This window comes from Scleropages formosus, chromosome 13 (genome assembly GCF_900964775.1).
Source record: "Scleropages formosus chromosome 13, fSclFor1.1, whole genome shotgun sequence".
In the NCBI taxonomy this organism is placed as follows: domain Eukaryota; kingdom Metazoa; phylum Chordata; class Actinopteri; order Osteoglossiformes; family Osteoglossidae; genus Scleropages; species Scleropages formosus.
In genome coordinates, this window is record NC_041818.1 from 18,176,579 (window position 1) to 18,306,672 (window position 130,094).

General features: G+C 41.3%; 1 protein-coding gene across 4 annotated transcripts; it reads left to right on the top strand.

Moving 5' to 3' along the window:
• Positions 1-58,981: 58,981 nt before the first annotated feature.
• gria1a (glutamate receptor, ionotropic, AMPA 1a) lies at positions 58,982-118,087 on the top strand. 4 transcript variants are annotated; one of them, XM_018756473.2, is made up of 16 exons: positions 58,982-59,229; positions 59,613-59,747; positions 76,134-76,373; positions 82,323-82,507; positions 83,882-83,935; positions 89,171-89,329; positions 90,122-90,289; positions 91,322-91,426; positions 92,563-92,673; positions 94,647-94,853; positions 97,606-98,060; positions 109,174-109,372; positions 109,757-110,004; positions 112,403-112,517; positions 114,984-115,118; positions 117,161-118,087. In XM_018756473.2, exons 1-16 carry the CDS (start codon positions 59,148-59,150, stop codon positions 117,326-117,328), a joined length of 2,766 nt encoding a protein of 921 aa, XP_018611989.2. In that variant the 5' UTR covers positions 58,982-59,147; the 3' UTR covers positions 117,329-118,087. The 4 variants fall into 4 exon arrangements, with proteins under 4 accessions (XP_018611989.2, XP_018611992.2, XP_018611990.2 ...); XM_018756476.2 differs by lacking the exon at positions 112,403-112,517 and adding an exon at positions 113,094-113,208; XM_018756474.2 differs by having other exon boundaries at positions 114,984-115,248; positions 117,161-117,219.
• Positions 118,088-130,094: the final 12,007 nt, after the last annotated feature.

The following is a 130,094-nucleotide window of genomic DNA, read 5'->3' on the forward strand; positions in this document are numbered from 1 at the left end:
AAGCAGGTTTTATGCATCCCCAGCCGAGACTGCCACTGTCAAGTAAGACTGGAAGGAGAATGAAACGAAAATGGACTTTTATAGACACAGGGGGGGTGCATCATTCTTTTCAAGTGCATGAAAATGCAATTATGCTTATTTCTTAAGCTCAGGAAGGAGCAGCACAAGTGTACCACTCACTGAGTAAAAGAGGCAGTTTCTTCCAAATGTAGCTTTATACTTTGGCAAAAGGACTTTTCTGTAAATGGATGACTGCCGAAAGCTTTCCTCCGCACTAAACCCCAAGCTTGATGCTGTTAGCACACCAGGGGAACCTGCATTTTACTGCTTGTTGCCATGCTGGGAAAAGTCACTCTGCATTTCATCAGCAGGTCTGTTATGAGATCAATGGATGTGATATGAGCTGTAGGAGATTACAGTTGTCCATAAGCAAAAAAATGAAGCAAACGAAAGAAGAAAAGAAGAAAAATATTGCATCAGTTGTACAACTGATTGATTGGAAGGACAGTAGCTGGTAGAGGTAACACTTTGAGGGGGACTGCTAGGAATTTGTGGAAGTGTTGGTTATTTCTGGTCATAAGCACCCCTGAAAGACAGGGTGAATTTGTATAGCCAGTTTTATGCTGTTTCCATCAGCTACATTACATGGCACCATAGTTTACCTCTTGGAAATACAACTGAAACTTTATATTTAACTTTTTATTTCTTAAAAGCCATGAATGGACTATAACCACAAATGTAATGGAATTATGCAGCAGTAATATCAAGTATTAATATCCATATTTATGGGAATTTTTGGATGTACTTTATATTTGAGTTTGTAAAAAAAGAGCACCTTTTGTTTGCACCCTTCCAATTCCTACTGAAAACTAAATTAATCCTTGCCAATCAAGTGATGCATCCTAATGAACAGTAAGGAGGGTAAAGGGGTTGGGTCTTCTTTATAGGACTGAGGGAAACAATGGAATGTCCTCCTGGGGCACCATCTCCAGTGATGCTTAGGAAACTGAGGACACTACCCTCTCAGCGGAGTCAAAGGACAGCAGGATCCCATTTCCAACAACCCCAGGGACCAGAGTAGCCATGAGCTTCTATTTATTGTAAGCCCCACTGGGTGGAGTGGAGGTTGAGTGCCGAACTGTCCTCTGGGAGAAACCACACTTTTTATTCAAAAGGGCCAAGAGAATGAAGTTTAAAGTGATATTTTGAGAGTCCATAATTTTTGTCTGTGTGAAATGTGTTTTGTTTTTCTCATCAAAGTTCTTGTTTATTTTGTTTTGGTATAGACCATATCAGGTAATTGGAAAAGTGGAGTTAGCAAATCAGTTTGATTAGGTGCACTGCTAATGTCTTTGACTGTTTATTAAGCGAGAATATTAATCGAGTCAAAGGCACCTGATTATGTTAGTTTCCAATTAAAAAGAAGCGACAGTTTTTTTTTTCTTTAAAGTTGTGCTCTGTAAATGAAAAAAAAAAATCTGGTGAGCTTCACCAGATAGAGATGAGTGCAGGTGATGACTGAAAACTTTATCCTAGAAATTATTGCAGAGGCTCATGTGCCATAATAATGATAAATGTAGTAGTTTAAATGAATGTAAACTAGACACATAGTACATTCTTTTGATGTTTTAAACACATGTATAGAATTAATCATTGTCTGTGTGTTCTTCAACACCAACGTAGAAAATAGTCATAAACAGAATGTCAGTGTGACCCCACACTAAATTCAGTGCAATGACAGTTTCCCTAACAAACAAATAAACCATAATATATTCTTATTTACACATAGTTCAATTTGACCATCCACAATCTATTAAAATATTCCTGTAATTCTTCATTATGATTAATATAAATATTATTTCCTTATCTCAAGATGAGAGCTGAGTACATTTGGATTACATTACAGTGGATTCATCTGTGCCACTGGATTTGCCATATTGAAGAAAAGTATTTTATAATCTTTCATAATTGCCTAATTTTTTCTGCACTCTCTAGACTGTCTCTGGAGGTATTTCTCACTATTGTGAAAGGACAATTAATTTTGGGTCATAGCTGCAGGGCAAGATGAAATTAAAACCGGCTGTCTTGGATTATTTCAACTAAAATTAAAGCATTGATTATTCCCTTTGGAATGACTAATTCATACCTCATTACTTTAACCTTTTGTGACATTGGTAAAGGGTGGCCTATTCCTGAGCCTACTTCCATAGTTGCAGGATTGTTCAATAATGACACCTTGGTTTATCTCTCCAAACCCATGTCTACAAGTTATTCATAACACTGGAGTTAATTATTTGATGGACTTCTTCTGGCTGGGATGTTGGGAGAGAGGAAGACTGGGGTCATTGAGAAATGAAAGATGTGTTGTTAGAATGAGCCCACACAAGGCATTGAGCGTTTTGTTGTTTGAAAACAATTACATAACGTATAAAGCATTTTGGAGTTTGATTATAAACTGACTGAAGGCATATAATGTTGATGATATATGAAGCTTGAGAAGAAACTAACATGAGCCACAAAGCATGTCTTTAGTTGCTTGAGAACAGATGCAAAGTGTTTAGATGCAAGTGGGTATTTGACAACATTATATATATAAGAATGATCTAAGAAGGGGTGGAAAGATTTTGACTGGTTGACAAGTCACTAGACAAGAGGCATGCTGCATTTGTTTGAAAACAAGCTAATTCAACATGCAAAGAGTTTGGCTATTTGAGAATGAGTGAACATGAGGTGCAGCGTGCTTTACTGATTGAGAGTAATCACAAAGCAGACATAGTCCTACTTTGTGAAGGCACTTTAATATGTAAGAGGAGCTGTCATATCCTTTTTCTCTAACAGCTCTGGTGTGATGTTCTCATTTTTTCTTCTTAAGACTATAATCAATTACAGAGTTTCTTATGACTTTCTATTAACCATACATAGGGCATTAGTGGATGCTCTATGACTGTCAATTAAATACTTACCAGTGAAATATACTTTCACCAGAAGGCCTTTGGGTACCTAGAGTAGGATGAAAACTTGTTTTTCTACACTGTCATTTTAGTAATATTTCTTCTTTGAATGAATGAAACAAAATCAGCATTTAAGTAGATTTTGAGCTGTCCAGGTATTGTATTTCATTATAAGCTGAGGAAAGGAGAATGTGTGCTATGTATTTATTTATATTCTCTTCACGGAAATCAGAACCTAAAAAATTTGAGATTTTTCTCATTTTCTTTACCTTTGTGGTTTTTGAGTAATATGTTCAATGGTGTCAAATGAGAAATAGAAAAGAAATCATACGCATAACATAAGTTTTGTTATTTTTTCATTTATTTATGCTGCATGCTCACAAAATATTCTTAGTTCAAGCACTGAGAGCCAATGATATTCGTTAAAATAGGACAAAGCTAGCTCAAGGCTGTACATTCACTTTCTAAAGCTATATGCTTTCTTCCTCTTACTTATTATGGGTAATTTCATATTATAAGAGCAACAGCAGGACTTTGTATGTATGCATGTCTGTGTATTTATTTATTTATTTGTTTATTTATTTATTTATTTGTATTGTTGTCTATTAAAGAAGCCACAGTCATGCCTGCAAGAGTTAAAGGCAAAATGTGCCCCTCCACACTCCCCTTTGCTGAAATAAATCTTACCAAAGAACATATTAAGTCCTGCTGAGGAAGGACGTGATATCTTGATGTGCTGACAGCTCCTGAGTCAAAGATAATGGAATCCGAACTCAAAGACGAAAATGAAAAATACCAAGATAACTCTTCCAGTTTTGCTATCGCACATTTAATTAAAAATCTTCCTTTTTGATCAGGAGGATGGATGCTGATTTAAATGAGGGTAAAATATTAAACAAGGTCATTCCAACTTCTGCAGCCCATCAGAAAAATCTCATTACAAAGGCGTTTTTATTTAAGGAAGTTGCCTTTTACCCGGAGGAAGTGAACTACATGTTATACAGATGACGAGGAGGGGGAAGGGAAATATGAATTGTGAAAGAATGGAGGGAGGCAGATAACACCAAACAGGAAAACTCTGGTTCTGCAGCATACCAAGGAGGTAGAACCAAAATGATAATGATCATTTTGAAGTGAAGTGTTATAAAATACATCCTGGACAGGTCTTTATTCTTAAAAATATGTAATTTATTCATTATTATTATTATTATTATTATTATTATTATTATTATAATATCAGCTAGTGTCCCACAGGGCTTAGTACTGGGCCCCCTACTCTTCTCAATCTACACCTGTCCAACCCTGTCATCACCTCTCATGGATTCAACTACCACTGCTACATCGATGATACCCATCTGTTCCTCTCCTTTCCAACTGGAGCTATAGACATTTCCTCACGCATTGCTACCTCCCTATCAGACATCTCTGCCTGGATGTCTGATCACCACTTACAACTCAACCTCTCCAAAACAAATAACTTTCACCTTCCAGCTGGCCCCCCTTCCTGTCGTGAGGTTTCTATCAAACTGGACAACGCACTGATTTTGCCTACCTCCTCAGCTAAGAGTTTGGAAGTGATGATTGACTCAAGTCTGTTTTTCTCTCAGCACATCAAAGCCACAACCCGAGCCTGCAGATACATTCTGCATAATATCTGCTGAACCCACCCCATCTAACAACAGACTCTACAAGCAACTGTCCTTGTCCAGGTGATATCCTACCTAGACTCCACAACTAGAGTTGTGTTTGACCTGCTGAAGCGTTCCCATGTATCACCCCTCCTTGTCTCTCAGCATTGGCTACCTTCAGCTGCCCGGATCAAAGTGAAGACTCTGGTTATGGTCTACAAGAGCATAAATGGAATTGCTCCCAGCTATCTACAAGATCTGATCATCCACTACACCCCAACCAAACTGCTACACTTCTCTACCTCTGCATGCTTCGTGGTCCCACACACAAAAGGTCCAAAAGCAAAGCACAAAGGTTTTTCGTTCTGGCTCCGATATGGTGAACCTCCCCCTCTCATTTAGAACTGCTGAATCTCTGTCTACATTTAAAAAGGATCTTAAAACTTATTTCTTCCAGACTCACTTCAATACATCAATGATGAAATGTACATCTGAAAAGTCAGTAAATTTATTGAACGAGACCCAACAAGTGCATACAATGCCCTTCCAAATTTCAAATGCTTGTAAAGAAATAACTCTCTCTTGGCAAGTTTTATTTTTCACTACACCAAGGCAAATCCATCAAGCTTCAGCGTGGCCCTTGGTGAATGGCTCTCTTATAAACTTTGCCACGACAAATACGGACACATTAAGAAGAGCACTATATTTGTCCAACCAAGTCTCTTATTTCTTTCAGCCCCGTGTCCATAACACTTGGGCAGCAGTCCCCAGCAGATCTTTATGGAGCTTGAGCTTCTTGATGAATCTGCCACCTGCTCAGGTGTTCTCCTCAACAGGGAGAATGGAAGCCCAGAAGCGAGACCTTTACTGAACCTTTTGGCATATTTGCATATCTCTATGTGAGGGGAGCACCTGTTCCCTTGACCTCTGTAATTCCTCCAAGACCCACTTGGTTTCAGCAGACACAGCCATTCCTGCCAAGTGAGAGAAAAAAATAAAGTAAACCAAAGCTCTTGGTTACTTCAGATGCATAGCACACACATTTTAAATAACTTTTCTACAGTGTTATGTAACATTTCATAACTGCCTTCGTCTTAAAAAGATTTTTAAGTCTTAAAACCGTAAGGAGCTTGTGATGAACCATTACCAACATGGGGTCCTTCTTTATGGCTCTAACAGACATGGCTGCCCCGATTTTCAGGTTGTACCTAATTAGCTAAGACAGCCAGCTGGATGGCTAGAATGAAGCGAACCTGAACACGTGAAGGGTGAGTTAGGTTTCTTACCTCAGGTATGGTGTGAGCATCCTGGAATGATGAAGCCACGCTGAGCAAACTGTTTGCTGCTGTCACTGCTAATCAAATATTGTTGGCAAATAATTTGCCCGTGTGAAATGAAACAGCTGCAAAACTGTCTGATTTTACAGGTTATTAAACTTCCAGCTGTTACAACGGAATTTAATTTATATAAAAATGGAAGGAATCAAGGTATCTTGTTGAGTTTACTGGCAGGTTACTGTCATCGACCTTTCCTTCATTCCTGAGATTAAACTGCAGTGACAGCTGGCCTGACTTACAGTACTGTTAATGTATGTCCCATTCTTGCACAATTGCGTTAGGGCCAAAATGCTATATAAAATTTGAATCCTGCCAGTTCTATTTTTTTCTGCTTCTGTTTTTTTGCTCAGATCACTGTGTGTTTTTGGGCTAATATTTCTTGGTCCCCGATGCCTGCATCCAGTCTGTGCGCGTTTGCTATGCACATTCCCCAAAGGAGCGTGATCAGCCTGCTGGAGAGATAATGCCACGATCACTCCCTTGACGCTTCACGTTGCTGAAAGGGAGCATTGTGAAATCATAAATTCCCTGTTTCATTTCCCTTCAGAGACTCTAACTCACTTGGAAGACACAGGGATGTGTTTTTCTGTGGTCAATTAGTATTGTTTTGAGGTGTGTTTATTGGAGCACGGGCAACAGCCAGCATTGTGCTTTAGAACATACATCTTTATGGGTCAGGAGAGGCCCTCCTGTTGTACCTTCGCACTGTCCACTTCAGCTGTATTGCTTCTGTAAAAAAAACTAACAAAACTGCGCAACCGTGAACCTTATAATTGCATGAACTTTTTTATTTTCTTTGTCATCCTCAGCCTCAGCACTGACCTTCCTGACCTCTCATGTAGGAAAATGATTTGTCAGAAATTTCTCAGCTGTGCCATTTATGTAATTAAGTCAAATTTGTCAGGAGGCTTAGATGATTACGTTGCAGTCCAAGGCGGAAAGAGTCAAACGAGTGTGACAATCAGAGGACAGATCTTGTGCCTTTCAAAATACACTGCACAGCACTGCTTGTATGAAGACTGTTACCAGAGCCCTTGAGCCTGCACTTTTAGATGGTCAGCACCTCCCATGGACTCACTCAAAAAAGCAGCCATGCTCACTATATCGCACCTCACATCATCCATGAGCTGCTTTGTCTGTCACCAGGACAGGGTAAGGAATCAAGACGTGTGTAACAAACCAAGTGAGTCTGATGAGGTAGTTATCCCCTTCCATTTTCTACAAACACACATATTCAGTGTGTGAATCCAAATGGGAACATCGGCAAGCGACACCGTCCCACTCTGTGCTGTACATGTTAAAATCTTGCTTGAATAAATGAGTTTCCTGAAGTGAGCTCTTCATAGTAGCTGCCAAGTATACTTGCACTATACATTTTCAACTCTGTCATCTTTACAGGAATATCATGCACTTTCTCGTAATTCTGTTGTGTTACGGCTTACATAATCTAAGAATGACCTCATTTGCCTGTGTCCTTAAATTGGTATCTCCTTACCTTAAAAAAGATCACAGTTTTAGAATAGACGGTCTTCTTGCTGCACAATGAAGAATAGCTGTTGTAAGGCATGTTCCCTCTGGAAGACGAAGGTTTAGTGTTTTCATGCTGTTATTATAGACTAGAGGCACAACTGCTTTTTATTATTTATATGAACAGTACTACATACACACAGAAACAGTGCAGAAATATTGAAAATACATCTTCAAACACAAAACAAGGGCAGAAGGCCTAAGGGTTACAATATTTCACAGGTGTGATCATGTAGTACTATCTAAGAAGTTCCAGACAAGTGTTTAGACATTCCCAATTTCCCTTGAATTGTCATGCACGTCAAATGTTAATTTTTCTAGCGCTTTATTTGTTGATATATTTACAGTGGGAACTTTGAGTGTAGATGACAGCATAAAAATATATTTCCTTGCCAAGTATACAAGAATCACCAGCCTAAGTTCCAAAACTTCATAAAAAAAGAGTTTGTGGTATAACAAAACAGAGGGCAAAAAATCTTTAACCTTTCCGTTATTTTTTTTAACAGTTGAATGGAATTCATTTCGGTCAGCTTGTACATTTACATTTATTCATTTAGCAGACACTTTTGTCCAAAGCGACGTACATCTCAGCAAAAGTATAATTTATGCATATAAATTTATTTATTTAGCAGAATCTTTTTTCCAAAGCCACTTCCAATGAACTCTATGTAGTGTTATCAGCTCACATTCCATGTATCCTATTACACTCCCAGAATAAATATATTAAAGTGCCTGGAATGGCCTTACATTTAAAACACTGCTGAGGTGTTCCCAGGAACACACTATGAAGAAGCCATTGTCACACTAAGAAGCCCTTGTCACACTGTGAAAATGAACACCTTTAATGAAACTCATCTCAGGGTAAAGTTTTCTCAAAAATCAAAGGTTGTTTTTTGTTTGTTTTTTTAGTCACAGAATGATGACTGAAATGAAGCAAACCAATGACTTAATACTGGATCACGTGATGCATCTCATATTACATATTTTACAAATATGAGTCATAACCTCATATCACATGGCTTCCCTACATATTACTACCATTGTGTTGACACTTAAACAAAACTGTTTTGTCCAGGGAAACTGAGAAATATTGTGTTCCAGAGTTTTCTGGATACAAATACAGTAAACATCAGAATTTTAACCAAAACTGTTTCAGAAAATTGTAATTACTTTGTGGCCAAAGGAGTGCTCAGCGTGTCAATAAATTTTTTGTAGTTTTACTAGTTTTTATAGTGGTGACAGTAGAAAGATCTTCCTGGGCAGAGATTAAATTGAGTTGTTATATATAAATCAAATAAGGATGTAGTTTGTGAAGTTTTGTTTGAGAATTTTCTGGTATGAGATAGATAATGGTGTCTTTCGCCTCCATTTAACATGAGCCAGAGGAAAAGTAATACCACTGCAAAACCACTCATTTTTTCCAGTGTTCAGGTTGTCAATCAATTAAAATCCTAAATCCGTTACTTTTCTTGGCTTTAGGTGATTAATCTGAAAATTAATTAGTTTGGTTCCGTGTAAATTGTTCAGCTCTGTCACCTGAAAATAATTCTAAATTTCACATCAAAGATTGTTGTATTGAAATTATTTTCATAATTATTTTGTGCTCCATAGAAGCAAGATATGTTGCTCCTCTTGTAAGAAATATTAAGCTTGTTTGAACTTAAATAGATTTTTAGGTTTGTAAGTTGTCAGTATTTCCTCTGAAATGCATAAACAAATTTCATCTCTCTCAACAGATCCAGTGCACGTACTTCAGTTGTGTAAAGAATAAAACTCGTCAAAGTTTTTTTTTTTCCCCGAACTAACAGAAAAGTGCACTAGTCATTAAGATGCTTTCTTATCTGAAAGTGTGTTTTTCAAAGACTTACAAATCCTTGTGTTATCTTACCTGAAACTTGGAAGATACCAGTTTCAAAGCAAGTCCTTCAGAGAAGCAAAACCTGCCGAATTGACGGAGGCTGCCAGGTGTGCGGTGACCTTACCCTTCCTTGCAGGAAGTGTTATTTAAGGAATTTGTTATTTCTATGCATTTGCTGGTTCTGTAAAATTTCAGTGCTGTCATTCACTGTTTATGCAATCAAATATGGTATTCTTTACGATCATCACAAAATTTGAAAAAGTAATGCTTATTATGATTCACCCTTGTATATTGAACAGATTAGTATCATCTGATCTGAGTTTATCTCTTACCAAACTTATTTACATTTATTCATTTAGTTGATGCTTTTCTCCAAAGCAAATTACAATGGTAAACTATTTACAATTATTTACCCATTTATACAGCTGGGAAACTTTACTGGACTAATTTAGGCTAAGTAGCCTACCTTGCTCTAACTGAAAAACTGATTCTCTAGAGCTTCACATGGCAGATGTAGAAAACGACCCCATATCAGTCTGGAATTGACTGAGGGTGTCTGATCCTGACAGGTGGACTTTTCATTGTGGCTGTGCAGACTGTGTGGTCAGACACACACTGCTTCTTTTCTCAGCTCTCCTTGCACCTCCGAACAGGAGCGCCCACTGCTCAATATACTCCTAATCTTAGTAAACCCCTAAAATCGTTGCAGAATCTCTTTGATCCATGATACAGGGTGATTTGGGAACATACAATATTATATATCTCAAGGATGAAAGAAGTTACACTGAGTTTACTGTACACAAACCTCCAGATCTTTAATTAGTAATTAGCTGCTTGCCCTCGCACCATTTACAGTGAGTGTTGTGCTGTTTCGAGCCATATGAAATATCAAGTGTAGGATACATCTTTTTGTTAGTCCTTTTGCCCTCTTTTCTGCAGTTTTTTGTGCAAGCTGGAGCATGGCTGACCCCTCCAGGAGATGCCCTGGGGCGAACAGAAGCGCCTCCCAGATGCAAGCCCTGAGGCCGGGCAGTTGGAGGACAGATTAGCTCAAGCCACCTGGGGCACGAGGAGGGAGAGCGATCCATCATGTTTACTCTGGCCCTCATTAAAAGTCCAGTCTCATTTACTTTAATTTAGCACCGTCTCTCTCCCTCCATCCCTTTCTTCACTCTTCCCTACATCTGATTGTGCTTCTGCATGGATTTTGTCAGTGGACGAACAAACACAATAAAAAACAAAAATAAATGCAATCTGCATTAATGCATTTCTTGATGAAGAAAAAGTGGTCATTAAATGTAAGGTCTAACAGTAATACTCCTGGTTAATGATTTCATTTTTCAGATGAAGCAAGGTGAACAAAATAATATAGCTAACAAACCGAAATTCGAGAAATGTATAACGCAAGCCATTTTACATGGTAATTTGGAATGTCAGATGAGGTGAAATGTGTGTCTCAGCGTTTTGGGTAAAAATGGAGGAGCTCAGAAAGGCAGTGCGATTCGTACTGAGGAGTACTCTCACTCTCCAGTTTTTCAGTCTCTCCAGGCTAAAGTGTCCTGGTCCAAGTGATGGGTGACTAAAAACTCGGGGGATGGGAGACGGTCAGGAAGAAGTCAGCCCGGTTGAGGTCACTATACTCGGGCTGAGGAGAAACAGAGCAAAGACCTAAGAACCTTATAAAGAAGGCTGAACTCCTACCGCTGCCCCCACAGCCATGTCTGCTTCTGTTGCAGTGAATCACTGGTGTGGCCTTACCTCACATTCACATCTTGGGTGCCCAGGGCATGGTGATGACAGCATTTCCTGGAGTTCTCCCTGCACAATTATCCCATGTCTTTGAGAAAAGCAGGCTGAGGGCACGAAGACATAAATATATAAGCTGTGCGTGCGTGTGTGTGTGTGTGTGTGTGTGTGTGTGTGTGTGAAAAAGACAGAATGAACAACAAACAATGAACTCTTTCTATGTCACAAGGTCTTTGACAGTGACAGACGGTCTTTGACTCTAAATCAAATCAGCCCTATTGTATACAACCACAGATCATGTAGGGTAACCCCAAGCATCGTGGTGTCTCACAGTGTCACAGCTGCACTTTTGAATATAGGTTCAGTCCAGGTCATTCTGTTTGCAGTTTGCGTGTCCTCAATCTCTTTGTGCTCCAAAGATATTCATGAAGGAAGGATACTTCTGTGTCCTCCCTTACTGTGAAAGCCATGCAAATGGTTGTTGTCATGTTCGACTCAACAGCACTTACCCAGGCACTACTTATACCCAATAACAGCCAGCACTACCTATCTAGTATACTTTTCAGATGTGTCAATAGGCTAGTTATTTTCTAGTTCAGAGAACGTGAATTAACATACTAGTAAGTCATGGCTCACTTGTATTTATTCATTCAACTGACACTCTTCTCCAGATCAGTTTACAATGTTAAAGTGCAATAATTTACTCATTTATACTGTTGGGTCATTTTTACTGTGTCAGTTCAGGATAAACATCTTGATCAAGGGTACTGGGGGGGGTCAAACCTACATTCTTCAAGTGGAAGGCAGTAGCTCTGACAACCATACTACCTGCTGCCCCCTTTTCCCTCTGAGAGCAGTATATGTGACAAATGGAGTCAAGGTCTCAGCGGAGAGAACCACTTTCCTTTCGTCCAATAGCTACACATTTAAAAGTAGCTTCAAAAAGTGTATATGTTTCATACGTGACCAAGAGTGCAGTCTTCTTCAGACTTACTTAAATGAATGCATTCTTTTTTAATTTTTCTGGGGTTGGTAGGGCATGGAGGGGGTGTTGGGGTCATTTAGTTTATTCCTACACTGAAGGTGTTTGGAAAGACAGTTTAATTTTGACCTTAAAATAATGGCCATCCCCTCCCCATAATTACTCAGTCACCACAGTTCACCAGATCAGACAAAAATGTATAGATTTTTCTTTTCATTTTTTCATTTTCCGATAATGAGTTCAAATTAAACAGGATTCAAACAGCACAGTGCTCTTAGCATTTCTCTGTTAATTTACCTTACATCTCATGGTCATTTGGAATTTCACACCCAGCAAAGAAAAAAACTGCAGTTTCAGAAAAAAGTGAATAATACTGTAATTATACTGTAATTATAGCTTAATTAAAAAATAATAGAGTGCAATTTTTGAACAGGAAGATGTGAAGAGGGAAATTGTAACTTCAGTGCAAAAGCTTATCGTTGTACCATAGATTCTTGTTATAACCAGAAGAGTGCCTTAGTGCAACATGCCTTGCTATGACCTCATTAATTCCCCAAGTGTCCATGAGCAGCTGGGAGACAGTGGGGGACAGTGTTTTTGACCCTTCTCAGGCATTCAGGAATCCCAGTTCCTCCACATTCAAAGAGTAATCAAAAGGTAGGAAAATTACCTTTCTGTGTAGCTGATATTAAAGTGGGAAATCTTTCATTTTCTGTCTTTAATGCACTGTCTTCAGGAATAAATCATTTTAATGCAGACCATCAGTTTTCATGTTAACTAAACAAATTCTCTTATGAAAGAGCCTATTTGCTGAATAAAAAAACACTATTAGTATGCACTGTGGCATGCAGGGTTGGGTGAATCTGCATTTAGCAAGACAAAGAATCAAATATTAAAATGCATAAATTTGCATTTGTCACTTGTGATTCTGAAGATAAAACAGGCCATAATTTCAGCATCCGTATTTTTGGAGCAGTGATCTCTTATTTTGCCCTCACAATTTGGTCTTTGTAATTGGTACATTTCAGTGTTGTGTCATCAACATATTTTGCTGCTTGTGCAGTTTTGCAGTTATGATAAATAATAAATACAAGTAAGAATATTATATTTTCAGAGACACTTTTTCTCTGTGAATTGCAATTCTGTGCCATTGTTATTGTGATGTCATTGAAGAAACTAGCATTTTTTTTTCCTTACTCATTTGTGGGATTAAGCTTTGCTGCTTATGGCTGAGAAAAATTAATTCCTCATGATACTATCAGGTGTTGGGAGCTCTTCTCTGGGGGGATCATTGTTAGTTGGGGAGTCCTCTGGATGCCATCCTGGTGCCTCACCGTTTTTTAACAGCTCACTCATCTCCATATCCATCCATTGAGTTGAACCATTTGTCAAAACTGATGGCCCCTCAGCATGGGCAATCCCAAGAGCCAATACACCCATACTTCTTCAGCGATTTACGTCTTTAATCGTAACCCAAAGTAACCTTTTGCCCACACCTGGACCCCCTGCTTGTGCAGCAGTGCGATCAACCCATAAAATCCTATATGCCAGTTCCCTGAGGGCTGACCTCAGCACCAGGCTGTGATTTATTCTCACGTGTATTTATTTTTCTATATAAAGTACATCTATCTCATATGTAACCAATAACAACAGGACTTTGACTTCTGCAATACATTTCAATTTTTTTCTTATATTTTAAAAAGTAGAGTCAACTGTGTGCCTGCATGCATATATGCATGTGTGTGTGTGTGTGTGTGTGTGTGTGTGTGTGTGTGTGTGTGTATGTATGTTTGGTATTTCCATTGTAAATTCACCTGTCCCTCCTCCTCATATCTCTCTGTACACTTCTGCATGTTACCTTCATTCTTTGGCCTCTAGCATCTTCATCTATTGCTGTTCAAGCCTTTCCCACTGCAAGGGCAAAAACACTCAACACATCATGTAGCATGCACCTAGATGACAGTGAGCAAGCTAATTCTGTTACGGGTATGCCTGTTAAGATGAACTATGAGAATACTGTAACCACTGTGAGCTTTACTCATATATCTCAACCTTGAACCAATTGTACATGACAGGTTTCTCAGCATTAGAGGGGAAGACAGCTCAGATCCCACTGGTTAATGCACTAGTTAACACATGGATGCAAACCGCTTATGCTGATCTGGGCATTCCAGGCCCTTGTATCAAACAAGGTCATAAGTAGTATTTTTGAGCTGGGGAATATTTGATCTGATACCACCGAACTAATGCTAGAGGAGGAGGTAATCAGTTATAAACTTTGAAGAAGTGCTCCTCCAAAAGAATAGGACTGTACCACTATTGATGCACCCCCAGGCCTGTGTTCATGTTAGTTTGATTCAAAGCAGTACTTAGATGAAGCATGGACTGAACATGTCAGATGTATGAGGCTCATGAACTTCAGTGGGAAACTGAATGAATAGCTACAGTCAGAGTCTGTCTAAGTTACCCTGCCTGTGTCCATGATGCCGTTTAATGAAACAAAAGGACATTGGACACAAAGACGTGAAGGGCTGAGATGCTGGGCAGGTACAGCAGCCATCCAGAGGGGCCATTGGTGTGGCTGAGAGTGGAAATGGTAACAGGATGATAAAAAAAAAATCTGGCTTGTGGTTGGGACTCAATGTTTTACATTCAGACAGGCTCTGGTACCCATCCAGGTGCACACAGTTAGCCATAATGGATGCAGTGTCCAAGATACATCAATCACAGCTTTGGCATGCAATACACTTGAGTTTTGTGTCTTCACATTTTTCCCATTGTGAAGTCTCATTTGGGACAACATGACTGGGAATTTTGGGTACGGATAGATGTCCAAGATAACAACATCTGTCTATAGAGTAGAACATGCCAAAGTAACTTGTAACAAAGCAATGAAAAAATTAAAAAAAAAAAAACAGAAATTTTGGCTTCCACAATGCAAGTTGTACCATGTCAGACCCACAGACATTCTGAGCAGGGTGAATTTATGCAGTAATTAATTAATCAAGTGGCATTCGTTCCCACAGATTTCTATTCTCATTACTTTTGCTCATGAGATTGTGTATATTAGCATAATCTTTTGAAAAATCTAAATAATAGCAAGAACCTCCAACTAAGTTACGGACCACCTGGGTAAGTTTGCTGTGCAGCTTGACAGTCATCGCCTGGTGGAGATTGATGGAAGTAACCACAACCCCCCCCCCCAACAAAGTTGTGTGTTATTCCTTCACATTGTTAACATAATAAACAGATTATGTTTCATCATACAGAACATTTTCTTTTCCTCCACATGGTTGCTTCTGTGTTGTTTATTTAGTGGAGATGCCATATGCTGTCATATTTTTTTCTTCTTAATTTCAAAAGTATAACCCAATTTCATGTCTGCTCTGCCAGTTTTAAGGAATAATATGAATGAAGTCATACACTGCTATTTTCTATAGTTTTTTTTACTAACTTCATTAATTTTTGTAACTACTTTGTAATTTGTAACAAACTACACACACACACATTTTCTGAACCGCTTGTCCCATACAGGGTCGCGGGGAACCGGAGCCTAACCTGGCAACACAGGGCGTAAGGCTGGAGGGGGAGGGGACACACCCAGGACAGGACGCCAGTCCATTGCAAGGCACCCCAAGCGGGACTCGAACCCCAGACCCACCGGAGAGCAGGACCCGGGCCAACCCACCACGCCCCCCTTGTAACAAACTATTTTGCTAAAAATTCATGTTTTCTAGGTAAGTAAACAACACCTTTAATTTTTCAATGAAATATACAATCATTAACGAAATTGTTTTGCAAATCAACTCAAAACCTGTTGACTACACTACTAGGATTACCACTTTCCTGTTACCCTGTGTTGGGAAATTAATATTTCTCCATCTGTTCACAGATTTTTGTGTTGTATACAATGATAAAGGATACTTTTTCTGCCAGTTAATAAGTTATAGTAGCAACAGTGACCAGTTCCAGTATAAATATCAAGAGGATTAAAAACAAAATATAACATTTTCCCTATGAATTACTATATAGTAATGTATTAATATGCTTATTTTTTGTTGTAAGTTTATGATGAAGACCAAGTCTCATAAAGAACTGGGTCAACTAGGCTATCAACACAGTGAATTGTTGTTGATGCGTTTCATGCCCCAGGTCAAGCATGACATGATCTCTGTACTCCAGGATCTCCCCACCAAAGAAAAAGAGCAGTGTATCAAAGGTGTACTGAAACAAATCCATCTTGGTTAATGATGTAAACTGAACCTCAAAGAAAGCTGGTAGTATAGTAGTTAGAGTTGGTGCATTTGCCCCAAAAGGTTACAGGTTTGAATCTCAGCTTTGGCTGTAGTACCCTTGAGCAAAGTACTTACCCTAAAAAAAATTGCCCAAGTGTATAAATGGGTAAATATTTGTAAGAAGATTAACTGTGGAGAAAAGCGTGAGATAAATGTAAGCTAAAAAAAAAAGGTCTGACCTGCTGAAACTCTAAATAGCTTGGACAACATATCAGTGAAACAGACTTCTGTTTATTTTTTTGGAGAAAAAAGTATCCCTCACCTTCTACTCTCAACCTTACATCTTTCAAAACATATTAGTGTAGTCATGTATACTACGGTCATATATAAAAGTGTATATATCTAAAATCATGAGGTGTGAAAGTCTGCAGATGGATAGGAGAGGGATAGAAAAGATTGACTCATCAGTTGTTGTCACTGCAAGAAGGGATGGCATGAGGACATAAACCATAAGACAGTCTAAACATATCAAGCTCACAGTTACGTCTGCTTAACTGAGCCTTGACCTAACAAGATCATGACTGCAGGCTAGGTCTGGGTACATCAGGTGCTACACGAGCACGTCTGCGAGTAAATTGGTACAGCAGCTGAGTTTGCTAGGCGCAGTGTCAGGTATAATCAAGATCTTCACACACACGTGCGCACATGCACACACACACAAACACGTGTGCTGGCGTTCATGCGTTAATGTGCTCCCAGACACAGGACTGCGTAGGAGTAGCCAGAAAACGTTCAATGCAATGGGAACTTTGATAGCTGAAGAGCACGAGTCAAATCCCGGGAGAAAAGTTTGGATGGAATCCACCTTTGATCTTTCACCGTGTCACGTGAGTAGAGATCTGACTTGGAGCCGAGCCTGTCAGTGACGCATGCCATAGTGACAAAGTGCAGAATGGCACATTTCCCAGAGCGGGTCAGGAACCAAGATCTGATGGGGCGTCCCCACATGGGCATCCACCTCTCAAAATATTTCTAAGAGAAAGTAAAAGAAAATACTCTATACTTTTGAATAACTCTTTTACAATATTTGAACGGAAATTAAAAAATTGCAAACAGTCCTACATAAATAAAAAGAGGAACCCAAGAGCCCAAAGGTTTGTGATCGTGAATATCCTGTATTTTTTTTTTCTGGTTTCTTTTTGTGTAGTTCTTCAACGCACGTCCAGCAAATTCCCCCAGTGCCGGATCTATTTTGTGCCCCTGAAGTGCGTTTTTCTGGCTTGTTGACTCCACAGGGAGGTTGGCTGTTGAGGAGAATAGGTAGAAAATAACATCAGCACTTTCAGCCTCTTATGTTATCTTAGACATCTTTATGGGCGACAGTTTCACAGATGAAAGGGAAAAATATCACACCTCTATTTAAGGAAGTTCATTCTCAGGTTAATGTATTTTGAACTGTTGGAAATAAAGAGAAATGTTTTTTCCATAGCAAAGCCATGTGTGCGTGTGTGTATGTTGGCCTTAAGCAAACTTGCTGTATGTAATTCAACAAGGGTTGTAAAGCATTGTTCGCTCTTTAGCTGTGTTGAAGCAGCAAATCTTACAAGAATCTTGAGGTTCAATCCGTTAAAAGACACACGGAAAAAAGAAAACGCTTATCAGAATCTTCACCCATGTGTATAATGTTTCCCACTGCTTCCCGTTTTTTCTTTATAGGTCCAGAATGCTTTGTGTTTATTGTATGAGAAAACTTATACATCACTTTTTGCATGTTGGAACACATAGCTGAACTACAGTTGCATAAAGATTTCCTATAAATTATTTTGTGTAACAGAAATCACACCGTGTTTTGTTCTGATGAATTTTGTTTGTTGTTTCTGACATAAAGAAGTTTCATTGTTTTTTTAATAAAAGGAGCTTTGCCAAAAACACTGCGAGACAGGAAACATTTTCTTTTTGTCAGAACTACCGCGTGAGCCAAACTAAAATTTTTTTAATCTATTGGTTTCTGCTTAATGGAATAATCATTGGACTTTTAAGGTAGCTGGCTGAAAAAAGCCTGCCTGGTGGACTTCAGAGCTCCGAATCGCTTATAAAGAGAAAATGATAATTACCATGTTATCGCGGTTTATCAGAGCCGAACACATTAATATGTAATCACCAGCTAAAGCAAACCCGCTTTCATTAAATTCTTCAAACCGCCTCATTTCAAGGTCTCACTGCTCTTTCTTTCCGCCTCAGATACTGAGCACAAAAACTATTTGCACCAATTAATTTCTTATTTGATCTTTTCTTCATTTAACAACGAACAAAGCAATGTTTATGGCTGTCCACAATGCACTTGGTGTTTTCTGCTACTCCTTGGCTGTAGTGAAATCATATATTTTGTTAGTGCCTCAGTTTGGCATCCTCTGTGTCTCGTGATTGTCCAGCAGTAATGCGATCTGGAGAATCTCCCATGTAGGATAAACATCTCTGTGAAGGTGTTCCAAAGTATATGAAAGATGTTTGTATTATTATTGCGTTGTGCTGGAGCTACACCCAATTTTGGAGTTGCCGACAGCACCAGTGCTCTTGTATTGGACTCCATGCCTCCATCATCAATAACGACATAACAAATGCAGGACCGCAGTGGTCCGGAACCTATCCTGGAAGCATAGGGCGTGAGGCAGGGTACACACTGGATGGGACGCCAGCCCATCACAAGGCTATTATAGGAAGATTCACTCAAGTGTTTGCAAATGAAGAGTCGTCAATACACCTGAAACGCATCTTTGGACTGTGGGAGGTAAACACACACAAGCACAGGGTGAAAATGCAAATTCTGCATAGAGTGAGCTGGATTTGAACCTACAACACAGGAGATAGCCTCCTGCAGTGTTGGCTACTGCACCACCATGCTGCTTGCTTCAGAAAATGAGTAAACACATTTTTACTTTATTCTGAGCATGCCGTGTCAATGCCCCGGTGCACTCCGCAGTATTCACTGCACTGACACATCCCGGGCATCGCTCGCCTCTAACAGCGGATTTACACAGCGTTAATGGCCGAGGCACAGAAAGGCCTAACGTTGTGTGCCACCAGAGAACGCCGATGAAGCCGACCACTTAACCTTCGTGGTGCTCTCCGTCCTTGAGTAAATTCGTCTGGATTACGACCCGTTCTGCATACACACAACCATTGAAGCATTTTCAATAACAGAGTCAAAGAAATGCTGAAAAGGACTTGGAAGAATACATTGTAACAACTTGCGTTATTGAGAGTTTGGGCAGGAAACGGGTCTATTGTAAACAGTTGTATTGTGGGAAAAGTGCGATTCAGCGTTTAACCATTGGGGAGACTTCTGGGGAATATAAGGGGCAGAAAAAAGCAGAGAAAGCTTGGAGGGAGCTAAGTAGGCTGGAAAGGCTGGCCTTGAGGTAAAGGTCCTTGGACCAAGAGCATTGTTTCCTTGTGTGTTGGTATTCCAATAAACATTTGTGATGCACGCTGCTTGTGCATCCTCCTTTGCCCCATTCGAGCACAGTGTGCCACAATATGTATACAAAAAAAAACACTTCCCTAATTTTGCTTCTACCAGAGTCCTTTGTCAAGTTTGAGCTCCAAATTAATATTTATGCCAAAAATCTTACCAGAATGTCTATTGCTGAATGAAAAGGAAACCATTAATGTTCATTCCTAAAAAGGAGTGCAATGAAATCCAAAGGCATCTCAACAATAAGAATTTTGACATACAGTATATTACACTGTATAGAACTTGTTTCATAAAAATGTGATTTTTGTTTGTTTGTTTATGGCTTTCTTGAATTATATGCTTATTTATTTTACAGATGTGACTAAGCTATCACGTCTTTGAACAACATAATTTGTTACAGGTTAAGATATTTAGTTCTACACAATTAGTACATTACCATTTGTGTGTTTAATGAAGATTCATTAATCATTATAATATGCAGTATACTACATAAAAGGTGTTTCTTAATGGAGATAATAAAAATGCTGAGAACATGACACAAATCAGACTGCTGTCACCCCTCATTGTGTCACCATGTTGAAGAAACACCCCTTCGTCACGTCAGTCCCTATAGTCACTCCAAAGCTGTCTTCATTAAAACTCATACATGCCTGTTTTTGTGCCTCTTCACAATGAAGTGCCCGTAGATGGCAGGGCGTGTGGCAGTCTGACACTGTAAATCAAGAAATCAAGGACCAAAATGGATGCGAGTCGCAGGGGAAAGAGCCAATTTCCGAGTGACTTGTGAAACGAGAGGTGCTCATAAATCACGCGTGGCAGATTCTGACGGACTGTGGCCGTGCACTCTGTATGTACCTGGGCTTCGTGTTGCCATATGGCACCATATGGGAACCAGTCCTGACAGCCACACTGCCGCTCACCGCTCCTCCCGCAGCCTACGGTTTCCTTTCCTTGACCGATACAAATAAATCCGAATCGCCCGGAGATCCGGGGGTGAAACTTGGCAGAGGTTAAAAAAGGCCTTTCCGCCTCTCATGCTCTCCCTCTCTTTGTCACTTTTTCAGAATCACATATTTGGATGTCATATTGTTCTTCAGCCTCGATCGGCATTGTTATGGATATGGGAATGAAAGGGGGAGAAGGGGCTGGGATGCAGACTATACTGGTTCTGAAAGGTTGCTGTGTCACAGATCACATTGGAAAGGCTGGTAAATAATGTTGGAGTTGTATGGCATTTGGAGAGGGGTTGGGAAAAACTATATAAGTGCACCCTTCCTGCAGCCACTGACAATGATAAAATGGATAATTGCAAGTTGTCTTTTGAAAGCAATATTGCAATTAGCTATGAGTCTTCAGTGCAGTCTTCTTTTATACTCAGATTTTTCTAGGAATACTAGCACAATAGGGAACAATAGGTATAACATTTATTCGTTTAACTGACGTTTTTTTTTTGTCCAAAGCAACTTACACTGTTAACCGGCTTGCAATTATTCACCCATGCACCGCTGCTTGAATTATGTGAATACCCTTGTGTCCCTTAGTTTTACCACAAAATTGTTATTCAATGAGAAGCAGTCTTTCTCATCTGACATAGTGGGTGTGTAATTATCAGTTCCATGTTGGTTTAGAGGAAATGTTTGTAGTAAAGAAACGGAAGTAGTGCAAGTACAAAAGTAAGTGAACCCCGAATTTTTTTGCTTAATCCAAGTAGGTAAGTAGAATCAGGTGTGTAAATCATAATCATGGATTCATTGTAACATTTACGATTTGGACTCTATTTTAAGATTTACATTTTATAAGTTTATTTTATATAAGAATAATGACCATCCCTACAGGGTTCATATATTTTCAAGCAGCACTGTATGTACAGGTGGGCAATCTCACACACACATTGGCTGAAGCCACTTGTCCCAAGCAGGGTCGCAGTGAACCGGAGCCTAACCTGGCAACACAGGGTGCAGGGGACACACCCAGGATGGGACGCCAGTCTTTCACAAGGCACCCCAATCAGGACTCGAACCCCAGACCCACCAGAGAGCAGGACTCAGCCAAGCCTGCTGCGCTGGAGCAATTCAGGGTATGTACCATACTGAAAGGTGCTATAGTCCTTTGGGTCCAAAGGAAGTGGCTGTAACGACTATTCCCTGCATAGTATTAGTACATTAGGCAATTACATTACATCGACCTTCACACACACATACATACGCACCCACACACACTCATATTTTACTCTTTCAGGGTGATTTTACATCGACCCCTGTTTTAATCAATACAATAAATGATTCTTTACTGAAACTTCAGTTTTGGAACGTTTACTCTTTTTTTAAGCTGACTAAGCATTTAAAAAGCTATTTGCTCCATTGCAATGTCCCTGAAGTGTCTCGTTTCACAGTCAGAAGGGCAGAAGAAAAACACAGGTAGATGCAGGATGCACCAGAACAGAACGACTGCTCCCAGCCTCCTGGCTGAGTCGCAAAATACAGTATTACATTACGACAAAAGGAATGAAATGTAATCACAGTGAAGTTAATTTCTTTGTCCCAATTTTTCCTTTTTGCTTTTAGAAGGTGGTGAAGAAAAGGAATCAGTGGTTTGATATGGGAAGCCTTCTATGGATGGAGATAATCCCACCCCCCCAAACCCTCTCTCACCCACAGCAGACAGAAGGAAAGGTGCAAACAAATGGTCTGTTTTGAAGTTCTTCAAGTGAGCCTCACATGAATGGGAAGGTTTTATTTACTCTTGCTGAATGGGACTGGGGATTTTTTTATTTCTACAGAAGGGTTGCTGTTTCAAAGAGAAGCCCAACACTCTGGGTTTGAGAGCTGGGCTCTAATCCGAGAGAAGAGCAACTTCAGAGACTGAAGTGCAGACGAAGACACCTTTGGCCGCTAGCTGAAATGTCACTGAGGGGAAGAGGCCTGGCCGTGTGGTGTGAGCCGTCCCCTCCCGAGCCACCCAGCGTCCCCCTGCGGAGGGATTCGTCTGCTGTGCATTGATGCCTGCATGCTCAGCTGACAGATGCAAACAAATTGTCTTTGTCAGGGCTGGCGGAGAATAAACACTCACTATTAGTATTTCAGTGTGCAGGCTTTCAAACTGCAGTCTGTGACACAAGTGACTGCTGATTTCATGCATTTTTATCCATTTTTTCTAGAGCAGGTAGCACTGAGTTCTGCGTTTCTGAAGTTTATCCGTGTGCTAATACACAGTCTTTTGATGCTTTAAAGTCCAATTGTGCTGCCTGTGTCACTGCTTGCTGGCTGAATTGGATCTTGTGCTTGTTTTCTTCTCCTCACATTTATTTATTTATTTATTTATGATCTTTTCTTCCATTGTTGTCTGGTCCTCTAAATTCTTTTGGATTTTCTTTTTTTCTTTTTTTTTTTTAAATTTTGTGCTCGTGTTTCCTGTGAGGTTGGGTTTATCCTTGACCCGCATCACGAAGCAGCGAGCTTTTTTAAATGAGCACTCTTTCCCGTTGAGCACTTTTCGCTCAGTATCGCGTTTAATTCTTGTTCTCTTAAGATAAAATGCAACAAATCTCTTCTGCGATTGCATGGCCCTTGATCCTTGAAGAACCCTCTTTGCAGGACACAGATCAAGTCATTCACTTTCAGTCTAAAACACCCCAGCAGGAGCAGAATTTTATCTTATGTTTTAAATACTTCTGTTTCAGATAAGGGTGTACACAAGATCAGTACCTGTACCTGTGATCAGTAAACATGCTCTTCCCACAGGGCAGCAGTAATACATATACAGCTGAACACTGTGCAATTTTACAGTAATCATTCTAAATTAAAGGTGGCAGACTATGGAAATACTTGTGCTTTTTACTTTTCCTTTCCCTTTTGTAATTCACACATTATTGCACGAGAATGACTGAGGTGTCATAAAAAGAGATTTATTCTGAGAATACAATTCACTAATTGCTCTTTGTTTGTATTCTCCTTTAATTTTTAAATTAGGGTTTTATTTCTCTCTACCAGTCCCACTCTTGTTTTCTCATGTTAGCTCTGACATGATTGCAGTGGGCACCACGGCGGAGCACAACACAGCATTAAACACTGCACTGCCTCCCTTGTGTTCTCAGCGGTGGAGATGCTTAACGGAGGCTTTAACTCAATGTAAGATTTACATAGCCCGTTCAGAGCCATTCCAGTGATTTTTATCATTGATCACTCATCTGAAAGCTTCATGTGAACAGATTCCTTGGCAATAGTAACTTTGCACTCAACCTCTGGAGAAGTGTTGCCTGACCTGGCCTGGAATAACAATAGGAAAGACAAACCTGCGTGAAGATATTCAATTTTTTTTGTTTTTACTTTTTTCTCCACATACCAGCTTCCACTGATACTTTGTCATTAAGAGTTTTTAGCAGTTTTCATATTGTAAATTATTATATCTGGCCTCCTTCTGGTGATACATAATTGTTGTAACAGATGTTAAAACATACTCCTTGAAAAAGAAAATTAATATGCGATAATGTTCTCTGGTGCCTTTAATGGTGTAGGCAACAGAGGAAAAACCGTATTGTAAATTGCATTTTCACAGAGTTATCATAAAAATTCTCCCTATTTTATGGTCAGTTTAGCAATAATAGTTCTCCTGTAACCGAGGCAAGCTCATCAGTGTTGTGTGCAGAAGAAACATTATCACCCTGAAGCCTGTAGAAGTTTGACATAATCAAATTCAGAGGATTGGTTTAGGATAAATTTAATAATATGTCTTTGTCACACTAGATCTAGTACCATGCCACTTCTTTAGCTGCTGAACAGAGTTGATATTAAAGTACTTTTTGCTCACTGTGGTCAGGGTACTGTAGCAGATGCTCCTCTTGTGTGTTTGTCAGAGAAAATGAGAGAGGGCCTTCATGATAAAATATTAAGTGTTCACAATAAGTTTTTGATAAAAATGCTTGTTTTTCAGTAAATGGGAATTCTTGTATGGACACAGTAAGAAGATGTCTGACATCAGATAGGAAAGCCAGAAAAACTTATCTTCACCCCTTTCCCTTTCCCATCTGTTAGCTCCTGTTAGAAGCCATTCTCCAGAAGGCTGGGAGACTCCAGGGGGATATAAGTTTAGTTAAACAGAAGAGTATGAAAGATTCATGGATTAAAGCTGCTTCAAAGTCTATTAACACTCTATCGAGTATCATAATTATTAATCTAAAGCTGTGTTCATTGTTAAAGGGAATTTTGTGACTTTGAAATCCAGTACATTTTCAATGTGAATGTAGATGGGCGCTTAAAACAACAGTTATATTAAAAATGCTTCACCATCCTGGAGAATGCCATGCATCGTGGACCGCCTGCTTCGGAATGTGGAAAATGAGCACATTCACTGGGGAATAATAGTTCATCTAAAAGAGGAAATGCATCATACAAGTATGCATTGTGCTGAGCTGATTTCTAGCTGATCGTAAATTCAATGCATGTGTAAACGTAATTAATTTTCATTACTCATCTCCTGTTAGTAACCCTGGCAAAAAATAGTGTTTCTTGAATACAATTTTTAAAAAATATATTTTGGATTGTTAGTAATTACAGTATAATTGAGTAGGTACTGTAGAGGAAATGTATTATTTTCTGTAATGTTATAAGCACTGGAAGTATAACCCTCAGTCATTATTAAATGCATTAATCTGCAAGAGATCAAGAAAGCCAAACAGCATGATGACTGAAAGCAAGATTAATGATTGCACCCACTCTTAACTCCAGCCATGAATATCTAGCAGCCATGAGGAAGGTATTGATGCTTGTAAATGTTTCCATAGAAATAATTAAAATATGGAACATTATTATTTTTTCGATTCAGCCTATGACACAGAAATTGAATTGTGTCATAAACAGATGGAGATTAATATCTTTTGTGTCCAGTGTGAGTTTATTCACATTTATGTGTGGTGAAATTTTGATTGAACTGACAAGTTTTACCAATTATTCCAAAAGCTGAAGGTTAAAGAAACGTACTCTTTCTAAGATGCTAATTCAAAAAATTGAACACAATTTGCACATATTGGAAAAAAGGTTGAAATGCTTTGCAGAATATAAAAATGTTATCTGGACTGCTGCGCCCTTCACCTACTGTACCTGTGTAAGCCTTTACATGTCTGTGTTGGGATCCACCCTCCTGTTGCCATCCTTGTTGTCATGATGACTAGAGGACAGGTAGCTTCAGGGTTATCTTTGAGAGGGAAAATGACATTGATGAAAGAGAAAAACTGAATCTTTGTCACCTACCACCAGCTTGAACTTCAATAAGAAACATTTAAACTGGAAAACATAAAATGTAAAGTGATTTACTAAAATATGGATGGATGGATGGATGGATGGATGGATGGACATGCAGAACATACAGGGTTGAGTTTTTACATTTTTTTCTCTCCTCAGTGTTTTACCCAACATTAAAGATGATCAAGAACTTTGAGGCTCAGAAAAAAAGTGAATTTAACTAAGTCACTGTTCCAGCGTTATATGCTACTTTACATTCCAAGAAAGTTTTCCTGTTATTTTTTGAAGGCTATGGTAGCTAATCAATAGAATATGTTGTGCTGATTTTGTCTGTTATATTTCACTTTTTAAACTAAACAAGTACTTTGTAGGTCAAGATCAGATTTGATGAGATAAAGGTCAAACGTGAACTTGTTTAAAATCCAGTTTACAGATGGAAGAAAAAAAATGGATGGAGTAAAACGGTATGTGTTAAATAATGAATTGCAATTCAGATAGATGGGTATCATTGCTTTTCATAAAAATAAACAAAAAACACTTGCAAAAGTCAAAGATGAAAGGGTTAATGGACAAGTGAATCTCACTTGGTGACACGGGAGGTGCGATTATCACACTGCTGCGATGGATATTAAATTGAAACATTTTCCCCACATCCAGCTGGCAGCATGAGATAAGGCCTGTGTTGCTGAACCTTTAAACTGCTCTGTATCCATCAAAACCCAGCAGCGATGCATTAACCAAGCCTCACCTTTTGCACCCCAAGCATGGCAAGGCAGGTTCAGCTGATAATCATTTTACAAGGAGCCAGCCACAGCTCCGGTGCACTATGGACTCAGCATTAACAGCCACTTGATCTGATGTAGGGTTAGTTTGGACGACAGGGTTCGCTGTCGTGCATCTGAAACATATCGCAGAACTACCATGATGACCATTTTTTTCTTTGAAATGAATTAATTAGCTTATAACTACATGTGCAGAGCTCAGGACTGAGAAGAGGACATTAGCCTTTGTATATTAAAGCTTCCACACATTCTACCTTCTTCACATATCATGGAAAAGGTGGGAACTGTTCAACTTCTGGTCTTAGGAGGCGGAAGAATGTTTCTTCCAGCTCTCCTCAACAAAGGAGCTACAAAGAAAAGAAGATGTTGTAGGTTCAGTCAATACTGTAAAATGAATCATTTTGGTCGACTGACTAGCTCATCTTAAATATCGTTGGAAAAGGTTTTACAGCACTACGAAAAACATGCTATAAATGCATGCTTAACTCTTGAACATTGTTTTCTTGTGCAGATGATATCTCCTTGTGTGTTCAATAGTTCCTAATAATATAAATTCATGTTTTAATCAGTTTTTTGATAGCCAACTCACTTCCAGCAAATGCATGGTTAAAGGTAACAATTCACTGTGACATTATTACAAATGAATCTATCATAATCACTTAGACACAACAGCTTTAACTCTGAACAGGACCTGGAAATGGCAATTAAATGTAATCTTGAACAAAATTTAAAAGGCGCTGCATAATTTGCCTTTTATGCTTATTGAATTTTCACACAACAGTCAAAGCTTTTACACTATTATCAGATTACCATGGCTGCCATGGTCATTATGTCCCTGTGTTAACTGGCAGAGGAGAGATAGTAGAAATCACTTTAAGGAGCTAGCTTTAAATCTCTGAAGAGATGGGATGTGTTCTTCGCTTCTTTCTGCAATAACAGAGTGCTAACAGACATTTTTGTGGTCTGCACTAGCTTCCCATAAATTAACAACCTTGATGGTCAAATTTTTGCCCATGATAAAAAAGTAAGAGATATAAAGGGAAAACTCTCACCAGAGAATCTTTTATGAACCGTGCCTCCATTGTCTTACCACCATTTATCATATCCACCTGGTGACCATCAGATTATGAAGATCTGGCCTACTGCACAAGGAGGAATATTGGGCAGTGAAGGTTTATTAATTTGTGTGATTTACCTTCCTTCAGCGGAGGCCAGGCGCTCTGTGGCAGGGGGTCTGATGGGTTGGGCATTGCAGGGGTGGGGATTCATACATCACGCTTCATCACACACTGCCCTTCCACTCCAAACCACACACACACACACATATATACACAAACAGTCACAGGCAGAGAACATTGATTTACGACCACATTTTTATCCTTGCCATAATTGGTTATTGAGAATGTCAACCTGCAAAGTCCCCTACAGACAGAGAATGACAGAGCAGTGACAAGCCCTAAAGAAAGGACATATCCTGAGGCATGGCATTATGCCCCTATTCATGCACCATTCATCACAATAACCACACCCAGCGCCCACCATCCCAGACGAACTCTTCCTGAAACTGTGGCGCTGTCTAATGCAGCTCAACTGCTGGCTCCTAAGGCTATGGTCTAACAATAATATCCACACTGCACCACACAGTACCTCTCTGTTTGTTTGGATTACAGTCAGTATTGGGAGGTAAGCAGCTGTGGGGGGCCCTCAGGCCAAGAGTCCAGCAGTGAGGAATGGTAATCTCTCCTGGTGAGCATCAAGAGAAGCCTGTCACAAGCTGACTCATCCCTGGAGGAAGATGTTTTGCTTGTAGAGATTAATTTAATCTGAGCAAGCAGAGGGGGGCAGTCAAAGGCTCCACCTTGCAAGGCTTACGGTCCCCATGATTTAGTTTCATTTATTGCGTTGTTATTTTCTTCAACTAAGCAGCAAATCCAAAGGTCACATGATGGGACTGAAGATATCTGGTCTTTTCTTGTGAAATGATCTCTGAAATTCCTGTCAACAGGTGCTCTCACAAAGGTACAGAAGAAACAGCAACTCTACCTCAACTAATTGGATGAACAGGTTCGGTTAGAAATTAAGAGAAAAATTAAATATTTATCACAGTGATGCAATTACAAATGATGTCATAAAAACTTAATATGTCCTCACATGCAAAATAATTCCTTCTGATCTGATAGGTCATATTCAGATATTCAAAGATCCCTCCTTTTCCCAGTGAAGAAATACCAGGTTCAGCTAGAAGTCAGACAGATGACTCTTCAGATGTGTACCATCCCATTAATAGTCTGCAATCGCTCACTCCAGCAGTGGGTAATGCATTAATCATCAGACTGTACTAATCGATAAGGGCACACATTGTTTCACTTTTCACTTATATAATCCCCCCTTCTTTCAGCACTTTCAACTGAACAATCTGAAGAGTCTGAAGAACGATCAAGAATCAAACCTCAGAGCAGGATGCAAATCAGTCCCAGAGCCATGAGCATCAGAAGACACTATTCATATCCTGTATGGAATCTAGGAATATTTAGGGACTTGTGTTTGAATTAAGGAGGGGTGCAGTGGCCCAGTGGTGGAGTGGGTTGGCCCACAGTCCTGCTCTCTGGTGGGTCTGGGGTTCGAGTCCTGCTTGGGGTGCCTTGTGACAGACTGGCGTCCCGTCCTGGGTCTGTCCCCTATGCCTTGTGTTACCAGGTAGGCTCTGGTTCCCCACGACCCCATCTAGGGCAAGCAGTTCTGAAAATGTGTGTGTTTGAATTAACAGATTTAAACCCAAATAACTAGGAACCTACATTTACGAAGACAAACCATGTGTTGGACCATGTTAAATTAAACTTCTGTCAAGATGTGAAGATCAGAGATGATCTGATACAGACTTCTTCTTTATGGTTTTGAAAGCCCAAGTCATTTTCCCTGCTAATGTGACTGAATCCAATTTAATATCAGATAAGTACATTCACTTGTTGATAATTTAGATTACAGCTGTGACAGACCCCTTATCTGTGGAAACTATCTGGTCCCCCATTTCGTGGTAGATACATATTTGCCTGAAAAAAACAGCACATGTATTGCCTGTGCAGAGCTGTTATTGTTGTGTCATTTGTGAACATTAATAACATAGAAAAACCTACATTTAGGCTGGCCTCATGTATCCATAACAGGATATGTGTACCCATCAATAATCCAAGATCACTACTTACCTGTTCCACAAGGGCCTGTATCGGGACAAATTAAATTTTTGATATCATTAGTTTTTTACAGTGGTAGTTTCCAGTGTTATACTCATATCATTTAAAGGTTGGTCCAAACCAAACCAGACAGAAATTTTACAGAGAAGATGTAAAATCATGAGCAAAGAAAATTCCTCCAGCTGAATAGCAACAAGACAAAGGCAATGCTTTTGAGACTCTTATGTAGGTTACCAATGCTGGGAGTATATGCCCAGCATACAATGATCTGGCCATCACTTGTTCTGCTATCACAGACCTTAATGTTTACCCTTTAACTTGCTACCATACCTCCTTTTCTTATGTTCACATTAATTAAATTTGTAAAACATCTGATTTTCATGTAATATACAGTATATAATGCAGAAAACACATCAGTGCTTTAGTTTCTTCCCATATTTACTATAGAAAATACTCCATTCCCAAACTTCAGCTCTTCCAAAATGGTCCTACCAGAGTTTTGATCCAGATGAAAAGTCATTACGGGGGTGCGGTGGCGCAGTGGGTTGGACCGCAGTCCTGCTCTCTGGTGGGTCTGGGGTTCGAAGCCTGCTTGGGGTGCCTTGTGGCGGACTGGCGTCCCGTCCTGGGTGTGTCCCCTCCCCCTCCGGCCTTACGCCCTGTGTTGCCGGGTAGGCTCCGTGACCCCGTATGGGACAAGCGGTTCTGAAAATGTGTGTGTGTGTGTGTGTGTGAAAAGTCATTCAACATCACCCCTTTAATGGCTCAACTTCACTGGCAACCTGTGACCTACAGGATGAACTTCTAAATAATCATATTGGATTAAGTCCTAAATGGTATTTTAACATTCTGCATCACTGACCTCATCTTTGTCACTGAATCCCCTTGAACCCTGAAGTCTAACCATGCACCACTCCATTCATTTCACCAGAACTTGCCATTGGGGCCAAGCCTTCTGCTCCACTGATTCTCATCTCTGGAATTTCCACCCTGCATGTGCTCATGCTGCCAATAAATTTTGGGGTTTAAGACCCAGTTTTACTGCCTAGCACATCCATAGTTTTGAGCCAGATCTTGTATTAATTTAAGTGATGCACTCTCAAAGTTTGCAAAGCAAACTGTAATGGAAAACAAAAAATATGTTATGTGTTCATTTGTTTGATGGCTGGTTGTTTCTGAAATGTGCTCACCTTTCCAATTTTCCTCCCTATGTAATTCTTTCTTTCCATTACCCTGTCTAGCAGATTTTTCTGACCTTTTCATCTGTAATGCTGTAATTGTTGCACATATAAAACAAGTCTGTACCTGCAGTAGCCACTGACATAATGATCGTGGAAGAGTGGCCAGAGTGGTGGAAAAGCATTAATAAATCAATGCAATTTAATGGTCTTTCCTTGCAAACACAATTCATATTACTGGTTTTGTGTGCGCACTTCACTTTAAGAGAAGTGTTGTGAATATTTTATTAGGGATTTCTGTACTGCACTGTTTTTGTTATTCACTTTTGGAATTTTGTGAAAGTATGTGAAAAAAGTTTTATTTTTTGATCATCTGCAAATGCATCTTTTGGCCTCCACCCCTCATGCCACCTACCTACACCCCCGTCCTCATCATTTAGTTTAATGGGCTTGAAGACAAACATCAAAAGCTTCCATTTGTATTTAATTTGTTTCAGCTAACCACCACACAGTGTTCATCATTTCTATTCACTGGGCAATTACTATGAGCTGCAAACACATAGCATCATTAAATATTCATTTTATGTTACATTTTTATTGATTGATGAGTCCTGATGAGGAAAAAAGCCCAAGCTTCATTTAGACTGTGTTGCTAACGACAGTGACCCATAGTCTCATCACAGATTAGTTTTTATTCTGTCTTCCATTCTTGACACCCCTCACTTAACTCATCAGTTACTTTCCTAGAAAAACGCGAGTACTGTCATACTGGAATAGAAATGGCAATAGAACACCACTGAACTAGAACTAACCACTTAGCACTTTTTCCACACCACTAACATCCTCTGCAAACCCCTATTCATTTATCATAGTGGAAGTTAATACATGTGCTAAATTTAAGGTATTTGCTTATACCAGCTGGCAGAATGTTCTGCTGTGGTGTTTAGAAATGTCTGTTAACTCAGTCAGTTACTACAAGGTCAATATTTTACAGGGCAGATGTAAAAAACGTGAATAAAAGTCAATGAACTTATTTTAACTTAAATGTTCATCCAGAGAGGGGGGCACGGCGGTGCAGCGGGTTTGACCGGTGCCTGCTCTCCAGTGGGTCTGCGGTTCAAGTCCTGCTTGAGGTGCCTTGTGATGGACTGGTGTCCCGTCCTGGGTGTGTCCCCTCCCCCTCCAGCCTTGTGCCCTGTGTTGCCGAGTTAGGCTCTGGCTTGCCACAACCCTGCTTGGGACAAGCGGTTTCAGCAAATGTGTGTGTGGTCATCCAGAATGCACTGGTATCCTGTCCAGGGTGTACCCTCCTGAATGGACTAGTCAAGTGACTTAAGCTTTCAAGATAGGCCCTGGACTGCTGTAACCCTGCACTGGACAAGCAGTTATAGATAATGAATGATTAAATGTTCATTAAAACTTTCTGAGCAGTAATCAAGCATAGTCACAAGGGCAAGGAGTTGTTTTTAACAAGAGAACTATTTGTACCCTGACAGTTTTGTGCTAATTTTTAGACTTTCAGCATATCTTACATGTCACATGACTGGAAATTTTTCAGGGGCCTTTGGAAGGTGCAAAAAAGTGATAAAATCTTGTAAGTGTTGCAGCACGCACTCCTGACCTTGATAAGCCATTGAGCAGACTGCTGTAGCACCAGCCTTTGGGGAATTCAAACAGGGGCTTATCTAAACAGCCAACTGACTGCAGCCAGATGGGGCTGGTTTCAACAAAGTATTTTTTTAACCTGCCACAGTACACATTCTAAAGCGAGCCATCGCACAGAGATCAGTCTTGAAGCAACCAGTCTGAATATTCTACATGCTTTACCCAACCAGATTATAGTGGTACTGACTGCCAGTCTGGTTTAATGACTACTTTTATTTTTTGCTACTTGTGTTTTTTTTTTTTTTTTTCTGAAAATGCCTCATGGTTGCTGGTTAAGTAATGGAAAATTTGGTTTCTGGAGGGTATTTGGAGCTGAGGGTAATGTGGTCATGTGACCTTTGTGAGTATAGGTCAACTGTAAGTACAACAATATTCCACTGAATGTTTATTTGCCTTGATAGAAATTGGAGGGAATTTGAGAAATCTGCCATGTGTAGATGAAGTGTCTGGACTTGATCAAGTGGGGAAAGGATTGAGTTGTATCAGCTGACACAATATTGCCTGGAAGACCTATTATTTTTACTGGTGCTGCCAGCTATCAACTTTTGTGCTAATTTTACTTTTGTCTCTTTAATAGCACAAAGCTCGATAAAGAAGGCTGTTATGCTCCAAAAAGTGGAGAGGCAACGAGAAGTGATCGCAATCATTCAAGTGATTCGTTCATTTATCGGTAATTTGCCATATTTTTTCACCAAGTTACAATTTTGTTTGCATTTGTTTCCTTGTTGGAGACACCATGGACTCTTGTTGTGATACTTTAGAGAGAGGCTCAGTAATGCTTCTACATTAAGCTTTCCCTGTCCTTATTTTTGTCAGAGCAAAGGCTGACTGCTGGTGGATGCTCTGCCACAGCTGACTACATACATTACCCTGGAACGGCCAACAATGTCTCGCCAGGCGTGATAACAACATAACAGCGCAGTTGAGGTGTTTTGGAGCTCTGAGATTAGCGCTCATGCAGAACTCTGGCATGTCACAAGTGGGTACTGACCCAGTTTAACAGTGTGATGGGTGCACACCTCTGCTTTGTCGTAGTTCAGGTATGAGTGAGCCCTCTTTCCTTACCCCCTGCAGCTCCAAACTTCAGAACTCAAGGTTGGACGGAGGCCAGTATCAAGACAGCTATAACTTATAAAAGAGGCAGTTTGACACTAAATACTTATTGGCACTAAAAGACAGCAAGGGTAGCAGGTAGTTTGGTATTCAAGGACACAGATTAACAGCAAGAATATTTCATCTCCCAGAAAGGACCCCTCTACTGTTCTGCTGAGCAAGGTACTTGGCTTAGACTACTTCAAATAATTACTAAAACATATTGTTGTAGTAATAATAATAAGCTAAAAAAATTGTTCTGCATAAAATTGTTGACTCCTACAGAGAGATAAAAACAACATTGTCAAAGGTAATAAAATTAATAATATAAAAAATAAATAATAATGAATAATAAACAGACAAATTTTCATTAATAAGGTTACACTCCCTCTTTACATTGATTCATTAATTTCTGTAATCCATGGGCAGGTCTGACATTCTTGTAATTTTCTCCTGAATTGCTTTTCGTTCGACAATTTACTATTTACTCAATTATTACAAACCATATTTTTGAGCAGTAATACATGTGCCACACTATCGAGAGCTGAATATAACAATGAAGATTATTTTCCCTGATTAACCACTATGATTCCGATAGGTTCGGAAGTAGGATACCTGAGCCAAGAAGCTGTTCCTTTTTTTCTTGCAGGTTGTACATTCAGACGAAACAAACTCCTTCATTTTGGTGTGGGAGAACAGCATTAAAAAAACATGGGTACAATGTGGTCTGGATTTTGGCACTAGGAGGAAACCACTAACACGTCACAAATGCTTACATCACAAATAATTCATTGCATTATTGTTCCCATTATACGTTGACCTGCCAGCACAGCAGAAGCCTCGAGTTGTGCTGACGTGAGTAAGATGACAGGCAGGTGAGTTTCCAAACTCGGCATGAACCCTTACATACGCTTAGTTGGCCTCGCAGATGCATCGTGTTGCATTTGGTGGTTTTGGCAATGTGACGGGTCCAGGCGGAAGGAAAAATAAGCTTGCTCACAAAAGGACAGGCCTTGTTTTCAGGCCTTTTATGCTTTGCTATTATCCTGTCTGTTGGAATTTATGTCGATCGTCCCCTCCCTGGGTCCAGCGCACCAGCAAAGGAAAAGACTGGAATTGAAATGCTTATAAGTTCTTCTGAAGTTTTTTCCTTCAACATTAATTTGAATTCTACTGTAGCGCTCTCTAAGGGGGGATTGCTATATTTTCTGCAAAGAAAATGTAATTATGGTGGAATTTATCTCTTAAAAGTTTATACACAAAACCCACTAGACGCATATTCCTTCTGCAAGCACGAGAAACAGTCTTAACACTTAAAAATTGTTAAAAATCACGACTATAAGGGATGATACATAGGCATAAGGAGCCGTAACCTGGAAAATATGTTATTCATTCTTAATTTCACTCTTCTGAACTACAGTCAAAGAATAGGGTTAGGTTACAGAGACTGGATTAATTTTTTTTTCAAGCTTTGTTAATAATGGAAATATGGATATTAAATGTTCCTATTCTCCATTAGCCAAAAAAAAAAAAAAAACAGGGCTACTTGACTAATCATCCTTTTTAGCATTAACCTCCTGAGATCCACTTTAGTCCAGACTAGCGAACACACATTTTTCTCCGAAACTGTATGTGCTATGTTTGAGTCTTAATGCAACTCATGAAGGACATCAAATGCTTTTTAACAATACCTTATGCTGGTGGGTGAGGGTTGGACTCTTTCCTAGAACTTTGAGAAATATGTCCAAACCAAGCCATTTTTACTTTAACATAAACATCACCAGAGCCCAAGGCTGGAAAATATAAATTTTCAATTTCAAAAAAGAAGCATGGACTTCTGTTTGACAGAGCTACATGTGCCACTGAAATGTCAGGATATTGTTGTTGGTCCTTCCACAAAGTCTGACAACTGACTAAAGTGTTCCAAGGTCCTTCTCCCCAGCACCCAATTGCCAGCTTTAGCAGCTCTGTAATTAGGCAAGATACACTCTAAGCTTTGGGGAACAGTTGAAGGAAAGGCATTACCACACAAGTGGGCCCCGGTGGGCTGTTACCAAACTAAGCAGTGGGCTGGAGGGTAGCAGAGCCTCAGCCGGCATGGCGACGCTTAGCGTTTACACTGGAGAGGACACCTCTGTGTATTCATGCCTCAACAGATTACATCCAATCCACCTCTACTCCCAGTCCCTGCCCCCTTGCTGTGGCACACTACCATTAGACATTTTTATGTTCTCACTTTCCATTTTCTTAAATGGCTGAAGAGAAACAATATAACTCCAAGGCAGAAAGAAGGAAATTCAAGCAATAACAATCAAAGCTGCAGTTAAAACGCAATAAGTAGTGAGCAATGGGTTTCTGATGCAGCCTCTAGGAATTTCTGAGTTTCGCTTTTTCTGAGGCTGCTCACCATCTGCTGTTTTGATTCCCCTGAAGATCCCAATCTGAGCACACAGGTCTCCTCTGGTATATAAGATCTATTATGAAAATCGATAATGAGACATTGAGATGACTCAGTTGATATCTTAAACAGTAGCATAGTCAGCACTGCAGTGTCATTAATTCTTTAGAAATAAAAACCACATTTTCACCCTTCATTTTACTTGCCAGCTTGACTTCTGTTTCGGAAAAGTTTTCATTCCTAGACGTTTAAGGAGAGAAGGGAGAGGTGACACAAAAAGCTCAAAATGTTTTGCTGCTGTGTATGGTTGTAAGCGTATGTGTGTCAGCACTCGCACCTTTGCACATATCTGTGTGCAACAGTGTGTGCATGTGTGGGATTGTAAAAGTATTCTGCCAGCACATTTTTCGCCCTGCTATTCATTCCATTTTATCTCCTTAATCCCCATCCTCTCCTATTTCCTTGCCTAAATGCTCCACAGAAGTGTTCTGCAGCCTAAACAGCAGAGGGCCTGTGTGTTTACAGCTGTTCTGAGTGCTGTTTATCAGGGATCCGAACCATGACACCAACCCTTCCTCAGAGAGCTCGGCAAAAAAAATTTGGTAATGGCCTCAAAGAGTTCAGTAGTTTCCATAGAAACCAAAATAAAAGCAATTAAATAGTCTATGGGAAGAAAGCTTGATGAACCATCATTCCAGAATGGCCCTTGAAATCCCGTCAGAGACGAGGGTATCTTTTTCTTCTATACCTCACCCTTTACAAAATGCAAAACCTGCACGTGCGTTTCTTCCTTGCTTTTGAATGGTGCTGCCGCCTTTCATCCCACTGTTGGTTTTTTTGGATCGGAAGGAAAGAAGAAAAGATGTCATTCTTGCCTCTTTTATCTGTAAAACATGTAATGAAAGACCATTCTGTGGCCTCTTGTGATGTGAATGTATGAACCACCGGTACAGATTAGCATAATGTGTTCCGGCTCCGGAACGGCAGGCTTGTGGACACACCCCCTTTTATAGGAGTGGTGTCAGTGGTTATAGTTGTGCTTGTGACCTCATCTCACAGCAGAATGTAGGGTAATAAAGCTTCACGCCAAGACATCCTGGGCCAATCCTTCGTCATGAGCTTCTGAGCTCTGGCACCTGAGCTGTTGTTTCAGGTGCCTCATTATTCTCTGCCACTCAGTCTTATTTCTCCACATCATTCTTCTAAAACTTCCATTTCTCTACGAGGTTAACCTTGTTTAATCGAGTCATCAGCCATAGCTGAGTAAAAAAGGGCAAGGCAGGTAAAGAAGGCTGTGATTGTTGTGTAGAGGTTTCCTGTGTGAAAGAAGGTGGGGTGTAGAGCCATCAACTTCACAAGGTCTTCAAACACAACCCATATGGTAACTTTGGATATACCCAGTATGGACTTCTTGCCAATGAGATTCCTATCCACAAGTAGTGTTGTGAAGCAGCATACTCCAGCGTTGGACTAAATGCCAAACAAGAAGTCTTGGTTCTCATTTGATTTTTACAGTGTTAAGAAATGTTAAAGTAATAATGATGTGTCTGCATCCAAATCTCTCCTTCTGTTGATGCAATACACTTTTTGTATTGTTCTCTGAGATGTACGCTGCTTTGGAGAAAACTGGTAAATGAATAAATGCAAATGTAATAACATTTTTAGAGCTGAAAATAGAAGGATAACTTTATTTGTCACATGGTGTCTGTATTTTTTTGTATACCCTTAAGAATTCCACATGCAGCACACACAAATAGTCATAGTGCTGCACATTTTTTTTCTTTCAGAATAATGACAATGAAATTAGAGATGATGTTGCTGGCTTTTAGAAAGCTGCCACAGCCATCGCAACAACCAACACGTACTTCTGACCTTAAGTTCCCACGTGAATATTGTATCCCACTCCCACTCGTTCGCAGAGTCCAAATGAGAGTGTAAAGCAAGTGTTGTCTAATAGGTACTCGTGCTTGTGCTGCGCTTACAGCCCACGCCTCATCTCAATCCATTTCACTGCAATTAAGAATCTCTCCATGAGTAATCTACACTGATGATCCATCATTGTTTATTTTTTGTTGAAAAAACATACCATTTTTGCATGTTATAAATGGATGGCTAGCGTGGCTATCAGATAGGAGCCATTGTACAACAGCGTGGGCTTTGTGCAGGCAAATTGAGCACCGTTACGGACATTAAGACCAATATAAATGCATTAAAAATAGCTGGATTTTTGCAGCTCTGGTGTTGTGTCACTCTCCAAATCCTCGTGTGGTTTCAGCTCAGCCTCAGGAGGAAAAGCAGTAGGCCATGTTTCTGATCCCCCAGTTTCCAACAGAGTGTTTTACAGGCCCCCTCACTTCCTTCTAGGACATTAAAGTAAAGGCAATCTAGTGGGATTTTGTGAGATTTGTCTTTGCCCCCCTCCTGCACACTCTGCATCCACCAAAATTGCCTGCATGTATATGCAAATAGGTTTCAATTCAATGAGCTCAGTTTTATGCTTACCTGCTGAGTGGCATTTATTGAAATATCCCATTACAGAATGCATGGCTTACCATATGAAAAGGTGAGATGTTGCTCAACTCTTTCTACACTAAACGTGTGCAGCAGCTCTAGTACTTAACTTTCCTTGCATTGAGGGACACAGTTGTGGTCTTTTTAGATTTTTTGGAGCAGAAATGTAAAGGTTCGCATGTTTATCAATGTGTCTGATCACCACTCTGGTTTTAAATGTTCCACAGCTTTCTTTCATACATATCTTGTTTTTCTGCCCTCCTTTGCATGTTTGATTTTTGCACGACTGATTTTTAGTTGTCCTTTATTTCAGTTTCTTGGCTAAACATGAATGAAAGTATTTCCTCATTTTTATTGGAAATGTGTGCTTACCATGATCAGTGATATCTGTTTGGAAGTATTTGTTCTTTCAACAGAGCATAAAATTGTTATTTCTCAGATGAGCTGGCTCACAAATGATGAAAATGTAAACAGTGACAATTACCTTTTCATTCACCTTCTTAGGCAGAAGCACAACACTGCTTCTTAGCTACAAGAAACAAACAATTTTCAGAGAAGGAACATCACTTATTTAGTCTGATCTGGTCCCAACGCAACTTGTTTTTTCCCATTTCAGTTAGAAGACTTTCAACCTCTCCCTTCCTCCAGCATCCAAACTTCATTTCCCCAAAAATTTCATCCTGAATGTGATGGTCAACATAAAGTAGCTATTATTGTTTCATTTCTTGCTGGAAAAATTGCAAACTGTTCTAAGACTGACAAAAGTTCAGTTAATAACTCAAGTCATATGCAATGATTAGCAGCATTGTTCTTATCCTTATAAAAAAATCCTAATAAGACTGGTTTATCCCTATGTGACAACTGTACTGTTTCATTAGTATAAGAAGATGTGAGCACAATGTACTTTGTTCAACTGTAACTTTATTTAGACCGGGTGAGGGATCAAGGAGATGGGATTCAGAATTGTCAGCAGAGACAGTTCTCAAACTGGGGTCCCGGTCCTCCTTACCTCCTCGATCCAGGTATAGTGACTAAAAGTCACCTCACTGTGGTCATAATGGGTTTAAATAGAGGGGTCATGGTAACATACCGTTAAGCAATCATAACCAATGGTGGGTGGACATATCAGCGTTATTCGTTAGCTGTTAGCTGTAACAATGACAGGTTGTCAGGTGTGAATGGTGTGGTGTCTGTGCGTGTCATTGCATGTCATTGCATCGTGTGTGTAAAATAAAGAAAAAGGGGAGATCAAACACACACAATGTCTGCAACCGCTTGTTCCACGGAGCCTAAACCAGCAATACAGGGTACAAGGCTAAAGGGGGAGGGGACACATCCCGGGCGGGACACCAGTCAGCCACAAGGCACCTCTAGCAGGACTCAATCCCCAGACCCACCACACAGCGGGCCCCAGCCAAACCCGCTGCGCCGGGTATCAAACACTTCACACAAGAACAACTTAAGGAATGCAGTTTTTCACTTTTTTGTAGGATAAAACATTATATTTGCCTTTACATTTCTGCTAAAAGTGTAATCTTTGCTTGTTCTTTCTGTTTGATGAGCACTTCTTTACATAATTTTGCCTAATGGTCTAATCCGTTGTTTACAGTGTATTGGCTGATAGTGTGAGCCATACTTTTTTAAAGTATTAAAAAAAAGGGACACACAGAGCGCCTCATCAGACTCATTCATTCACTCAGCAGTAAGCCTTCCTTCATGGCAGTTTGGCATCCGTATCCCCCCCGGTTTAGGGCTGACCTGACAAACCAGCAGGCATTTGTTCCACCTCATTTAGAGCAATCCTCCCCACTCAAGCAATGCACTTCTGACAAAGCTGTCCCAGGGTACACCCAAGCATGGCCCTCAAATCGTTGACATGAGCAAGCATAATCTGGAGCTTCAGTTTGGCTTTATATTTACTCATCAGCACAAGTCTGTGGTCCTCATCATTTATATAAAATGGGAGTATTGTTACCTGGAATGATATTTTGCCCGACTCCATGTTCTCAAGGAAGGCAATAAGGAATAAAACTGTTGAGTGTATGGTGTCAGGTTTGTGATGCACCTTTTGCTGGTTTTCACTGCGGCAAGGTAATACACACACACAAACACACACACACACACACACACACACATCTTCTGAACCGCTTGTCCCATACGGGGTCGCGGGGAGCCGGAGCCTACCCGGCAACACACTTCAGGTTAAATACAAAACAAGCTTAGTCTATGGGTTTTATAAGATGCTGAGTCATGCAACTAAATTCAGTTAAATAGCTATAAACATGCCATGGATAGGTCAGAGAGATTTGTCACCAAGAAAACAGATCGTGGACAATTCTGGTTCAAAAATATGAACATATCTATGTTTGATTCTCTTTATAATCACATTTATTTCTGAGTACCAAAAAATGAAAATGAAAAATGAAATAAATTGTGGAAGTATGTGACAACAAGCACATTTAGTTGTATACTTTGAAAGCTACTCTGAGTTATGTATACCCTGTCACTCAAAGTCACCCTTTGTCGTGCTCCTCCCCAATGTTTTCCAGACTTTTGTCTTGAATATACATTTAACTGTCTGTAATCTCTGTCACCTATTGATCACATGGAGCCATGCTACCTTTGAGGCCGTTATCAGTATGGCTGTATAATGAGAAACATTTGTGTACTCAGGCTCTGAAGGACTTTAACACCTGGGAGTAATAGAATTGCATACGTCCTGTCATTGTAACATTGATTTATGCTTGCATTAAATGACTAGAAACAATAAAAGTTATCCATATTCTGGAGGTCATATACATTCCGTAATACAGATACGCTCAGCTTAGGTTAGGCCTTTTATTCACACTTTACCTCTTTTACCTCATTTTATTTTTTCAGTCATGTGCGTATTAGTCGTATATGCAGGAACAGTATTTTGGAACCCATGGTGTATTAATCATTTACGAGGGTTATGTGCAATAAGAAATTATAACAAGGTGTCATAAAAACAAAAGGATAATTTTAAATGCAACGGAAATAGATTTGTTTGATTTCATCCACATTTGTTAGCATTACTCAAAACTGAAATAATGCCACTGAAAGACTATAGGTCACACTCATTGTTTCTGCCCAGCATGCAGTCACCCCATCATTAAAAGTGCTAAAAACTTGCACATGTGATACCGTCCATCCATCCATTTTTAGAACAGATTTAGTTAATATATGGTGGCAGCGGTTAGCCCCAGGAAGCACAGAGTACCAGGCAGGGTACATCACTGGTGGCACACCAGGCCATCACAGAGAAAACACACAAATGGTCTTTAGAGATGTACATAGTAAATGCAATTTAGATTCACAAATTCACCAGAAAAATGTCTTTGGGCTGCCAGAGGAAACAGGCATACAATGCAAGCTCTACACAAGCAAAGTTTGATTCAAACTGAGATTTGTACACAGAGCCCAGGAGCTATAATACAGTATAATACATATAGTATAGTATAGTACATATAGTATAGTATAGTATAATACTATAATACAGTATGTTTTTTTTTGCAGTGTCTAGAGCTGCTTGTCCTGAGCGGGGTCATAGCAAGCCGGAGCCTAACCCAGCAACATAGGGTGCAAGGCCAAAGGGGGAGGGGACACACCCAGGACAGGACGCCAGTCCGCCACAAGGCACCCCAAGCAGGGCTTGACCCCCAGACCCGCCACACAACGAACACAGGCCAAGCCTGCCGCTCCCTCCGATAATGCACACACACACACACACACACACACACACACACACACTGGCTGAAGTGGGGTTGCGGCAAACTGGAGCCTAACCCGGAAACACAGGGTGCAAGGCTGGAGGGGGAAAGGACACACCCAGGATGGGACACCGGTCTGTCGCAATGCACCCCAAGCAGGACTCAAACCACAGACCTACCACAGAGCAGGACCCAGCCAAGCCCGCTGCTCAACGCCCCCCTCCCATTAATACAGTATGTAGAAATATAAGAAATTCTACAAAATAGCAAATGAAAATATCTCAGTATAAATATGCTTATACAATTAATCTCCATGGTTACTTTTATTTTAGTGACTAACATTAGTTTCTTATATGGCTTACACTTCAAACGTGCCTTTATTCACTATGAAGAGATGTTGGTCTGAAAATGACTGCAGAAGTTATAGTATGTCTTATATATTTTACTATTTCATGACTGCACAGATTTTTACATGTAGCTGTTTGCTTGTTTGTATATTTATCTGTCCCTGGAGCAGCATTCAACAGGTACAAGATATGCAGATTCCAGCTGCTGAAAGTATCCCCTCAACACACAAATAAACACACCTCTTATAAAGGACATAGTGCAGATGGTACAACAAATGTTCCAGAAGAGGCTGCCGAAATTGCACTGAGTGCCAGTGCAGCCACAAATCTAAAGGAGGGGGGGTTAATAAAATTGGACCTAACTATAGATACTCTCACCCAGGGGACGGAGTGGCCCCTTCCCCACTCTTACCCTCTTATGGTTCCCTTCGCATATTTAACAGGGCTCATCTTCAAAGAGTTGTAACATTTGATTTGCATTTTGTGTGTTAATGAAAGCATAGGAAACACGTGTTGGTGACCACCACCCCCTCCACAAATTGTCCAGCAGAATTCGTCTCAACCGGCTTTTTCTGTTGCCCACCATTCATCCGCCAGCACACCCCAGTCCTGTAAAGTAACCTTTTGGCGTTATTTCTTCTCGATCGCTTCATTCCTAAAATTGGGCAGTCGGGTACAAACAGATATCCCTCTTCTCCTCTCAGCCACTGAATGCTGCAGTGGCTAAAGGAAAATTCCCAAAAAACTAAATTCCTGCTTTTTCTGGTTATCGAAAGGACAGACAAAAAAATCACATTTCTTACAGAATGAGAAATCAGCTGTATCTCTACTTCTAAGCCATAGTCATCTTTGCTACCGGCCTCCAGTTTGCACAAAAAATGGTCTGAATGTGGACTTTTTGAGTAAAGGGGTGGTGTTGTGGGGAGCGTGAAGGTTTTCCAGTCCCGTTGCTATAGTTGCATTTCCTTCACAAAGGACCCTGGCTGGAGTGAAGCCATCTGCTTTCTGGGAAGGGAAGAAAGGAAGAAGAAAGCAGTGCAGCATCAGGGGCAGGGCACACTTGCAGCAAGCATTGCTTATCTAGAAGGAGACAGCCCGAATCTCCTCCTCCTCCTCCTATACCTCCAGACTAGAAGGCCCATGGAGCTTTCATTCTTTTTCAAAACTAAAACACATCCACACTTTCCTTTGGCATTGAAATTCCAAGGTGGTTTACCACAAATACATTATGTATAATATGCAAGCAACATAAACTACTTTCCCTGCACTAGAAAGTCAGATTGACTGAACTGATCACTAAGTGAGAAGGTGGTCCCAGTAGTTTAGATACCGCCCCTCCCAGTTGCTTGACAGAACACCACAGGAGACATGACTTGAGCACAACACACAACCTTTACATTTCTGCTTTCTGACATCGGTACGCCCAGCGGTCAAAATCATCTCATCATCAGCCACTGCAATCTACTGAGCCTCACTTTCCTCTCTTCTATTACGGCTTTCCTTCCAGGAGCCTATAAAGCTGAAAAGTTGCTGTGTCTTCCTGTACCATTGCACTTCAAAGACGTTGACAGGTCCTCAGCCTCAGGGCCATCCGAGGCCTGTGCCACATCCACGCGCACTCCTCCTTGTAGTGTTGACAAAGGTGCACTGGTCCCTCTCAGTCAGCACAGCAATTTGGCAGCTCTGCACATCGGTTTCGCAGTCACTCCAGATGCTTTAAGATAATGGGTTTGGTGACTTGAAACAGGCAGGTCAGTAGCATTCAGAAAGATTCCACGGAGTTCAGAGGACATTGATTTCAATTCCTCCATATTGTAACCTTCAAAGAGACCCGGATGAGCCAGTAAGGCACAGGGCACCATGGCTCTCTTTTCTGACCTTTACCTTTATGTTCATCTTGTTTGAAGCCTCAACTGGTTTCCATTGCATGTTACAAGATGAACATCTTGTTCAGCATTTTCACCTTCAGTTTTGGAATGCCTGGTTAGGAACTGTCATTCCTGGAGCATTTAGCTGGTAGAATCGCTATGCCATGTCTCATCTCATAGAAACACAAGTGTTGGGTGGCTAGGGTACCAAAAATTCCTATCCCCTGGTTCAGTATATTAAAAGGTAATAGAAAAGCAACATATTGGACTGCTGTAAAATATATAGCTGCAAGGCCCTGCAGCACTAACATTAGCAATAAAACATCTGGAGCACACCATGAATAAGGTACAATTTATTTTTATATAGCACTCTTTTCTAATGACAAACACGTTCACAGAGTAACAAAGAGAAAAATAAAAAAATCACACAGAACACATATTTACATTTAAAAAACATTCAGACATGATATTGTCATTAAAAATATTTTTTTAAAAAGGGCTTTCATATGTGGAAGTGACTAGCCAGCAACAGAGGAGAAGAAAACAAAAACTACAGATTGCCAAAAAACTTCAGAAAATTTTCCTCTGGGGGCCTCAGTCTTCCAGCCCCAACATTTATACAAAAATTGTTTGGTTTTGTTAGTCATTTGTTTAAAGGATGTTCAAGCTGGGGGTAATTTTTTTAGCTGAACGGCTTTATACTCGTCTTCCTTCCATCATTACTTCCCCTGCCTTCAAGGGGAAAGGTATGTGGTGCACAACATAGTCCCTGAAATCAGACACAAAAGGTAGCAGGTGGTGCACTGATTATTGGTGAACCATTTGGACTCAGAGGCTGCAGATTTAAATCCCACCTCCTGCTACAGTACCCTTTAGCAAGGTACTTATGCTAAATTGCTCCAGTGATAGTTACACAGCTATATGAATGGGTAAATAATTGTAGGTTGCTTAACATTGTAAGTCACTATGGAGGAGAGTCTCGGGTAGAATCCAATCAGTGATTTTTACAAAATAACTAAGCTCCTTTTTCGAGGCTACACAAGGAGCCAGTGTCAAAAAAGTAGCCTCTATGTGTCTCTATAAAGTGAAGATGATTGCTGTTGTTTGACTGAAATTACCGTTGTTTGGTTTATCACACAGTGCCATTTATCCTGCTTGTATCTCCAAGCTCCAGGGATTTGCTTCTAGCCCGACTCGTTGCCCTCGCTCCAGGGGTCTGAGAAAATGGTTGCTCGTAAGTGTTTGGAGTGAATTAATAGAGGCTCAAAGGGCTCACCGTGCAAAACTTCTGAAGAAAACACAATCAAAACCCTTTCTAGACCAAGTTTTGGGCTTATATTGCAAAATGCGCTCACACAATTTTCCTTGTGCTTCTTCAGAGTTCTGGGGCTAAATGCATACTGGGAATTTTTGTCCTAATGCTTCTTGCCCGTGCTGGCACTTGGCAAGGGAACAAGCAACAATGAAATGCTGAAACTGGATTCTTGTGTTTCACAGAGCAGTGATGGACTTGCCATGTCCACACCTGCAAAAAAAAACACACTTCCTTTCTCATTTAACACTTTGTAGTGTTGCTCATTCTGCTACCTTTTTTGGGGGGCATGATGGCCCAGCAGGTTCAGCCACTGCCCACTGTGTAGCGGGTCTGGGGTTTGAGCCCTGCTTGGGGTCCCTTGTAACGGACTGGTGTCCCATCCTGGGTGTGTCCCCTCAGCCCTGCACCCTGTGTTGCCGAGTTAGGCTCTGGCTTGCCGTGACCTCGCTCGGGACAAGCGGTTGTAGGCGGTGGGTGTTAACTTTCACATCATAATCTTTTGCACATGTGATCCCTTTGTGACGCTTCACTCGAATCCCTTTGTGACTCTGTTGTATTGCATTTACATTTATTCATTTAGCAGACGCTTTCCTCCAAAGTGACGTACATCTCATAGAAAATACAATGTGTGCATTACACTAGGAGAAAGAGACATAGCTGCAGATGTGTGATTCTTAAGTACAGTTAGTTTGTTTCCTTCACCATATGCACCGACATTCATTATTAGTATTGTTAGTAGTCTTATTTTATTTTTTAGCTGTGCAGCTATGTTTCAACAGATCTATATTAAACCATTGTGACGGACTGTTGTTCAGTTCAGTGTACCTTGCCTAGACTAGTGCTATGTGCTTCCAGGATAGGCCATTGAAATGAGCCTTATAGATAGTACACCTGTCTACTTATTAAGTGCCTTTCTTAGGTTATGGATCTCTCACCTCAAGTACCACCCTACCTGCTGCCTGAAAATGTTCCACTCTGTAGTTGAAGTTGAGTGAACATAGAGAACTATTATAACGTTCTTGTGCCTTCTGACAGATGAATGGATAGATGGGGAGGTACAACAGAAAACTGTGCAACTTTTTGAGCAACTGTTATAATGTCTCACCAGTCCACCTGGGGTTTAACCCTCTGCCCTACTGCTTCCTTTGCGACACTTTCAAGCCGTGTTGAATAAGGGTAATTGCATCAGAATGGTAGGGAGCTGAAGTCATTTGGGCCTTTGGATTAAAGAACAGGAAGCGCTGTGCACCTCCACAGATGCCTGGAGCTTCACACAACAACATTAAACTGATTAGGCAGGTACTGATTTCCCAAGTTAAATGCGTAATAGCGCGTCTCTGCGTTCTCTATTTGTGAAAGCAGTCATTCATAGGAATCCTGCCAGTATTTACTGAATATGTCACAACTATAGCCTCTGTTTACCCAACAACCATTTATAGAATAATGATTAACTGGTTTAACTAGGCTCGGCAGTTAGTGTAGTTGTCAAGGTAAAGGAAGGCTGCAGATTAAATCTCCTAGCAATTTCTATCCATGTTGATATTTCTCTGGCAATATCAGTAACGTCTGAATTTATTTGTTTATTGATTAGGTCATAAACAATGTTAAATGGCCTCATGCATGCCATTTGTAATATGTTTGTTTTAAAAGCTCTTCCCGTGGTGATAAACAGACTGTGGTTACATGGGACTGGGCACATGAAAAATGGGCCTTTGTCAACCTCCCTCTATTCCCAGTGTCCTTTTGTAATGGAGCTTTTTGCAGCAGTAACGTATTCTTCATTTTGGGAGAATTTATGAGGCCCTGGAGTCGTAATGTGGAATTATCTTCCTTACCTGTGAAACTTCTTGCGGTGCAGATCCTGATGGATAGCCGCAATATCGTCCCTTCTCTTCCCTCCTTGGTGAGTCCCTGCAGTTGTGTGTCAATAAAAATATAAAAAATCTGTGAAATGCAGAACAAAATACATCTGATTGCCTCTGCTGTTGATGGCGATCCGTGTTCCATTTGGTGACAATGTGTGGGAACACAGACCTACATGTGCTGGACATCTCTTACAGTAAACAATAAGACGTGATGTGAGGAGAGTAGAGTAAAAAAGTCATTTGTAGACATGGAGATAATAGGGTGGTTAAGGAAACAAGAATATCACATAGAAGTTGTTTGAAGCCTCAGAAGGGGCTGTTTATTAATTATCCTGTGACTGCTCTGTCACAGTGTCTGTTCTTGTTTTCTGTGAGCATGTTTGTGATTGTTAGCCCATAAATGGTTTGCTTGGCGCCCCCCAGAAGGATGCGCTCAGTGAAACGGCGCCAGACAAGTTGTTCTGCTTCCTTTCCCAACTACTGGACATTTTTTTTCAAAACCAGCCTGAAATAGTGACCTCAGCACTTTCATAAGCATTTACACTATTTCCATTTCTCTCACAGGAATTAATCATGAGCCAGCCAATAATAATTTGTTACTCAAAATTTGTCACGTCTGTCTGGTGGAGGAAGGGACTGTGTGGGGGGGGGGCTGGGGGTGAGGGGGAGAGACTTGATGTTCTGGAACCAGCAATGTATCGACTCCATCAATCAGTATTACCGTGGTAACACTCCAAAATCCCTGCATCCTGCCGAAGGCAGTGGAATGGAAATGCAATTATGCAGCGAGCAAAAGGGAGAGAGACAGAGCTGCACAAAAGAAACCTGGATATGTAGGTGATCATGGAGCTGCAGAATTTTCCCTTTCATCACTTAGTGTCAGTTCCAGTGTCTCATCCTTGCCCTCTTTACGGAGCTGCTTATCAAACGTTAGTTTGTAGAGCCGTCAAGTCTTCTGTAGCTGACAAACAGAGTCTCGTTGCTTAATCAGCAGTGTGCAGCAGAACTGGAAAAAAAAAGCATTTGATGAACATGTCTTCATCTAGCAGATAGTGTAGAATGGAATTTAACTGTGATGCATAGAAATTATTTATATGGGATTAAGAGTCATAGAACGGTGGTAACCAGGTCCAGATTGAGGGGAATTTAACTCTCTGGATCAGAGTGTTAATCTGAAACTGTAGTCACCATTTATGCAGTTCAGGCTGTCAACTGAGCCAGAAGTTTGAGATTCAAGGTGGGATGAAGACTAATACTACAAAGAAGGCCATGGAGTTCAGTCACAAGTTTGGTGGTTTAGTGGGTGTAGCAGGGAGGCATTTATCAATGACATGGAGCCAAGTGCTGATAATGCTGACTACTGGTTTGCCAGAGAAGAAACACAATACGTTTTAACAGCACATTCTTACAGTGATTTTCTCCTTGCCAGCAAAGATTTGAGTTCTCCCTCCCTTGGCAAGAAAGCACAGCAGACAACGACACAGCACTTATTTTAATAGCTGGGGGTATATGACAGCATGTAGTTTTATGCCTGTCTGGTGGATCTGATGTGGTGTTTCTCAAGCTTTCTTTATGTACTTTTATTTGCACACCCTGTGCAGGGCAAGAAGGGTATGAAGTATATGCCTTAGCGTTGCGTGATAGTATGCAGGCAGAACTCTCCTTTGTGCGCTGTTTGTAATTAATTTGATCCTTCTTATGAGAACCTCTATTGTAAGCAATCTAACTTGAATCTCTGTGAAATATAAAGCAATATTATGAATATGATCACAAATATCATCCAAAACTGATGTTATCAGAGTGTCTCTCTCATTATCAAGAGAGACACGTGAAAGAGAGAAAACAATACCAAACCTGGTTGCTGCTCAGGCAAGCCACTGTGGCTATTTGTCTGTTTATCTTTTCATTTATTGCCCTCAGCTGGATGCACACCAACTGTTTCGCTCATTTCAGCCTTATATTTATTTAAGGCCCAACGATGTTTCATTGTCTCAGTAAACAATAGAAAGCTGCCTGACCAATGACAAATATTGCACTTTCAGATATTTATCAATGGTAGGAGGCTGAAAACTTCCTATGAAACTCTTTTATTACCTATACTTCTACATATAATCCAAAAATTTCCATAGAAAATTAGAAAAATACCTGTGTAAATGACCGGGGGGGGGGGGGGGGCGCAGTGGGTTGAACCACAGTCCTGCTCTCCGGTGGGTCTGGGGTTCGAGTCCCGCCTGGGGTGCCTTGCGACAGACTGGCATCCTGTCCTGGGTGTGTCCCCCCCCCCTCCAGCCTTACGCCCTGTGTTGCCAGGTTAGGCTCTGGCTCCCCGCGACCCGAAATGGGACGAGCGGTTCAGAAATGACAAAGGAAACAATAAGATATGGATTAATGGGGTATCACGCAACGTTAAAGTACATCTCAATTAAAACAGTCGGAATGAAATGAGTTCCAGGCCTGTATTGATCTTGTACGTGAACAATCACAAGGATTAGGCACAGTCCCAAGTTGTAACATCCATCAGTTAACAATGCTGTCAACAGCCTGAACACACAACAACAAGCAAACACAAACAATAACCCATATTTTCTCTTTGTTTGAACATACAGCTCAACTTCTGCTTAATGAGTTTGTTTTTTGACGTTGTATTCTTAATTTTAACTTGTAATTTCCTTCTGTGAATCTAATGGCCATACACAAAAGTTTGTTTAGTTTAAACTTTAGAAAATCACTGCAATAAATGTAATGTTTTTTTTTTTTTCTTTCACTCTACCTTCTTGCTAAATGCTTTCTTTCTCTGTATGACTTTGTAGGAAAAGCTGATGATGACAGTCCTCTCACAGACAAATCTGACACCAAAATTTTTATGCTCATTGAAAACCTGCCTGGTGTTTCCCATCACTTTATAAGACTAACGCTTCTTCACTTCAGCAGTAACATGATGTGGCATTTGAGGAGCACTAGGAAAATTAATATGAAGGCAAGGGGCTGACTCTGTTTTTCCCCATCACATGCTATTTCTGTAACACCAGCAGAAATAATAACAGCAATAACAACAGTAACATGCCTTGAGAGGCCTCATCACTTGGTTTTCAAACATGGAGACCTTCAGGTATTATAAGAAAAGGAATTAAGTACCGCAGCAGTTAAGAACACAGGCATTGCAAATGCTGTCTGGTGTTTAATAAAATACTTATGACAATATTGCTGTAAATGATCACTGACAAAAAGAGGCAAAACACATCAATTTACTTATCACACTGGTATTCTTTCTTTTCTTCCAGTCTTACATGGGGTCCATTTCCCAATTCTTCTGTTACCTCTTTAGAGCAGAACATCCCCACCAACTTGGGATGGGTGACCACTGATACACACCTCTTCACATGTGCTGTGAGCTGCTCACTTCTTTTTCACTGCATACATCATTCGAATACAGCACTCTTCACCTGATTCCACCCATAGACAGTATACAGATATTTATTTACAGTTATTTACTTATCAGATGCTTTTCTCCAAAGCGACTTACAACAGGTACTATGTAGTGTTACCAGCCCACACACCTTATTTACCAAGATGACTTACACTGCTAGATACACTACTTACAATGGGTCACTCATCCATACATCAGTGAAACATACTCTCTCTGTGTCACTCACACACTATGGGGGAACCTGAACAACATGTCTTTGGACTGTGGGAGGAACCCGGAGCACCCGGAGGAAACCCATGCAGACACGGGGAGAACATGCAAACACCACACAGACTGAGCGGGGATCAAACCAACGTTCTCTCGCACGACCCAGGCTTTATTAGACAGCAGCGTTAGTCCGGAAGTCAATGAGCAACAAGGGTTGTGCACCCCTGACATTCCACCCACCGGATTTTGCCTGCCTTCCTGAGTGATTCAGAAAAAGATCTCACTTACACCCATATGTTGCATAGCGCACACACACACACACACACACACACACACACACACACACACACACACATTTTCAGAACCGCTTGTCCCATATGGGGTCACAGGGAACCGGAGCCTACCCGGCAACACAGGGCGTAAGGCTGGAGGGGGAGGGGACACACCCAGGACGGGACGCCAGTCCGTCGCAAGGCACCCCAAGCGGGACTTGAACCCCAGACCCACTGGAGAGCAGGACTGTGGTCCAACCCACTGCGCCACCGCACCCCCTGTTGCATAGCAATTTCCGTCTGATCCACTGGGAAGGTCACCACTAACGTTATTTGATGGCACATGACTATTAAATCTCACCCACGTATAGTACTCTGCACAAAATTCTGAACACTGTCGATCTGCACATCAAGTCTCCACAAATCTGCTAAATTTTGGCATGGGTTTCTGTGTTACCAGAAAGTCTAGTGTTAGCTAAGATTCATGCTAATGGCCAGGCCATTTGAGCTTGAAAAAGGCGAAGAACCATATAATAGTTCCATTTTATTTTCCAAGGTGCTCAAAAGCATCACTGCAACATTACCATTAATCAGAGACTCCATAGAAAGAATACAACTGGACATCACTGGACTATTAGGCCACAGAGCTGTGTCATTGATTTATTTTAGTCCCAGTGGATATATAATCCCCAAGCTGTTATGCAAGATGATATCTTGAGGCAATCCCTGTCTTTGGAAAAAATAGTACAGAGAAATGAGCTCACATCTCTTCCCAAGCCAATGTTCCAAAACACATTGTCACAGACTAAAGCACATTTACTGCAAAACTGCTAAAATTATTCTACATTAAACCTACTAAAAGTGGTACCTACCATATATAAAAACATAATGGAGTAATTCAAAACTCACTGAAAAAATAGACAACGAATTCTGCGCTCAAGAATTCTGCAGTTGATTCTGACTCAAGAAAAGGACTTCATGAAAAATATGTAGGACTTCTGGAAGAAAGTGCAGATACCTGAGCACTTGCCCTAAGCCCCGATCGGGCTAATATTCATGCAACACAAAATGTAATGCTTACTCTCCTATTTGGACTACATGTCTAAATTATGGCTACATTTCATGGCACATACTGCAGTTGTCCTTGTAAAACAATGGCTCATCAGGTGTTTCCTAGGCATAGAGCAATTTCTGGTCAAGGTGATCGTGATAGTCGCGACAGTCGGTCGCAATCGCGATAGTTGTGGCAGTGGCCGCGATAGCCGCGACAATAGTTGTGATCGCGATAGTAGCGACAGTTGCTGATGGTTGAGACAGTCGATCATGATCGCGATAGTCGCGACAGTCGCTTGATAGTCGTGACAGTCAATCGCAATCGTGATAGTCGCGACAGTGGCCGCGATAGTCGCGACAGTAGCTGTGATAGCGATAGTAGCGACAGTTGCTGATGGTTGAGACAGTCGATCATGATCGCGATAGTCGCGACAGTCGCTTGATAGTCGTGACAGTCAATCGCAATCGTGATATTCGCGACAGTGGCCGCGATAGTCGCGACAGTGGCCGCGATAGTCGCGACAGTAGTTGTGATAGCGATAGTAGCGACAGTTGCTGATGGTTGAGACAGTCGATCATGATCGCGATAGTCGCGACAGTCGCTTGATAGTCGTGACAGTCAATTGCAATCGTGATAGTCGCGACAGTGGCCGCGATAGCCGCGACAGTAGTTGTGATCGTGATAGTCGCGACAGTTGCATGATAGCCGCAACAGTAGTCGCGATCGCAATAGTAGTGACAGTTGCTGATGGTTGCGACAGGCGATCATGATCGCGATAGTCGCGACAGTCGATTGTGATCGCGACAGTTGCGTGATAGTCACGACAGTCAATCGCAATCCTGATAGTCGCGACAGTTGCGTGATAGTCACGACAGTCGATCGCGATCGCAATAGTCGCGACAGTGGTTGTGAGATTGTTTTGATAAGCATGATCCTTTAAGAGCTAATCTCTGTATTTCACATTGCAATGCATTTAAGAGTATTATTCATATTGCTATTAAAGGAAAGATGGATCACTTAATGAAATAAAGCCTTTGAATCTAAAGCTGTTTGTTTTATTGAAAATAAAATGGAACATATTGAGTAACAATATAAACCATTAAAACTGAACAAAGATAATGATGTAAAGATGACGTGATTAGATTACATAAAAATAACATGATTCAAAGATGTATCTGAATATAAAAGAATGATGTTAAGTCAACACGACTGAATTATGTTAGGATAACTTAATTAGAGCATGTACACTTTATTAAAATGCATCCGATTAACATAAAATTATTATACTGAAACCATGCGAATGTGTAGGATATTGTGAACCCAAACTAATTATGTGGAACCAATGTCCATAATTCATCTGAGTAAATCCAACAAACTCTTTTTTTTCAGTGTGTGCTGTTCAAAGCTTTTTGTTTTAAAGCTGTTTGTTTGTCTGGGTTGCACATGATATACCAAAAGGCCAAACAACAGAAACTGGAGCAGTTACCACAATAACAATGGGGACCTCTGTGCTGTATTTTGGAACAAGTGACACAGATTTTTGACATTTATCTTCTGCTCTTTGTAATAGAGTTTGAGTAGATCATGGAAACACTTGAACATGTGAAATGACTGCTGTGAAACATTTTTGATGTCTCCCAGTTTGAAAATTCCACTAATCATCTGATGTTGTGACTACACCAAGTGAGAATATGTCAATCTGTACACATGTGACAGTATGTATCAGAGACCTTATACAGTTTATCAAAACATATAGGGCTTCTTCCTGAATCCATTGATTAAATCCTTCTCCTTACACTTTGCTTTAAGAAATAGCAAATAACCTTGTGGAATATCAGTCATGTCAGACATATGACTCCACATATGATGCATTGCTACATATGTACCTAAAGACGGAATCACTCAATGAGAAAAATCACAATGGGAGAGAGTAAGAGGACATACTGCAGTTTGTTTCTGAGAATCTGACATGTCATAGTGAGTTGTAATCAGATTTGACCAAACAACAGGTATACTTTTTGACAAATCTAGTTCTTAAAACAGCAGAAGAGGAAATCAAGGTCATTATGTAAAAAGGTTAATGCTTTTTTTTTTTTTTAATTCTGAGATGCATAAGGTATGTTAGGCTCAATCTTATATGTTGTTTACTTTCAGAATTCTCAAAGCTATACCATAAACCACAAGTCAGTTTGGTTCTAAAAAAAAAACATATTGATTATTTTGTAGAAACATAAAGAGATTTTTACAACGCATTAGAGAAAATTGGTTAACATCTAGTATAATGGTTCGGAAACGCAAAAGCAATCTTTGAAATTTTGTTAAAAAAAAGAATTTTTCAACATATGTATTGTCACTGAATATTATCAGCTTCTTTTTTAGAAAGTTATGTTATATGTATAGAAAGTTATGAAGCATACTGTATGGGTTTAAACCAAATGTCTGATAAATGTCAAAAGTGAAAAATGTCATAATATATGACAATTTTATTAACAATTTAAAGGCATCTAAGCAAGGAGGTAAAGTCACATTCATTTTATTCACACTGCATTTATATTTTTCCTACGACAGACAAACCCTGAAGAATTACTGTCAGGATAGGCATGATCCTCAAGGGGCAACTGATGATACACATGGGCCTATTTCTGAGTGTCCTGACTCAATATGGCTCACAATGTGACTTAAGTGCACCCTCTTCTTGAACCAAACAATGCAGAACATTCAATTATGAAAGTCTAGCGACTGCACCGTATAATTTTCCAGCATGTTCAAAAATAAATGTATGCCTTTTTTTGCAGGAATGACATTTGTCAGAATTGGAAATGTACTTAGCAGTACCTAGGTTGTTCAATGGCACAGTTTAAGCATGGTACTTTGTAGGCTCATTGACATAATAAAAATAGCTCAGCACACACTGTGTTATTATAGTCAATCAATCAGTCAACATTCCTTTAGTGGATTTTGCAAGCATGCTGTCACAAAGTGTTTTACAAATGATTCTAAAAAAAAAAAAAAAAAACAGAAAACTCCAAGCCAATATGAGGTTTAGAAAACACAGATTTAATGTACTTTGAAAAATCTGATACCAATATGTGAAATTCTACATGACATGCAGTAAACTCTTATTTCACTATACTATTATTTACCAGATATTGCATTAATCTCACTGTAATCCCTGTCGTACTGTGGACATCATACTGATGACAGTTACCTTTTTATGAAAACCCATACCGTATGTAAGGAGAATACATCCTGGAGTATAAAATGGACAAGTGTTTTTTTAATCTGGAAAAGCTAGGAAAAAAGGTCAACAATTTTAGATTTTATGATTTAATCATAAAAAATGAGTTGTCGAAGAAAATATGTTAATTCTCTCTTTTATTTGCTAGAAACAATGACAGAAAAAGTCATTTTACTCTCAGCTCAGCAAACTGAATTGTTTCTGTCTGATAAATAGCTTATCCTTAATCCTAATTGAGTCAAGTATTATAGTAAAGGATTTAAAACGTCATTCCGTAAACAAGCACAGGACCCACACACGATAAAGTGGACTGCAATTAATCCACTCTAAAAAAAATCAAAGACTCTGTTTAACCTTGTAATTCCACTCAGGCTAATACTGATATTGCAAAGTCAGTGAACCTAAAACCTACAGATGTGGGTCCTCAATTAGTGAGCATGTGTTTCCATGTATTGCATGTGTATTTTACACTGAATTTGTCGTTTGTTGTCAGCATTTTTTTATTCATTCCGTGTGGGGACTGGCCTAATAACTAATTTATGGCCCGCAAGTGCAATCACAGCCAGTACTATTTTAATCAGATGTTGTTGACTGATCAGCATTACATCTTGATTTCTGTGATACAGCATGCTGAAAGTCACCGATTTGCAGATGCAGAATACTGCTGTAAACATTTTTAATTTTTAAATTTAAAAGACTAAATTAAATCATATACTCTGAGGTCCCCTCTCTCATTCAGTTTATATCTGAGTAGAATTCTACAAGTGAATAATGGCTTTAACAATGTGTATAGATGAGCCAGGCAAACTAATGATATGGTTAAGAAGAAATGTTGGAAAGGGGGTCAGAGAAAACCTGTGTGAAGTGAAGGACAGGAATGGGACATGGTATGACCCCATGGATTTAGCAGACAGGCAGGGAGAGAATAATACACTCCAGAGAAACGGAAGGGCTAAAAGAGGGTAATGAAACCAATTAAGCAGAGATGGAGCCTGAACTGAAAGGTTAATCCTAAAATGCAGCAAATAAAATTGAAATCTACCTTAATTTCCCTCAGTCTTGGTTTCTTTTTTTTTAAATGAGAAAAATGCAAAAAAAAAAAAAACACCATAACAGCTTATGCTGAATATGCCACAGTAGTTTCACTCTGCAATAGGAAATTCTGTCAACTCGTTTTCGGCTTCAGAACCTAATCACAGTCCGCTTGGCAACAGCCAACGTGCTGTTCAGTCAGAACTTCCCGTAAAACGATCATGGCCAAGATGTGGTCATTCCTGCCGTGCAATCCCTGGCACGGTGCCTTGTCTAATGTGTTATAAATAGCATTTCACCACTCAATCTCCATGTGTCCCGAACAGCAGATGAACAGAGCCGCGTGTTAAAATAGCGCACGATGGATTGTTATTAAATTACACTTTAATGGCATATTTTTGGTATGACCTGTTGCTCTCAGAGCTCACATGAGATTTGTCTATCATGTGGTTAGAGATTTAGCACCTGTATACTGAGATGTGTGTTTCGTGAGCTGCTCATTTATTATAATAGATATAAGTGAACTTAAGGTCACAGAAACACACACGCGCACATGCAAAGATAACCAAGGGCATGCAGTGAAAGACAACAGCATCATCGTCACCACCATCATCCATCCATCTGCAGTGTTATCATTCTCAGTGTAACCTGAGTTGGTTCATGGCTCATAGTTACAGGTGGTCCCATGTTTTTGTGTATTTCCTTTAGCACTTCACCTCAACTGCTTCACTTCAACACATATAGGCCTGTACATGGTGTCATATGTAAAATGTCATTGCGAATAATTTTTTTCAAATCTTGGGGAAAAAAAAAAAAAAAAGAAATTGTGTTCTGCATTTTTCATCAATGGAAAATGCAGCTACGGACCTTCAAGACAAAGTGTGATGACTGGGCTTGTTATCTTTACTGTCAGCAGTGTGTTAACAGCGTCAAAGACATGGGGAGACCACTGTGAGCAGGATCCCACTGTCTCAGAGTGCCTCCATGTCTCTCTGAGTCTCTGTGCGTTTCTCTGAGGCCTTGGGCATCTGTCAGTGTCTCTGCCAGTGTCTTGGTGTCTCCCCAAATCTCTCGGTGTCTCTCTGTGCTTTTCTGAGTCTCTCAGAGTTTCTCAGTGTTTCTCGGAGTCTTGCTTTCTCTCTCTCCCAGTCTCTCTCTGGGAGTCTGCAGGTCTCTCCCTGATTTTCTGAGTCTTTCTGAGTCTCTTGTCTCTCTGTGTCTTTTATTGTCTCTCAGTCTCTCTGATCCACACACACATTTCAGAACCGCTCGTCCCATACGGGGTCACGGGGAACCGGAGCCTACCCGGTAACACAGGGCGTAAGGCCGGAGGGGGAGGGGACACACCCACACACCCAGGACGGGACGCCAGTCCGTCGCAAGGCACCCCAAGCGAGATTCGAACCCCAGACCCACCGGGGAGCAGGACTGTGGTCCAACCCACTGCGCCACCGCACCCCCTCGTCTCTCGTCTCTCTCGTCTCTCTGATCCACTCTGTGCCCAAGCGAGTCTCTTTGTCTCTCTGAGTTTAGTCTTTGTGCCTCAGAGTCAGTGTATCTCCGAGTCTCTCCTACTCCCTCCGTCTGTACGAATCTCTGTCTCTCTGACTCTGTCTGAGCGTCTCCAGGTGTCTCTGGGTCCAGCACCTAGTTTCTCTTCGGCGGCCCGTACGACAAGGACGTCCAGCGCGAAGCGCAGAGTGCGAGGACGGCGGTCTCACGACGAAGCTTTCTCTCTCTCTCTCTCTCTCTCTGTCTCTCTCTCTCTCTCTCTCTCTCTCTCTCTCTCTCCCCCCTGCCTGTCCGCGCGATCACTTCGTTATTCGGGCGGCGTCGCGAGCGCACGCAGCGTGTGGAGGGCGGCGCGCGACAGAGGAAGACAAGACGAGAATAAGGAGAATAAAAAGCAATAAATAACAAAACAAGAAAAAAAATCAATCACGGACAAACCTATGGTTGGAATTCGGCTATTTTTCCCTTCGCTAATGCAAAAGGAAATATGCAGCGAAGCTTTACCCTGCTCTGCACCAGTTTTCTGGGGGTGTGCTTAAGTACAAGTTTCCCAAGTAATATCAATATAGGTGAGTAAAAATATTATATGTCATTCATTAAAAAGTAACGCGGTTATTTTTCATCATGTGAGCGTTTTGACGCAGGAATATATTATATATTAACACCTGCTACAGGCAGTCCTTTGTTGACTTGTTTCTGCAGCACGGTTTTGATTAATAAAAAATGAACGCGCCTCATAAAGATGCATGCAGTTTTCGATATTTTTACGAATTCGGGGTAATGCCGAGCGAGGCACGAGGTCGATTCGTGAGCACGTTTTTGTGTTCAGCGACGCGCGTAATGAACGCAGTGACAGTGAAGGAAAGAGGCACTTCCATCCGATTTCAGGCTAACACGATTTTGTGCGTAACTGGACTTATTTATCGTGATTTTTTTCTGTTTCAATTTCTAGGGGGTCTCTTCCCCACCGGCTCCCACGAATATGAGGTGTTTCGCTTTGCACTCTCACACCACCAGGAGATCCCCAAACTGGTACCCCAGGTGGACATGGTCAATATCAGCGACAGCTTCGCAATGACATACGCCTGTAAGTGTGACAGCCCGTCTCTTTCTCTTTCTCTCCCCGTCAACAGAACAAACATTTTTTTTTTTTTCCAGTCCTGTCGTACTTTTACAAGCCTGGTGCTGTCGGGGGACACCAAACACCACTCGTGATATTTTGGATCCATCTGTTGCTTTTGTCCAGATGATCTGCGGGATATATTTGCTCGGTGGATGCGTGCGGTGTCAAGTGGTGTCCTTTTCCCTGGTGTAGCCCACTTTTGAGTTACGAAATAAATAAATATATAAATAAATGAAAATAAAGCTGTTTCAATGGCAAACCTGGGCGTTTTTCTTCTTTGCTGGCACCTATCGTTTCGATTGCACTTCAATCACTGCTACTTATTTTCAGCAGCGCTTATATTCAAGTGCGCGACGATGAATAAACATCGTTTTATACCATCATCTAAATTATCCCGTAATAATTCCCAGAGATACATGATGGAACTGCACGCATACTGTTTGGTGGGACTTTTCCTTTTCTCGCGGCGTGCTGTGTCTTGCAGTGTTCAACTTGATGGAGCTTTAGTTGCAGAAGTAAATGGGTCCCTGAGTAGTACATTTGAGTGTTTGAGTTTGGTGTGTCCAGCTGTACTCTTACTTTCCTCATGTCCTACTTTTATTTTGCCATGATCATACGACCAAAATTGAGCAGCAAGCGGGACATCCCATTCCCGCGATGTCCACATCACATGCGGCACGTTTGTGTTACAATGAATGGGAAAATGGATGGCGGGGGGCGCAGTGCGCGTCTTCCATTACTACTGTACACGGATCGCTTTGAGGAAACTGTCGCGGCACAAACTCGCACTCACTCACCGTGTTTAAATTACTGTGTTCTGTAAAACCGATGCTCTTTCAGTACGCCTTGGCCGCATGATCGTGTTGCACAAACCCGCCCGTGCAATTCTACTATTTATTGTGTGTCTAGTTTCATAAGTCGCACTTGATTATGTCGCTGCGGCGCGATTGCCTTGAAGTTGAGTTTGCGCGTCGGCACGACGGTCACTTCGCGCTACTTAGTAACGCGGGGAAATATGTTAGTCGATGTCAAGAGACAGAAAAACCCTCGTTTTCCTATTCGACACTGAGTCCCACGCGTCTGTACTGTATAGACCTTGGAGCCTTGGGTAAGTCAACAAGTACCCGCAATAACAGGTTATTGTTCGCATACTTCTTGACTTACCCCTCGCGCTGAAACAATGTAACTAGGTGAAACATATGAACCAGGTGAAACCACACGGTTTGAGGAAATCTCATTCCCTAAAAGGGAAAATACATCTTAGGTTAACTGCAGCACCAGTTTAGATGTTCCTATGAGATTTTACAATAAGCTGTTCAGGTGATTTGTTCCAGTGGGATATTTAAATTACACTGAGATGTTGCTAAGAAATGCTACAGTAAAATGTTACATTTCCAATGAGACATATCAGTGAGATGTTACAACAAGGTGTTCCAATATGATACGACAATGAGATGTTATAATGAGATGTTACAGTGTCCCTAATGGGGCACAGATGTTCTGCTGTAACACCTGTAATCGTGTTCCTCAGTGCTGCCAGCTCATGGTTTCCAATAGATTGTTTCATTTTACAGAAGCCAATCTGTTATATTTCTCTGTTAATGATTATTTGTGAAAACAGTCACACTTCAGCATTTGAACATTTGGCTTAGCCTACTGCAGTCATTTATTAGCCGTATTCTGATCGTCTCCATAACCATAAGCTCCCTTGTTGCCGCATTACATTTTTTAACATAGCAGTATTTGTGTGCTGTAAGGCTTTTTATCTTTCCCCAAATACACACACACACACACACACACACACACACACACACATTTTCAGAACCGCTTGTCCCATACGGGGTCACGGGGAACCGGAGCCTACCCGGCAACACAGGGCGTAAGGCCGGAGGGGGAGGGGACACACCCAGGATCCGTCACAAGGCACCCCAAGCGGGACTCGAACCCCAGCCCCACCAGAGAGCAGGACTGTGGTTCAACCCACTGCGCCACCGCTCCCCCCACCCTTTCCCCAAATATGAATCACAATATATATCTCGTAATTTTTTTCCCATAAGTTTCCAGTAGTATGATTAGCTGTCCCGTACAGGATGAGATGAAAATAATCAAATTTAAATTCCATATGAAAACCAATATCAGTCAGTGCCAATAACATTCGTAGCATAGCTATAATATTATAATTAAATATATCACTGAAACTCCAGTATTTGCTTTTAGCACGTGAGATGCAATCAGTGTAATAGGTAAGGGCTGCAGATAATTTATTCATTGAAATGGGGTAGCTGTAATATAACCTGAAAAAAGGAATGAGATGCAGTGTAAAAATATAACCTAGGTTTACAAAAAGACATTATGTCTGATATATTATTTGAACTTTTAAAAGTAGAAAACTCATTCTGTGTATTCCTACTTATGTTTTCACTTGGTCTTGGTTGAGTTATATTAATTTTATGGGCCTTAGAAACCTCCTACTTGTGTTTAAAAAGCCACAAGACAATGAATTATGTCATCTTTGTAATGAGGATGGGAACTGTGCAGCATCTCACGCGGTGCCCCCTGTGTTGCATAGCTTCCGCACTCACCAGGGGTCCCCTCCTTCCCATGTCTACTGACTATTAAAGTTGAAGAAGGTTTTAATGAAACCTCGATCATCCCATAAAAGCAATATATTAAAAGCCTGGATGCAGATACTGGCGAGAGAAAGTGTCTAACAGGCCATCCAACAGGATAATTGAACTACCTCCAGGGAGTCCATTATGCTGAGCCCCTGGCTGGAAGACTAACACGTTTAGCTCACCTTCACAAAACAGGAAGCAAGAAACCAAATATAACAGCAGTAAAAGTAATAAATTTTGCCTTTAAAGAAGCTCCAAAGCAAAGTGCAGTGAAAAGGGAGATTGGTTCAAATCTACTGTGCAAACATAATACAGAAGGCAGTGATTTGGTAGGTGTTTCAAAGCAATGCATAGGCAGAGGTCAGTGAATGCTTTTGTCAGATGTTGTGAGGCAGTTTTGGTAGAGTGGTTTTACAGGGCAATGCGATTCTTGGGTAACATGGGGTCATATACTCCCTGGAGCTCTCGAAGGATGCTGCAGGATGACGGTGTTGATGCAGAAGGTCCTGAAGTGGCCTGATCTCATTCTTTGAACATGTGATGGAAAGCGGAGCATCACCTGTTTCTGTATGAAATCCATTTATCCAACTGTCTGGCAATTGCCGGCACAGTTAGTGCTGCTTTCTCACCCAACACTGGGCCATTAGGGGGCAACTGTTGGAGGGCATATTTAAAGGACAGGGGGGCAAGGCAGGGCAGCTCTGTGACATCAAAATGCATCTGACATCTGTGTCAGCTGAAAGGAAATTGGTACTATGCACCCCAGCCACAGCAGGCGAGACATGGTTGGTTGTGGATTTCCTTTCTTCGGACCACAAACAATTGTCGCTGTCATGAGCAGAAAAAAGTGAACATCAACTGCTTAGGGGCCAGAAGCAGGAAAGCACTTGGGAATTATTTCATGATAAACAGAATCCGTCAGTTCCCATTGTCATCTGACTGGTCAAGTTCTGCTTTTGTAGTATATACTAATCAGCTCTTTCACTTGTGAGTCTGAAGGTGTGAATTAGTTTGGCTTCTTGTAGAATTATTTGTGTTTAGCAATGAACATATAGTTGCATTTCAGAGCAGATTTGTTTTGACATTCCAGGCAAATCCACATTTGAAGAACTTAATACCTTTAGGATTAGTAGGGATACAGGAACATGGTAGCATGAACTACTGAAATTCTTAGATGTAGGTCTATCATACAGCCTTGTCCGTATTGAAAATAAGTCAAATTAATTTTTTTTAGCTGTCTTGCTAAAACATAAAACCAAGTGATTTATAAAGGATTCAGCACCCTGCAAGTTGTGGAGTTGATCGTTAGCTGTCTTGATAGTTAAAATATATGAAATTACTTTCAGGTTTCAAGACATTGTTGTATGTCGAAGGTGCTTTTTTAAGTGGTAAAGAAACATTTTAAAATAATGCAGAAACACTGGCTTTTGGGTTTTTGGACTTGGTAAAGTTTCAATAATGCCATTTAACAGCTCACTGATAGACAATCACATGAGGTCAGTTGCTATGCAACTGATGTAAAAGCCTGTTTCAGTCCTTGAGATATTCAAGAATATAAGATTCTGCCCTTCAGAAATTCTGCAATAGAGACTAGATGTACAACGTGTGTTATTTTGCACTGGGTGAGGCAAACAGATTAGAATTTTTCACTTTCAGTGGATATTCAGTTAACATTTTCCTTTACTATGTATACTTGAAAGCATACTGGAAGAACCTTCGTTAGATGATGTTTACTACATATATTAAAACATTAATATTAATGTCATTATATTTTAGTGTCATTGTTTATTAATATATGTAATATATGTATTTTATGTGAAATATGAGGTCATCAGAGTGAAGCCCACTATCTGTCCAGTGTCATTCCTCTAAGCAGCACTGTCTGCCTCCAGCTCGTGAGGCTGTCAATGAGCACCGGTGCTGAGGGGAGCAGGAAGCCCGGAAGCCCCCAATACCCCTGGTTCAAGCTCAGTGGGACACTTCCTCCAGTCGTCTCCACCTCTCTTGCACCTGCTGGGCTCAGCTAAGCTAAAGGGGAGGAGAGTTCAAGAAATGGTGCAGGGGGAGGTGCAATGCGCTAAGTGAATTGGGGTAGGATGCATCCAGGGAAGGGGGAACTAAAACTGGGCTGACTGCTGTGAGCCAAAGGTGAGAAAGGTGATGCCAGGCTCTCCTGTCTCTCACTCAAGCTGTGAATGCTAAATGCTATTATTATTTCATTATTTGTAGCATGGTCAGTGTTTGACAGTGAACAGGGAAGGAGAGAGCAGAAAGCTCTACTGTGAATAGACAGCATGATGTCCTGTATTTAAAACAGCAAAACTGTGCCTATTTTCTCATTTACCATGTTTGTGCATCTCATATTGTCCCTCCTCAACGTGATGTCCTGGAACCAGATTAATGGCTAAACAGGGATGTCATTAGGGACTTTATGCAAATGAAAATATTAGTCACAATGTGCCTTGGCGAAGAAATTACATTACCATAATCTGCCATTGAGTATAATTAGAATGGGGCAGAATAAATAGAACTACTTGTGTCGAAACACAGAGTTGGGCAGTTTCCAGCTTCACTGCTTGTTTTGCCCCTCTCATTCTGTGTGTTAGATTTTTTATTTTGACATTAATGAAGATTTTATCGCATCTCCCATTCACACATCATAGTGCATACTACCAAAACAATAACAGATATAAGAATCAGTGACATATGGCAGTTAACTTTTTTTGGTTCCCATTTCCTATATAAAAAATTCTGGGAATAAATAAGTCTTTAAGAAACACCCCATATTCATAACTAGAATATTAGCCAAAGTATGCCGTACTCCCAGAACCTAAGGGTTTAGTTTTACGATTGATGTACTGGCAAAACCTGCCGGCTCAATCACAACAGTCAGGCTATACGAGCTCCAATAATGAGCCATGATTAAAATAATTAATTCTGTCACAGAGACAATCTCTCACCCACATCGTACAAGTCCTTTCAGAGCCTCTGAGGGGTGGGATTTGGTCCAAGGCTTATCATTAAACCATGCAATCAATACAGTTTGGACAGGAAGAACAAATTAAATAGAGTAAGTGCTTTTTTTATTAAACAAGTCTTGTTTTCACAATGATTAGCACACTTGCATGGACAAATGGAAATACCTGCACACAAACGTACATTTTTATGGGTCCTTTCCCTCTTTCTGCAGCTTGAGTGGACTTCTCCTTGAATTTTCAGTTTTTGCTGTAGTGGGCATGGATGTCGAATTTAATAAGACATCACAACACTGTTTCATCCTCAAGTATTGGCCATGCCGTTTTTGTTATATTTTGCTGCGTGTGTGTTTTTCTGACGGGGGGGATGTGGCCTTATTGCAGACCTGTGGCGCCACGTGTCTGCCTGCGCTGCAGAGAAGGTAGCAAAAGAACTGCTTCATAAGATGCACTAAATCTATTATTTATGACATCGTATCTAAACTGATTACACTCCTGAGTCAGACAGTATAAATATGTATTATTAACTGTAAGATCCAAAGCTGGGAGCTCCTCGTGGGAAACGCTTTTAAGCATCTGGGGATTGACAGTATGTAGTAGGAGTAGGACAGGTGTGTTCAGGAAGCATGTTTTTTTTTTTAAATACTAAATTTTGAGGGTGGAGGTAGGCCTTTAAAATGTAACAGTTGCTGATAGAATTACTGTAGGAGTGAGAAAGTGCTGTTTCATACTTCTTTCGAAAGGATTTTGTGTTGATCTGCCTCGTTGTGGATGTTGTGTCGGTGTGGGGGACTGGAGGTGGACGTCGAATCTTTTCTCCAGGAGTACGGCGCTGACAACTGGGCTGACATCAGGTGCCTGACAGCAGTGAGTTCGACAAGGCCCTTGGGATGTGGGGGAGACTGATGTAAAGCCTCCTGACAGACATGGGTTCAATAAGACTTCCTGGATCGTCAGCCCATTGCCAGCCATTTGGTGCGCTAAGCCAAAGGGAAAACAGCTAGCGGAGTGTGAGGTGTGAGTTTCTGTGGGAAGGTTGCCAAAGCCTGGTGTAGCGGGCACATCCAGCAAACATGTGGTGGGGTCAGTGCAGAAAAGCCTGCCAGGCTGTGAGCCTTTGGGAGCAAGGGGTACTTTAAAAAAAATGCTGTACTGCTCTCCTCTATCAGTCTCTGCAGTGCTACAGCGCAAGAAGGACATTTAGTGTGCTGTCCTCTGCCATTGGCCATGTTACATTAACCTGACAGCAAACTTGTAATTCCCATTTGTTTCTCAGTACCCAAAGGGTTGTTAAGCAATATTGCTAAGTGAACACTTTGTCAGGTGATTAATAATCCATCAAAGGCTATGCGGTGTTTCTCCGGGAACAGGGTGTGTGTTCACTATCGGGAGTGAATTCGTGAAAATGCCCCAGCTACCCCCTGACTAAACACATTGTACTTTTAGAAGTATTCTATGAATCTTTCATTTCCTGGGTGGAACAGCGGGCCAAAAGTGCTGCTCGCAATTTCAAATTAACAACTCAAATAGGACCGCTAAGGAAGAGTGCTCATGCAGGCAGATTAAAATTCAGGACTGTTACTTGGTTCTTGTGAAGATGAGCAACAGAAATACATTAAATAAGGATGATTCAGTTTTGCGTTTGGTAGGTAGGTGGGTTTGTACGTGAAGTCTACCCTTTCTCCATCTTGCCATATGGAACTAATCGCGGTCTCAGTACACTAAAGGTACGAGGACAGTGGGGGGGGGCTGGAGTGTGGATGGAGTGGAAAAGCAGGTCAGGGTATAAGGAGTCTCACACTCTCAATTAGCAGATTAATTAGCCATAACACCACATTGTTTCATCACGGTGGAGGATCAGGAAGTCTGCTGTAAAGGATCCTGGCTGCCTCCCGAATCACTTTAGATCGATGCCAGCATCTGCTCCCTTTGTCCCAGACAGGCCCCAAATCCTCCCTTCTCTGCGCTAATCTGCATTAATGGGGAGGAAGGGGGCAGGGTTATGATGCTCATAAAGGGAAGCCAAAGGGTTGTGCTCATCCATCTTCCAGTGAGGGCACAACAGCTGCACAAAGCGCAGACTGCCATCAGCGTGTGTCCTGGACCTGTTTTTTTTTTCCCCCGATGCATTCGTGGTTGCCTCCACATGCACACAGATGCATACTCACGTAGCGATCCCACAAATGTCAGAGGTCCCTGTTTACCGTGACCTGAGGAAACCGGTCAGATTAGGACACCCGAAAAGGAACTTGAATGTAAGCTTTTTTCCTGACTTTTCTTCCTGGCTAAACTTGTTTTTGCCGCCAGCACAGAGCCGTAGAGCCTGCTGTCAATGGACCAATGGTAGCCGTTTAACTGCAGCCGTCCACAGGGCACTCAAGTCTCCAGAAGCAGCCTTACTTTCCGTATAACTGTGGCTTGCACTGTCCGCTGTTGTCTACGGGTGACTGTGGCTCCCAAAGTGGAGACCGTTAACCGGGAGAACTCTAAAGACGTGGCCGTTGCGGAACAGAGGTTGCGTCGCTGGCTCTGAATCAAGACGGAATGGGGCACAGACACCGAGGGAGACTTTGCTGCTGATGATGTGGAAGATGGCTCATTAGCCAAGGAGATTAGCAACTGAGAACAAGAAGAAAGTGAGGGGAGATTGCACGGGGCCTCCCATAAGGAGGTTTGCCCATCTGACACTGTCAGGGGCAGGAAGGGTTCCAGGGAGCATGCGGGACCAGGAGCTGCCTGGTCGCCAGTCGGATTATCTCCTCCCTCCGTGCTGCCGGTACGTGTAAATTCTGACCCATGCTGTTGTACAGCACTGATTGGTGTCTGCCACTAGTCTGCACCCTGCTTGCTGTAAAGAAACTGCTGGGAAACAGCTGCAGCTGCGATAAAGGAACTAGCGATAGTAAACGTTTCTTCAAGACTTCAGTATGACTGGAATCTAGCTTAACTCTGCAGGGGTACGATTTGCAGGACTCCACAAAAATAACTGGAAAAGAAGCAGCCTATAAAAATCATCCATCCATCTTCAGTAGTTGCTTGGAGGGGTACACACCTGGACAATCACACACTCTCATTCACTCATACGTATAGACTCTACAGGAAATTTAGAGCCACCAGTTTGCCTGAAACACGTGTCTTTGGTCTGTGGGGCGAAACCGGAACACCCGGAGGAAACCCACACAAACACACGGATAACATGCAAACTCCATACAGACCGAGCTGGAATCAAACCCACTTCCAAGCTTACAGCCTAAGAGCGTTAAGGCACCAGCACTAATGAAAATAGCAATTCTGTCTTTTTTTTTTTTTCATTTTTCATGCATCAGAAAAAAAAAAGAAAAGCTGACTCTAAAATTTTGGCACTGTATTAGGGAGAGCATCAAAGGCTATAGTGAGAGCACAATGTAAAACAAAACAGGAGCCGTGGATCAGCTACGCATTGAACGGCTTGTTAAGTAATTAAGAGCGTTTTGAAATCAATGTGGCGTGCAAAGAGGAGCTAAGGTTGTGGTTACAGAATGAGACACTGGTGTGCAGGCAGCAGCCACACTCTCTATCTCTGTCTTGCTTTAGTTTTCTGGCACGGGTTTGACAAATGAGTCGCCAAAACACAATTTAGTGGCAGATCGATTATTTGACTAGGTATCGATTAAAGTCAAGGTAAATGGTTTATTACTGACTTTAATTACCAGCATGATATTGGCAGCTTCGCTGGGAAAAGAAAAAATTATTAAACAGGGTCAGTAATGCGATTAGAGAATGTCAGGGTCAGGTAACCTCCTTCTCATTCGAAAACTATTAACGTGTGAACACACGAAGGTCAAGGTGACTTTCCGTTGTGTCACGAAAGCCGATCGGCTCCTCAGCGTGCCTTTACTCGAGCCGTGTTTGTTCATGCGGATGCTGCGCAGCGAGTCCCTTGACAGACTTACAACAGATTACTTTCGTACCATCGAGTGCAAGCGATCGATGTGCCAGAGAGCGTCACATTTCTGCGAAGCGGAGTGCGCTTTTCTCTGGGCTCTACAAGTTAGCATGCTGCTATTGCACCAAACCATGTTCCCTTGGGAAATGGTTGTAAACAGGATGTTCAAGCTACCCCTGAGTGGGCATGAAGCCTCATTACTCGATGCATGAGGTCTCCTTTGATAAAGAAAGGCTGTACGGTCCCACGCTGAAAATGGCTTATGACACACCATGGCGGTACGCATTCAGACCAAGGGGTACAGAGAGCAGTGAAGGTTCAGAATCACCTCTTTACTAGGATACTTTATCTCTGGGGAATTTGCGGGCACCAGGATGTATGCAGACCATATTAATTGAGCATTACCATTTCTATTTTTCATAAATACTTTATGTCCTCTTGTGTCATTGACAAAATTGTCATGTTGGCATTTGTTAAATGCAAAGCAGATGATCAGCACCGCAAGTGTGTCGGATGATTATTTACTGGTGATCACCTGGATGTACCACTCTACGTGTAATGATAACCAGTTTCTTTTATATGTAGTTGTTTTTGTGTGTAATCCTAGAGGTAATGATTTCTTAGAAATCATGATTTGTTTACAGCTGGCCTAGATCTGTCCCGACAGGTCAGCTGGAGCTTGCCGCACATTTCTGCGGATCTCCCCCATGTGCTCGGAATTACACGCGCCACTGTGTGGAGTAATGGCGTGCGAGTGCTCTCCTGGGACTGGAGGAGGGGGACGTTTGCATGTAACCGAAGGGGTCGGCCATTTGGAGGAACGAGCAGAGGTGTCTTTGAGGGGGAGGATGTAAGGGCGGTGAGCAGAAAGTAGGATGATGTAGAACCCATGGACCCCCCCTAAATTTTTACCAGAAATTATTTAAAATCAGAAGCCAAATTACCCATGATCAGCATGGTTCACGAAGCAGCAAGGCAGGGCCACTTGGGGTCTGGGAACGGCGGGCAGACACAGACCAAGCTGCTAATCAGACCATCAGCAGGAAACGGTTCTCCTGGACTGGAAAGCACTGTTATGTTCTCCTGGACTGGAAAGCACTGTGTGATTCTAGAAGTTCCTTGTCAGACAGTGAAAGTTCCTCGTTGTGGTTTCCTGGAAGAAAGGCTGCTCACCGTGAAGTGTTTGGAATTCATTTCTTTGACAGTGAAGTAAATAATGGTGACGGTGGCTCGGCAGGGACAGGAAAACCCCAGCGGTTTGGGTCATGGCAGACTTAAACCTGTCTGCCTTTCTTACTGTCACACAAAGGGGATGTTTGGATCCCTAAAATGGTAAGCAACAATTCGCTCAGCTCATTAGTGGCCTGCCGTCGTATGAAAATGGGCTTGATTGAGATTCAGATGATGGCTGTCAAGTTTCAGTGATGTGATGTTTCACCCATGACAGGGTGAACCACACTTGGACAGACGATAATTGCCTTTCTTTGAAACAAGAACGCAAAATGATTTCAGGCAGTTAAATAGTCCTGCTGTTTTGAGTTCTGTATTTATTGTTATTGTCTTTATTGTCTGTGTATTTGAGAAAAAGGTTTCTGAAAGGTGAACTACTAGAATTTTAAGTGAAAAAAAAAATACTCCATATAAAACGATTTGTCTACGTGCTGTTCACAGGTCACTATTAAGTGCATTTTTCATTATGCATTCTTGTGACGTGAGCTGTGTGTCAATCATGTGCTGTGTGAGTTCCAGGTGTGTGACTGGTATGTGCCAAGTGGCTCGGTTATGTCACATATAGCTGCTGCTTCCTGAGCCTCCACACTGCAGACCTCTAATTCGGAAAGATGTTTTCTGCCCTTTTGGCTTTATAAATCAGATTGAAACGCTCCAAATCCTGGACTTCCAACAAAGAATAGAAATGAGGCAATTCATCTTTTCACCGCAGGCATATAACCAGACTGTTTTAGCAGGAGACATTTACATTGATTTATTTAGCATTTCTCCAAAGCGACTTCCAGTGAACTCTATGTAGCGTTATGAGTCCACACACCTTGTTCACCAAGGTGAGTTACACTGCAAGATGCACTACTTACACTGGGTCACTCATCCATACATCAGTGGAACACACACTCTCTGTCACTCACACACTATGGGGGAACCTGAACAGCATGTCTTTGGACTGTGGGAGGAAACCGGAGCACCCAGAGGAAACCTCCAAATGCCATACAGACTCAGGGGAATCAAACCCACATCCTCTCACACCACCCAGGCGTTGTGAGAGAGGAGCTCTACTCTCTGTGCTACGATGCTGCCCCTTTTCAATAAGGGACAAGGCTGATAAACTATAATCTGCCGTTTTTCTCTAGTTTTTTGGGGGGTTTTCTTCAGGCGCTTTCTGAAATTCACATGATAGATTGACTTGATATGCATTCATTCACTGTCAATAACCACTTCTCCAGTACTGGGTTGTGGCGGTCTGGATCCTGTCCTGGAAGCATGGGGCATGAGGCAGAGTACGCTGTGGACAATGACACACACAAAATATGCGCAATTTTGAGTCACCAGCTCATTTGAAAGAAACATCTTCTGACTGTGGCAGGAAAATGAAGCACATAGGGAGGACATGCAGATTCCATCCAGACAGTCCTTGATTCAAACCTGTGTCCAAACCCACAACCCAGAAGCCATGAGGGACTGGCACTACCCACTGTGTCTGTCTGGCCATTTCATATGTTTTAAAGATTGATTTAACCAACTATTTTTTTGGTAGCGACTTACAGTGTAAGAGTTGTACACCAAGCTACTTACAACTATCTACCCATTTCTACAGCCAGGTCAGTTTTTACTTTTGGGGGGGGATTTAAACCTGATTTCTTCCAAAGAGACTGACTCTAACCACTTCGCTACCTGCTTCTGCCCAAATCTTACTAGAGTCTTTACCCTGGACTGATTTTGTAAAATGTACCGTAGAAGAAACTGACCAGTTATAACTGACAAGGAACCATAAAGGTCATTTAGTGGAAGAATTATCTTCATAAAAAGCAGGTTTAAATTTGATGGTTCCAGTTCCGATGTAATCATACATCCACTTCACCTTAGAAAGAGTTTCATATAAACCCGCAAGGAATTACATGAAAGGACTTGGTTGAGTACTACAGCATTTCAATAGTAGTGGTGCGGTATGGGAGTGCAAAACAGGAGTATGATTCATGACAAACTCCCTTGAGCCGGCTGAAAAGTGCAGTGCCTTCAAACCCTTCTAAATAGAATTCACCACTGTGACGGATGGGTTTATATCTTAACAATATCAGCAATAAAAAGGTCAAGTCAGAGGGGGATTTTGCAATGATGGGGTTGAGGGATGGCTTTTCGGCCAGGTCCACAGGGAGGAAGTTCAGTTGATTGGTGTTTTTTGCTTTAGGGTCCATATGTAGTTTAGGGATTTTTGTTTGTTTTATCTGATAAGGGCCTTCTTTCAGTGTAGTGCTACTTCATAACCTTTATTGGAACTTTAATTTGAGGAAACTTTTTTCCTCACCGAAGATTGTGTGGCATCGATCTGCTGTAAAGTCATGTGTCTGTCAAATGGGTATTTAAAGGTGCAAATCTGGTCTGAAGTGACTAGTTTTATGGCTGCTTGATGCAATATATAAGACACACCTGTGATTAAGGTAAGCAAACAGCCAGGAAAAAAAATGGATGGGGTTTAAGTCAGAGAATGCCAAGTTAAAGCCAAGCCATCTGGAGTTTGAAAACAGCATTCTTTGACTGGTCCTGCTGCTGCACCAGGTCTCTTTTTGTGGATAGCCTTTTACTAATATCTGTAATTAAAACAGTGAAACCATAATTAATTATTACTTTCACTTTACTTGATAATTTGAAATAATGACTAGTAGTTCAATGGAAGAATGTCAATGACACAGCCCTGCTCTTGAAAATCTGCAGATTGCTTTTTTCAACAAAGTATCCAATTAATACATTACAACATTGTAAGTTGTTCTACTCAGAAGTGTTTGTCAAGGATAACACACAGGTGCTGTCTTCATAGCTTTATAACACACTGATTACACATTACATTGAAATATTTTCTGCTTCTCTTGTGCGTTTCATCCCCACAGCCATATGGCATTTTTTGCATCCTCATTGTCAGTGACACTAATGAAGTTTATTTGGTCTTTGACCAAGTCCTTGAAAGTGCCTTAATTTCATTTCTCGAAATTGCTGTGTGCGCAGCCTCCCGCAGTCCCATCTGCACTGGTAGCGTTTCTCTTTTGTTCTCGTGTTCATCCGGCTGACGGTGAGCACGCCAGCTCAGGCAGCTGCTAACACGCTACTTAAAGCTGCACTGCTGCGCCGATCAGTCGCAAATGCCCCCGGTTCACTCTTGACCCCGCAAGTCGCTCACTCCCTGATGTTGTATAAATGATGGCGGGTAAGCAAACTGTTTCTGTCAGCGCTGCAACTCAAGGGCGCAATGGAAAGGTGCCACGCTCTTCCCCAGGTAGCCGTGTTACAGTCCTGATTCATATCCAGTGTCATGGAAACCTTTGATCACGGAACATTTTGCATCGGAGCTGCAGTAAATATACCAGTTCAACCTGCTGCAAAGGTAGAACTGTGAAATGACTGATAAAATATGTATAATGTACAGAGTTAGTCTGACTCCAGTATTTCTGAATAAGTTGAAGATGGGTAGAAAATGGAAAGAGATGGACGGAGAAGAGCTGATGGTAATAAGGACACAACTATACTACACCTAGAGCTGCTACATAGTCCATGACTGAGTAAACCTGGTATTGATATCTGCATAATAATAATAATAATAATAATTTGCATTTCTTTAATGTATTTCCTAATTTATTTGGTCTTTTATTCAATTACTCAAGAATCAGTTGAAATTTTCCAGTAGAAGTAGTAGTAGTTATAGTAGTAAGAATTGAAATTGAAGTTTGAATTTACTAAATTACTATTGTTACTAATAATAATAATAATAATACACACACACACACACATTTTCCGAACCGCTTGTCCCATACGGGGTTGCGGGGAACCGGAGCCTACCCGGCAACACAGGGCGTAGGGCCGGAGGGGGAGGGGACACACCCAGGACGGGACGCCAGTCCGCCGCAAGGCACCCCAAGCGGGACTCGAACCCCAGACCCACTGGAGAGCAGGACCCGGTCCAACCCACTGCGCCACCGCGCCCCCATAATAATAATAATAATTAATATAAATAATAATTAAGAAAATATTATTCTTAATAGTTTACTAAATTATTATTGTTTCACATTATTGTGACTATTTAAATAGTCACAATAATGTGAAACAATGTGAAACAAGCACAGGTGTGTGCCTAGGCCAGACCAAATGATTAATAGCTCTCGCTGCGTGACAGACATCAGAAAACAATAGTCCCGGCTTTATTTCCTTTCCTTTCTCCTGAGAAAGCTAAATGCGGTGCCAATTTTGAAGGCAAAATTTCAGTGTGATCATGAGTCACTGTGAACTCAGAGCCCTCTCAGGATACACGTCCCTTTCACTCTGGCGTGCGTATGCTTATCCAGGGCACTGGAGGTCCGCAGGGGCAGGCCAAGCACACGGTGTGTGTGCTGGACCTCGGCGGGGCGGGCCTCTTGGGCGACGGCCATCTCTCTCTGTCTTCCTCTCCTCGCACCAACCAGCAACTCACACTGTGACTTGGGCCGAGGGCAGGGAACAGACTGGAATTTCAATCTGTTTAGTAAATACGCTGGAGCATGAGGCCAATCGCCATAGAACGAAAATAACCCAAGCGGGTATGTACAAGACAGGCTGAGATATGACGGCACAATAAGTAAGTGCGGGTGGGGCGACGGAAAAAGAAGAAGAAGAAGAAGAAGAAGCAAGAGGAAAACAGATGGCAGACATTTTGGCAGCATGGGAAAGTATAGCAGAGCTTCCCTGTAAAACACAGTATTAGTGTTGTGATGTAGAGTGGTGGCAGGGGGGTAAGAGAGACCCTGCTGTCTTTTAAATGTCAGTAATACCTTCTGAATGCATTGAATTACCTCATCAACCCGCGGCCCCCTTGGCTTGCCACTGACTTTCTCCCTGCACGATAATCCTTTGCACCAGTGTTCAAGCGAAAGTACAAGGACACTTTCTTGTCCACGGAACTGATGTAATAGTTTTTTCATTAGAATAATTCAATTTAATTTTTTTTTTGTGGTGCTGTTTACATTTCTCACCGTTTTTAAACAGGTTTTGTTAAACTGGAGGAGAAATGACCATACACCCATTTAAATTCACAGAGTTGCTGTTCCACACACCTTCTTTTGTTTAAATGCTAAACAATAAAACCCCATAGGGGAATCTGTTCTCTTAATGTGTAGATAAATGAGTCTGCAGACCTTGAGGGTGATTCATGCAGGCTCATACAGTGAGCTGGGAAAGAGGTCCGACTCAGTGCAGTCTTATCCTTTTCCTCGGTCACCTTGACACAGCCTGCTCCATGGCCTTCTCGACTCTTGCGCTGCTGGACCGTGTTGCCCATCGGCGATCTTTTAGATCTCTGCGGTCGGGGTTGGTTAGGTCCAGAGTGATGCACCACATGTTTACAGCTTCGACACGTCTTCTGTCTTTACTAAACAGCACAGCAAAGGGTGTTCTCACGTACTTTCTCATTAAATGTTAAGCAAAGGAAGAGAGGAATACATGGCTCAATGCCCCAGGCAATGAGGATTTGTGCTTTTTATCAGCTGCTCTGGTCACAGGAATGTCTTGCTGAAATTCACAACTTTTTCTCTCTCTTTTCCTTCCGTCATCCCTCATTGACCTCGCCCTTTCCCATTCACCCCAGTTTGTTCGCAGTTTTCCAAGGGGGTGTACGCCATCATTGGACTGTATGACAGGAAGACAGTGAACATGCTGATGTCCTTCTGCGGGGCGCTACACGTCTGCTTCGTCACACCCAGCTTCCCCATTGAAACCTCCAACCAATTCGTGATTCAGCTGCGTCCTGAGCTGCAGGATGCCCTGGTTGGAGTCATTGAGCACTACAAGTGGACCAAGTTCGTATACATGTACAGTTCCCATTCGGGTGAGAAACCCCGTGCCCTTCCTTGGCTCTCCCTCCACACTCTGATTGACCTCTTAATCGGCTCTTTATTAAGTTGTTACCCTGAAAGTTGTGGTAAAAGGAAAATTGAGAGTTCAGTGCCTAGTTGAGTCAAACCAAAGACTTTTATGACAGCTTACTGAGTTTCTGCTGTGCACCTCACATCACCGAAAGTTCAGACTCCGCTGTTAGACACATTGTCCGAGACCATTTGTCCCAAGCGGGGTTGCGGCAAACCAGAGTCTAACCTGGCAACACAGGGTGAAAGGCTGGAGGGAGAGGAGACACGTCCAGGATGGGTTATCAGTCCGTCACAAGGCGCCCCAAGCGGGACTCGAACCCCAGACCCACCAGAGAACAGGACCCAGCCAAACCCGCTGCGCCACCATGCCCCCGCGCCCCCTCCCCCCCATGCCACTCTTAGTCAGTCTTAATCTTGGCACTCTTACTATAAATACATTTGAGCATCATTATAAATAGTGTTTCTCCAGACCCATATTGGCCAGCTGTTGGGAGGTATTTAGCATTCTGGAAAAGAACCAAACCCCCTGCTTGAAGTGTGGAGACAGCCGGTATGTTTGTGGTTTTGACCCAGTTGGTTAACTTGAGGTCCTTTCAGTAAAAACACTAACAGAAATGATAACAAAACACATCAGATAGACCGAATTTTTAAAAATCCATTACAAATGTCCAAAAATAAATAGAAATAAACTGCCACTGGTCGTGAAAAACTTTTACGTTGCACATTTCATCGCAGTACTCTTTTCCCTCTTGTGGCATATCTTGCTGGAGGAGTGAGCACCTGTCCGTATCAGGTGTATTGCATTCCTTGGCCCTTCCACAGTTGCTCAGCTGTGGCCGTCCCACAATGCCAGGCCATCTGTCACAGGTGTGCAGCCAGGTAGAGTGGGACTGTCAAGTCACAGCTCCATGGTCCTGGAATGGGGGTGTGGAGGATCAGGGTTGACAACAGAGTAGGGCACTTTTTTGCCTTCCCCTTATTGCCACATGCTGGTGACCATGACAATGGACATTTCCATTCTGCAAACTGAGTTATTCTTGATGTGTGATTTATATAGTTGCACGGATGCATCATTGATGTATATATCTTGCCAATCCTCTCAGAGCCCTGCCAGAGACTTTGGGGTCATTAACTCTCTGTGATTGAGATGGAGGATACCTCTGGAATCCATATCTCTCCTCTTCCTGTTGCCTGGATACTGCACTGCAATTTCCCAGAGTTATTTTAAGCCTTATAAGAAAATCCTTTCTTGTGTGAGTTTTTGTGTACCACGCATGGATCTGTGTGAATATGTCCCTAAGCGTACAAGTGCATAAATGTGTATTTTGCACATACCACAAGTAAGTTTACTCCCTGTTTCTCTGTAATATTGAGTTATTTAGGCATCTACTTTCAAAACAGATAATTGGAGAAACTCTCCAGCAATGGTCTCAAGGCCCCTCCCCAGTTGGTACTGGTTTTCCTGTGCTTATTTAGCCTTATCTACAGGACATGCTTGCCCTCTTCCCTGGAAGTATATGTGATGAATGGGAGAAAGTATTGTCTTGGCTTTGGAGACAAAAGGCAGCAGCAGAAGATGGAGAAACGGTGGAGCCATGAAAGAGAAAATCTATCATTTTTTTCTTCCTTCCGAAATGAAAGTGTGGGGATAGGCAGTGCACTCTCAGGAGTGCAGTGTGGTCTGGGTTTAACACCAAGGGGACTCCAACATCAAGGATCCCTTCAGGGAGTGATTCTGCTGGAAATGTTTAAACTTGGCTGTCCGTAAGGAGAGTGAGTTGCATAAGCCCCCGTGAGTGCTATCAAGGGTCGATAAAAAAGACTGGGCAAAACCCAAGCTTTGTGAATGAAAGAGAAACCCAGTGCTTCACAGATATGTGGTTGAGGACAGGGGTGGGGGGTGGGGGTTTGGGGGGTGACTGATGAGGTGTATGGGGGCAGGTACACATAGGGGGGCAATTCTGTTTCAAAGCCAGTCCCTCCTGATTCCCACTTATCTGGAACATGGTGCAGCACTGCTTTTGAAGCAGGAGCAATGCAGATAGAACCAAGTGTATTTTTTTTCTCTTCCCAATTTGTCTGCCAGTTCTTGCTGGCCCATGAGCTTCCAAGGGTTCAAGGTGCAAAGTGATTTCCCATCCTCTGAAAGAAAAGCAGGTGTTGGGAATGGAGTGCTTCACAGCAATGGAGCGCTCATACATTATATGATGCTCAAATGCAGAGCTGAGCATGGTGCTGTCCATGGTCCTGAAACAATCCCCAGCAGTACATACAGTATGGTGCTTCATTTTCAGTGTTATTTCCTTCAAAGCCTACTGGTCTTAAATGATCTTGTCCCTGGTAGTTTAGCTTCAGGAGCTGTCCATGGTGCTGAAACCATCACCAGCCAGAAACCCAGTTTCCTTGTTGAGCCAAAAGCAGGTCGACCACAAGTGTAATCACAGATGCACAACTGCTCTGCTGGCTGTCAGGGTGTAAAAATCAAAACTAGGATTAAACACAAGATCGTGATTTAAAACAGCCTCTAACTGTTTCCGTTACTCTGGCAGCAAATGCCTTGCTTGATAATGACTTTGGTTGCCTGATCTTCAGATCAGAAATCTTTGCTCCTTTAGCTTTAGATAATTCGTTCAGGATCTAAACTGTGTTCTTAAAAGTGTTTGGAGCATGTCATTTTTAGTGTCCACGTAACCTGGATGTAAATGAATGGCCTGTGATTTATTTTTTGACCCTGGTTAAGACTGTGTGACTGTTATGCAGAAGTCATAAAATAGGAAGAGTGACATGTGCTTTGCACATGTTCTTCCCAGTTGAGTAAAAAGTGCATAATTCATGTTGGGATGATAGTGAGCACAGATACAGTAAAATGGGTGATGACTTGGGTTGATTCGAGACAAATTGCTCACCTTTTCCTTCCTCATGCTCTGAATGAGATATGGTCAAGATGTGACTAGCATGGAACATTGTTATAGGAAAGTGGAGTTCTCTTCTTTTTCCTGTCGTTATGTGGCACCACAGTGAAATGTCATTGTCAATTTTGACCAGTGAGTTATGTCCTCAAAAAACCCACATTTTACTTTCATGTTAGTCAGTCTGATTTTGACAGTATTCGACACCTGCCACTTGTCCTGAGTCTTTTCTTCTTTTCTGAGAAGGTAAAAGAGCAGAATACCCTGTCATATGCCACAGAAAACCAGTGTGAAGCTATCATAGTGAACTTATTATGTTAGAACAACTTGGAGAATTTGAAAACCAGTGAAACAGAAGCACTTAATCATTAAAAGAAAAAAAAAACATGTCTTTATTAAGTGTGATAGTAGGTCTTACCTTGTTGATAATTAATCAAAGTGACAGAATATATGACACATGAAGACTTGTAGGTGATAAGTATGATCACTTGTCCAATGATTGCGGTTTTTACAAAAACACGTAATCATCACTGGCATCCTCAAAATGCTGTGTTTTTTGCCAGCTGACTGGAAAATCTGCACTGCCTGTTAACCTCAACAGATTGGACAGTGGTGGTAATATAAACAAAACCATTTGATCGGTGTGTCACATGGAGGGGGGATGCTGGAGGAGGGGTGGAGTGCAGCTCCTGAGCAGCAGAACAGATTCTTGGCAGGCCGTTTGACAGGGAAGGTCATACACCAGCTAATTGCAGTGACATATGGAAATATGAATATTGAAACGTTTTAGCAAACTACAGGCATCCTCCGTGCACACAGCCAGTCCTCAACTGCAGCCACCATGCACCTGTGGCCATATGTAAACTGCTGAGAAGTGAACACCTAGTTCTGACACAATTCACATTACCCAATTTATGTCATGTAGTAGGGGAGATGGTTAATTATGTGGACTCCTGAAGATTGTTGGTTCAAGTCCCAGAAGAAAGGTCCTAGAGGGCATGCCATAGGACCCTTGTGCAGGTCACTCTGCTTCAAGCGCCTCAATAAATACATCCAGTTTTTTATTTGCTTTGCATAAATTTGTAAGTTAAGTGACAGTATCTGTACTTTCATAAAATTTATGTGGCAATGTGTAAGCAACACTGTTGTAATTTTTCAGGAACATTGTGATTCTTCTATGTCTGGAAGACACGTTGGTTTCTTGAAAGTACAGCCACGTGGAAATGCCTTGTCTCGAGGCAATGCCTTGTCTCAGGTGCAAGTACAAAGTGAATAAAATTAGAATCTGACAAAAATATGGACCCTGAGGCTAGAATTTGTTGCCCTTGAAATAAGTCATGATTTCTTTAGGTCTGTCAGTAATGGCAATGATTCTCATAATGGGTGTTCACTGTTGTTTAAAACTATTGGTGCATTGGGCTCCAGTCCCATAACGCACTTAGGAGTGTATTGTATTTTATCCATGTTTCAGGTCCTCCTGCTGAAAATCAAAGCAAAGGAACAGTGGGATCCTAGTCAGAGTTTCCTAGACCCCTCGCTAGCTTTCATGCAATCTAGATTTGAAAAATTGGTAACCACTGTTGGTGAACGCTGTCACTCTCTATGTGTCAGCTTTTGTCTTGACCATAAGCACAACCTGCTCTCTCCTAGAGTTGAGATGGGGCCATCTTGCCTACAAGTGTAGTACATTGAAAACATATTTATTGCACAACTTTGGAAATGTATTAATATGTACTGTGGATCAGAAATTTCTTGCCAGATATTATTTTTACTTAAAAGTTGTGTCTCAGAGCGGGGGGTGCGGTGGCGCAGAGGGTTCGGCCACGTCCTGCTCTCTGGTGTCCCATTCTGGGTGTGTCCCCTCCCCCTCCAGCCCTGCACCCTGTGTTGCCGGGTTAGGATCCAGCTTGCCGTGAGCCTGCTTGGGACAAGCGGCTTCAGATAGTTTGTGTTTGTGGGTGTGTGTGTGTTGTGCTTTACTGAAGTTTCTTCTGAATAACCTCATGTTTTTCTGGGTACAAATACAATACATAAAACCTTCCTACATTTTGGAAGAACCATGCAAAAAAATAGACAAATATTTTCTGTGAAAAGGGCAACAATACAAAAGTATGCAAAGAAACAGAGAGAGACATGCAACGAGCAAGTCCAACTTCTGAAAGCACACCCGTCCCTGTGCTTGAGGCTGAATGGGTGAGACGGGTGAGCGATGGGGCCCCCCTGGGCGTCACACCTTTGCAGTCACTGAAGGTACAGTGACAGCACAGCTGAAGCAATAGGCTGGAAGGAATCTGCTATGAAAGCCCCCCCCCCCCCCCCCACTTCTTGTTCTCTAGAGCTTCTCACTCCTTGTGAGTGAGCCCAAGGCGTGACAGGATTCAGAAAACATTCAATTAAAGCCGTGAGCACTGCGTCCCGGCCCCCTGGCGTCACGCTGTGGTCAAGATGACAAAAACAATTGCTTCCCAAAAACTCAGGCCGACAGATTCACCACTCAGGCGGAATTAATTGTCGTGAGGGAAAGGAGTTCTTCATAAATTTGTCCACAATGTGGCTGCCGGTGCAGATTAGGTCGCTGACAGCAGTTTAAAGTGCAATGATTTGCGTTGGGAATTAGAGGGACATTGAGAATGATATGCATCATAGCAAGATTGTCTGTCACACACTGATTCCCCTGTGGTTTCCTTTCAAAACACCGACTCAGTACGTAATGGCCTTCAGCTTGTTGAACATCATAGAAATATTAAAGCCTTTGTGTGATGAGCTCTGGGTGATATCAGGTAAAGTCTGTTGAATATAAAGCTGTAGAAAAATGTGTGCCTCTTGAGATCTTAAAACAAAGTTTCATTCATTCTCACTGACTTACAACTCTTCTTGCTTTCAGATTTGTCCTCTATGCAAGTTATACCTTCTCCGTGTTCTACTTTGCCTCCATCTCCCTTGGTTTGTCTTTGCTTCTCCTTCTTTCCTTCCACCAATCTTGCAATCTTTTTCGTGAAGGACTCACCGTAATGCAAAAGGTCCTGGACACAGCAGCAGAGAAGAACTGGCTTGTAACTTCTGTGAACCTTGAGACGATGACAGAAGCAGCATTTATGAAGTTCTTCCAGGATCTGGACAAGAAGAAAGAGGGACAGATTGTCATTGACTGCGAGGTGGAGCGGCTTGTCGCAATTCTCAATCTAGTATGTACCTCATGCTGTGATACTTGGTTTGAATTTTTTGTCTTGCGAGGAAATGTTGTAATCTGGTCATGCACAGGTAAAATGAGGGATGAACAGGCACAATGGGATTTGAAGGAAAAGGAAAAACTTCCAAACACAGGACTTGTTATAGAGGAGAAGGGGGTACCAAGGAAGACATTCAGTCACACTGAGGAGTGTTTATTCTTAGCTATCATTGCAATAATCAACCGACATGCCTATGACGTTTGCAGCTGCTGCTGATGATGCTGACAAGCAGATGTTTTGTTCTGGGTCTGCTCTGCATCCTGTGTTGATCCATGCTCTTTTTATGCTGTTTAATTAATAGCAACATGCAATAGCTCCTCAAAATGTAACATGCCTCTACATTTTGGGATCTTTATTGATGGCCTGATGTCCATAGCTAAGGGTAGTGCACTACTTTTACCAATTCATACAGTATAAGTCGAGACAAGAAAGATCTCCAATCCAAAAAGTGGGCATACATCATGCTGCACCTTTGTAATGAGCCATACGGTACAAAAGCAGCAATTGTCTACTTTCTTTCCATTTCTGCAGCATAAATGAATCCCTGGCTCAGTCACAATGGTTATTATTCAGGATTTTTTTTTACTGAATGCGAAAGCGATTATGCTGTAAACACATCTTGATTATGTGGCGAAAAAAATCAATCTAAGAACTCTTTAGAAAACGTGGCATGTGGGTTACGGTGGGACTTGTAATCTAGTCAATCTCTGCCATTGCACTCTTAAATAAAGAAATGTGTGCTGTGAAGATGTGTAGAGATGTCAAGATAAAGGTTAAAATTGTATGCGGCTTTTAAGATAACATTCATCTAAGTTATGAAATAATAGTAACAGTGTGATATATTCACTATCCTGTTCTGGTCACATTGTCACACAAGTTCAACATAAGTGACCCCTTGTTTCCTGCGGCAATGTGGGTCTCGACTTGAAGCTAAGTGGGGCTCCGAAAAGAGAACTGTTCGGCTTCTCCTCCTCGCCACATGTTCTCCTAGGCTTCCCTTTCACCAACAAATAAACATCTCAGGGAAGGAAAAAAGCACTAATTAGGTGTATAATTCATTTTTCGAAGGTGGCCGCACAGGTGTGCTTGACAGAAATCAGGAGGGACAGAAAATAATTGTTTTCCGCATAGCCGGATCGGCAGCAAATAGGTTCAGACAAAACCTTCTGCCTGGGCTGTATAGTTCAGCAGATTTAGTCAGTTTTCAAGAAATGAAGTTGTCATGTGCAGGATGTTCTCTGTGGCCTGCACCCAGGAAAAAACAGCAGACATGACAGGAATGCACTTAACACCAACGCTCCATTGTCTTGTGTTTGCTTTATATTCCAGATTGCATCCAAAGTGAAGAACTTGAAGAGCTATCATTACATACTGGCAAACCTGGTAAGGAAAAGCTTCCCCTTGGCTGCGATCATTAAATTCACAATGATGCTTACACCCAAGAGTTTCCGGGTCTTTGATCTTCAGGGATGAACGTGCTGCTGCATAGCAATTTAAGACGTAGATTTTTTTATGGAATAGACAATATAACAGTAACAGCGAATGAGGTGGAAAAACAAGAAACAAGAAACTGAAACTTTTGTGAGATGTAGCATGTTTTCCACACGAACAGTTATGGTTTAACCAGCAAGTTATGAGTTCTGCACCTGGAGATGCACGACAAAATTCCATGACAGAGCAAAAGGCTATTGAAAGCCAGAAAACTGACAAAATAATGGATATTAATGGCAATGATGGTAATAACAGCATCAGTATGCAGATCCGTGCTTGTGGGTGGCAGCCTGCTGGGTTTGGATATTCACACTGTCCTACAGTGAAGATGATTATTAGATCTTACTGTATTGATGAAACTCCCACAGTATGAAAAGCTGGAGAGAACTGCAAGCAGCAGCACATTTTAAAAGCCACTGCATCAGAAACAAATGGAACTAAAGCAAATGTATCTTTTTCTTCAAGCCCGAGTTGTTAGGTACATCATGTTGTGTGGGGGGTGGTGACTGAGCTCCGTCTACAATCCGTCCATTCTGTCTCCAAGCTTAAGCGATGACCAGTTTCTATAGTAACCATCTCTGCTCGACAGACCATGTTCATTGGCTCTTGGATCAGAAAAACATACAGTACTGCCCATTCATCCAAGGAATATTCACACCTGAAAGTGCAGGTACTTTAGAAAAAAGGAGAGAGAAAGACAAGCTGAGGATACGAGGGGGCTGATGCCGTAGTCTCTAAATCTACATATTCCATAGCAGCTTTTGCCCCACTGCTCTCCTCTTGGATCGTTTTGTCTCATCTTGGGTCAGATAGTGAACACAGCACTGTGTGATCTGTGCCTCAGAAAAGGGATTCATTTCCATGTTGTTCACTGCATTAGATCGTTTTAATGTGTTGGGTCACTTAATAACCTTTGGTAGTGGTAGTAGCCTAACAAGGTGATGAACATCAGACATCCTTTACAGATACATGTGTCTGTGTACACAGTGCACGCGGTTCCTTGAAAGGGCATTCTTGTCATCCAGCTGCCAAAAAGTGCAGGAGAAAGGTCCTTGAAGGCCGGTGGCATGTTTTGGAGAGCTGCCGATCTTGACATATTCCTCAATCAAAAGCGAGGAGAGTGTAAGGCGAGGATTGTGAGGTGATCTTTTGTGAAGGAGCAGCCCTCCTTTAAAGGGTACCTCTAGAACGCAATTAGAAAATGGGGTCAAGAGAACTGAGGAGGCGATGTTGTTACACAACGTCGCTGTGTGTGAAAGGGGAGAGTAATTTGGGAGCACTGTTCATTATTCTCAAACACATTGACTCATTGCTGAGATCATTTCATGTTAAGCAATTGATCCAAGTCCCCTTTTATCTGCATAGTTTTTTATATTTGATACCAGATTTGGGGTGACCGCCTGCTGAGCCCGTTCTCTTACACTTCTGCGCTTCTAGCAAAACTGAGGGCTTCCTTTCAGTGTGCTTTCACACCCCCTCACACACGTGCGCTCTTGGAGAAACTGGATAATTAAATGACATTGTGGAAGTTGTCCTGTGTGATAATATGAGTGTATTTATCTATGTGTGCTTGCATGCTTGCCTTCTTGCTGTCCAAGGAGATACATGCACTTGTTTTAGAAAGGTCTAGCTTTTTCTGAGTAGTTAGTCAGTGAGCAAGTGCCAGCCTACCAGACAGGTTGTATTTCCGGGTTTATTTCTCTACTGGCACAACTAATAAAGCACTGCGGTGCTGTTTCATACCCACTAGGTTTTTGGTGTCTTACTGTGTTTCCATTGCTTCACAGTTTTTCCTTTCTTACCACAGGGTGGTCAAGAAGTCCCTAGGCATGCTAATTAAACTTTATTAGAAATTGTCTATAGGCTTCCCTCCATTTTCTGCACGAATTTTAATCTTCTCCCATGTTCTTCTACACATGTTCTTCCATGAAACAAATTAGACAGAAAATAAAAATAAAACAGAATAAATTATTAAGAAAGGACAAAAACTCTTGCAGCAGGACTTTATGGCCACACAGGTTTCTCAGCATGGATATGACTGGAATTAATAGTAAAGAATTTGCTGAAATGTATATCTCTGCATATTATGACTATGTTCATAAATGTTTCATAATGCATTAAATTTGTTCTGAATAATATATACAAGAATCCACTTTTAGAAACAACTCTTACCACTAGAGAAATTGGAAAAAATAAGATTTTAACATATGTTAAACCTTAAGCACTAGGTACTGTCTTTACTACCATCTAGGGTTTGTTAACACTTCACATGTCCATCATGGTAATTTTGTTAGCTGAGAACTGTTATTGGTACTTAACTCCTGATGCTCCCAAACGGAGATATGTGTTAACTCTGCTTTCTTAGATTTAGGTATCTTAAGTGTGGGTCCTCACTGGCATTTGTAATGAATAGGTATTTGCTCTGCTGCCCGTACGGTGCCGACCAGAGATCTGAACCCGTCTTACACGGATGCTTGTAGATAAAAAGTCAGTTTCGTGCAGAGGGATTAGTGACCGATGAAGCACTAACTGCCTCAGCCAACTGTGCAGCCTGTGAATGCTGACTGCACATAGTCCAGGTTTCCTCCCAGTGTTTCCATCTTTACCCCAGTCACACTCCGTACAGACGGTCCAGCCCACCAACCAGTAAACCCGCAGAGTGATGACAGATAATTTCTCACACCGTTGCCTGCATGCAACATGTGTGGATTTGCCGTCTGTGGGTGATACCCCTCGTTTAACAGCACAGGGCCTTGAAACAGGCATATGTTCCACTGGTAAGTGAGCGCTATGTCACATGAGATGCCACATGCCTGGTATGTGTGTGAAACACCTGTCGATGTGGAGTTTTTTCAGCTTCCTGACAGCAAAAAGAGACACAGAAGCAGCACTGAGTGCATAATACCACAGAAGAAACACGGGACTAAGAACAAGACCAACTGTAGCCCTGAGATTCAAGCAGAAGTCAATGTGGTTATGTCCAGTTTAAATGGTTTGAAAGATGCCATCAATTCTGAGATGAGAGAAACTTTTTTTAGACTCAAAGCATCAGTAATTGCCATTACAATGAAATAATTACCAATGACGGAGTTTTGACACTCATTTTTTTCTTTTTTAAAAGCGTGTGTCTCAGTGTGTCTTATGCCCAGTGCCCACCCACCCCCCAACCCTTTCCTGGTGTTTCAGCAGACAGGGAAACTGAGGAGGACCACAGGGTAGTGAAGCTATGCTTCGAACACTGAACCCATTTTGATCTGCTCCCCAGCCGCACAACTTCCCTGGTCTGCCCGGGACTCTCGTGAACCCTGCACTCAGAGCTATGAACCGCCCCAATCTTCCCCAGCGTGCCTGAACCACAAAACCTTTCAGGAGGAGCAATGAGTATGCTGTGTGCAAAAAGCCTTACCTGTCATTGCTCAGAACATTTCTCCAGTGAGATGAAGGGGTGACCTCTTACAAGCCCTGTAATATATCAAACAAAACATTACCTTTGGTGTAGTCTCTTTGCTGCTGCATGTCCTCACTGCAGAGTTTGTTAAAATGACTGACTTTTTGCACTACAACGTGGAATCACAGTTTAGGCTTTGTTCTCTTGAACTGTAATGCTCTATTCAGGGTGGATGATTACTCTTTGTGGGGGGAAAAAGCTTTAACAAAGGAGTCTGAAGGGTTAGATATATATTCATAGTCCCTCATGATATTTTCTTATTTTCATTTTATATTCCAGCTCCCACTTCCTGGTTTTCAGGCTTTTATTGGATAAAGCAGGCTTTCTTAGGAGTAACTGTATTCATTGAGAGGGATTAGCCTTTTGATTTTGTTATTGACCCCAACATTTCTTTTTCAACGAACACAGGATTGAAAGGTTCACTTAAATTACCCTCTTTCCTATTATATGATAAGTATAGCTAGAACCGTACCTGTACTATCTAAATGTTACCTGTTACCTTCCTTTCACAGCTGTGAACCAAAGTCCTCTACTAAATACACTGCTCGCAAGATCCAGCAGGATTTTTTTGTCCCATTTGACAGTTGTTTGGATATTCCTGTTGATTTTATTAAGGCTTTAGTGACTTCATCATTCCAAAGTTTTTAAACCTCAATCCATCATCCACTGCTGCTCAACAACCTGGAAAATATGAGTTTATCTGGTTTGCTCTTTTTACTGAGAGGGGTTTTTACTGTGTGCGGTAGACAACTGTGGTCTTATTGAGGGCAGCTGTTGATGTTTCAGAGCTTTGTTTAGCGTCGCCGATTGCCTCGGAGTTCAAGGGGAGGTTTTTTCTTTTTTAATCAAAGTATTTCAGTGTGTTGAGATCTGTAGAACCTGATCTGATTCAGTGTGATCGTTATTGTTCTGATCTGGTCTTTTTCATTTTATATCAGAACAAAAATAAAGTGCAGCTATTTCCATCAGTACATTTTGCAGGCAGCAGCCTAGGCCATGCCCCCAGCTGCCGGGCTGAGGGCAGCAGTTTGTTAGGACCACCAGCCTTATAAGTATTATAGAGGCCCACCATAAAGATTTGGTTGTGATTAAGGAGAAGAAAGTTAAAGGGATGTTTTCAGATTATTGGGTAAAATTCTTGGTTAGTTTTTTGTAATAATAAGAAGATAAAACCAAGCCAGTAAGTCTACCCATTGCCACCTCATACTTGAATATGCTATAGAATGTGACATTACACAAGGGGTGTCCAGCTTTTTTTAGTCAAGGACCACAATCGTTGTTGTGAACTGGCCTAAGGGGTTGTGACTCAAATTAAAAATGTGAGTGTAAAAATGTGACTCAAATTATCAAAAATGTTAATCAAAGAATCAATAGTAAATTATGAACTGAATTTTAAATGTCTAAATTGAAAAATTATTATTTCATTTCATTTAGAAGTGGTGTGTGTTCAGGTGTGTGTGTCTAACTCTATTATCCCGTGATTCAGTAGCATTTGTTTTGTATGATAGGTATAGTATTTATATTTTAGTAGCATTTATATTCATGGTAGGTATAGTATATATTAATAATTTCACAAATGCTCTTGTAGTTCTCAGGCCACACGTTGGACAACTTCTCATTATACAGAAAGCCAAATTCATAACAGTAGAGGTTTTGAGCTACGAATCTGTCTCTTGCAGGGCTTCCTGGACATGAACCTGACGGAGTTCAGGAACAGTGGCGCTAATGTGACCGGATTCCAGCTGGTGAACCATTCTGACCCAGCTGTCAGTCGGGTGGCACAACAGTGGCTTGAGTTTGACAACAAAGACTCCAAGATCATCAAGAGGACACTCAAGGTACAAGGAGGATATGGACAAGGATATCTCAGTTTCCGAATTGTGAGGATGAAGTCCTCAGGGACAGTTTACATGGGATACGTTCAAGACAGTAAAAGAGTGCCTTGATTTATATTGATTGTTAAAGTCAGTTAGACAGATAGATAGATAGATAGATAGATAGATAGATAGATAGATAGATAGATAGATAGACATCACACCTTATAACAGCAGAACTGGATGATTCTGTTGCTAAAGGTGCTCCCCTGTTTAGCATGGGTCACATGCAGAGGGTGAGAGTCGTTGTGATGGCAATGAGTTTATTTAGCATCCTTCTTTGTTCTACTTCTGCCAGAGAGTCCAGCATAACTCCCAGAACTGAGGCAGCATTCCTGACTAGTTTGTTCAGTCTGCTGGCATACCTATAGAAATGTCCCTTTACTGCATGACGCAGCTGCATAGAAAAGTGCAAACTCTACAACACACTGGTGGAAGATCTGCAACAGTGATCTATACTCTCCAAACAGTCTGAACCTAATCAAGAAGTAAAGGTGAATCTGGCCCTTAAATCAGCTATTAAAGTTTAAATAGCATGCTCAGCAGAGCATTAAAAACATAGCTACCACAAGTACGTTTCTAAAGGGTACAACAGCAACTTCTATTCTGGGATGTGAACTTGCTTAATATTGAATTACATTTCAGTTTGCTCTTGACCACCGTTCCAGCTATTCACTAGAGAACTTATTCTTTTCCCATCAGAGACAACTCTCACTGTACAGTTGCTTCTTAACGCTCATCTCTGCTCTTCCCTAGTACTCCGGGGCTCTCACCTATGACGGCGTGAGTGTGATGTCCACTGCCTTCCAGAACCTCCGTAGGCAACGTATAGACATTTCCCGTCGAGGCAATGCTGGCGACTGCCTGGCCAACCCCCCAGCACCATGGGGGCAGGGTATTGACATCCAGAGAGCCCTGCAGCAGGTAGTGGGAATAGGGGTCTTTGAAATATTGTATCTTAGTGAAAGGGCCACATGTTGAGAAGAATCCTCAGAGAGATAGATACAGTGAGCTGTTGAACTGTTGATGATTGTGATGGCCATTAGTGCAGGGTTGTTAACACCCATGGTACACAGCTGGAAGCATGAAGGGAGAAGGCTGTGCCTTCAGAAACTCAAGTACAGTCTGATTTTATCTGGTGGCAGATGGACTCATGCAATCTGAAACTACAGTTGGATTCAGAGGGATTGTTTTTCAGAGCAGGGGAAAAAGCCATTAAGATTCAGTTTTGTCTGGCATTTCCATTCACATGCCCATGAATGCCTGGGGCTGCCACAGAGGATTCTGGGTTGTGGCAAATGCACGGTTGGGGATCGAGACTGATCTCAGCCAGTTAGCTCAGTCCTTTTTACCGGGCCTTACCCAGCATCAGCACACTGCAATGAAAATTATGCAGTTCCACTTGAAATGTGTGCATCAAACAGGAAAGACTTCATTATGAAAACCTGCATGCTGGAAAGGAAATGAATAGCTTGATTCACAACGTGGCTTTTTAGACATTCAGTATTAAAATTCACTGTTTAATGTGCAAAAGTCATATGTATTAGTTTAACATATTAAAATTGATGTAAATGAAGTACCTCAAGAAAGAATTAAAATGAGTTATGACCTTGGTAGGATTAATTGAAATACGGTGTCTTTATGTAACATATTTTGCCCAACAAATAAACAAACAAAACAAGAAAAGGTAACAGTTGCTAAATATGCTGTCTAGTAGTGTGTTATAAGATATCTTTATATTAATTAGTGAGCACTGCATAAAATTTCCCCAACCCTGTTATTAAATACCTTTAAGGGTTAGAAAGGCTAGAAAGCCTTTTCTTTTTTAAAACTAAATTTATTTATATATTATGTGTAGTAAATGTAATTTCCGTTACTTCTGGAAACTTGTGACTGCATGCATTTTACATGCATTTTCAGATGTGCTGGAAGAGCTAATGCAGGTTTCTCTCACAGGTTCGAATAGATGGTCTAACTGGACACATCCAGTTCAATGAAAAAGGACGGCGGACAAACTATACTGTGAGCGTGATGGAGCTAAGACTAGCTGGACCCAAAAAAGTGAGTGACACTGTCTGTGAAAAAAGAAACTGATAAGAAAACCATCAACAATCCAACAGGCCCTCACCTGGCAGCCCAATGACCAATGACAATGATAGGGAAGTGAATTCCCTATACAGGTAGTTCTCATCTTAAGACATATACAACTTATGATGACCTGGACTTAATAATAGCTCCCCCTTTAGCTTTATGATATTACGTTTGGTCATAACCTCTAAGGGTGATCAATCCATCTCCTATATGAGACCATCCGCTACCCGCACTGCAGTGAAGCACCTGTATCTGTTACTGTTTGGCACTCAGTCAGTTTGGGTGTATAGCATATAGCAACAACTACGCTTTGTTTACAAAAGTTTGTTGTTTGTGATTCCTTTCAAGTTGCTTTTTTTTACAATGGCTAGCAGGCAAAACATGAGTATTCTGGTGGTGCAGGAAAGAAAAGCTAAAAGAAAATGGGTTTAGAAATCAGATTTAGAAATGAAAGTGAAAATAATTATAATAGTGTACCCGTATTTATGTTGTTATTATTCTGCAGTAGTATTGTTTCAACATGAATAAAGTGTGAAATTAGTGAAAAATATAACAGTCTTGTTATGCATTGCATTCTTGCATGTATTTGTTTATATACATATTTATGGCTTATATAATGCAGTATAAGGCAATTTGCAGATTACTAAGTCAACTTACAGTGGGGTTGTAGAAATGGTATGCTGTCGTAAGTAGAGGACTACCTGCGCAGCCTAGGTGGACATCCCAATCCAGGCTGTATCATTTGCAAGTCCTGAGCCAGAGCACCCTAGAGGTAAAATAGGCAGGAGTTGGTCCCTTGGCTTCACTAATCTTTCAGACTACTGGTGATGCGATTGTCTCTGCTCTCAGTTCTAAGCCCTTCCACCCCACAAGGTGCCAGTCAGTGGTGCTGGTTGCCATATGGACAACCAGCACTAAGTGGACATAGTATAAAAGTACATGATCTGTGGAACTTCTGTCAGCTGCCCAACTAGCAAAGACAAGGCACTTAGACAAGGCCAGCGAGTGCAGTAAAGCAAAAGAAACGCCACTTTTGGGACAATATACACAATCGTAATAGATACAGTTGCAGTGTAGTAACATGCTGCCCTTTCTCCTGATTCCAGGTGGGGTACTGGAATGAAGATGAGAAGTACGTGAGCACGGCAACATATGCACCAGGCAGCAACGAAACCTATGGACTGCAGAACAGGACTTACATTGTCACAACTATCCTTGTGTGTTTCATGTTATCAATGTTTAATACCTTTTTTGTGTAATACAACCAAGAAGAGAAGCTGTATTTTGGATGACAATTCTTCCTGAATGGCTGTTCAGCTGCAATCCAGGAGGGCTCAGTCTAGCAGCTTTGTCCAGCTCTCTTTACATCACTAAAAGCTCTGAAGGATATTTAAATGTGTTCAGTCAAAACAGTAAATTGAATCAGTCAGTTCCCTGTCTGAGTAGACCTAAAACTTCTAGCACTAGTTTAATAGGTGCTGCATACAGTGTCTGGTGATTTTTACGAGTCCACAGTTTTAGGAAACAGCTGCTCGCATACTGGTTAGCGCTGCTGCCTTTGTACCCAAAGATTGCAGATTCAAATCTCACCTTTGGCTGTAGTTCCCTTGAGCATGGTACTTATCCTTGATTGCTCAAGTAAAAAAAATATTACCCAGCTTTATAAATGGGTAAATAATTGTAAGCAGATTAACATTGTAAATCGCTTTGGCTTAAATCGTTAGCTAAATGAATAAATGTAAATTTGTGAAAAAAAAATTTAGCTTTTATTTATTTCCCAGTGTAGAACTGTAACAATCTAGTGAGAAATTAGTGGCCTTTCTCTCTTCTGAAATAATTTTAGTGAATAGTAAACAAGGCAAGCGTTTTATTCTTTCTTAATGAAGCAAGAAACATGCTTGTATTTCTTCTTTTGCTCCAGCAACTGTGTTCCTCTTGTAAAATAATCATGGGCCTCCAACAACATGAGTATAAAAGAAGCGGGATGGTGATAAAACTTGGCTGCAAATAAGAGCATGTTTTGGTGTGACAGGCCTGCTCCTAATCTCAGTACCATGGGAATTATTCTCTTTGAGAGCTTTCCCAACAGGTTCTCCTCTGTCAGCGGAAATGAATTTACCTTTTTTTCTTGGCTTAGCACATTGTTCGAGTAATGCAGCCATTTGACGGGTGGTCAAGCAATTTTTGACACATCACAAGTCTCACCAAGCTTTATTCATCATTGATATCTGGCCCGGCCTGCTGTGTCCGCCAGGCCCTTGAAGGCCACTGCCAGGGGACTGGGCTACTGCTCATGATAAATTCATCCAGACGGCAAAGGTTTCTGGTGCAGCAAAGACCGGAGAGCCTTCTGTCTAATCCGCTCTGGGTGAAACTGGGCCGTAACATTCCCAGTAGTAGTTCTGACTTCTCTGGGATCATTATGTAGTGGTCAGAGTATGGCTTGGGGCATCTCCTTGTGCATGGGTTCAGAGGTCATCACCTCCCACTCACTTAGCTCACATGTGATCTAAAATCAGTATTTAGTTCATTTTTGTTGAATCCTTTGTAACAAGGGGTGGTTCTTGCTGTATGTACACGGCCTAACAAGGAATATAAATTATAGATTATGGTATTAAATATTTAAATATCAAATTCTCTTTTTTCTCTGCGTTTTAGTGTTTCTCAAACTATTTTATTAATACATTTTTCATTTTTAGCTAAACTTTACATTTAACCAGTGAATTCACAGAAGAGTAGTGTGTGTTTTTCATTAAACTAGTTTTCAGTGCGCAGAGCCACAGGTGGCATGCCTGAAGTAATTTTGTCAAGATGTCCAATCTCAGTTTAATATCACAACTGAGTGCCTGGCTCATATTGCACTCAGCCTATGAAGTAGAATAGGTAAAAAGATCCAGTAGACCTGATTACATATTGTTTGGGCTGTTCAAGGTTCCATTGGCAGTTGTGCATTCGCAGAGTATTTTTACCCTGCACCACGTTTCAGAAGTTTTTTCATTGATAAACTGAGCAACACATAGTCTTCAGCAATATCATAAATTTTTAATCTAAATTCAAAGATATATTCTAATTTTCTGGCAGGAGGTTTTTTTCTTTTCTTTAGTTACATGGCTGCTCTGGTATAGTAAGAATGTATAGCACACTGACGTAGAATAAAGATGAGTAAATCTGTCTGTTTCTTCCGATTCAGGAATCTCCTTACGTGATGCTGAAGAAGAACCATGAGCAGTTTGTTGGGAATGACAAGTACGAGGGCTACTGTGTGGAGTTAGCAGCGGAGATTGCCAAGCATGTGGGGTACAACTATAAACTGGAGATCGTGAGAGATGGTAAATATGGAGCCAGAGACCCAGACACGAAGATGTGGAATGGCATGGTGGGAGAGCTGGTCTATGGTGTAAGTGGTTTTCATTAATTATATTGCAGCATTTCACGACACAACCTTATAAAACAAAACAGAACCTCCCTCCCCTCAAAAAAAGAGCAACTCAGTTATTGAATTGGGGATCAAAACCCTTCCAAAAATATGTTGCTACCTTCCAGTTACTACCTAGTGTCTTTAACTACTATTGGCCGAGTTGTAAAAACTTTACCAGTGCCTTTTTGCTGTGATTTTTTAAAATGTGACAGTATTATCTGAAGATGAGTATGGACTGAATAGTCTTTCTAAGCAGAGTTTTCTTTTATGGGCATTGATAAAAGGGCTCTTATCAGTTTATGATGGACGTTTGAACTAGAGCAAAATGGAACACCTTCCATGTAATTTCCCTTCACAATGCCAGCGACTCAGTTCAGAGGAATGACCCCATATGTTTTTTTGTGTGCAAATGGGACCTCCTCACTAATTTTCTCAGTGCTATCTATTTCCTCCACTTATATTTATTTTATACAAATGGAGATTTTTCATGTGGTCTTGCAACACAAAGGAAAAGTACGTAACGGCAAATACAGTATAATGAAATAATCAGAAAGACCAGACCAGTCTGTCTTTTCGAAGGAGGACCTGCAATGCAGACTGATGTACTTGCACTGGAGGTCCACAGTAGTGCTGACATGAAGAAGTTTTCTGAGTAGCAAGAACATCTCTTTGCACATAAAATTGTTTCAAAACTTTATCTACCAATTATGCAGGAGAGCATGACATTTATGAATTGCCTAAGCAATCACAGCTTTTTCACTCTCTATATGTTCAAAGGCTGCGGTAAAGTAAATGCAATCTGAATCTCACAGCTACTTTCCCTTTTAGTCATTATCCCCAGTGAGCTTCACTGCAATGGAGATTAATATTCATTGCACAGTCTCGGCAATATTCAGGTTCTATATGTTTCTTTGCATTTGAAAACCTTATAAATCATAACCACTGTCTATTATAAACACTATTATAATAGCCTTTGGTGCTACCCGATTCCATTGTGCCATTAGCTGAAATAAATGAGTTATTTTACTTTGCTGTTATTAAATGTGTTCTGATGACAGTCTTTTCAGAAATTGTTGCAGTGTTACCAGAAAAATGCTTGCATCTAACAAACAAAAATCATAATTTTTCTGGATGTGTAGGGGAGATCATTTTTCAGTTTTTCTGCACTTTTGAAATATATCACGTGTGTAGGCATCACACACTGTTGTAATATACTGTAATTTTATTACTGGTTACGTTTAATTCTAAACTTCCTGAAAAGCTCATTACATTAATTAGTCTTACAAGTTATCCTAATTGCAGGTTGAGTCACATAGCAAACTGTGAGACTGAAAAAAAAAAAAGTTGTCCTAATACGTTCTCAGAGCCACTGCAGCAAAAACAAAAGCAAAGATGCAGACTCTGGCTGGGTTACGCTTTTCTCCCAAATTTATAGGCAAGACAAACAAGTTACCTTTTAATAGTCACTAATTAACCTGAAATATAGGCCTTTGGATTGTCAGAGAAAACCCACCTAATCACAGGAGGAACATGAAAACTACACAGAATGAGCCAGATTCAAACCCACATATGCTTACGTGCTATGAGGCATTCACATTACCCACTGCACTACCATGCCCCTGCACTGTAAAAAGTAATTTTTTAAAAATGTATTAATTTAGTTGTTTTTAAAAGCACCTCTTTAATAAGCCTTTCCACACCATCCGTGTTTATACAGGTTCATCAGTCCACTGTAAGTTCAGGATTCTGGAGTATTCAAGTGATAGCACTTAGTAAATGAGAAAATGAGGAATACAGACTATCAGATGAAGCTGTTGGGAGTGTTATGGAAATCAGTGCAGCTGGTTACAATACACTACACACACAATGACTGAAGTGATGCTCTGAGACCCATCTACAAAGTATGACGGTAGAAGACAGGGTTATGAAGGACCTTCTATTGTTTGGATATCAAGACAAGAACCAGATGCCCTCAGTTCTGTTTGATATTAAATGTTGATGATTTCATTGTTGTATATGTTAGGGTCTCAAAGCACCTGAACCATTTCATTGAGCATGGATTTGATCTCTGCTCAGTCTGTGTTGGATTCCCCCCACAGTCAAAACTGAACTTGTCACTCTAAATTGCCTGTAGTGTGTATATGTTATATTGTTGTGTTGTTGTGGAGTATAAATAGGCAAAAATCGTTGGGAGTTCAGTGGTGTATTCAGCATTGTAAGGCACCTTGGAAAAAGGTGGCAGCTAAAAACTGTCACTATCGCTTTGAAGAAAAGTGTCAAGTCAAGTCAAGTCAAGTCAAGCTTTATTGTCATTCCACTACATGTGTGGACATACAGTGGGACGAAATGTCATGTCTCGCAGGACCACGGTGCTGTGTAAAATAAGCATAAATATAAACATGCAACACTAGACCTAAGGACAGCTTTTAGACCTACATAACTAATTTACTAAGTCGATAATCTGAAATTAGTGCAAATATACATATACTATAAACAGTTAACTATACAATACAAGTACTTACATAATAACTGTGCAGTAGAGGTATTTAAGAAGGAATAGTGCAATATGATTTGTAGTGCATTCACAAGTAAACATTTGTGTTATCTTGTTAAGTCCTTGTAACATTGGAGGTTTTATAAGAAAGTGTCTGGTGCATATAGAGAAAAGAAAAAACAGTTGGTTTGCATATGGAAACTAAATGAATAAATGTTATGTAAATTTTTGCTGCAGAAAGCAGATGTGGCAGTGGCCCCACTGACCATCACGCTGGTGAGGGAGGAGGTCATTGATTTTTCAAAACCATTCATGAGTCTGGGCATCTCCATCATGATCAAGAAGCCCATGAAGTCTAAACCCGGAGTGTTCTCCTTCCTGGACCCATTGGCCTACGAGATATGGATGTGCATCGTTTTTGCATATATTGGCGTGAGCGTTGTGCTCTTTCTGGTGAGCCGCTTCAGCCCATATGAGTGGCATGCTGATGACTTTGAAGAAGGTCAGGACCCACAACAGCAGCAGAATCAGCCCTCGAGCTCCACTCAACAACAGCAGAACCAGAACCAGTCCCCTCAGAATCAGCAGCAACAGCAGCAGAGTCAAGAGCAGACCAACGAGTTTGGGATCTTCAACAGCCTATGGTTTTCCCTCGGGGCCTTCATGCAACAGGGGTGTGACATCTCACCCAGGTAAATGACTTATACACCTTACACCCGGAGAGGATATTTTGCATATTCTAGATGAACTGAGACATCCATGATTACTATGCTCCAGGTTCCTTTCTGAAAGGATCTAGGTATGAAAAGATGGTTTTTTCAGACAGCTTTCACGTCAGTGTAATTGGTTTGAGCTGCTTGGTTTTTATATATGCATAAAGCAGTTAATGCTGAACTAAATTTTGACTGTTATTGAGCCTGCCACCTGCCCAATCAATGGATTCACAGATCTTTTTTCTTAAATGGCATTGCAAAAAGGCATTTCCTAAATTAATGAAAAATTCACTATGTGCCATATTCTCAGTCATTCCTGCTCCTTGCTGTCTTCTTTTGAGGACTGTGAAAGACACCTGCGGGAGACGGTGGCAGGGCTATTACAGGCTTTCCCCAGGAAGCTGTGACCATTCCAAGAGCAATGATAAAGAGCCACCAACCTCTTCTTAGACCGTGGCAGAACAGCCTGTGATGCAACTGGCAACCCCTTCATCAGTGGGTGATCCCAGTGTAGGCATACAAATAGCTCATTTCATGAGCATCCGGTCACACTAACCCCTACCTAGGTTTCCCTTTTCCCAGGTTCTCAGAACATTTCCGTTAAGTTTGGAGAAGTCTGTTTAGGGGTGCTTGAAAAAGGCCAGAAAGACATCCTGGAAACTGGCATCTAGAGAAATATTTGCACTGCCTTACATAGCAAATATGTCTTCTTTTGGTATTGTGGGATAGCAGGGAGTCAATTATCTTTTTTGAATATTTGTCACAAAGACACATGGAATATAATATTGCATATGAAAGCCTCCCGCTCCTCTGTAAGGCAGCTTTTACCTGACATACCTCAGTACAAGTAACAAATGTCAGCCACTTTGTGCTGCTAATTTCCTCCCCCATTGATTAAATTCCTAATTAGAGACCTTTGAGGTAGCATGGCCTCATTTCTCCTTAAACGACACTCTAGGGGCTGAGGAAGTTGGAAGATGTAGCACATTTCCAGCACAGCTTTCCCTCACATGTGCCTGGGCCACAGTGCCCCAGCTGTGTTTTTGCCTGTAATGTAAACAATGGCCAGCAGCCACCAATTTCCAGATGATCCCCGCCGCCCACCTTTCCAGGGCTTTGAAGGCCTCACTGGAATTGACAGTTGTCTTTTTTTGTCAGGTTTCATTACTGGCAAATTCAAACAGGTCAGCCCCGCGGCATCCCGGAGCACCGTCCTTGTTAACAACAAACGCCTCTGGATTCTCTGTTCCTCTTATTACCGGCTTGGCATTTAGCCGCTGGCATTTAGGATGGACACGTGTGGTTTTTTTTATTTCAAGGGGAATCACAAAATTCCATTTAGAACTGATTTTGGCTGATGCTTCAGTGAAAAATTTGCAGTTATGCAGTGGTGCTAAAATGTCAGCCTCAGAGATATTTTATGCTGCGTAATATAGTTTTTCTCCAAAACATATGAAGTTATGTCGTCTGTTTTCTCTGTTTTTGATCGAGCAATGACACAAAAACTCTATTTTTAATTTTTTCTTACAGTATTAACTTCACACTTAAGGTGTGAACCATTCAAATCAATAATCTTAACTGCCAACTGTGTCTCTCTCCTTTAGTAGGAAATTTTTAAGCATGGACAGATGCAGAAATTATGAGCGTTGTCTCACTGCTAATGTAAGACATAGTATAGGACGTCATCAATTTTGAGCAAAAAAATCAAATGGTCCTTAATCAAGGTTATCATTCACAACATCTGTTATGCCACAGGTTTAAGAACATCTTTAACCCGGGGTTCTGTTACATGAAATTGTGATCATTTAGGTGTGATTTTGTGTAAGGTATTTGATTTGTGTTTTGGGAGCAGTGTCATTATTATGTTGTATGATTTATGGGAAAAATCATCCATCCATCCATCCATCCATCCATCCATCCATCCATCCATTGATTGTCAACAGCCACTTGTCTTGGCAAGCTGGAGCCTTGCAGCGGTGAGGACACACTCAGGGGAGGACACCAGGCTGTTGCAGGGCACCCCCGACAGGGCTCGAGCCCCGGACCCGCCCCACAGCAGGCACCGGCTTAACCCACCCCGCCACCACACCCCCCCTCTGGAAAGATCATTGTTGTACATATTTTATAAATGTAGTTATGCCTATATTTGAAGTTACCACTTGTGATACCACAGTGGATACCAAAGCTTAAGTTCACCGGAGACACAGTCATGCATTTGCGCTACAGACTTTTAATCCAGAGGTTACTGGTTAAAGTCCTAGTCCTAAGAGAACCCTACCATAGTACCCTTGAGCAACATAACCTACATTTGTCCACTAAACTCGGTCTGTAAATGGATGAAGTTGTAATTCATTCTGGACAAAAGTCTGAGCTGAAGTGACAGTAATAATTTTGCTACCTTCTCCGCTTCCTGCAGCGGTGTTATCCAAGGGCAAATAGAACTGCCAGCGGTGTGCATTCCTGCCGATTGTTTAGGTGCACCTGGAATCCCACGACCGAATTACTGTCTTCATACATTCACACGGCATTGCTTCACACCAGTTAAAAAAACAGAGTGATGGTTAGACGATTGCAGGTAGCAGAAAGGGAGAGCAGCTCTGGGCCCCATTCCTGTGTGCTGCTATTTATTTATTCTAAATCCTTGTTTACTCGAGTCTCTTCAAATGTCACGACTGCCACTCAGGAGGTGCCCTTCAGGCCGTAATTCATACCCAGCCGCTTTACAGTCGACTTATCTTTATAGACAGGAGACGCTATACACAGGTGTGCTCCGCTCGCAGCCTCCCTCCGCTCCGACTCTTGACTTCTCCTCCCTGCAGCTGAATTTCGGGCCTTCGCTGAGTTAATGTCCTGCACTTTTTTATTTTAACAGACGTTTCGATCTGACTCGCAACTGGCCAGGTTAGACAGGGTCGTGAGAAGGCATGGAGAATGTTCCCACCAGGCGCGTCCTCTGGAGAATACCGGTGAAAAATGCACGGATGGCTGTCCTCGTAGCTGCTGATTTTGCCACACCTGCTGTGCGAAAATCCTGCATTTCCGCTGAAAGGGAATCGGGGTGACACTTGTCACTGTCTCCCTGCGTGGCTGTCGCTGTTGTTTTGTCGCAGGATATCTCGCTTTCGTCTTATCCACTGTCACTCTGTCCTCATCTCTTAAATACAAACAGTTTCTTGGTTAAAGATCTGAACTTATTAGGAAAGCTTTGACAGCTTAGGCGATACGTACAGCGTTGGTGCTGCCGTGTGCATCCCTTTAACAAAGCAGTGTTTGTAGCTTGATAGTCGAAATAATAAACAGCAATTTTATAAAATCAAATGGTTATTGTTATAATACCCTTACGCATATGTTCCCTGGGTTTTTCTTGTGTGCATTTGTGCTTGCATTGCTTGAAGATGCATTTTTCATGCATTTCATTCGTGAGCAGTTTCCGGGTGTTTCTGACTGCGTGCTATTCTAATCAAGTTAGCCAAGATACATTGGGAGTGTGGAGGGGCTCTTGTTGGTGTTACTGCTGGTGCAGAGCTGTGTTATAAGCCTTCTGGACATCTTCTTTGAGAATTCTTTGTTTGGCGGTAATACAATGGTTGCCGAGAGAACAGTCCCACACACAGGAGAACAGCAGATAGCTGAGCGTAATGCAGATTCCGAGACGTGCTGTGACTTGGACATGAGGCTGGAAAGCATATTCCCGAACCTTCATCTGCAGTTTCTCGTATAAGTGAGATATATGAGTGGCTGCAGCGTCCTCACGGTTCCGCGTCTGCGTGCATGAGTGTGCCCTTCGATGCAACAGGCAGCATGAACGGCCATTCTTGTGGCTCATTTCTTTTTCTTCTAATTCATCTGCCTCCTACTGCCTCACCCCTCAGAGCTCGCGCTTTATTTAAATTCCACCTCGGACGAATTGCCTCGCAGACCCCGTTTAGCCCTCGCCTAGCCCTCGCCTCTCTGTTGCAGAGTCACCTGGCAAGTTTATCCCAGAGAGCTCGGTGCCCACAAGCATCATCTGCGCACATGCATCCATGGCAACAGTTCCATCAGGAAGGGCTGCGGCAGCTGCAATGCGTAGGTTCCTACACAGGAAGGTGAACAGTAATGCTGTTCCACAAGGTGATAACAGGGAAGCTTTTGACAGGGGAGATTTCTCTTCCACCCTTTGCCTGCTGGCACGAATGTCTCAGCCTAAATTCGCTCTCCGCAACCCGGCACTTAAAAACTCCGCAGCGGTCACCGCGCCATGTCAACCGGCACTGTAAGCATGCTGCCGTCAACCCCGGCATAGGTGTGTGACACCGTGCCCGGGAGCACTCACACAGCACCCCCTCTTTTTGTTCTGCCGCCCCTCTACTGTTGCTTGAACATTGTGATTTATGTACTGGCAATACGGGCTGAATAAAGTTGCCTGTTTCCCACAGGTGTCTGCTCCGACGGAGGTGTACTACATCAATCGAGATAAATAGCGGGGGAAAAATTATTTGTAATTTATTTTTAAATCTGCCTGACAGTCATTTGTCATTTCATACCAGCTCCTCCCATGAATTTTTCCTGGTGATGTCGCTTGATGATTCGTGTGGTTATGATATTGGATTTAATATTACTTATTTGATAAAAAGTTTTACGACAAGCCTTCAATGGGACAGTGCAAGGAAACACTGGAGAAAGAGCTGGCCTTTGTGTAATCATGTCCTATCCTTTGGTACAAAATAAGGCAGGACAGATGACGTTCTTTTATTAAACATCCCAAAATGTATGGATGTTGCTCAGATTCCCCAAACCACAGATGTAATATGGGTTACTTAGGAGTTTTTTAACCTTATTTCTTGCCATAAGACAAGCCTAAGTGGTGCTTCATTTAAGACATTTAAAAAGTAATAATAATAATATTAATTATTATTATTGTTGTTGTTATTATTATTCATGGATACTTGCAGTCCAGTGGGGGGTGCGGTGACACAGTGGGTTTAGCTGGGTCCCACTCTTTGGCGGGTCTGAGGTTCAAGTCATGCTTGGGGTGCCTTGCAACGGACCGGCGTCCTGTCCTGGGTGTGTCCCCTCCCCCTCCAGCCTTGCGCCCTGTGTTGCTGGGTTGGGCTCCGGTTCAGGACAAGCGGCTTCTGACAGTGTGTGTGTATTTGCAGTCCCAGGACTGGTACAACGCACTGCTTTTGAAAGTACCGTGGAACGTTCACATTCAGAACTCATAGTGAAGCTCTGGCAAATCAGCATAGGTCTCTCTTGGATTACTAGAACACCTACCTGGAGAGGGGCACAGCTGAGGGCTAGATGTCCTTGAGGCTGAGTTGTGTATTTCCTGCTGTAGAGAGGAGCAGTAGTTACTGTAGAACAAATCCTCTGACTTGTCCGTCTCACAGACCGCAGACATGGGATCTCAGTAACAAAACCTTCTTTCTGCCGAACCACAGTTCGGCTTGGAGTCCGCAGAGCGCTGCCATGGCAACACGGGTTTGCTGGTCTTCCTTCCGCATGGTGTTGGGTGGAATCCTGCTCTCAGCTGTGCTTGAGTTTGTGTGTGAGTGTGTCTATATACTGTATATAAGTTTGTGGGTTTGCTTGTACCAAAGCATTACAACATCTATGGCCTCAGGGCACCCCTTGTACGTACATGCATAAATGTACATACATCCTGGAGAATGGCACTTTAAACATGGTGCACTGCAATCAGACCACTTTTGGGAGCAAATGGATATTCCTGGACTGCCAGGTCCTCTATTCTCTCCCAGCGTGAGTCAGAGGGACACACGGGTAGTATGGTTTATTGATCGCAGCACCTTGGTTCACAATGAACAGTGTTGGCAGAACACAAGTCACGCACACACACACACACACACACACACACACTCTTGCTGAAAGCGCGTGTCCCAAGCAGGGTCACTGCAAGCCAGAGCCTAACCCGGCAACACAAGGTGCAAGGCTGGAGGGGGAGGGAACACACCCAGGACAGCACACCCCTCTTCCACAAGGTACTCGAAGCAAGACTTGAACCCCAGACCCACCACAGAGCAAGACCCAGCCAAACCCACTGTGCCACCACACCCCCCTTTTTGGTGCACAGTCATTAATGCAAAATTATAAGGTAGAAATAACTAAATGAAACCTGTTTTTTCAATGGTTCGGTAGTTTTTTGTCACTGCACTCTGCTCACTTACATAGAACAAAAACGTGAGGGAGGGTTCCATTGTGTATTTGCCACGTGAAGCTTTGTCTTGTTACTGCTGCTGTTGAAGGATTGGTCTGACATCTTTTAAAGCATTTTGCTAGTAAGATGTAAAAAAAATCAGGAAAGCATCTGTGCGATTGTGTGTATGCTGAGGGCAGCATTTATAAGCCTATGAATGTCAGTATGAGTGACAAATTTAGACAAAATAATGAACATATCTTGCTCTTCAGTAACACAGCTTAACAGGCACAAGGAGTAAAATTATTGTCTGTTGCTTTTAGCATTTTGTTAAACATTTTAAAATGTGACTCACAAAGAAACATTGTGTAAAATAATCCATTTCTTACTTTAATGCACACAATTACCAGGCTTTGCCAGGGGCATTGTCAGCTGCGGACCGCATTAGCATAATTACTGGTTTCTTCTTGAGCAGAATGTAAATATTGACCTTTTGCAAACAACAGAGGAATTTCTGTAATTCTGAAGCCAGAAGCTGAGATTTGTGACCACAATCTGTCTGCAGAGTGTGACTCAAACCTTTATATTCCATTCTAAGATGGTGTTGCAGTTTTTTGTCAGTTTGCTTTTTTTTTTCCTTTTTGTGCAATTATGGATTTCAATAAGGCATAAAGAGAACTGTATCTTAATTTGAGAAGTAAATGTGTCAGATTTCCAGCATCAATTCGCAAGGTGATTTCCCAGGACGTGCAGACAGGCCTCTCCGGCTGCACTGTTATATCGCAATGCGTTGCTATTTCTCAATATCTTTTGTGTGAAATTAGCATTTTGAAAACCAAACCATTGATATAAATTAATGTTTTGTTACTGCTTTCACTGCTCTGTTAGCCATTCTTAAAGACATGCTTCTTCCATAGCTCTTCAATGAGGGTACGAAGTAGCAGTTAAACTACAACAATTGCATTGTTTTGCCTCCAGCAAGCACTGGGGGGGGAGCAAATTTCTTTTTGAGCATAATAGACATAGAGGCACACAAAGGACCTAGAAGAAAAATAATGCAATTTAATCATCTGTCAGCTTTTAATTTTTTTCTTATTTATTAAATTTGTAATCCATTATAATGTCTTCATCAATCAGTTTCACCATTAACATTTTTTACACTTGGTACAGTCATTAGACATGTAAATTAATTAACATGAAAGGAACATGATAAAAGAACAGTGAAAAGTACAATGTAATTAAGGCCCATCTGACTTACTGCCTTGCCCAAGATTAATTTACCCTCGCAAAATTGCGGAGGGAGATTGGCGCACAAAACCATGGACTACTGATGTGTGAGATGAGCCTTACAAACCAGTGCTGAGAAGCTGAACGAGCCTATAGTGCAAGCTTTCAGATTCCATTACCATGTTTTCAAGGGAGACTTCCCTGTTTGTTAAATAACTGCCATTAAAAAAACATTAAACTTCTCTAGAGGACCTGGTGCATGTATCTCAAGTTTATCATCTGGTATTTATTATAATAGTACAGGATGCAAAAGCTGATTAGTGCAAAGGAACCCCATCCTTTTATGTACGTAAGAAAAAACCCTGACCATATTGTAATCACAAAGTGTGCTTGTTAGTTAAAAGTGCCCTTTCTTTGCTTAACTAATACCCTCTCGGTTCGTGCTTTTCGAGTAGCACCACAGCCGCTGTGCACCGATGGTGAGGAATTATAAAAGACCAACTCAGGGGAAACCTCCATAGCTTTACAAAAATCACAGCATGCTTACTACAATTACTAAGAGAAGAAGTGAAAAAATATTGATGACAATATGGTAGCTGTAGAGAGCTGTTATCAAGGAGCTGCGGAGTTTAGTTTGACTGCTCAGGGGGTAGAATGAACTACCCCCCTGTTTTTCAATAATTAATCTCAGAGTGTGGCTTTCACACTGGCATCTTGGGACTTTGACTTAAAAGCGAGGCAGTACTTGGGGCTCTAATCAAAGGTACTCCGCCGTGCTTTGCAAGGGGCGGGTAGAATTACACACCCAGCAGAATCCACAACACGTGGCTTTTTCCCTGTTTATTTCTCTGATATTTTTAAAATAAGGCAAAAAGTAAATGATGTGACTCCTGTGGCTCAGCCAGTGAAATGATCCTCTGGATTCTTCTTTCTGTTTCTCCATACATTGCATTTTAATTCATGTTTTCCGGAGGCCTGCTGTTCGTAATGCAGCTCAGATTTATGGTTTGTCATCTTCCAACTGTGACCGCAATTCCGGTGCTAGAATAAAACTAGTTTGTTCCACCCTCCTCAGATCAGCGCAAGCCTTCCGACACAGAACTACCGAACACGGGCTTTGCCTTTAGGCAATACAGGCAGATATAGGGTGGTTTTTTATTTAATAGTACTACTCATTTTTACAGGTATTAGCAAAAATACACACACACACACACACATTTTCAGAACCGCTTGTCCCATACGGGGTCACGGAGCCTACCCGGCAACACAGGGCGTAAGGCCGGAGGGGGAGGGGACACACCCAGGACGGGACGCCAGTCCGTCACAAGGCACCCCAAGCGGGACTCGAACCCCAGACCCACCGGAGAGCAGGACTGCGGTCCAACCCACTGCGCCACCGCACCCCCTTTAGCAAAAATAGTTTTAAAAAATTGGGCGGAGACAAAGAACTGTTATAAATGGCATATGCTATAATAAATGAAATATTACCATTGAATGTCATTTCCATGATTATGTGTATCTCATATTTGATTTCACTGCGATCTCACCTGCCACTGTGGTAATTCTGACATTATAATATAATATTGTCAATTACGGCGTATTAAGACTCACTGTCTAATTTTAACAACAAATATTATGACGCACCCAGGTCTGAATCCCACCTCCTTCTGTAGAACCCTCGTGAAGATACTTAAAAATCTCTAGAAAATTTTAAGTAACATAACATTGTAAGTTAGCTTTGATTTCATTGCTTTTGTAAGTTTAGCATTTAAGTTTGCTGTCCAAAGTCTTCGTCTGTATAAAGGAGTGGGACGACCCAAAGCCGGCCTGCGCGAGACGGGAACGGCGGATTGAAGTCCTGCGTCGAACCAAATGGCCACAGCTGGGCTGAAATGTTTCACCGCGGGGAAATGTGTCTTTGTGATGATTTGGGGAAAGTTGGCTCTAGCCGCACATGCACCGTGTTAGGCAGGTGAGTCTGGAGGTTGGCAGGCTCACGAGCAGAGCAAAGAATGGATTTTGGAGTAGCTTAAGATGCAGTGCGGTCCAAGAGCCAAGGAGGAAAGTCGCAGTGGCATGGGGGAAGCGATAGGCACATTGCGGCCATTACGGAGCTGTGGCCGTTCCAGCTGAGAGACCGGATTGCAGCCTGCCAACTGCCAGCCACCCGGGGGGGGTGGCGAGGGGATTGGACAGGAGATACGGTTTATTGTTTTGTTTTCCTCTGTGCGCATTATCAGTGCGGATTTCGGACATCTTCCCCGCAGATTTGCTTTTTTCTTTTTCTTTTTATTATTTGGCGTGGTGGACGAGCACACCCCAGAAACTGTCCTCCGTGCGTGAGCCGCATTGTTCGAGTGGGATTTGCAAAGGTAACGTGGTGGTTGGCACAGTCCTTCAAAACAATTTTCTGTCATGAGTTCTGGATTCAGAACTGTCCCCATGTGAGGATGTTCTTGGCAAGCGCAGGCACCAACCGGAGCGTGTTCACTGCTTAGCACCAGACAGCGCTTGCCCGTTTCGCTTATGTCTTTGTAATTCTTCCCCCTCGATTTTTTCATCATCCAAGCGATACCCGTAGAAGTCCATATGCGCACATGCATACGCAAACATACAGGGTTAGATGCTGTGCGGGTTGTTACGGGTGCCTTTGCTTTCTCTTGTGCGCTGATGTCTTGTCACAGCTTCTGCAGCCTCCATCTATCGCACACAGAATTTGTTATAACGTGGCCCGCTGGGCTTGTTCTATCACGCTAATTGAGTAGACTATTGCGAAGAAGCCCAAAAACCTTGCTGAGTTTGTCTTATTTTCATTATATAAGCTTTTCTCAGTTGCTGATATGCCTGGATGTGTCACGCTGTCTTTATGATGCTGTTGTTCAGAACACACTTCAGGGAGAAGCAGGGATCTTTGGGGATTACATTCCAAGTTGCCCATTGTCTTTTTTTAAAGGCAATTATAGTAGTTGCTCTTTTCATACTAAGAGCTCCTTTAGGTATTAATCCTTTGCAATTAATATGCACATGTTCATTAAACATGCCGGCTACTTTCTATCTAATTGAGATTAATGCGTGGTTGTCTGTTGCCTTTGTGATCGTCCTTATCGTGTCTGAGCACATTTGTTACGAGAACTGGGGGACGGGAAGCTTACTGAAGTAAACTGTGCACAGCAGAGACCCCTGATAGAAGGAAACAATTGTAATGCGATGCAGGTAAATTAAAAGCTGAAATTAAGTGGGTGAAGGTTTTCTGCTTTGCGCTTAAAACTAATTTGGTCAAGTAGTGGTGGCAGTGACTTTGGAACCGCTAATCGTGGCAGCCATAATGAAGTGCATTTAGGGAAGCAAAGATCATTTGCATATTGAAGCATTTTTGAAGAGCTATCTCAATCGTTCCCCTTTTTTGTGTTAATAATTCTGATTTAATTGCCATTTTCAGTCCCGAGGCTAAATTTGTTCATCGTCTTTTATAAGCAGGACATATGTCAAGGACATTATTTTGTTGTATTAGCAGGTTTTTATTTGTTATTATCATTTTTAGTTGCAAGATACTCAAACCTGGAACTGGAACAAGTGCAGCGAAATTATAAACAAATAAACAAACAAACCTCACTGGTTCATTTAGCATACAAATGCTCAGCTGTCATGTTCAGACACTGCGTCACCCAAACAAGCAACATCTTGCCCAGCATAATTTGAGCCCTCCTTCTGTCGGTTTGCTTGCAGGTCTCTCTCGGGCCGCATTGTGGGCGGTGTCTGGTGGTTCTTCACCCTCATCATCATCTCCTCCTACACGGCCAACCTGGCAGCATTTCTCACCGTGGAAAGGATGGTATCACCCATTGAAAGCGCCGAGGACCTGGCTAAACAGACCGAGATTGCTTATGGAACCCTGGATGCTGGATCTACCAAGGAGTTCTTCAGGGTGAGGGTGCCCATGTCCTGTCCTCTCATTTTTTTGTCATGATGTAGTTTTAAACTTGACCAGAAATACGCATGGACTATGACAGTTCTAAAAATATAAGTGAATGTCCATGTTTCCCATTGTTTTTTTTTCCACTTTTGCTTTCACATTCTTAATTTCCCACGCAGAAACTCTGACTGAGCAGCAACTTGATACAGCAAAAGACGGTCAGACTCAAAACCCACTGTGCACTATATTAGTGGTTCATATGCCTTGTATACCTCGTATAATGGGCGTGAGAAGCATGAAGGAAGAAAGTGGAAAGCCACCTGGGGAAAAACCCCATAGCTTCCAATTAAAAGACCATTTGCTATTTTGCTTCCTCACCCTGTTTTCACCCCTCAGAGGTCGAAGATTGCCGTCTTTGAGAAGATGTGGTCCTACATGAAGTCGGCAGAGCCGTCAGTATTTGTGAAGACGACAGACGAAGGCGTACTCAGGGTGAGGAAGTCCAAGGGGAAGTATGCCTACCTGCTCGAGTCCACCATGAATGAGTACATTGAGCAGCGCAAACCCTGCGACACCATGAAGGTGGGGGGCAACCTGGACTCCAAGGGCTACGGCATTGCCACACCGAAGGGGTCCCCTCTAAGGTAGATATCTGCTGAAAATAAAGTCACATCATTGCAGAGCTGCAAATATATAATCACTTGTCACAATTACACTCTGGGTCATTTAGTGGTGAATGATGTTGCACTGAAATGTAAGCCATTTAATAAAGTCATTTAATATAAATTGTTTATTATTTTTTCTGACTAAGGACAAAAATGACTAATAATGTAATGTGAGTGTATTATGCCATTAATCACCTTCAGATTGATTATTTGTAACCTCCTTCACCACAGAAGAACCTTGTTTAATTATTCTAGTGTATTTCACAAGTCTGTTTTTGCACAAGTCCTGTTGAGAGCTGCAACCGGCTTATTCAGTGTGCTTGCATAAGGTAATGTCAGTGTTACATGACCTCTGCCTTCTCAAGAACGACTTGCATTTGTATGCCCTGTCCTTGTGTTTTAACACTAGAAAGTCATAGCTTGGCGGAGCAAAGTGCTTCTGGTGGAGCTGTTTTGAAATGGACCAGAAGTGGTGTGCTTTGAGCACATTTTTCCTTTGTGCCTGAAGCCCTATTCTTGGGATTTCAGGAATTTTTCTATTATGTATAAATATACAGGGCATATGAAGTGAAGCAAGAATCGTTATGAAAAGGTCAGCACCTTATAACTCTGTCTCTGCACGTAGACACTCTTTCAATAATTAATGTGTAATGTTTAATCCCGGTTTAAGGTTAAATGCTATTGGGAAAAGACAGTGGAAGCCTGCTTTGAGGAAAAACTGAAGGATCGATATGACGATGTAATGAAATTCAGGTGACTTCCCCCATCACTGTCACAAGGCAAAGCCACGAGTCGTAAGCACAATGGAATTGACCTGCCTTGATATGAAGAACAGCAGGATGGGAAAGGAGGTTGATGGTTTAAAAATAACTTGGGAAATTTATAATAGCCTTTCCCCAGTTGTGAGATAACCTCCTTGGGAAGAGACCTCAAAGAAGTTGTGCAATCTTTTGTAATTCACCTTATGAAGCTGCTAGCAAAAGGAGAAGGTGACATCTGATTCTGAATGGAAATGAATGACTTCCAACATATCACCCAGGGCAGAGCTAAGATTGGATTTAATACTCCACTGCAGTCCCTAAATCAGTGCAGGAAAAAAAGAAAATTGATTTATAAATGTGTAATTCTGTATCACTGTGAGCATCTCGGGGACAAGGCCCTATATCGTGCTCATATTTTAGGCTTTGCTTGCTGCTCCTGTGACGTATGTTTGCAGAGTAAGGGGTGTTTAGTATAACTGCTGTTCCTGCCAGAGAAAACCAGTTTTAATAGCTGTTTAAAGCTGATATCTCTAGGCCAAACAGGCAGAGGTGGTGGGTCAGAGAAGGAGTGTTTTCTGTATGGCTCAAGATCAGCACAGTTATAACTGTAAAATTGTGACATGTCTCTTCTCTCCGTCAAGCTCAGCATATACCAAATACCCCTTGTGCACTGATAATGCACATGCACACAGTACCTATAGCCACTAATGTGATAGCATACCAGTTTCAAGTTGCATTTGTTATTTTGATAAGAATGGGTTTTCTTTCCTTTTTCTCTAGTCATTTATGACTTGTGTTTTTTGCAAATCTCATTCATGTCTCTTTCCGTTGACAAAATCATCTCACCAGAGCACTGCCGCCTCCAAAATCAAATTCTCATCAGTTCTCCCAAACTCGATGTCAATTTCTGCCCATCACCCATAAATCCTCAGCGACTTCTTTCTTTCTGAATCTTTTGGGATAAGAAAGAATTCACGGATTTTACGGAGAAAGATGCCAAATTGGTGTGGCACTGCTGCGGGCAAAATCATGTGTGCTTGTGTGCTCCACTGCACTGTTTACTGCAGTACAGCACTGCATTTGTCTCCAGCAGGCCACTAAAGTACATGGAGGAAGTCTGGATATCTGGCTAAAGCTGTTGATGGTTTATGGTATTGCTATGTTAGTTGTGGTCCCTTTCCACTGAAAACTCACCACAGCTAAGCTCTGCCGGAGATTTCTCCACTAGTGCAAGGCACTAAATACTTGCTCGAGCCACTGCCACCCTTGATGCATATTTAAAGGAAAGTCACAATTAGTGAGCAATACCCAAGTCCAGCCTACTGTCGATATCTATTCTTCCTACCTGAAATCTTCGATACAAGTCTTGCTTTGTAAAATCCATCTTAAATATGGCCACTGAGCATTATTTTCCATCCTAAAAAGAGAAAAAAATATGTACTTACCCCACACAACACACCTGCTTTCTTAGCATTAGCTAATGGCCATAGAAGCAGATAGTGTTGTGTAAAAAACTAATCACAGCAAATAATTTAAAAGTCTGTTTTCACATAACGCTGTATCTCGCCATAACATATCTCAATTAATACTGACCAGTATTATTTTATCATTTCAAGAAATCCAGTAAACCTGGCAGTGTTAAAACTGAACGAGCAGGGCCTCTTGGACAAATTGAAAAACAAATGGTGGTACGACAAGGGAGAGTGCGGCAGCGGGGGAGGTGATTCCAAGGTCAGCCCCAGTATGAGCCACTCCGTGGGTAACCACGACTTTTGGGGGGTAACCGGCAACTTGAGTCTGCAAACACTTTGGCCACGTGACTCGGCATCAACCAGGTGCCAATGGAAATCAAAAAGCCCAGACTGGTAAAATCCACCTTCTGTGGAACTGATATCTGCTATTGCTATAGTTTATAATTTCTTTATAGACCACTCTGGAATGCATACTTTTTATGTCTCGCGTTGCCTAGAGACTAGTTTTACATCTATGTTGATGTTTGACAATCATATCTGCACAACGCCAACCCTTTGCATAAACCAAGTGTTTGCTGTTTGCCGGTTACCCAAAGTGATATAGTAATACACATCTTGCAGTAGGGAGAAAGGAAACAAAGCTGGATGGAGTATTAATTCATATCACTTTGACACTGAAGTATCAAGTTACTGATTGTGTATCAAGTGATTGATCTTTCTCTCTTTCTACTTACTTCTAAGACATTAATACATATTTATGGGTATATGTTTAATATGTGCTGAATAACATAAAATAACATGGATAATGTTATTTATGTTATTTCCCTGGTTGAAGAATCCCCGTAAACCTAGCGGTGTTGAAACTCAATGAGCAAGCCGTCTTAGACAAACTGAAAAACAAATGGTGGTACGATAAAGGGGAGTGTGGAAGCAAGGACTCCGCAAGAAAGGTCAGTCCACAAGTTGGTCCTTCTTCACACAAAGATCAGTTCTGTATCTGTCAGAGGCTCTCTCTCCCCTTCATGGCACTGGGCACTTTGCAGCTCTTCTCTCCAGCCTGTCATTTACCTGTTGTGGAACCTCTAGAATAGTCTGGAGCTGAATCAATGTTTGCATTGTGGTTTTGAAGATCCTAGCGAAAGTCCTTCAGTCTTCTGTCAACGATTATTTCGATATAGACTTGCAAAAACTTTTGCAATTTGCAATGCTGGCTCAAGTCATGAACTGATTTGACATCAATAAAAGCCTTGAGAGTGCGGTGAGATGTTGTGTTTAACACTTTAATATTTCATGGAGGACAGTAGTTACGATAAAGCTGTAATTGGATATACAATTCGAATGTAACTGTACACTGAAAGACAGAAATAAGAGACACATTTATATCAACATGAAAAACAATGTCCTCCATCAGAAAACCTTACACTGCTTGTATAATCAAGAGAACCATAAATATTTAAACCATTCTATGTCTTTCATCTAATAGTGTTGTAGAATTAATTATTCAGTAAATTCAGAATATATTAGCCCTGAAAAAGTCCTGGAAAGCATTTGATATTAATATACCAGTCTATATAAAGCTAAGTGTTATGAAATCAATACTTCTCTTTAAGAGGCAACCCTTCAAACAAACTCTTAATAAAAAATTATGATTAATATTACGGCTTCAAAATTGTCCATCCACGATGCAGTACACGTCAGCTGATTTAAAATGAAATGTCACAATAAGCTACTAAATGTCAGGCTGGAGAGAAAAGCATTTTTTTGCAGGCTCCTCGTAACTTTTAAGTAGTCCTTCCCCGTTCCCCACTAATGATTTTGCCCCCACTTTGTCAGAACATGCCGTTTGCATGCTTTTGGATGTGACCCTTAGGCCTTAGGCACGGTCCCCAAACCCAGCTGCATGAGATCAATGATGACCACACCCCTTCTATTGTGATGTCATGGTCAAAGTATTGACGTAGCTGAACCCGGTGCCCAAAAAGGACTGCACATGTAACACGTAACCTAAACCCTAAGCAAGCCCCCAAAACAAAATTCTAAATTAGCTTAAATGTAGTTTTTATTATTTTTATTTCTCCTGCATGGCTATAACCACCGAGAACTCCCAACGTCCTAAACCTACCTCCCCAAATGATGCTATTGTTTACTGGCAATATATAGATATGTTTTGTTTAGAGACTGTGTCTTTTATATAATTTGATTCAGTCGACTGGAGGTTTGTGACATTAGTGAGAATTTAGGTAGCTGTAATGGGTAGATGAAAAAATGACCTTGTTAAGTATAAGCTTAAGTCAGTGCATGAATGCATGTTTCTGTTCATGTTTGTTGTATTTAAGAAAAACAAAATGTTTTTTATTATCCTGAATAAAAGAGCAAACCTGATTAATTAAAGGTTTGTAGCTGTAAATGCATTAACAACAATATAACTTGAAAAGCCAGCGCAAGCAATAACATGAGACTTATTTATGTAAATGAATTACATTCCAAATACATTAAATATTGGTATAATTTTAGTAGTCCTTCAATTGACAGTTATAGGCTAAAGTTGATGCTATTAACAGTGCTGTTTTAAAGCAGCGTAGCATATTAAATATAGATTCAACAGTGGTAGTGTTGATTTCCTCTCTAGAGTCTGTGTTTGTGTATATGTGTGTGTGACTGTTTGTGTGCACACAAATGTGCGTGCATAACGTGTCTTCTTGACCCCATGCTTCTCTGCTCGTAGGACAAGACCAGCGCTCTGAGCCTCAGTAATGTGGCCGGGGTCTTCTACATCCTCATCGGCGGGCTGGGGCTGGCCATGCTGGTCGCTCTGGTTGAGTTCTGTTACAAGTCCAGAACCGAGTCCAGGCGAATGAAGGTGTCCTCACGTGCCGCTCAGGCCTTTCACTGCTCCGCGTTAGACAGCACGGGCGCTACCGCCCCCTACACTGAGCTACAGAGTTACAGCCTGTGCGGGATGGACAGTGTTAAGATTTAAGACCCATGGGGTAGGAACGACGACTGTCCGGAGCCACTTTGTATTCCCGCCACTTGATGCGACCGCTTGTTGAGACAGCGCTCACAGCTTCTGTTGCACCTCTGTTATAATCTCTGTTCCGCTCAGCTAGCCGGCTAACTGCTAACTGTCTGCGCTCGGAGCAGAGTCGTTCTGGCAAGCCATGTTACCCTGTCCAAACGTAACGCAGCATTCGTGCCCATTCGACTAACACTCGAGGCTTGTTTGCTTCAAACTTGACATTAGCAGGTCTGATTAGCTCTCTGACCCTTATACACATGGCAGATTGTTCATTCGCCATTGTTTAAAGGACAACGGGCTTTAGGGCAAGTCATTATTGAACATTTTTCAACGCATATTCCTGTTAGCACCCTTTCATGAAGTGTCAAAGCATTAGCAAAACAATTTTTGAAGGGTCTATTAGGATTGGTGACCGAGTCACTGTTGATCTAGTCAAAAGTGAAGCAATCACCTCAAAGATATTTGTGTATTAAGAGTTGGAGATAAATCGTAAAACAGCTTTCAGTGTTTCGCTCCTGTTATTTTCTACATAAAAATAGTCATGTGTGGACTTCTCTGAGACCAGTTCAGTATGCAGGACATCCTTGTAAATGTTGACTCAGCATCATAAATATTCTTTACGATTGCTTTGAACACGTTCGCTCAGCCTACAGTGCAAATTCTTACAATGTGTAACATATACATTGCCTTTCCTGTCAGTGCTCGAAATGGCGGTGGCAAATAAACTAATTAGCCGGTATCAGCTGGGAAATGTAATGTTCGAAGCTCATTCAAGTGTGCCGAAATCAAGTCATTTATAGGCTCATAACACAACACATAGGTCATTAGCTCTAGTGTCAAGCCCACTGAGTTTCATTGGGATAAACTGATGCACAAGATAGGCCCTGAAATATAATAAATAATTATGCATAGCCTACATTTCATCTGAATATTTGCATTTATGTTACACACTGCACAGTTGTTTCTTCTGAATAATTTGAACTTAAAGCTCATCAGAAAAACATCAAGGTAAAGACAGGAACCAGAGAAAAATAAAGTCTGAATAAAGTTATTAATCATCTTATGATATAGGAGATGCTAATTATCTGTTGTGTGCTAATACATGATTATATTTATGCATGCATGATATATAGGAATGTCATTTATTATGGTCAAGTGTATTGTACACTGGCTCCTCAGTTTACACAATTTGGATCAGAAGATTGTCACTTATTTCTTTTTTATAACTTTACCTTCAAAATCATTTCCTCAAATCACAGTTGTTAAAATCTTAATGATACAGGCACAAATCCGCATATTTGGTGGTTCTGTGAAAACCTTAGATACGCAGTAGCTATAATCAATAAAGAGTTATTTTGCAAGTGTTTTATTTTTAATTTCTATAATTTTTGTCGAAATTAAAAGTAATTTAACGTGACTGAAAATCAAAATACATTCTATCCACAACCTCCTTTTGAATCCTGGTTGTTGAGGGACGCCATAAGCATGTGCAACATTCTTCGCACTGCTTTCAGTGTTCATTATTATCTCCGCTTTTGTCTCCATAGTACCATTACGTTTCTTCTTACTGGTGCTGTTAGAATCACCAGAGTTCAGAAATAACATACAAGAGCTGTAAATAATGTGGAAGAAAACTGAATAAAGATGGCCCACGCTGTTCCGTTTGGGTGCATTTTACTGCCTCCTGTCAGCGCCGAATGTAAGTGGGTTGCATTTGGTTTGCTACAAAGACAAACTTAGGACATACATGAAAATTCTTAACTGAAATTTTGGGAACTTGAGGAGCTAGTGTACTTGAAATTTTCTACAACAAATATTGTATGTTGGCAGAGTGTCAGCTAATATGCTAAACTGCACATCTCTGTCCCCCCACAAACCATCAGCAATGCATCAATGATGCCATGCGGAGCTCCACCTTGACCAGAATGAGCGGGAACGGCAGTGGAGGTGAGAACGGGCGGATAGTAACGCACGACTTTCCCAAAACGATGCAGACTCTCCCGTGCATGAGTCACGCAGCCAGCTTGGGCCTGGGGACATCAGGCATGTGATGGAACTTACCTGTTGGGAGGCAGAACAGGCATGCCGTCACACCACGGCATTCAACTGCTGCCCACCGCAGACATACTGCCAAATGGACTCATGGACTACGCAAAACAGACTGGGGAAAAAATTTTTTCTAAAGGAAAACTATTTGTTTAAAAAAATTAACGTGCTGCAATAAATAAGCCGTCTGGACTTTTTAAGAAAAATGTACATTTATGTGCGTATAAAGAAAAGTATCTAAAAAGTGACACTTGCGCTGTGGCCGTTCTATAGACCCAGTTTTCTTTAGTCTCTGTGTGCAATATTTTGGTTATTATCGGTATTCAACAACGTTGTCTGCCTTATGTTTTTTCTGTAAAATTATGGAATTACAAAAAAGGATTTTTTTTTCCACAATGAAACTATTCATTCATATAAAATAATAGCAAACCCAATATTGTTTACCGCACAGAACGGTAAGTCAATGTAATAGAGCCTTTGTTTTAGAAGATACCATGTCACTTCATAGTCATATAATATTGGATGGGCACAGTGCTCTGTACTGGAAGATGTCAAATTCATGTAAACTTAATGCACACAGAAGCGAAATGACTTTAAGTTTCTATGCCCATTTACGAGTTAATCTCTATATTTGAAATCAGTGACCACCAAAGATACATCTTGCTACTATTACAAATAAATATGAATTTGTGTGTTAAAAGTATGATAAACTTTAAGAGGGCCCCATTTTTGACTGATTGACTACATGGCTGCTATGTCTGGACTTGCTTGGTATACCTCATTCTCTTTTGATGGGTGTTCACATCCTTTTTTACCTTACATTGATGCTATGAGTTGTGAAAACACTGTCAATAGCATAATCACATATACACTGTATTTGAGATGAGTTCAATTTCAAAAATTCCTAAGTGAAAAAGTATTTCAAGCATATGAGTAGCATATGCATTTAATCGGATCTTTCTTTTCCAGAAAATAATGGGTATAGTGCATGGATACATTGTAACATTTTACTGATGGGTGACAATTAATTTTAATGACATCCCTAAGTTTGTAATGTTGGCATGCATGAATGACTGTCATTTAATGTTTACCCACTTGTATAGGTATGAGCCTCATCTGTATAAAAATTACAACAAAGGGCTTCAAACATTATAAAAATCAACCACACATATATCAGCATGTAACCAAAAAGACATTGCCTTTTACCCTCTGGCATATTTAAATCAGCTTGCAGAGATTTCAGCTATTTATAATATTTATTTATAAATCAGTATTCGTATTGAGTAACTGCTTGATGTGTGCAGCCAAATCTTCATTGGGCTTGCTCTGTCATGAGGGATGGTGTGGGAACCAACTAAGGAAGTTTGTTTCCAATATATATATTCTAATCAAAATTAGTATTTAATTGAATGGCACATAGTTTTACATAGTTTCGAAAATATATCCCCTGTATCACTATACTTCAGCATCTATTACTGCCTCAAACATTGGAATGGATGAGCATGACTGCAAAATGCAGGAGGCCCTCTTAGGCTTCCAGACAGACGGCAGCATGTTGTGCCCTCTGCTTGAGAATATTACTCTCTGGGGTTCTTTTCCTCATCAGTGAAATGAAGCTCAGTGGTTTGCAAACTATTGCCGGATTTGTTCAAGTTTGGAAGCCAGAAGGAAAGCGGAGTCATGGGATGCGAAAGGACCGATGTTTACAGCTAGAATAACAAAACATTTTATTTGGCATGTCTTTAAAATGCAGCTGGGCTGAGACTGCGTTGCCTTTGTGATGCTTTCTTATGTACGAGAGGGGAGGAATATGCAACTACTGTGCTCAAGACTAGTAATCTAGATTCTTTAAATTACATCAAGTTAACTCTTAAAGGAAAATGGTATTTCTGATTGGGCACGTATTTAATTCATACGCATTTCTTTTGCACTGGTCTTTATAGCTACTGAACAAAATTTTCCTTCTTTTGTTTTTAACTCGAGTTTGTCTGAATTCAAACTCTACACTCGCTATATGGGTTGTATTAGCTGAGTTTCCAAATTAAAGATGTTTTGTTCTCGATGGTTAACACAATCTCCAAGCCTGCAGCAGGCCTTGAAAAAATATTTATGCTTTCAAGAATTAATTTACTACTATAGTAATTTAGTATATACAAATAATATTATTTATTTTAAAGATATGCTTTGCAGCCTTTTCTGGATTCAAAATTTGTTCTTCCTACAGTGCACTGTGCAAATTTCACCATCCGACCATATTGTTCAAGAATTTCTAATATTATTTAGCTATTTCTTTTCACAAAAATTCTGACAGCCCTGCACAATATGAAGAAAAGCCCTGTTCTACTTCATGACAGAAATAATTGTTTTTACCTTAATAAATCTGTAAAAAGACATTAAGCATTTCTGTTATATTAAGAACATTCAAGCTGCTAAGAATATGTTTTACACAAGGATGGATTTGGCGAGGTGATGTCAAAATAATAGATATAAATATTACTGCATCAATTTAGGTTGAATTTGAAATTTGTCTTGTTGATTTTTTGTGGAATTTAAAAGGGATATTTACTAAATATGGCTTTTTGATATTTTCATTCTAACACAACTATTTCTGTTTTTACTGTTCATTTTTATTACAAAATCAAAAAAATGAAACAATGTGTTCACCTGAACTTCACAATATTGTTGTTTTTTATAGACCATGACAGCAAGATGTGACTTGAATTATTGCTGGTGGAAAATAAGTAAATAAATGAATAAAAATGTTCATAAATAAATTAAACCTTTTCTAATCAACTGTTCCTTTTCTTACTTCAGCTAGGATACAGAGTAATGGCTCTATGAGACAGTGGCTGCTTGAGGGAGACAGGAAGAGAGAACAAGAAAAATCCAGTCCCCCTTGTAAAACATGTTTAAATAAGCTGAAGGGAATATTTGTTTAAAGTAAGCATCTGGGGTGGTGCAACCCAGGGCATTTTCAATGCTCACAGAGGACAATTAAATATTCCTAACAAACTGGGTTATCCCAAACGTTACATAAACCATAAACAACTGTCCCTTTTCTGTGAAACTCTTTCTCTCATTATTATCATGTCATTCTTTTCTTTCGTCAGAGTCCTGAATGAGTGTATGATCTCACTGATCACGTAAAGCTCATATTCCAGCTGGTAGCATGGTCAGAGCTGTTATCTTTGAACTCAAAGGTGGCAAATTCAAGTCCCACCTCCAGATGTCATACCCTTCAGCAAGGTCCTTACAATAAATTGTTCCAGTAAAATTGCCCAGCTATTTAAATGGGGAAATCATTATAAGTCACTTTGGGAAAAAAAAAAAAAAACACACACACACACACACACACACACACACACACACACACACACACACACTGTCTACAACCGCTTGTCCCAAGCGGGGTCGCAGCAAACCGGAGCTGAACCCAGCAATACAAGGGCACAAGGGGACACAGCCAGGATGGGACGACAGCCCACCACAAGGCACCCCAAGCAGGACTTAACCCCAGACGCCACACAGCGGGCCCTGGCCAAACCCGCTGCATCACCACGTCCCCCACTTTGTAAAAAAACATCAGCTAAATGAAAAAATAAATACATTCCATGTAAAATCATTTTCCCAAGTGCAGTTTCCTGTTAGTAAACAAACAATATAAAATGTCTATGACATACATTCCACATATATTGTTCAGGTCAGAAGAAATTTAAAGAAACTTTGATTCTTTGAGCTTTCCTGTAACTTGAAATTACTTTTTTGCATATCTACAGTCATAACATTGGCATGGAGCATAGAAGATCAAGATGACAGGCCTTTAAAAATGTGATATGATGAGTGAATAGACCTATATAGACCTATATGATGCAGAAGTGAAGATTAGAATTTGCATCAGACAGTCGTTTGTGGAACATATAGAATCTCCATTGGGATTTTACCTCAACATGCAGTTATGCTGGATCAAGATGCCATTGAGATCCACGCAAATCCAATTTGAAAGTAAAGTCGATAAATGAAGAATTGATGTTTTCAATATGTGTGTGCTATAAAAGGAATGCATCCTTTAGGCATCCTTTTTAATTTTACACAATCCTGTGGTGTTGGAATGCATGAGTGTAACAGTTTTACATCAGATGGAGAATGTTCATCACTTGGTTGGCAGCAGTTTGTTCACTTTGTCTGTGTAATTGTCCCAAAGGCTAACTGTATTGTTATGGTAACATTTATAAAACAACTGAATATAATGCATTGTTATTTAATTAGTTAATTAGTGAACTTTGTACATACATTTGAAACAATTGCGCTTTTTCCTCACTTTTCATCTTTTTTAAAGGCTCATGAGCGACAATTGGCTCAGCTGGAATTCTGCAAATCAGCAATACATCACAAAAATAGATTATTAATGACATGATTCCATTTGGGATAAAACAAATCATTACAACCTATGAAGCTCTGATGTGCGTACTTACAAATGTTGCAAACAGAATGTCAAAAAGCTTCATCGACACATCGACCAATAATAGGCTGTAAAATCCCAATCTTTGGTTATAACATTGTTCCCCAGAAAGAGTCGCATGACTAGAGGCCACTGGACAAGAGAAATAAATGAGCATTTTTGCAGATCACATAGAATTCAGTAGCGGAGAGAAGTAACTATATTGCTTTTCTGTTTGAAAAAAGGCCTTTCTACTGAGATTCAAGTGAAGTCTTGTCAGGTGAAATTTTTTTTTTGTGAAAGCACATCATAAAAGCAGCCACCTTGTCCAGTTGAAATCAGTATATAGGGATGAAATCCACACCTGTAATAAAGCTGATGGAGCACTATTCTATATTTCAGCTGGACCATATAGCAGAGAATGTGCTGCTTCCACATTTCTGTGGATTCCACAGAATCAAATTCTTTTTGATAAAGTGGCACGGAACAAAATTGCTTTGAATTGTTGCCCTAGCTTCTTTGCACACACTAAAGTCTCTACAGTTGTACACTTCCCATGGATTTCAGCCAAGAAGTTCACATAAATATTATAAAAAAAAAAATCACATAGACCAGAAGCTGTTTTGTATAGCTCTTGAGTTAGAAAGGGATTTAATCAAGTCAGTGTATAGAAAATTTCTGGCTTCTGTGTAGAGTCATTTTTCCATTTTTACTGGAAGGGGAATGACGGATTATGGATGAATTTAAATTTTTCTTTGTAACGCAAATGCTCAGAGACAGCCAGTGTCACAACACAATTATTCAACATGTCTATGGAAAGGGAAGGACTGAATAAAGTGTGTGAGCCAGAAAATATGTAACAATATAAAATATCTCTCACTCTCTTCCACTCACTTTTGTCAATTGCTTTGGGTCGTGGTGCTCCAGAGTCTATCCCACAATCACTGGGTGTAAGGCATGGGGGGCAGAGACAGTTTTGTCAACAACCTAAAGGGTTCATTTGAGCATAGTTTGGCTGAATTATGCAACTATACATCTGAATGAAAAAGTAACTGTTATCATGTTAATTACTGTAATACATGTTGCTGGTAAATTTGTTGTTTTATTGTTTCCCCAAAATTGCACAGTGTTACATATTCACAGGGCTTTGCTTTATATTTACAGAACATTTTCACATTGAAGGACTTTTTTTGATTCACAACCGAAAATAGAAACATTTTATAGGCCAGTCTCTTAATCACTTGTCTTAAAATCAAATGTGCAGTAGACATTCAAGCTGTAAAATGCCTTTTAAAAATATGGTACTTAAAGGTTCATGAACTTGGAGGCTACAGCCATTTTTTCCAATCCACAAAGTACTAAGATGTCAAGTGTGTCATCTTCGTGGTTTTTTAGACATTCTGAACATCATTTCATGAATTTTTAAACACTATTTTTCAAAAGGGGAAAGTGAATCAGCTGAGAAATGAACTACTGTAACATCATTTCAAACAAGATGAGGGTGAATAATGACTCACTGAAGTTCTTATAATTTCATATTTATAAACTTTGTATTCAGTAACTGAAACGGAACTGGCAGGCATTATAAAATATGTTCTCTGCGCTGCATTCCATGATTATTGCGAAGTTGCTTAACACATTTAACTTGCAATACACAAAATTATTTAACAGTATATTTTCAATAAACTCTACTTGAATGAAATGGAAGAACACAGTATTTACTTTAATTAATGATACATTATCCATTACATTATCCGCTCAGCTGAAACACTCATAGAGGATAAAATAACACCGAAGCAGGAATACGGGTCATGAGACCTGTAACACGAGCACACACAGTATATCTTCATTAAAAATACATCAGTTACACACATATACAGCGTATGTGGCATATTGTGTTCATAGGTTCCGGATCATGGTGACCCTGCTCAGAAGAAGCAGTTATTGAAATTGGATTGGGTGTTGTCTTTATTATACATACACTGGTAGATACCGCAGTAAACAGAGGGCATTCAGAGACACATAAAGGGTTTCCTCTCAGAAGCAATTAAGTGACCCTTATCTTGTCTGCACAACACGCTTACAGCTGTGTCATAAAAGAGAGGCATCACACAAACAAGTTAAACATTTGCCGCTTGGTTGGGCTTGTGCCCCTCAACTGACAAGTAACCATTTTCCACGATGGCTCTCGCTGAGGTTCTCACTGAGACGCAGCCCTTTCCAGCCGTCATCTTGTAAAGAGTCGTTTAAGACAGAGTTTCATTTGCAACCTAATGAACAAGGATCGTCTCATAAGAAGAACTGATGGGAGTGATTTTGCATTTACCGCACTTTTTAACGTTAAAGCTTTCTGCAGTTACGCGTGTGGAAAGGAGACATCTGTGCAGGGAACCCACCGCTCCGCACAAAAGGAGCGGGAACCAAAGCCGAGACGATGGCATTTATCCTGCCCCCCCCCCCCCCCTCCCCTGCGAACAACAAGCCCGTTTATGCACTGAGCGGCAAATGACACGATATGGTGTCTCTGCAGCACCAGCTGCCTGTTCTGTGTGTCCGTGTGTGTTTGTGTGTGTGTGTGTGTGCCCGTGTGTGTCGGGGTGTGTTTGTGTTATAAACAGGATGCCTCATATGCTGTATTAAGCCATTTAATCACAGGCATCAGGAACAGGAAAGACACATTGAAAAGGAGCTGGCAGTGAGCACTGAGGCCTCAGTAATTACCAGTTATTTCTGAAATGTGTTTATAATTAACAGATGTAAAGTTTGGAAATTGCCTCACTAGAGTTCCTGAGCGAAGGTCACGCATTAATCCATCCTCTGTGCGTTGAGGCTGTCGCAGTGACATCATGCTCTACCCAGAGACAGGAGGGGAGGATGAAGCACATCCTGCGCCACACACCGTTCAGTATCTCAAAGATTCAAATGTGGAGCCTTAAACTCCATATTATAAAGTCAAGAGAGGCAGTTTCCACAAAAACGTTTGGACTCCGGCTGTTTCCGTTCATGAAGCAGCGACTTGAACGGTGAGAGACCGAAAAATCTCTGCACTGCCACTCATATGCGGCGACGTCTAGTAGTTAACAGCACTTTGATATCTCAGAGCTGGCTGCCCTGACTGGGTATAGGTGGGCACAGAAATAATAATAAATAAGATGTTACACAAGAAGTTTTAAATTGAAATTTGGGAGAGAAATACAACGGGGGTGTGGTGGCACAGTGGGTTTGACTGGGTCCTGCTCTCTGGTCGGTCTGGGGTTCGAGTCCTGCTTGGGGTGCCTTGCGATGGACTGGTGTCCCATCTGGGGTGTGTCCCTTCTAGCCCTGTACCCTGTGTTGCTGGGTTAGGCTCTGGCTCCCTGCTACCCCGTATGGGATGAGCAGTTTCAGATAGCGTGTGTGTGTGTGTGTGTGTGTGTGTGTGTGTGTGGGAAGTAGTAGACCTACACCTACCCTTAGCAACAACTTATATTTAAACTCCCACAAGCCTCTGCAGTTCTGCACATGCTGCTCACAGCATCCCACAATCACCCCATCGTCTCCTATCTTCTGTCAAAAATGCCCCGTTGTTTGGCCCAAGATCCTCACCTGGCCACTGGCGCGAGCCTCCCGGTGGACTTAAGCCTAAAAAGCAAAACATCACATAGAGCTACAGCTATGGTTCCATCCCCACACCTTTTTGGAGCTGTAGCCCTAAAAATAAATGTAAGCACTAAAGCCTAAATATAAGCAGTCACCCCCGTAGCACAGAGCAACAACAGTTTCTTTTACACCTTTTGAAGAAATTGGATGTAAGACTATACATCAGATCTTAGCAATTCGTATAAAACGGTCTCGGTTTCCAAGCAACGCTTGCTGATAGATGTTTTACTGCAAGAATATGTAGTCGTTTGATGTGTCTGTTGTCTTATTTCAGCAGCAATACAATTATTGCCAGGAATGTAGAGACAAACCACAAAGCTGCACTGTTGGTAGCAATCTTTAAACATTGACTCATTTAGCTGACGCTTTTCTCCAAAGCAACTTGGAATATTATGTTCCATGCATTTATTTACCCATTTATACAGATGGTTCATTTTTGGTGGAAAACATTTACATTTATTTATTTAGCAGATGCTTTTCTCCAAAGCGACTTTCAATGAACTCTACGTAGTGTTATGAGCCCACACACCTTATTCACCATGGTGACTTACACTGCTAGATACACTACTTACAATGGGTCGCTCATCCATACATACATCAGCGAAACACACTTTCTCTGTCACCCACACACTGTGGGGGAACCTGATCAGCATGTCTTTGGACTGTGAGAAGAAACAAGAGCACACGGAGAAAACCCACACAGACACGGGGAGAACATGCAAACTCCACACAGACTGAGCGGGGATCAAACCCACATCCTTCTGAACCACCCAGGCGCTGTGAGACAGCAGCACTATTTGCTGTGCAACTGTGCTGCCCCACAAAAGCTGAAGGTAGCGCCTCTCTGAAGGATTCTGTAGCTGGAGGCGAGATTCGACCCTACAACCACTAGCTGTAACCACTACGCTACCTGCTGATTCCATGACCCAAATTAAACCCGTGTTAACTAATTCTACCATCTCAATTAAAAAAGGAGCTTTTGTCGACCACGGACTAAGTCAAATAGTCGATAGATGTTTTCAAGGGAGCGTTGCTAAAAATCCCAAATAACTGACACCTTTTTCATAATGTGCAGACTCCACTGATACATCTAAGGTCTTCACTTTGTGCAAACTCTCTGTAAGCTCTGTGATTACACCCGAGTGTTACGAAAAGAGGCCTTCAGCACTCAACAGGTATGATAAGGTAAATGTTAGCCTTGGCTGAGAGTCATCATCACCTGAGCTAACAAACTATAATTTTTCTCAAAAGCCATCCAGGGGTTTTCTCAAGCACGTTTCTCAGCCACGTTCTCATCCTCATTCAATTCTGAGGTTTTCCTCTGCTTTCATTAATTGATAAAACTGGGAAGACTTGGAGGTTCTGGAGAAAGGCAAAGACATAGCACCACAAGGCCCAGAAGCATAATTGAACCTGAGGGGGTTTTAATTATGGGCAGGTGCAGATCACTGAGAATCATAGGCTCTCATTAATATGCCGCTGATGAGCACTGCCTGCCTACACAGGGGCACCTGAGCACACGAGGCGTGCTGTCATCTCAACCTCAACTCCTGTCATCTATACACCACGACCCCTTGGAACGCAGGTAGGGGTGGCAGAACACCAAGTGATCCCAAGCCCTGCCCTTCGGCCCTCGCAGAGCTCACGCTCTGTCGACATTTAGCTAGCTTTCTCACTTACCCTCCCCCTTCACTCATCTTTTTCGGTCCCTCATCACTCACCTTAGATTTTTTCCCTCTAGCTGCTGCACATCAAAGCACAGGCAGGGTTAAAAATATCAAGGATGTGAACCACACTGTCAGCCTTCTATGCGAAATCTTCACACTGAACCTGGGCATGAAGTGGGTACTGTAAGCATCATGATCCAGAGAGAAAAGCAGGAAGATCACAGTGAACTTCAAACTATTGATATAATTGATCCTTGATAGTCCCCAAGGAGGTTAAACCCAAGCATGAGGGACTGCCTTCTGCACTTTGGATATACATCTGACCTAGCAAACTTCCGGTTTGTCTGAAGGTCTCATCTCAGTGTGAGCACCTCCTGTGTCCTTAAACGCAGAAATGACATATTCCACAGCTGTTTCCGAGAAAAGGCACTTGTGTTAAACAGCAATATGAAGACTACTTCAATTTCAGTGAAACATGTAGAGTTTTTAAATTATACTTTCATCCATTGGTATTTCTTAAAGCATTTCAGGCTGAGAATCAATTCCAGTACGATTACTGCATGGTTTCCTTGGGCAATGGACAACATGTTTTGATTAACTCAATCACCACGTCCCTACGTGCTCTTATTGTGAAGATCTTTGGCTATAAGGACAATCATCCTGATAAGGACCCTCATCTTGAAAAAGAATTATTTCTGATAGACTGCTCTGACCTACAAATGCATTATGTCTCTACGAGAAACGAAGAAGGTCATTTCCATAATATTAAACAGAGGCTATAAAAGACAGGGCAACTCTTTTATGACTGGAGCTGTGTTGAAGCATGGTATGAATTTCATGGCCACTTTAAACCAAACCAGTACATAATCTTATCCCTGCTGGGCTTGATTCAGTGTCTCTCTGCAATGGTAACAGTTTGAGGGATATGGCAGTGTCTGAGGTTAAGGCGGTAACCACCCCAGGGTTGATATCACCGCCCATGTCAGCTGTCACATTTCCATCGTCCCTTCCATTACCCAGACTGACACAAACAAAATCACATATTCAATCTGGGGAAATCGCTGTCAATCCCCAGGACCTGAACCCGTCGCTCTCACTCCCAGCTGCAGGCAAATTCAACCAGCTCGTTTAAGCGGAATATTATTTCTAAAGCAAGTCTGGGATGAGACAGGGGAGTCTAGCATTTCAGGACAAATAGTCAAGACCAGCTCGGCCCATTTGCTTTATTGTTAAACATTTCCCATTAGCCCACTTTGAAATACGGCTGATCAGTTTCTGCTGGACAGCTAGTCTATAACTAATTTAAGTGGAGTTTCCTGAGGCTGTACGGTCCCTTGTAGACACTTTGTCTCCACATCCATTTGACATCCTTCACCGTTCATTGCGGCATGATCACTTTCAGCAACCTACTGAGCATGTTTTGAAACTGGATGTCTTTTCCTCGCTCTATTTCCAGGTTTTACACCTGAACAGATTAGAAAATCTAGTTGTTTCCAGATATTTTTAACAATCTTGATGTCGTAGATGGTCTTGGCCTGTCTTTTACTTTTCTGCAAACATAGAAATATGTCTTTGTCACCAACAGGCACAAAAAAACTTTGTGAAAATCGAGACTCTCACTTCTAGACCACTTCATTTCAAAAGTACTTACACGTACCTATTTCCTTTAAAGCTTCAGTAAAGTTTTGTCATCTCCCACAAAAGGCTTCACGCTGTGATACTTACAAACGACCTGAAAGTTTCAACATATTACCGATTTTGAATTCTGACATTGCTTCACTTTCTACCTTTCCTTTAAATTACACTTTTTGAAGGCATTAAATGGGCCTGTTCTGGCTTATTTATCTGAGCTTTTTATTCCACACAATCCCACACGATTGCTTAATTCATGGGAGCCTGGCTGCCTGTTAGATCCTCCAATCAAATAAAGTAAAGCTGGAGTAAAGTCATTTGCTACAGAAGCCCACAGCTGTTGCGCAGCCAACCTGATTTTTTCCAGACAGAGTCCCTCAGTATGACTAGAAATATATGTATTTAGTCGTCCTATTTTTCATGCAGTAGGTACTAAGTTGAAGGAAGACACGAGTATTTAAAGTTCTGCCAGTGTAAGACATGTATGCTGTCACCCAGTGGCCAGTAGTGCTGCACTGAGCCTGGTTCACAGCAGATCCGTCTTGAATCGACCATCTGAACCACGGCATTAGTTAAGATGCAGTTTTTCATCATTTTATTACTTTACCCTTTATTTAACCAGGAAAACCCCACGGAGACAAAAATGTCATTTGCAGTGGGGTCCTGGCAAATATAGTGCCACACAGAGTAACATAAAAGTCATCAAGTAGAGAAACATAATGCTCTAAAAAAACAAGTTGCGACTGACAGAACAAATGTGGAATTTGAAGGGAAACCAAAGCATGGATGAAATATGAAAACATTGGGACTCTTCATGAAGAGCACACATTCCTTTAATTTCTTTACATTTGGTTGACGATATGATCTTTAATGGGACTACACCAAGTTACTCCTTACTGGTCCGGGAAGCAGCAATTTTATGCATGTTTATGTCAGTATTTTAACCTGGGGCTCCTCTTTCTCTTTCCTCTTTATTCTTGGTGAGGCCAGCTGAAGCTTAACGGTCATGCAACGTTGACATACCAGGTGAACAGCTTCTTTAAGCGAATAAGTTCAAAGTCAGTCCTGTGCCAGAAGCATATGAATAATTCTGCAGTAAATTCCATTTTCAGACCCATTCTGACTTCTCTTTGGCTACTGGTGACCCCATCATGATTTATGGACAGGAGACAGTTTGAACTTGGAATAAATTCACTTTTAGTTCACAAGTACATGGAGAGAGAGAGAAAAAGAGCGAGAGAGAGCGAGAGAGAGAGAGAGAGATGGGACGATTGCCTGTATTTTGTTTCCATGCTGCTCTGGAACAACATCTCATCTAGCTACTCATGCTGGTTTGAGGTCTCCTGACATCCAGAAGGGCTCAGCAGATCAAACGTGCAAGGGAACGTCTGCGCC

Excerpts from the sequence above, each read along its gene's own strand:
- gria1a (XM_018756473.2), top strand. The coding sequence starts at position 59,148 with ATGCAGCGAAGCTTTACCCTGCTCTGCACCAGTTTTCTGGGGGTGTGC. Across the intron at positions 98,061-109,173 it reads GGGTGTGACATCTCACCCAG|GTCTCTCTCGGGCCGCATTG; the intron begins GTAAATGACTTA and ends GTTTGCTTGCAG. Across the intron at positions 110,005-112,402 it reads CCGAAGGGGTCCCCTCTAAG|AAATCCAGTAAACCTGGCAG; the intron begins GTAGATATCTGC and ends TATCATTTCAAG.